The following is a 119,369-nucleotide window of genomic DNA, read 5'->3' as shown; positions in this document are numbered from 1 at the left end:
AGACTGAAACAAAAGCTTTGCGTTGAATTCACGTTCACTTTTTGAATGCCATTCTTCATTCTGGAGTTATTTTCTGGCATCAGTGTCAGCCATGAGAGAGACCTCAAAAAAAAAAAAAAACACCAAAAAAGCTTTTAGTTGTAATTCTGCTGTGTTTCCAGCAGATAAATCTCCGAAAGCGCTTTCTGGAAACACAAATACAGTATCCAAAAGGGAGAAATTTTGGCTTGGCTGATGTCCAATTCTCATTATTTTCTTTTGTACACAGAAGAAGGAAATAAGTTTTAATTGGATTTCATGTTTCTGACGTATCTTCAATTAGCTGCTTCTGCCTTGGCGTTAGGGAAGAGCTCTAAATAAACCAGTGTCTGTTTACTGCTGATAAATGCCTGGTTTACCAAAGAGTAAATATTGTTGACTTCCATCTAATCCTCTGGGACTTCACTCATCCATGTGGATTTCAGTGGAATTCCCCCATTAAGAGAAAGTGGACTGACAGCTTAGAAGTTCAAAATGAAGTTGAGGTTTCTTTAAATGATAAAAATCCATTAGAACATAAACAGACCGAATGAAATTTGCACCCAGTATGAATTATATATTTAAGAATTAGAATTCAGAACTTTCCCTGCTATCCATACTGTCTGCTGCTTTGTGTTGTTTGTTTTTTTTTTTTAATTCTGAAATACGAAGAGCAACAAACGTCACTTTCTCGTTAATTTCTTGTAAAATAAACAGATGAAATGCTATGATGCCATATCCTAAATGTAGTTCAGTTGGGAGGGGATTAATGCTGCCCTAAATGCTTTGTGAAATTCCCACTGCCATCGGTGGTGTCCAGCATGAGGTGTTGCAGACTGCAGAACTGCAGAGCACTAACAAGGAAAGGTATGTGGCTCTTTAAAATGAATTTTGAGTTACATTTTCTAGTATTGTGGTGTAAAATGTTCTTTGTTTTCATGTGACAGGAATAGTTCGGATCTTCTAGAGCCAAGAAAGGGAATGAACTGTACTTGTGCTATACAAGATGGACAGAGTTGCCCTTACATGGTTACACTGCACCAAGTCATGAAATTCTTCTCTGTTACTTACAAGGACTTGGCAGTGGCATCCTAGACATCTGATTTAGCTGGGGCTATTTCGGTGTATTTGGCCAAAATGTTGCTGCTCGGACAGTCTGTTCCTTAGAACACCTTGCTTTTGGTTGGGAGCTTGTAGATGTCTCCTACTGATCTGGTTTCTTTAAAGCCTTGTCATTCTTTTCACGAGCTGCATGGTGTTGAAAAGCTGCTTCAGGCAGTCTCAGCTGTGCGTTCTGACAGAGGTCTGGGGTTAGGAGGCTGCTGTAACTCCTGTTGCTGGGAGCATAGAATTGGATGCTTTGATGGTATCAGCTTTGCTTGCAAGGTGCCAAGCAGGCAAAGCTCTGCCAAGGCTGGGAGGAGACACCAGGCAAAATGCCTCCCTGGCATCTTTGTGCTTTACTCAGAAAAGGAGCGCTGTGTCTCAGAGGAGGAATACAAAGGGTCAAGTTATCTTTTGCCTTCGTGTGTGTCCATTACCACTGCTCTGTGCTGACTGCTTCCATCTCCCCAGGAGCACAGGCTGCTCAGGATAGCTTCCTGCAGGAAGGAAGCTGCGATAGCTTTGGGAGCGTTGCTGTTTGTTTTCCTGAAACAAGCAAAGGCTCGAAGCTGCAGTGATGTGAAGCTGCTGAAAGCCTGGCTAAAGCTAAGCTGTTCATCAGATTTGGCAGCATTTTTGGTTTTCATTCATGTTTTGAGGATGACTGTTCCCACCCCTGTCTGTCCACTTGCTGTCACTCTTGGTGACGGACAGAGACAAAACACTTCCCTGGTGCAAATGCTGAATAGGTTAAGGATGCTTTTGTTTTGGATTAATTCACTGATGATGGTTTGTGTTTAAGCATTCTGGGGGAACAGCTTCCCTACGTGTTCGTAGGAATAGTTAGCCGTGAAAGAAACAGAAAACTAATGAGGTGTTTTTTTCCTGCTGGGAAATACGCTACTGTCTAATATGAGGCAGGAGTTCCTCTTGGCTAAATCCTCAGTAGGAGCTGTAGGTACCAGGAGTTTAAGAACTGAGAGCTGCATCCAGGCTCTTGAAATCAGTATGCCAGTGTTGGTTCTGTTGGTGGCCCCCTCAAACATGGAGAAATCTCCAGGCAGTCTGACCAAAATCTGCACATCCAGGGAGCAGGAGCCTTTGCAGATGGCAGCATCCCTGCCTGCAGTGACACTGTGCCCAGTGCTCACTTCTGATCTTAGCTATGAAATGGTTGGTATCAGATCTGCTTTCATTTTAAGGCCACAGATGTGAGGTTTCTTTCCAAAACTTTTTTGTCACAGGCATCTCCACGGGTTTTCCGTTTCAAGCCTATCTGAAACTGGACAACAGAGCCAATTCTCAGCTCAGCTGGAATTGCTGCTGATTCTGCTGTAAGTCTAATTCCCTCCAAAATAAATATTTGGGATATTCATATATATAAAACAGCTTTCCACGGTCATGTAAAAATGTCAAGCTGTCACTCCATCAGATATCTTGTGGCTACCGTCCGTCCTAATACTCGACTCCCACTGATTCTGGTGCTTTTAAATGTACATGTATATATGTATATATGCTGCTGGTTTCTGCTGAGCAGAGAGTTGACTCTGGTGTAAATCAGAAAAATTGGAGCTCTGTCCCCAAGGCTCAGGAGCTCATCACAGAATCATTTGGTTTGTGCTTCTGACAGCGATGTTGGGTTACGTACAACCTTTCCTCTGCTACACCCCATGCTGTAGTTTACCCATCTCTGAATGAAGCAGGCGACTTCAAAATGATTTGCAGAATGATCAGAAGATGTGATGTGAAGTGGCAGTGTTGATTCAATAACCGCTGTGCATGGTGAATATACTTTAAAGGCAATCTGTAGGAGACTCGGTGGAGGTGAAGCAGACATGTCTTAACCACTGCGTGATGTTATCCTCTGTTCAGCAGGGAAGTGTCACACAGCTTGTGAGTAACCAGATATCTTTTGTTCTCCTCTTGTATCCTGAGCCGTTTACAAGGGTGAGATGGCTGAGGGTTTTTCTTCCCGTAGGGCATGGGTGGGGAGGGGGAGGGCCGTATCAAAGCTGACTGCCGGGAAGGGCCCCGCTGATTTATGGTGCTCTGCAGCTTGAGATAACGCCTCGGGGACTTTGGGATTCCAAAATGCAAATAGTGCTCCTGGAGTCTGCTCCCAGTCACCCAGATCTCTTGGATCTAGGAGCTGTGAATGACACCAGGACTGAGCGCTGTACAACACACTGCTGCTCTGCGATGCACAACTGTGTCAGCTACCGACTGAGCGGCTGCTGCCGCTCAGCTTATTAGACCTCTGAGACCAATGGAGCTTTAAAAGTTCACAAGGTGCCATCAGACCTTGATTTCCACCTTTTTGAATGTGCACGATGACAAATCTACAGCAGGATCCTTCCAGAGGTGCTCAGAGCTGGGAACAGCAAACCGAGAGAAATTCCAGCGAAGGGGCAGAGACTGATGCTGCAGATAGCAGTTATCAGAGGAGCTCATAAATCCACCCAACCTAAACACAGTGTCAGGCAGCAGCCCTTCTGCATCGGATGTCGCCTCCGGGGATGTACAGCTGCTTGTTCTGATCAGCAGTTTCCATTCTGTCTTTCAGGTTCCCAGAAGACACTGTTTCTGGGAAATGTCTTTGTGGTGCTGGTTCTGAGTGCATGCGTGGCCTCAGGGAGGAGCAGAGCTTGACGCTGTTCGGATGCACAGCCCCAAACTGCTGTTAGGCTGCCGTGGGATGGCTGGGAAATGTGCAAATGGGTAAAATAACGTATATTGGTGAAACCAGCTTGCTGGGATTACAGAGCTTGTTTAATCATGGAGTCATAGAATGGCTGGAGATGGAGGGGACCTCAAAGATCAGCTAGTTCTGATCCCCTGAAAATTCTGTGTTAAGAAATTACCAGCTTCTCTCCTGGGACTTGTAATTAGTCACTTAGTAGCCCCGTGCTCTTTAACTCAACGATTCTCTAGCAACATCACTGCAGCTGCAGTCGCCCCCCTCCTCTGCAGATAGAAATTACTTGAGGTGAGATGGAGAGGAACAGAGAGATGAAGATCAGGGAAGCCACAAGCCTGTATCTGATGTCACCAGAGAGATGCACTGAGTGTCAGGAGTGGGTCTGCTATCTGCCATGCCCAGGCTGCTCTGCAGGTGAGGGATGAGGCAGGGCAGTGTAGCAGCACTGAGCACAGTGGGGCCAGAGGGGCCGGTGAGCGGCTGCTGAGGATGAGAGGTGTGCTGTGGTTGTGGCTTGGGGGAAACCTCAAAGGTGCACTGAAATCTGGAGATGTGAATCGTGTGGCTGGAGCCCTTTTGATGAAGTCCAAGGCACAAGGCAGCTTCCCATGCTGAGCTTCTTAAGGGCTGGCTCCTTTAGGGCAGGACCGTCCCATTCCCATTGGAGTTGTTCTGGTTGGCTTTAGTTGAACATCTGGATTAATGGTAGGGAAATTCCTGGGGTCGGCATTGGAACTGGGAAGAAAAATGAGTTTTTCTGGATCCTTTAATCACAGTTTCTTCATTAGTTGTCAGAAATGCCGGCGTTATTTAATCGTCTGTTAAATCCCAATCACATGAGCACTTTCCCTGAGTGCAATGTCCTGTGATAATTGCCCGGTGCTCGTGTCAGAGCCGTGTTCTGATCTCCAGCCCACGCTAGGCTGAGTGCCCTGTGACTGCTGCTGATCTCTGGACAGGGAGGAGAGGAATGGAATGCGTTTTCAGTGTAAATTGATTTAAAAGACCTTCGACGCCAAATTTGCACAAAGACACCATCGCCTTTCTGTTGCCTTGAGGCTATTTAATGTAGCTATTTTCTTCCCATACTCTTTACAAACAGGGTCTGCGTTGTTTCAGAGGAATCACAAAAGCATTAGTTTGGAAAGACCTCGAAGCTCATCAAGTCCAACCCATCCCCACCACGTCCACCAAACCATGTCCAATTTAAAGCTATGGCAAATCATACAAAGAAATAAAACTAGAAATCACTGCATTCAAATGCCATTTCCTTCCACAATATAAATATTCCCAAATAATCCAACATTGCCCAATATCAGTGCCTGAGTACCAGTACCAAAGGAATGTTTTGTAATATCTCTTCTTCTCCTTTGCCCTCTTTGAGCCAATCTCTCAAGGATTGGCTATCCTTGCCAATCTACAAAAAATGATTTGTACTTCCTTCTGACCCCAAAGGCAGTCAAAAACAAATGTATTGACATGAAAGTGAGTACTTTAATCAGCAAAATTTGTGTTCTGTTGTGTTTTTGTTGTTGTTTTTAATAATAATTACGGGAGCCCAAAGGGAGAGAGAGAGACTGAGAAAGGAAGAGCAAATAAAGAGAAAGGCGATGTATGTTCTGGCGGGGAGCCAGAGGCCCTCTGGGCCAGGTTTGGATAAATCAGGGCTTAATTCGTGGTGTGAGAAACCACTAGAGTGAGTCTGCAGCAAACAAAGGGCGATTCAAAAAGGGACGCGGTCAGGGGTGGGTGGGACGGGGCGCCCTGCCAGGGCTGCCTGCTCCTGGGCCCTCAGCATGTCCTGCAGCGCCCCATGAGCTGCTCCAGGCTTCCTTTTCTGCTGACATTTTTCAAAGTGCATTTATTCTCACAAAGGGGGGGGGGGAGACAAACACCTTGAAATGTACCCCGTGGTCCAGAAAACAAAAGGCAGATGGGAAACGCCAGAGTTCATTAAACTGATGAAAATTAAAATTAAATTGAGATTCTGCAGTGAGATTTGAGAGGGAGGGGAGATTTCTTCTTTTAATATTTGGGCTGGGCTCTGTGAAATGCTTTCCTGGACCATGGACAGTTGTTTACATTTGAAAGGCAGTGCTGTGTCAGCAGCCCTGGGCTCCCTGCTCAGAGCCAGCCCTTGTGCATGGGTCCCCCCAGAAGCACCAGCGCTCAGCTCTGCCCTCCTCCAGACCCCAAAATGCTCTCCTCTGTGCATTAGAGATGACATCCATGCCTACTGTGGTAACAAATCTGCCAGGGAATTTTCTCCACAATGGGAATCTTGCCTGATTCTTAGGAGAGCTTCACTCCGCTCTTTCCCTTGAGACTCTTCCAAAGAGCACGAACCCACACCTGGGGTGTTTCCATCGCAGCCCACAGTATGGGTGGCACCAACAAATTGTGCCCACATCCCATTGCGTTCTCCGGTTCTTCCCACTGTGTGGGGCGGAGGGAATAGCTGCAAATCTAAAGCTGCTTGATCAGTTCTGCACTGTATTTAATGGCTACCAATTAAACCCTTGGCTGGCGGAATATCCTCTTTTAATTGCTCGGTTCTGTGCGGTGTGTTCAGTTGTTAGCACTCAGGAGGCACGTACTGCACTTTGAGAAACTAAAAGCAAGGTCTGCAATATGCACAATGCACACAACCTCTGGGTCTCTCTCAAGCAGGCTGTTGGGGACACAGCACATAGGTTCTCCCTATGTTTTCCCATCACATTATCTGATTCGTGAAGCTGGCTGTGGAATTCTGCCTACACACATTTCTTCTTGCTGTTGGAGGTCCCAAGACGACAGCGGGTCGGCCCACACAGGGCAGCCTGTGGTCATTTACCAGTCCAGGCCAACACTGGTTGATTTCTAGTATTTTATTTTGGAAAATGATGGGAGCATAGGGAATTGATCTTTTGGGTCTCCAAGTTCACTTTTGGGTCTTGGGTTTTCCCATGAGCTGAACCAAAGGAAGTGTAAGCTGTGTCTATGGAACACATTGGGCTTTTGTCCCAACAGAGGCCAGAAAAATCCTTGAGTTGCTGCCACTCAAGCAGGCCGAATCCATTGAAGTTTCCAGGAGCAGACACGGAGACACAAAGACATTGTGATGTAGTTGGTAGAGTTTGCATCAAGTCCCATCGCAAAAGAAGGGAGGCAATAAATGCAGGGAGAAGTGAGGAATGAAATTATTTAATTTCATGGAGATTTAGGTTGGTTGTTAGGTGGAAATTCTTTATTCACAGGGTGGTGAGGCCCCAGCACTGCTGCCAGAGCGGTGGGTGCCCCATCCCTGGAGGTCACCTGAGGCCATGGATGGACCCTGTGTGGCCCAATCTGGTGTGGGATTGCAACCGATGATCTTTAAGGTCCCTTTCAACCCAACCCACTTCTATAATTCTATGATTCCATGTTCCTGTCTCTCCATGTTTCTATGATCCCATTATTCTGTGTTTCTGTGGTTCTATGAAGATGCTAATGACTGGGAGAAGGCTACCAGCCATGCTGGCACTGTGCATAGCTGTCCCTCACTGGAAAAGGAGACACAGCCACTGGGTTCTCAGCCACGTGCCACCATCCTCAGCCTGCCTGTGCCCAGGCACAACACTGGGACCCCATCTTGGTGCATAGAGGTGGGCAGGTGAAGGCTTTCCACTGCATTGCTCAGGGTTGGTGTGACTAATGGAAGGGCAAGAAGTAATGTTTGACCCTCGGTAGTGTCACAAATGGAAACGATGCCCACCCTCTGTCTGAATAGTCCTTTCCACTGGCAGGGCTCTGACAAAGAAGGCTGTGTTCTGTTTGTGTATGATTAACTAAATCTTGTGTTTGATGTAACGGGCTGAACGGCAGCTGAGGACACCGCAGAGAGCAGGGAGATGCAATGGTAGTGGCAGCAGCTGTGCCTCTGCAGCAGTGAGGTTTGGGTGGAGAGAGGCTGGGTGCTGCTCCCACCCTGTTTGTGGCCGTGGTGTGCATACCTGAAATCTGAAAAAATCCCTTTGTTTGGCCTCGCTAGGGCTTCCCACGTGGAAAAACTGTTTGTGTGGACAGGAGCGTGCAGGGCCGAGAACACCGAGTGCTTCCTGCTGCATCATCGCCCACTGGGGCAGTGGGGAAGGAAACGCCGTGTGTCTGCGTGAGGAGAACTGCTTGGTTAATTGAGGCTCGGGAAGCCCCGCAGGGATCTCTTATCTCCTCCTTCCCTGCCCCCAGTGTTTCCCACTGTTCAGACATGGACTTGCTCACAGCACTTTTTTCCCCACTGTTCCTACTTGCCTGTCTTGAACCAAGACCACATCTATAAAAACCCCACGAGGGTCAGCTCCTTGCAGACAGGGAGATACAGATAAATCCCCAAGATTTTTCATGCTTATTCATTTCAGCATCACCTGTCCCTGCTGCTCATCGTCTAACACTGTTTTCATTACTCTTAATTGCAATGCTTTTGAAGATTGACAGGAACAACACTGAAATTGTTGCATTCCAGCATGAGCATGTCTTTCACATCAGCAATTGGGACAAAAATGATATATCATTTTGGTGTTCCAGGTTTAATTTCACCTACAGCATCTGTACATTATATGGTAGCAGCCATTAGGATGAATGATGCCAAAACTAGACAGAGCCTGTGCTCTTAATTGCAGGGACCATTTGCTGTACTGATGACAGACAGTGACTGCCTGTGTATGCTGCTTTCACCCCATTCACTTCTTCCTACTTTTTTGCTGCAGCGTTTGGTATGAAGGCAGATAACATCATACTTTTTGCACCATTTGTGGCTGTTTTTGTGGGGGGTTTTGTCTGCTTGGTTTTTTTGCAAAGCGAAGCATTGCCACATTTGGTTTCCTATGAACACCTTCGCTTCTGGATATCCTTTGGTAATCCTAAGGAAAGCCTTCCTGACAGCTCTGACCGATTGTCCCCATTCATAAAAGTGTGTCTCAAAATCCACTTCTTACCCCCAGCACCAGCCAGGCAGCTTCATTGTTAAGAAGGTCAAACAATTATTTCATTGTAATACTGATGTCTAATTCTTGTTAGACCAGAGCCCCCCAGTAATGGAAGGTGCCAGGATGCAGATGTTGCACTCTCTGAAACTCACGTTTCATGGCCAATCTGCTTAAAGGTCTGTGAAATAATCACTGCTTCATTCTTTATCTCTGTCTCTGTGCCCCCTCCCCCAGTCCCAGCTCACTGAGCTGTAAATCAGAAATGAAAGTGGAGCATCTTTTGTTTTGCTGTCACAACTTTTATCTCCCGCTGCAGTCACAAGCTAGAACTGGAGTTGGTCTGGGGCTATTTACAGCATGAGGGTTTCAATAGCAGGCACTCACTGCAGACTCCAGGAGCAGTCCCCAGACATGGACAATTTAAACTCTTTGCTACTGTGCCATGTACTAAGACCAACTTTTTCCCATGGATCAGTATCAGGCAGACATGATCTAACTGAGCTGTGTTTCGAGCCAGATTTCTGGAAGAGCGGGCTGCTTGTTTTTACATCGTTAGGAGGTTTTTCATGACAAGTCATTTGGATTTTCAATCACCTTGGGGTTTTATTGAACCTACATTAAAAGGTGCGATTACACCCCGACATATGTTTTAAATTACACCATTTGGGCTGTCGGGAGTCTAATGTAGAACAGATTTAAGTAGCTTGAGTTACAGTCAAAGAGCCCCACGAGATTGAGCTTGGCCAGCTGAACGCTTGCTAAGGGATGACTCATTTAATCTTTGTCAGCATGGTAGATGATGCATGTTAAACCACGCGAGCGGACGCATCTAACAGTGGAGCTTTGTGCTGTGGGAGCTCACAGGCTCCGTGCAGTTGCCTGGTTTTGTGTGTGAGGGATGGCAGCAGCAGCCTGAGCTGTGGGGAGCTGTGTTAGGCTGGAGTTTGTTGTGTCTCTTGCTGGAAGCACTGAGTGAGAGGTCTGGAGAGTCAGCGTGGCCTGGGGAAAGTGATTCAACATAGATACGAGGGCCCAAGGAAATGCCCTGATTAGCTGAGATTTGTGAGCCAGCGAGGGCCATGTCACTTGAAAGTGCTAAAATGGGGGATGGGACCTGGCCCTTCCTGGACGCTGTAGAAAGCTGCAGGCTGTGCTTTCCCATCTTTTTGTGTCTGTCTGTTCCTGGTGTCCATGTGCTTGTATCCACATTATTGGTGTCCATGTGCTTTTGTCCATGTCCCTGGTGTCCATGTACTTGACGTCCATGCTACGACACCTCTGCTATTTCTGCACTCATTAGCTTCACATGTTTAGGCTCTTCCTTTGGGTTCCTTGCCTGGCCTACCTTCTTTTAGTGAAAAGAACTCTGCAGCCTTGGTCATCTTTACATCTGCAGTGTAAAAGATATTTTCTCTACACAGACTTGGAATTTTCTGCAGATCTTGTACTGAGCAGGTGAGGTTGGGACAGGAAATGTGAGAGCCCACTGGTGCTGTGCAGGACACACACGACAACGGCAGTGCCCTGCAGGATCCAGCTCTCAGAGCTGCAGCGTGGGCAGCAGGGGGGTCTCTGGCTTTGCTCCAGAGCTGCTGATGTAACTGAAGTTTCCTGATATTTTGTCTGTGGCAGAGTGGGACTTTCCAACTGCAAAGGGCCTCTCAAGGGTTATATTTTAGCAATGAGCCTCCTCTTCTCCGGACTGAATCATCCCACTTCCCCCAGACCTGTGCTCCAGACCCTTCACAGCTCTCTTGCCTTTCTCTGGACACGTTCTGGAGTCTCCATGTCTTTCTTGCAGTCAGAGGCCCAGAGGAGGGGATCTTGAGGGATCTCAAAGAAGAGATCTCCTGGTACCTTTTATCTTACGGAAAAAAATGACCTGAAGGGGTCAGGAATGGCAGCCAGGCAGGGGTTGACTTCAGAGGAAAAAAATGCCAGTGAACCTTGGCACTCCTTGGGGCATGGAAGCTGCCAGCCACACTGGAGCATGTCATCCATCAGCTGTCATCGGGGCTGGGAGTGCTGCGGGGGCACGGGAACACCTGTAACCTTTGCCTTGTGGAGCTGCCTGCACTGTCCCTGGGGTTTGATTTTGATCTGCACTGCAAATGCAGCAGCAGGCTGCAGGGCAGCAGGAGGGGCTGCAGGTTCAGGTAGGAGCTTATAGCTGTGGGGGGAGAGAGGAGCATGGAGTATGCATGGCCACCTCTGCACGTGGGGTCCTGCGTTACCCAAATCCATGAATGCTTCATTGGATGCTTCCCCAGGGGAGGGGTCCCTGGGGCTGGATTTGGTGAGGCAGTATCACTGATACCCACATGGTGTATGCAGCACCCCCAGACCTGATCTGCTGCATGCAGGTTGGCTGCAGGTTGGGTGCCAGATTTTTCTTCCAAGGAAGTATAGAGGGGGTGAGCTTCAAATGAGGGTAAAGGCCTCCCAGCCCCACTCTCCTTGGTTATTGTATAATTTATACAGTACTTAAAGGCACTCTGCAAACCAGCACTTGAGAACCCTCTCCTCAAGGCCTGTAGTATGACCTTACAAGCATTAAGTCCCCGACCTCCCAAACTGGAACCTTTTCCAGCTCCAAAATGTCTTCCAAGGTCCCTTTCCCTTCATCAGCTGCTTTGTTCTAACATCCAACTTCCTCCACCAGAGCAGGCTCTGTTCTTCCTGAATTTAAGAAGATGCTGTTACACACCAATGAATCAATTTCCTTTTTTAGTTGCTGAATATTTACAAGCATTTTAATGCTTTTTTAAGACCCTACTTTTTTAATGTCTTTTTTTTTTTCTTTTCCTTCTGACATTCTGTCTCTGAGGGAATTGGAAGTGAGGAAATACCACTCGTAACTTCAAAAACAGAGCTTAAAGTATTTTTGATAGCAGGGCTGTAATGTTTGCTGAGGATCAAAGGAACTTTCCCAAACTTCACTGTTTACCCTTAAGAGGTGACAGCTGCATCCTAAATAACCAACCAACCCACAGCAAACCAGCCAGTAACCAACCAACCCATAACCAACCAGCCAATAACCACTCAACCCATAACCAACTAGACAATAATCAATCAGCCAATAACCAACCAACACATAACCAACAACCAATAATCAATCAGCCCATAAGCAACTAACCCTTCTCCAAGAGAGCAGGCAGTGCTGGTCAAGCTGCCCTCATCTCAGCAATGTGAATAGGAGCTTTTTTTTTTATTCTGGTCCCTTTGGGCAGCCCAGTACTTGTAGCCAAGCTTTGGCCCCAGGGGATGGTTTGAACTTCAGGATGGATTTAGCTCAGCGCTGTGATTTTCCTAAATTCTGCCTGCCAGAGGTCTGCAGGTCACTGGGCTCTTTCGTCAGCAGTGTGGGAGAAGGGATGCAATTCCTGATGCCAATCACAAAAAAAGTTGGATGTAAAGTGGGTGTAAAAATGACACAAGCTCTGGGCGCGTGCTTGCTATTGGAGACTGCTGTGTATTGAAGAAGTGCTGCTCCCACATGTGCATCCAGATGCGTGTGTCCCACACTGAGCACTTCTGCCACTGTGGAAATGGTTAAAGGAGTGCTGCTCTTCTTGCTTAGATAAACAGTCCTGTGCGGAGAGCTTGGTCATAATCCCCTTCTGATCTCTGGTTCTAAAAGTGATATATGGAATGTAAACACCATAAAGATTAGAAATCACACACACAAAAAAAAAGTATTGGGAAGAATTGTGGAGTTGTTCTGCATTCCTGAGGAATGCTGCAGGAATTCCTTTCCTGGTGCTGCTCCCCAGTTCACCTCCTTCAGACAGCTGAGTGGTTTGCAGAGGGATTTTAAAGAAATCTGGCATGGACTGAGCGTGACCCCAAGTAAACAACGTGGCTGTTTGCCTCCCTTTCTGAAGCTGCAAGGCAAAGTAACAGGATGCAGCTACTTGTCAAGGAATTTGGGGATTTACCTACTGCTGGGCTCTCAGGACGGAGAGTGTCAGCTGTGTGTCATTGTCACATGGGGAACAGCCCTCTGTCACTGTATATTTCAGAGTATTCGTGCGGGATCCTCCTCTGACCCTCTGCATGCAGGGCAGCACTGCTGAGCAAAGCGAATCGTGTTGGGTGTTGGTGAAACAAGTTTGGTTTTCAGAAGGTTGCTGTTTACCTTAAAATCTACTGACGTTAAGGTGCGCCAGTTTCTGCTGTGAGGTGGGGTGGGTTCAGTGGGCATGGTGGGGTTGGATTCGTTGGGCATGGTGGGGGATTGGGGCTGGACTTAGTGATCTGAAAGGTCTTTTGAAATCTCACTGATCCTGTGATGTATCTCCCAAAAAACCCTTGGTCCTGGAGTTCACCTTGTGAAATACCTGAAGTTAAAAGGTGTGAAGGCAGCTCTCTCCCAAAAAAAACCTGAATACATGGGGCTGAGCTGTGACAGCTGCAGCCTTTGAAGAGCCCAGCTCTTTGCATGTGGGGGATTTCCCATATTTGAGATAGGCTCCTACCAACTGGTGATAGTGATGTGGTTTGGGATGCTTTCACATTCTGCTGAGTGTTCCACTCTGCGAGTTGTGGTATTTTGGGTCTTGAGCTCTGTCTGTAGCAAGATGCTTGGGGATCCATGGAAGATGGGAGGAGGTCTGTGATGGATTGCCTGTTCTCTGCAGCACTGAGACAGAGGAACTGAGCCTGCGGGCAGCTCCTGCTCACTGGGTGCAGTGCATGGACCTGGGCAACCCTCCAGCAGCAATTTACAGAGCTGGAGAGTACCTGAAATTCTGAACCCGGTGCAGAGCCTTGTCTGAGTGAGGGCTCGAGGGGAAGCATGAGGTAGTTTCACTGCAGTTTCTGCAGGGTGTTTCTATGCACCTCCCAGAGCCCTTGGGTTGCATGCAGAGCTGCTGTCAGGCTAAGCAGGATGCTCAGGTGGGCTCTCATTGAGTAGAAGGTGTTTGCAGTGCATTGCCAAGGCTGTTTGGCTTCTATTATATGAGCTGTGTCAGACACCACCCAGAGCTTTCCCTGAGAACAGACTGCGCTCCCAAATTGCTGCCATTGCCATCCCATACTTGCTGAGGTTCAAAGCGCCCGTCCCCTGCCTGTGCCGTGTGCCATTCTGTGGGTTTGTCTCTTTGGGCATCCTCTGTCTCCTACTTTCACACCCAGCTCCTTCCCCACTTTGTCTGTACTTGCACTGTGTTTCAGCTGGGAGTTGTGGCTGGCTTGTTGTTCTTCCAAGACCACATAGGAAACTCATGAGAATAAAAAGGGACTCAGAGCAGCTCCCGTTGAGAACTTCAAATATTTTTTGGCTTTTCTCTTTTTGCTGTTGATTTATCTTCTTATTTATGAGATGAGCTGTGCTACTCACACTGCAAATCTGGGTTTGGCTGGAGGCTGCTTCAGATGAACATTTGGGATTTTGCCGTAACAAGAATCCAGCTGAAACAGCACAGCATGGATGGAACAAAAACCTCCTCCACAGTGCATTGAGCTGCCTTCTCTCCTCTAAAATGGATGGATCCGTTTCGGTTCGGGCACAGTGCCATTCCAGTTGGCTTTCCATCATTACTGCTCACACTGGGAGCTGCTGATTTAAACCAACGTGAGTCGGATGCCCCTCTCTCAACAATTCCTAACACTCACCTGTTCTGTCAGCCCTGTACAGAAATAGCTGTGCTCCTGATGACTGACCTGTGTAGCCTCATGGGGAGAGCATTCCTTAAATGGCTTAAGATAGCTTAAAAAAAAATAAGCTGTAAAAAAATGTATTTACATTCTTTTTATACCTGGGTCATCTCCCTGTGCTGGTTCACAGCACAGTCCCACAAATGGCGGTGTTGGCACGGCCACAGGGGGAAGGAGAGCAGCAGAGATTAGGGGATGCTGGTGCCAAGGACAACATGTGTGTGGGGAGCAGCTCTGCTCTGTTTTCCCCAGCCCCAAACATGGCCAGCACTACAAAAGAGAACCTTTCTCTTCCTCTCCAACACGCAGTGAGTGCCTGCAATAATGCAGATCTGATAAACACCCCGAAGCACTTCATCAGGACTTGTCCAGAGAAAGTGTAGGTACCCTAATTAGCATGCAAATCACATTCTCCCTCTATTACACTGTCTCTGCATCCCTCCAGAGCAGCTCAATGGCAGCAGGCAGAAACTAATTAAATTCCTTTTATTCATTCCTCATGCAGAAGTGTGGAGCTCAAGGCAGGAATGCCAGTGGGCACAAACCAATCCCTCTGTTTCCAGCTCTTGGGATGCCTCATTAGGGAAGGGATAAATCCCTCGCACCAAGCCAGGGGCATCAGGTTCCATCAGCATGAATCTCATTAGGAGTTCCAAGAGCTTTCATCCTGAGAGTCCTTAACATTCAGAGCTGTGGTTCAGCCTGCAGTGGGTTCCTTTCATCAGTGATTCCTCACCTGAAGCTCTCTAATAATGCAGCTCCTTTAAATGAAATCCTGAACACCCAGCCTGGCTGCAACAGCAGCATACCCTCAAGTGATGACTTTAATTGCTGTAAAATTACCAGATAGCACATCTGTAATTTTAATCTCCTGATCCACAAAGCACATTTTCCCTTCGGTGTTTTTAAAGAAGGTAAAACAGCCTTTGGTTTCCGTGCCAGTTCTTCTGGGATCTTTGGAGAGAACACTCCCATAAAAGCCCTGCTGTGGCTCTGAGGTTCCTTTTTCCTTACTGAAAATATCACCATTTTTGGAATGAAATTTGGAAGCAAGAAAAGGATCCATCGTGATCCATCCCAGCTAATCAACCAGGTTAGAAAGGTTTCTTTGCTCACCTGGATGGCTGCACAAAAGTTATACACAATGCAAACCTTAAAGCACTGAGGAAATTGCAGATTATTGCAAGCCTCAATTTTCCTATTTGCTCTTTTTTTCTACTGGGGGGAATTATTTTTAAGTTTAAAGCAGCAAGGTGTTCCTATCCAGCTACCAGAGGAATAATCTGCATGGAAAAAGCTCAGAGGCTTTCCCAAATAGGAAGCAATTTAGATTTCAGATTAATGCCTGTGACAATAGAAATATGTGCAGTCTTTTCCTGTGATGGAGCCCCAGGCATGGCTTGCTCTTATCTGTAGTGCACACGGGTGTGAAAACCCAATCACACTGCACAACGAAAAGGCAGAGATCCCACACATGGCATTGCACACCCAGATGTGCTGTGCTTCTGAAGGTGAGGATTGCTGGGACTGGTGGTGGCTGAAGAGAGGGCAGCATTATGTTTTCATGTATCTCCTTTAAACTGACTCTTAGAAGATCCCTGCAGAGGACACAGCTGTGGCTTGGAGATGCCCCAGTGCCCCGCTTGGAGATGAAAGCCCTTGGGCAGGTGCAGAGAATCAAATTATCTCAGAGCTGCAGCAGGGCATAGCCCAGGGATTGCCCTGTAGGAGCCACAGGTGTGAGCTGAGCTCTCCTCTGCCTTGCAGTTCTGATTTTCAGGCAGCTTCTCCCTGTCCTCCTTTACTGAAGAAGGAACACCAAGTGCGCCTTGGCACCCAATGCTCTCCCTCCCACTCATGGGATTGGATCACTGAGCTCATCCTCCTGACAGCAAAGTGCCAATTACAGAGGGTTGGGGCACTGAATTCTCTATTCTGGCAACGAATGGAGCTCTGCAACAGGAAAGCTATGGGCTATTGGACATCTTGATGGAGGAGGTCTGTGCAAGAGGTGAGCCCACGTCTTCAGTGCCAATAGTTCTCTGCTGCTGGTGGCTGCAGTTTGCAAAGGGATCACTGAGGTGTCCTCTGCTGTCGCTGCCCTACATGTGAGATGGTCCTGGACTTCAGGAGGCTGCAGAACTGCAGCCTGGGGCTGTCTATCTCGGCAGGTCCCCATTCAAAAGACAAACTCTGTGCAAGCCTTCAGGTTTACATGGCTAATTCACATTGCACCCAGCAGAAGGGCACTGGTGTGGAGTCTGGGCAGCAATGGGAGGAGATGGCTCATTCAGGGCAGGTGGGCTCTCTACAGTGCCTTTCCCATGTCCCAGTTTTCTCTTACAGCAGTGGTTTTGGCTGCTGAAAACTTGAAATGTTGCTGAGGACTGTGCAGTGCTTCTCACTTTGCATTGCGTGAGGGCCCTCCACATTCCTCACCTGTTCTGCTCACTGATAAGGTTAACAGGGGAAGGAACGTGTTGCCAAACTCATTTTAACAGATGAGGGCCATTTGCACCCAGCTGTTGAGCTGATGGCTTTTCTGACTTAGGAAATGCAGAATGGGAAACATGAGTGTAAGGAGCGAGATGAAAGAGATGAAATTGCAAAGTGCAGCCCTGCAAATTTCTCCTGCACTCGGTCAAGCTGCAAAATAATCAGATTAAGCTGTAAGTGTATAAATGGAGTTGGAGCATGTTTGCTCTGCTGACTCGGTGGTGCATTCAGGGCACTCGAAGCGCTGTAACTGTAGCCCCGGAGGTATTAGTCACGCTGGGAGGGCTTCAGTGAATGTAAGAGGGCTTCATCTGGGCAGTTACCAAGGCAACTCTCGCTAATATTTCATCACAATGCTTTCACCCTCTCCAAGTCCCATGGATTAGGAGTGGGAATCTTGGAGAGAAGAGTTTATTGTCAATATTGTGCTTGGACTGAGTGCATCCCTCCCTCTCCTCTCCCCCCTCCCCTCAAAAAATGCAAGCGTTCTCCATGGACAGAACTCACAATGAGCAGCTGGAGCTGAGTTCTGCCATTCAGCACTGCCTTATGCCCTGTGGAAGGTCTTGTGTAGTAACCAATCTCCTTTCCAGCTCTGAAACAAGTGGAGGTGCAGCGTGAGCCCATCTCCATCTGCAATGAGATGACGCTCAGACCCCACAGAGTTATACCAAACTCATCACACTGGTGCCACTCACTGGGATGGCCATTCCAATTCTTGGGATCAGGGAATGATGTTATTTCCCACGTTCAAAAACTGCTTTGTAAGGAACGAGGGCAGAAATCCTTCATTTTTATTTTTTATTTTTTATTTTTTTTTTCAGACTTTGCATCTAACTTCTTTAGCAGCTGGCACTGTTTATAAGACCCACTGCTCTCATTTCGTCTAGGAAAAAACATGAAACATATGCAGCACAATTAGAAAAGCTGTTGGGGAGGAGAAAATAGCAGAGCCTTATAGCCAGAATGTGGCTTCGCTGCTTCCTTCAGTTCCTTCCCATGGGGTGAGCTTGGTGCTTGTAATGCTGCTGGGATCTGTTGCTTGTTCCTAACTTTCATTAACCACCTATTATTTCTCATTAAAGAAATGGGACTTAATAGGAAAATGACAATACTGTGATCCAGTATGGCAGAGAAAGTCTCTTCATCAAGTCTATGTACTGGAACTTGATGTTGGTAGGGCTTTAAGGTATAATACAGGTCTCCCCCTGGTGCAGCTATGTTTGCATGAGCACTGCATTCCCTGCAGTGTGCTGGTTTGGGAGCACTAATGGAGTCAGGGCATCCTCAGAGCTGAGCACACATGCAGCTTTCAGGCTGGATGGACACACAGCTCAGGGCAGAGGCAGTGCAGCAATCACTGCTGTCTTGCTTTGCAGATCCAGATTAGTTCTTCTTCAGTGTTAGCTGCTGACTTTGGGGCCTGTTGTTTTCAGAGTTATTTGTGACACCAGCAGCTCTCTTGAAGGGAAATACAGTGGATTGCAGTCAAGCAATTCTTGTGGCTGTCGAGCTGAACAAGCACAGGAGGGTGAACGTCCAGGCATTCCAATAAGCTGGAGTGGCACAGTAGGACAAATCCTATTCTCTGAGTCAGGCTGGAGCCAGACTCCAGTTAGCAGTGCTGGATGTGTCCCACCTCTGGGTGTGCTCTCTGCCTGCACCCTGCTGCCCTCTCACACATGAGTGCATGCATCAGCACTGCCCTCATTTCCATCCTGAGCGCATTTGCTCATCCCCCACTCTCTCCGTGTCTGTTGTGTGACACAGCTCCATGTCCTCCTGCAAGGATCTGCTCATGCTGCTGCCTGAGCTGCTGGCTGCTGACACCACGGGGTCCTCTGCAGCCTTTGGGCTGCAAGGAGAGCTGTGGTGTATATCTGAGCACTATGTGGCCCTGGGGCCACATCTGGGGCCCTGGGCAGCTTGATCTGGTATTAAATATGGAGGTTGGTGGCCCTGCATGTGACAAGAGGGTTGGAGATTCACGATCCTTGAGATCCCTTCCAACCCTGGCCATTCTGTGATTCTGTGGCCATTAACATTAAAGCAGCTATGTTCTCATTTGATCTGTGCAAAGAAAAACATGTTGCTGATGGCGACTGAGCCTGGAGCATGGGGACAGCATGTGTGTGTTCAGTGCTCTCCGGAGCAACACGGAGCTCAGGCTGTTAAAGAAAAAGCGTTTGGGTCCCTGCCAGCTAGACAGGCAGCATGAATGGAACACCTGTTCTGGCTTTGGGGGGTTTGAAACCATCTGATGGCAGGGAAGGTACAGACTGACCTGAACGTGGGTTGAATTCTCTGGTGTAGAGTAACTCATCCTGCTGGGCCATGGGACTGTGTGATCTCTTGTGGAAGTGTCCCTGCAGACAGAAGGCAGATGTGCTGTTGGAGTCTAAAAAGTGCTGCCTGGGCACAGCAAAACCAGCAGCCATGGGTCAGAGCAGACTATTCCAAATCTGAGAAGGTGTGACACTGTAAAGGAAGTACAGACAAGATACATAAAAGCAATTCTACAAAGGGAAAAAAATAACAATCCCAGATGTCTCCTAATCCTATTCTTGCTAATGCTTACTTGGAGTTGGTAGGCTTTGGGATTTTGCATTTTGCCTCATGTAGTTTAGTTCTGAGAAGACCCCTTCCTGGAGCTGCTCCGCGCTGCTGCACCCCATCACTCTGCTTTGGTCTGAACCATTTTTATCTTTATGTCTTTTAAAACACTGCAAAAAACTGAAAGCAGAGCTGTGCTTGAAGCTGACAGCTGAGCACTGAAGGTGACGGCTGTAGTGGTGTGAGCAGCCCTCCCCTCTGTGCACTCCAAGGAACAAAGCTGAGCAAGCAAAGCAGACCCTGGGTAAACCCCGTGCTTTCCAGAGAACTCTTCAGTCGTTTCTCACTGCAGATGCAAACAGTGCCCTGTCCCCATATGCAGGAGGGTTCACTGCTCTGATTGAGCCGTCAGTGTGAAGCACAAACAGGGAGATGCACTCTGAGTCTCGGTGCTGTTTGCAGAGCTGTCTGTGTGTGGATGGGATGTGCAAGCACACACACTCCTGTCTAGGAGACGGGAGACCTAAAACCTGCTTGTGGTTTTGTTTTGCTTTGTATTATTTTGCAGATCTCAGGTACAGCCTGCAAAGTGTGTACAATTATAAAGCTGGAGATGAAGGCTGCTGCTTGTTCCTGCAGCTTGTGTTGGTTCCATTCCAGCTCAGGTGGGATCAATTCTGAGCACCCAGTAGCTGCTCTCGTGTCCTGCCCTGTGTCAGGAAGTGTACATGGAAATGGTGATCTCCGGGCAATGCTCTTAGGTCAGCACAGAGGAAACACATTCCTTCACACTGCTTGCAGCAGAGCAGCAGAAAAGTAATTAAATCTTCCTTAAGATAACGAGTCCCTGACCCCACATAATGCGTGGTACAGAAACCATATGCTCTGCTGTTTCTCTAGTCTCAGACACTGACAGCTCTGAATGCAGAGGTACCTTGCTGGGAAACACCACAAGTAAGGCACAGCTCCTCTTCCATTGGACATGTATTGTTTTTCCCAGAGCGAAGAGCATCTGATTTCATTTCTCTATGTAATAAGCAATATAAAGCCGGGTAATTCCTTGGTATTACTGCTGAATTACTCAGCAGGCTTCCACTTTGTGGCACAGGTTAAGAGGGGATGTGGGTATGGGAAATGTTTTGCTTGTAATTTGCTGAATCTTTGCTCAGGTTTAAATGTTGGGTTCCCTAATTGAGGTAAGGTTTAGGAGAAAGAGCCTGCTGTGTTTCCAATGGGGGCTTCTGGCAAGCTCCTTGTGGTCCTGCAACCTGTACGGACGCAAAAATAACGACTTCAGTAAATCCTGGATGCTGCAGCGGCTGCGACAGCATGCTCAGTATCTGAGCAGCATCACCAGAAGCTGAACTGTTCCTGTTCTGCCTACGTTTGATGGTAGTGGGCCGGATTGGAATGGCAAAGTCTTTTCTGCTTCAGCACCTCCGGTGTGAGTGTGGGACTGTGGGCAGCAGCTCTGTGGAGCCCAGCGCAGGAGCGCTGACGCCACCCCTGCAGCCCCAATGTGCTCTCAGCCCTCTGCTCCCAGCGGCTGTGCGGTGCCCAGGGCTGTGGGGCGGCCTTTGATTCTGCTCCTGTGGCTGAATCCGTGCCACAAAGCCCACGTGCTCGCAGTGATCTCACTCTGGATGGATGGTTCACTTTCCTTAATTGCATTTTGGAAGGGTGATTAATTACGTGCCACAGCGTTACCACTAGAGGGATTACGGATATTAGAGCGGCCCCAGTGTTTTGCTTTGAAACTCTCTCGTGGGGGTGGGAGAAAATGATTTCCCTAATCTGTGCCCTGCTTTCCTGGTTAACTCTTCTGGTGTTTTCACAGATGCCACGGGGGATAAGCAGCTAATTAATATGGTGTTTGATAAAGTTGAAGGAAGTTTAATCCCAGCTCACTGAAGTGCTGGTTTCCTGTTCATAACCATGTTGGTTAACGATTACTGCACTCAGAGGCGGCTGTTCCACTCTCCCCAGAGCAAGCTGACCATTGCAACATCCACTTTAAAGGGCAGAGACCGCCCATACTTTCTAAAAGAATTTATTTTCAAGGGTTCTGTTTAGCCTTTTAATTGTGTACTCATCTGCTGCATATTAAGACCTTGCATAAAGTGAGTAAATGGGAAAAATCTCCCAAGAGACAGACAGCAGGAAGGGGTTAAAGGAGCCTGGATGCCGGTGGGGAGCCTTCCTGCCCCAATGGCTTTGGCAGCTGTGCTCGGTGCCTCACACCATGCTGTGTGCACTGGTATGACACCAGGGCCACCACGTGCCATGGTGGCACAGCTGGCACAGCTGGATGCGGGCTGCAGCCCTGCACCTCCCGCACTGCTGCTGGCATTTGGGTTCCTGCAATCTGACATTATATCACTGAGTGTTCATCCATGAGCTGCCTTCCCCAAGCAGTACAGGAGCACAGTGCTGGCAGTGCTCCTTATGAGCCTTGGGGACACGAGGGATATTGGGAGCAGAGCGATGGGGAAGGGCGGGTCAGTAGTGCTCCTTTCCTCTTAGCTAAGGAGGCAGAGCCAGTCCCCAAGGGGCCGGCCTGCCTCCCTGCCTGCCTTTGGGGCAAAGAAGGGCGATTTTTCACTGTCCACATTAAACAAACAGCAAACCTTGAGGAGAGTGAATGGGACTTGGGGGCCTTTTAACGTTCTGTTAATTAGTAATAGAGCTTTTCCCGGAGATAAACCAATCCATTGGTTAATGGAGTTTATTAATGCACTACAACACCGGCGAGCAGGAGGAGGGCAGCGCAGCCCCGCGGCTACAATAGACACATTGTTTCCGCGAAGATCCCGTCCCTTTCATTTTTTTTTTCTCTTTCTTTCTTAGGGGAAAAAAAAAAAAAAAAAAAAAAAAAGGGGAAAAAAAATCCCTTCACCCCATTTAGCCTCTCCTCCCCACATCTCGGGGCGGTTCGCAGGGCGAGGCCGGTTTCGGGTTTGGGGAGGGGGGGGATGGACGGGACCGGGGCCCCCGGAGGCGGTGCGGGGCGGGCGGCTCCTCCCCGCCGCTGGGGCTGAAGTAGCGCGGGCGCGACGACGCGGAGCGCAGTGCGGGACGGGAGCGGGGAGAGACGCTGCTGCCTTCCCCCCCCCAACCCCCCGCTACGAGGGCGGCTCGGGGAAGATGGCGAGGGCTGCGGAGCGGGGGCTGCGGCTCCTGGTGCTGCTGCTGGGACTCGGAGCGGGGCTGCCCACCGCCGCTCGCCCGCCCGCCTCCTTCCCCGGCGACGTGAACGGGCACAGCCTCCACCCGCCCTACTTCAACCTGGCCGAAGGCACCCGCATCTCCGCCTCCGCCACCTGCGGCGAGGAAGCGGCGGGGACGGCCGGCAGCCGCCGTGCCGTGGAGGATCTGTACTGCAAGCTGGTGGGGGGGCCGCTGGCGGGGGGGGACCCCAACCAGACCATCCAGGTAGGGGCCGAGGCCGGGGATGGTCGCGGGGCTGAGGGCCGGGTCCCTTAGGTATCCTCTCCGGGTCGGTTTTGTGCTCCGTGCCCCCCGAGCCGTTCACGTGCTCCCCGCTGCCGGGCTGTGCACGTGAACGAGGCTCGCCGAGTTCCCATGGCGTGATTTATAAAGGACTCGGAGCTTCGCGTCGGTGCGATGCCGGGCGAGGCTCCCCGGCCCTCTGCCTGCACGAGGATCGCTGGGGCGCGCGTGGGGGGCGGATGGCCTCGTGGGTCCGAGTTCTGCTCCTTGGGGTCGGTGTGGGATTGCGATGAGCAGAAGGTGAAGAAGGCGCGTTTATCAGGTGGCTGATCTCAGGGATCCCGTTTCAAGCAGAGCAGAGGGAGCTCGCAGCCAGGAACGGGGAGGGCAAAAGGTGCTGTACAGCTCCGGTCCTCTTCTAAGGAAAGTAGAACCGTAAACCAGTTGTAGACCACGAGCAGGGACTCCAGACCTGCTGCTGCCTCTTCCCTTGGAAAAGCTGCTGAGTTCCCACGTGCAGCCTGCAGCCTAACCACCAGCCCTGCCGCGTGTTGCTGTGAGACTCCGGGTGCCTGGCACCTGTTGCAGTGCAGCAGCACAGTGTGATGGTGATGAAGAGCAAAGATCTGCCGGCTTCTTAAGCAGAGCCTTTCTTGGTCCTTTTGTTAGGGCTGCCTTTGTTGTGGGATGAGCTCTTGAAGCATTTTTGTCATTCTGACTGCATTCTCCTGAGTCAGTGCTCTGCTAGGAATTTTCCTGCTGTTGTGTTTACAACGTGGGATTTTGTCCTTTTTGTCATAGAAATTGTTGAAGTTGTTACTGGAAGGCAAACGCTGGCATAGTCTCCTCTGAGCCTTGCTGCTTTTTAAACTGATCTGTTTCTGCTGTACTGTAAATTAGTGCAGCTTGAGCTCTGTTGGGAGACAGTAGGGACCTGAAATAATCCCCAGGAAAGTGAAATAGTTGTGCATATACATCATGCACGTGAGTTTTCATACTGGAAGGCAGTAAGGAAAAGTAAAGGATAACTGCTTCTATGTGCAGTTGAAAGAAAAAAAGTGAATAATGTGCCAATCAAAACTAGGAGGGTAAGATAAAGCTGGTAGATGTGAGTATGCATTTGTTGCTGTGCTGCTGTCCACCTGTGCTGCAGCAACCTTTGCTGCCCAGCATGGCACTGGGGATGGATGCTGATGCTGGGATGCAGCACATGGGTTGCTCCACCCAGGAGCTGCAGCTCCTCCTGAGCACAGTCCATCCCTTGGTACCGTGGGGGTCACATCCTCCTGCCTTCTGCCACCCAATGGGGCTCCTTGGCCACAGATCTGTTCCAGCCGCCTTTTCTGTCCCTAATGCAGCTCTGCACAAGTCCCTTTGATCCAGTGCTGCTCCCCAGGCTGAGGCTCTGGTTGGGCTGAGGGCTTTAGAAATATCCCTTTGTGGCAGCTTTCCGTGAGCACAGACAGACCTAGCTGGGAGGAGAGGAAGCAGGTGGCTGAAGCAGAGGTCAGAGCTCCTCATTCAACCACCTTAGGGAGCTCAGCACTCCTTGGTGACCAAAGCAATGGGGGTGTGGGAGGGAAGTGTTCTATTCAGGCAGGCTGAGGTGGCAGTAATGAGCTCTGTGTGCATGTCCTTGGTGCTTGCTTGTCCCACCGATCCCTTCCCTTACCCACCTGCCTGCCCTGCTGTCTGGGCATGGTGTGATTGTGATAAAAATGGACTCTCCATCAAGAAGAATGCCTCGTGGGACACCCCAAGAGTCTGCCTGTTACTGTGGAGAAGGGGCATTTGCTTGAGTGAGGACCCAGTGTAGCATTATTGCTACATCGGTTCAGTCCATCCTGTGTTCTGCTTGTTGTCGCTTGACACTGCAGTAGACTTCCAGGAAAGAGTTTTCATTGACTTGAAAGCCTAATATTCTAAAAATGTCGATAATCAAACTTTCTGAAGTAATACTGCCCTAAAGGCACTTGCAGTGTTTTTGGCACAGCTTGTGGGAAGGCTCTGAACCTTTTCAGGGAGTTTCCTTTGCTTTATTCGGGGCTCTCTGGCAGAAGACAGCAGCTCTAGCTGCAGGAGGCTTTTCAGGCTGTGAGGGTGTGATGAAGAACGCTGCTGAGGTGTGCTGAGAGGAACTGTGTGGAGCTTTGCTGCCCTCATCCCAGTCACTGATCAGCATGGGCAATCCCACCTTAATGCAGAGTGAAGATGGGACAAAGAGGAGATATTATAGGCTCGTTATCCCCACGGAGCTTTGCTGAGGGTGCCTGTAAGCTGTCTGTTCCAGGGTAGAGACAGTTCTCCTGCTTCCAGCAAATCAGGCTTATGGATGGTGGCTTGGTTTCACCTTAATACAACAATAAGGCAGTTATTAACATTAATTGAGGCAATTACATACCTTAAAACTTAAAAACCTTGCTCATTTAAATCAATACTTCTGCCTTCCTTTGCAACTCATCTTCCCTCAAACCCTGCTGCTGCAAAGGACTCCTTTGCTTCTTAAGTCATACAACAGAGCTGCACCTGCCTGAGCAACACACTGCTTACAGGAGGTCCTATCCAGGTGTTACAGCAGCTGAGATCTGGATCTCCTCAGTACCAACCTGCTCAGTACTGGGGTGGCTCCTGGTGGCAGTGCTCCTGGCCATGCTGTGCTCGCCCGCAGGCAGTGTCTGTCTAGCCCCATCTTTCTGCATTCCATGCACAGCAGAGGGAGATGGCTCAGCCCGGGGGTCTCTGCAGGTTGGAGGGCTGGCTGCTGTGGAGCCTCTGAGAGTCTCTTCTGTGCTTGTGTTTGAAAGGACTGGAGCTTTTTGGTCTAACTGCAGCTGGGTAATTGCCCGTGAAAGAGACAGCAGATGAGACAGCACCTGCTTGGCTGTGTGAGCTGTGTTGCTTGTCAGTAAAGATAGCCCTGGGAGCAGCTTGTGAACATACACTTTTATCTGGAATAGCACCTTCTGCTTCCCGTTTCCTGCCCCATGTCTTTGCCCCAGCAGCTCTGTGATCACATCCCCGTGGTTTTGGGATGAGGCTGAGGCAGGGCTGTACCCCAGCACAAAGCTCTCCTGGGGGCAAGCATGCCTGCAGAGCACCAGGCAGCCTTTGTGTGTAAGGGAAATAGCTCCTATTGATGTGAGGGGAATGGGATCAGGCTTTGCAGGGCCCTGGAAGCTGCCCTTTATTCAGATGTTCCTCCTTATCTCCCTCCAGTTACAGTTTGCTTTGATAGTGGATGCCCTCTGAGCTGCCTTGCAGCCTCCTGGCATTGCTGGAGCTCTTTCCCTCACGTACCTTGGTGATGTCTATGCCCCTGCTGCTCCATGAGCCTGCTGTCCCCCCTGAGCCTGCAGCTCACAATTTCTTTTTAATTAAAATCCTCTGCTGATGTCAGACACTCTCATCTCCCCGTAGAGACCTGGCATGCTGTGCAGGAGCGTGAGCTGCTTTAAAGTACAAATAGCTAGGAATGATTCACATGAGGATTAGGTCTGGGTCTAACAAAATAGCTAATGAGCAAGTGGTGCAGCAGAGGGGCCAGTGATGCTTTTATCAGCAAACCTGGCTCAGCTGCTGACACGTTACCCATGGGCAGCTAACCCTGCAGGCTGCCCAGCATGGGGAGGGATAACATCAGCATTACAAATGCATAACAGCTGATCCTAATTTTTAGTCCCCTCTTTGCTAAGCTCGAGTTGGCTGTCACCTGTCCATGTGAACTTTGGGTTCAAAATGGCTTTCACATCTGTGGCAAGAATTTAAAGTATGAAAACACTTTATTTTTTGTTATTTATCCTCATTTTGTAACCTTGCCTTGCTTCTCCCCCCACCTTACTGTGCAGTAGAAATTTCCACACAACCTGTTGCACCGGTTCCCCTTAAAGGTTTGTGCTTCACAGTGGGTCAGTTTTATCTGGTCTGCATTCCCTCCTCCTTCCCTGCGTCCTGCAGCAGAGCTCCCCTCTGTACATCATGGCCACCTGGTGCTTCCATCTGCCCCATTCTTTGCCCTGGCACTTCTCCATTTGCTATTTTCATGTTTCCAGAAGAATTAATTAAAAGGCATGTTTATTTGACACAATTTGCATTGCATAATTGCCCGCAAATAGCATGGCTGTGGGGAAGAATGTGGGGAATTCTCCGTTTTTTGTGCAGTGCAATTCCTGCAGAGGTTGGGGCAGCTGGAGGATCACAGCCCCATGGCTCTGCCTTGCCTCTGCCTTGGCAGGGGGCAGGCAGGAAGGAGCCTAACTGCCTTGAGAACTTGTACTGGATGTAATATTAAAGCAGGCAGCAGCTGGGAGAGGCAGCTTGCATGCCTGGGAATAGCTGCACCTTTTGAAGGAAGACTGCCTGGAACAGTTCCCTTCCGGGCTGTCTGTGGCAGCAATTCAAGCGACAGAAGTGATGCTCCATGAACCAAGTAACTCCCTGATGTACAGGGCTTCTTGCAGGGTTCCTTAAGAGTGAGTCAGATTCAGCTGCCTGTTCAAGGGGAAAGAAAGTCTTGCCCTGAGCAGCTCAGGGCTTTGTTTGATGCAGCTCAGCAGGGGCTGCTCAGGTTGTGGAGCTGTTTTCTCTGGCAGTGTGTCCAGGGGGCTGACAGCCACCACGCTGCCAAAGCAAGACAAGAGGGTCTGTGAGTGCAATGGCAGTCAGGTCCCTGGCTGGGTGACAGCATGGGCTGTCCCTTCCTGGCCTTGCATTGTGGCATCACCAGCGTGAGGGTCTTGGCTGCCACACTATTAAGCTTGAAAATGGAGCTGAAAGACTATACTTGTGAAATGAATAGGTTGACAAGCAGCAGATTGCAGGGAGCTGGGCAGAAGAACTGGCAGCCTGGGTTCATAGTGACTGAATGGTGTGGGTTGGGATCTCTGGGTATTGCCAAGGCTGTGAGTGGCAGTTCAGCAGAGCAGCCCTTGTGGCACTGGAGCTCAGAATGGCAATGCACAGTGCTTATGTGAAATACAGAAAGGGTGCTTATTAGGGCAGTCAGAACTGTACACTGAGTTATTGTGGGTTTTCAGAGCTTTCTTACGTTCATTTTTCAGTCCCTGCTCTAAATTGGTGCATACCAAAAGTTTATACATTGATTCACACTGTATTCTGAACTGTTCTGGTACCTGCCTGCTTTGTGCCATGCTTTCCTGGCCACGGTTAAATGTTTGTTGTTTTATTTTTTGTGCTTTCCCTCAGGGCCAGTACTGTGACATCTGCTCCTCAGCAAACAGCAACAAGGCACATCCCATAACTAACGCCATCGATGGGACGGAGCGCTGGTGGCAGAGTCCCCCACTCTCCCGTGGGCTGGAGTTCAACCAGGTCAACGTCACTCTGGACCTTGGACAGGTAACCCAAGTCCTTCTCAGTCATGTTGTAGGTTGTGCTTTGCTGGCAAGGACCTGTCCTCCCATTCTTCTCAGGTTCATCAGTGGATGGGTGGAAGCTGGAAGGGTGAGATGTAACCTTATCTAATCCAGGGCAGGAGGCTTTGTTAAAACTGTAAAGTTATTTGAAAACATTAAGTCCAGGCTGAAAATCTTTCCCTAAAAGACAAAGAATGACAGTGGATGCTTGGTCTCTAATTCTGGCAAGTCAGAGGGAATTAACATTGTAATGGCGATGGCTGCCAGCCCACAGCCCTCCTTTGCTGCTCCCATTCAGTCACAGAAGCATTCCTCTGGAAATGGGTTATTCTCTCAGACCTTCCTTGGCTTAGGAAAGATGTCAGCATCTGATGCTGCAGGAACTGGAGGGGTCACAGACCGGGGGCGCAAAGGTCTGAGGGATGAGGGCTGCTTGCTGCTATGTGGCATTACTACAGAGGGGGTGTTCTCTTCCCCAAGCATCTCTGCGGGGGCTGTCCTGTTTGGAGGGAGACAGCAGTAGGGAAGAGGGGAGGAATGGGCTGTGTCATATGCAGACCTGTGCTTTGAATAACAACCTTGTTTCAAATCACAGGATCACCCTACAGTCAGGAGTTGAACTCAGTGATCCTTATGTGTCCTTTCCAACTTGGGACATTCTGTATTAAATGGACCTAACAGTTGTGCTGCTTGGGATGGTTCAGCTCTGGGATGGGTAATGTGGCTGCTGTAATCGCTCAGGGACTGAGTGCCCCTTAGTATAGGAACTTGCACTGATTGTGGTAATTTCAAGTCTTGTCAGGCACTGAAGCTTTGCACTGACCTTGCAGACAGCTTTCGACCAGTTGAATGGAATGAAAGCTCATTTGTCATCATTCTCTGTCAGAGGTCTGACTCCAGCTCTGCAGCTGTCTGGAGCTGAGCTATACATGGCACCACCAAATGTCCTCTGGTGCCTGGGGCACTGTGTGTCACACAAGAGCTGGGTGGGCACAGCTTTCCCAGGCAGCACACAGCATGCCAATCCTCTTAGCCAATGTAGCATCTTGGCAGCATCTCAGGTGGCTTCCAGCAGGCAGGGAGTGCTGAGGGTGTGCTTGCAGTCTCTGCACTCTGTACCCTGGGATGGAGTTGCATGATTACTCCTATGAGGTTGGTAGCACAGCTTGCATCTGGTGGGGAGTTCCTCTGGGGCTACAGCTCACTCAGTGACACTTCTGCCTTTGCAAAATGAGCACTTGTTGCAGCAGGAGTATGAACCTAAAGGATCCGTGTTCAGTGGCTTTCTCTTAATGTATGCCCGTGTTGCACATAATTGCTGTAATAGCCCGTTTGTACTCCTAGGGAGAATCAGTTCTTTGCTTTTCCCTCCTTTGTTTTGGTGGGTCAGGCAACAGAAACGAAATGCTAGTAAATCACTAATTTCCTCTTCTTGAAATTGAGACTGATGAAAAGAGAGGAAAAGAGGAATTTTTGGGACCCAGCAAGGTCTGCAGGGCGAGAGCTGGAGCAGACTGCCTGGCAGCCAGGTTAGCAAATTCCTCAGATACCTGTGAAACAGTGCAGGTAACACCCTCACAGGCACGGCTGAATGCAGGCTTTTTTTTTTTTTTTTTTGGCTGACAAACAAGTCCTCCCCTTGCTCCATATAACCCTCTGGGGATCTCTTGGACCAATTAAGATTTAATTTAAGGAACTGATGGCTATGGAAACTTTTTTGTCCCTTTGGGGAATTGCTAGTGCCCAGAGTGCACACAGCATAGAGCTTCAATGGAGCATGGTGGGAGATGATGGTGTCAGCCCCCTCCCTTCCCTGTGTCCCTGCTCTTTGTCCCTCCTGTGCCATAAGTGCTTAATTACCGGTTGGAATCAAGTTTCTGCAGCGTTTGGCAAGGCTGTGGCAAGTAGGAGAGGGGCTGTTAATTAAGCAGCCTGTTGGGCTCTGCTTTTGCTGGCTGGGAACTTGTTCTCCTCACAGGGATGTTAAAATCAGATCAGAGCTCCTGCCACAACAAGGGGAGGTTGTGCCTGGTTATCTGCTGAGGGGCTGGGGTCTGATTTGCTTCTGGTGCTGTGTCTGTGCTGTTGTGGGGAGGGGTGATTTATCTTTGTAGGGTGAAAAGCTGAAAGAGAAGTCAGTGATGGTTCCTACGTCAGGCCTGACTGGGAATCAGAAATAACACAGACTGCTCCAAGGAGCAAAGTGAAATGGGTTTTAGGAGCTACTGGGGGTAGAAGCTTGAATAGGGAATACTTGTTTTATTTTCCTGCTTTTAATCGTGAGCTCATGCTTTGCGCTTTAATATGGTTAGGATGAATGGTCGGGTGACTGCATGGGTTTGTATGCAGCCAAATTCAGCACTGCAGCACCATGGTGGAGCACGGTTCTGGTTTCACGGGCTGGAACAATTGGAGGATGCCATGCTCAGGGAGAACACCATTGTACATTGTGGTACTGCTGTGCTCACAGAGGGACAAGAGATGGTGACTCACGGTCACTGTGGAGATGGTCCCCTGTGATCCTGCAGTGGGTGGAGGGGAGGAAAGGGTGTGATGGAAACTTATTTTTTTTTTTCTTCCCCCCAAGTAGGTCGCTTGAGTCAGAGCTGACAGAAATCAGGAGGCTCGCAGAGCCATGAATGGCTGGCGTCCTGCCAGGGCTGACATCTTCCTTGCGTGAAGGTGAACCCAGGCCAGCCCTTCCCTGAGATGTTTATGGATAGCCGGTGCTTTATGGTAAACTCCGGGGAGAGGAATGCTTGCGGTCGTGCAAGAGCAGGAGCTTCGTGCCAGTGCTTGCTGGAGGTTAATTACTGCCGTGAGACAGTGATGGGATTGCAGCCCCCACCCCCAGAGCCTGGTGACACTGGGGAACAGCAGAGCCTCCGACTGAAGCTTTGCAGGGAGTTTTGATTTACACGCCTCAAGCTATTTAACGCTTGTTGTAGTCAGGAATGAGATTTATGTCTGAAAGCCTCGATGTCAGGGGTAAGCTTCTGGCAGGGCCCTGCTCCCCGGCAAGGAGCATCTGAAATGAAGGAAGGAAATGGCCCGGTGTCTCATTAATGAATATTAAGTTCTGGACTGGGTGAAAATGTCAATTGGCCTAATGCTGGAGGAACACTGCTGAATGAGAGCACAGCACCTGGCGTGTCGTAGCACTATAAAATCTTCTCTTTAGTTTCTGTCTTCCTGTGGCTGTTCCGTTCAGATGAAAATAAAGCAGGGCTACTCCAGGCTGCCTCTGGGATGGCAGCTGGAGGAAAGGGCTGAGCTGTCCTACCTGTCCCCAGCGAAAGCCTTCAGCACAGAGATGAATCTGTTTATTACTTGGCTTAGTTAATTCAGAACTTCTTGATGAATAAACTTGTTAAATCTCAGGAGAGAGCTCGTGGTTATTATAGCATGGAGCATTCCCTAAGCCTGGGGTGGGATGGTATGATGGCCATCGGAGAAGGTATTTCAGCTTAAAAACCTCTCTGTTCTCTCACCTTCTTCCATTTGCACCCGTATTTCAGTTGCTGTGAGATTTCTTATTGCAGCTGGGTGATATCACTGATGTCTGTTGCCCTCCATGGTATCCTGTTCTTTCTTGCTAGACGCAGAGAGAAACTTAAAATGAATCTCTCCCTTTCCTTCCCCTTAGTGGGGATGTCTTCTGCATTCCTGTTGTCAGCACACACCTCCAGCAAATGCACAACTTCCTCTTGTCCCAGGACCATGCACTGCTGTATCTGCCTGGCATGTATTTCTCAGAAAGTGTTGCAAAAATGGGGCGATATTTGAGGATTTTTGTGTGTAGTTCTCACTTAAAAAAAAAAAAAAAAAAAAAATTCAACGACAATTAACTGTAAGGACGCCTAGTTCATCACTGTGTTGGGGCACTGCTGTGGGAAAGGGGTAGGAGGGCTTAGCAGCATTTATGGTGGGGTTTTGCACCTTAAGTAAGGAGCTGGGGCATAAAATCTCAAACAAAGGCCTTTTTTTCTCCAAACAGTTCTTTGTGTCTTGGAGCAAAAGCAGTATTAAAAATAAAGCATGTTAAACAGGCTGAGCAGAAATCCTTCTTGCTTTCAACAGCTGAAGCAACAGCCTCTTCTCCTGTGTAGAGTCCTCTGCAGTTGCCTGATCTCCAAAAGGAGACTGAAATCTCTATTCGCTTAGTGGCTTCTAAACTGCAGCTCCCCACCTGGAAGAGCTTGTGGCTCCCTTAGGAGCCTGCTGAGCACTGCTGTTCCCACATGCGCCCCGCTTGATGCTCGTGTTAGTGCTGCTTCCCTGGGGAAAGCTGGGAAGGTGTGAGTGTGAGAGCAGCGCTGGGGCTGGCGCTGAGCCCGCCTGCGTTGTTCTTCTCCCACTGTATTTCCTCCTTTATTGTTTTAAATACTTGCTTGTGAAGGCTGTTTTTCCAAAGTTCCAGTTCCCCTGACCCAGACCCAGCAGCTTCCCCCCCCCGATCCCCCCCCCCCCCCCTCCCCCCCCCGAGTGAGGGAGATTTTTGCCTTTTCTCAGCCCTTCCTGTGCTCGCTGCCAGCTCCCACAGGATTCCTGGCTCCAGTGGCTGTGCGAGAGCCACTCAGGTGAGCAGGGAGTGCCTGGCTGTTAGCCAAGCAGGGTGCTGTGCTCCAGCAGCAAGAGCAAACCCATCCTCGTCCCATTCATCACCCTTGCCAAGTCAGATGCCAAGTTCCCATTTCCAGGATCCAGAGCAGCCAAGACTCAGATCAGTTGTTTTTTTTTTTTTTTTTCCTTTTCTTCTTTGTTACTGCTGTTGCTGTAGGGGAGCAGATGTGCAGAATATCACTTTGAGGTAAATCATGGGTGGTATGAGTTAGAATTCTGTGTTATGCTTACTTCAGTTGTGAAGCAGTACTGCTTAAAATCACTTTTCCACATCTGAGTAATTGGTATTTCATTTGGGCTATTTGACTTCCCCAAAAACTGCTGTTGCCTGGCACATCTGCCATGCTGCTGGCGCTGAGAATAGGGCAGCTGGTGGGGCAGGAGGCTCTGAGCACATCACTCAGCGTTGTGGCACCTTTTGTGCTCTACAAGGAGGCTATTTCTGCCTGTGCTTTTTACATCTTGCACAAACGACCCTTGTGCTTCTACTGCTTAATCTTCCCAAGGCTCTGCCCAGACCTGAACTAGCTATGGGGAACTCACGTGTTAAAATCCAGCCTCAGCCTACCCCCCTCTCCCCCCCCCAGCTCCAGGTAGCAACTGATGAAAAGATAATTACTGTTTCTAAAGAAAAGAAACTCGTGCAATTCTTCCAGTGTAATTTCTTCCTAGGTATTGTTGCTTATTTTTAATTTCTTTGTGATGAGAAGCAAGGTGGCTCGTGCTCCCCTCCTGGCTGGGCTGCCTGTTCCTGCCCCGCTCCCTGGGATTCCTCAAAGATTAGGAGAAAGCCTCCAGGCGAGCTGGGGAGAGGTCAGGCAAGCTGTGAGCTGGCATATGGGAGGCTTTGCTTTGTAATGAATAGCTGGAAGGCAAGCCTTGTAATTTCTTGCTGTTCTCCTGGAAAGTGCCTGCTTGGCTGGCCTGGTAAACAAGCGTGTGCCTTGGGTCGGGTGTGAGTGTGCTCTGAGGTTGGCTTTGTCTGCCCTGTTTGTGATTGCACCCGGCAAGTTAAAACCAACCAGAGCCATCTAGGTCAGCCTCTGATTACTGGAGAGCTGTGTTTTTCTGCTTCAGACAGGGTACACAGTGGTCAGGGTACACAGTGGAAGCAGAGCTTCACTGCTTTGACACGGAGTGCAATGATGTCCAAGCACTTGGCTTTGTGTTTTCTGTAATTTTGCTTGTCCTATCTCCAAAAACAGGAACAATGCATTTATCTCTGCCACTCTGTGTGCAGCCTGTCACCAACCTGGAGCCTGCAAAGCTCCAGACTGATGGGTACAAAGCTATTTGCTGAACACCCTCTTGGGTCCGTGCTGTGGCTGAGGCCTATGAATGCAGCCCAGACGTGGGCTGGGAAACGCACTCATCTTGTGGCATCACACGCTTGATACCACTTGATCCAGACCACAATGAGAAGTCTCTCAAGTGAGCAGTTGCTGCTTCCTAGGAAAGCTTTCTGGTAGCTGTTCCTGCCCTCCATAGCTCCATCATAGTCCTGATCTCTCTCAGACCCCACTGGCTAGTGTGGAAGCTGCTAAGTATGCATCTGCCCAGCCAACTCCTGCTCTTCCAAAGCTGTTTTGTTTACCTTGCCCCACACCTCTCTTTCCATGCTCCATCACGCCTGGCTCAGCCCTGCTTTCATCTCTGCCTCATCCTTTTATTACAGTCATAAACATGGGCCCCCAGGCTATGCCCAGCCTTGATCCTTCGTTTCCTGTTTTCTGGATTCTGTACTCCTCAAATTCCAGATCTCCCTTCCCCTGTGTGGTGCCAAGCAGTGCAATAAATAGTGCATTGTTGATGGGTGACAAAAGAGAGACCAGCAGGAAGGCACGAGGTGAGAGGCAGTGCCTGGCTGATGGGGCAGGAGAGTCCTTCTGAAGGCTTCTGAGCGGGCTGAGGACAAGCAGTAGCTAACTGGGGAGTTGTGGTCTAATCACAGAGAGCTGGTAATTGAGTAGGTGCTTCTTGAGGAATGCTGAGGGGATGGATAGAGAGAAGAGGTAGGAAGAGGGATGTGTGATATGGGGAGATCCAGAGAGGAGGACAGGACCTGGCACATGGGTGACTGCACAGGGCAAGGGCAGTTTGGTGGCTTGGAGCTCCCTTGGATGAGATCACCAGAGACTTACACGAGGCCAGCAGGAATTACTTTGTTTTGAGCTCCATAGAAGGGGTTGCCAAGTGTGACTATAAAAAGGCTTTTGTTACTATGAGGTCACTGGTAATGGAAGGTGGGTCTGCGTGATGCCAGCTTCTGTTGTGCGGCACAGGAAGCTAGGAAACTTCCTCTGAGAGCTCTGGTCTTGCTTCACCAAGCCTGAAAGACAGCCATCCGCAGATAGGGAAAGCAGTGAGGGGCTGTCAGTGTCATTTAGGGACTCTGCATCCCCTTCTCTGTCCTCTTCGAGACCTCAGAGATGTGAGGATGGTAATTTGATTGTCCTGTCCTTCCCTCCAGTGACTAGCAGAGTGGAGGAGATGTTTGGCTTGGGGGGAACATGGTTGTGGGAAAGGTGAGTGGCTCATGGATGTGGCAGGAAGCATCGTGCCTCTTGTTCCAGCTGTGTCTACCTCAAGAAACTGCGTCTGTGCCAGCTGGGTTAAGTTAGCCAAGCTCTGGTTGCAGAGATGCATTTGTCTGTGTTGAATGGTGTGCAGTTGGAATAGTTTGTCAAAACAAGGTGCCTTTATCCTGGAAGAGTTGCATACATTGATGGTTTTTACGTTGTGCCTCTGTATGCTGAGAACGGTATCTCTGACGGAGCAGATTTACTGGCAGAGCTTTTATGTAAGAACTCAGCTCTACTTGGTGTCCTCTGCATGAGGATAAACTTTGCATCTTCTGCTTGGCATGCTGACTCTTTTTAGCAATTGTTTGCCTGACTCATGCAGTGACAAGCAAACAGCCAAACCCTGGGAGCTGCCACATTTTTCACACATGTTTTTAGCTGCTTTCTCTCGTTTCTTTCTTTTCCTGCTTGGATAAAGAGCACTGCTGAGCTCTCACACACGCAAATGCTCAGCTGAGCTCTATTTATGGGTTCCTATGAGTTTTCATCATTGTGGATTGAAGCGTGCCCTGTGACCAAAAAACTGTTAGCATGATGCTGCAGGCATCTCTTGGATCCAGTTAAATGCATATGATGCCAAGCCCTGATAGGAAGGAAAAAGAATGGCTTTCTGGTATTTGAACACAGTTGTACGTCTGTGTTTATGGTTTGCAACTGCAAACAAATCCTTACCGCTGTCTTCATTGTGGCTTTGCTGTTGTTGTCCTGCCTGTTTGCTAAAGCTGCTGCTTAATCCTTTTTCAGTCTGTTGCAAAGTCTGCATCCACCCAGATACAGAGTGGGCATGAAGATTGTGGCTGAACTCCAGGATAGGGGTTTTTTTTGTTCTTTATTTAACAGTAATTGCTTTCTGCCTTGACATTAGCTTACTTCAACTTTCAGTAAATGATGCTGCAGATACAAGGAGGTTCTTGGGGTGTGTGTGAGCACAAAGCCCACATTCTGATGAGCTTCGTATGTCCAAACAGCAGCAAGAACCGCTGTGCAAACGCTGTAGCTGCAGATCTCTGCTGGTGTTAGTGGCATTGGGAATGTTAATCCTGCTGTGGCCCTGGTATGTGCTGCTATTGGGTCAGCTAACCTGGCTCTGAATGGCAGTATCATGGTGAGGAAACTTGCTGACAAATGCTAACATGGTGCATGGCTCTAATGCAGATTTTTAAAAGAATAAGCTTGCTTGCACGTGTCAGGTTTGACGTTGTTGAAATCTGCTAACAATTGAAGCTTTAAACACAGTGTTGCTGGGGCTTGCAGGAACCGTGCAGAGGAATTACAAAAAATGCAGCCACTGATACTGCTGAAATGTCTGGAAGCTTGATTTAGTCTAGGCTTGGTGCACAGAGCTCATCCATGGTGCAAGGAGTCAGTTTCTCTGAGACTTTATTAGCAAATCCCCATGGTCCAACCTGGGAGCCAGAGCTCTGGGGTGTAATCCCTGCCAGGATTCCTATTCTGGAGGGAGGATGGAAAAACTGCTGAGGCAATGTGATCTGTGATGGCAAGGCTGTGTGCTCGGAGGGACCCTGTGGAGCCAGGTTTTCTACCTTTGCAGGACCTAGAGCTGCTGTGCCGGTGGCACTGAAAAGGACCTTCCAAAGTCACTGCCTGGCCCTGAAAATGGGCAGAAAGGAAATTGCTTTTGTGTCCTCACAGGGCTGGGATCGTAAAGAGGCAGAAGTCCAATGTCAGAGCTGGAGCATCCGTATTCTCCTCCAAATCTAGCAGAGGAAAGATTTAGGTATATCACTCTTAGCTGCCAGCAAGTTGGAACTCTTCTGAAGTTTGTGTGAGCCTTCAGCATTTGGCTGTTTAAAACAGAATCAGTGTCTTTAGTGGCATGCTGAGACCTCTCACTTGGTGCCAATTTTTAGCTTATCCATCATTTTCCCTTTCCTTCCCCTCCTTACCCTTCCCAAGTGCTCAGGTTTGTGACAGGATATCCACTTCATTCAAGAGAGTGGGGGAAATATTTGCTTGTAGCGTGGCCAGTTGCCAAGGCTGCTTTGTTCTCCCAGTTGCTGAAAGGACAGCCCAAGGAAACGTGCAGAGCTGGAGCTGGCATGCGACTTGGAGTGGATTTCCTGCAGCTCTGGAAGCATAAAGTGTGACACTGGAATTTTTCTTTTTTTTTTTTTGATCCCATAAATGCAAGGAAAGAGAAGGCTTGGGTGGGCTGCAGACAGGCTGGGTCTGAAATCCTCTTTGATGTGAAATTGCTGTGTCATAACTACACAAGTTGTGCCTTGCCAAGGTTAAATCAGGCTTTTTTTTTTTCTTATTTATTGCTGAGCTTGTGGCAGTCCAGTTTTCAGCTGTGTGGGTAGGAAGATGGTTACTCCTGAACCATTTGCCACACTACAGCTGGGTGGCATCCAAGCCCTGCTGTGAGTGCAGAAAGCCTCTTTTGTAACAAATTCAGACCTGCAGTGGTGATGCCAAGAAAAGCAGCAAACTGCAGGGGCTGAGTTTTGGCTCCTTGGTGTGGTCCAAGTGCTAATGTCCATGGCTCTGAGTGTACAGCAGTGGGCTGCACAGGGAGGATGAGAGCTCTCACATAGTGAAACAGGTGCCTGGCTATTGGGGCAGGCTAGAATCATGAGCAGATCCCAGAGACAAGTATTCTTTTGTCTGGCTTCTCCATTTTGGTTGTGCTCATAAGAACACTGACACTGTCTTGAGCAATGAATCTGCATTGCTGTTACTTACTGTAACTTAACCAGCATGTAGAAGATACAGTCAGGAACACGTTTGCTCTGGATGCTGGGAATGTCCTCTTGAAAATGCGCTGTGCTTTGGTAAGTGTAATAGAGGGTTTTTTTCCACCCTTCCCCCTTCCAGGTTTCTGAAGGCCAAAGTCTTGAAACAACTTAGAAAGGCTGCTAAAGCTGTGCTGATAAGATAGGCAGCAAATGTGCTGGAGAGCCTAACACAGGGACTGAAACATTTAAACTGTTTGCTTTTCCTTTAACAGTGTGAAAAATGAGTGTCTCATTGAGAAACCTGGGGAATTGTGTACTTGGGGTAAGGGCTGCACCAAAGTGTTGTCCCTGCTTTATGTTGTCACTGGGGCTGGCAGCTGGTGTGCTTGGTTTGGGTATACTGGGTAGGAGGCTGGAGTTGGTTTGGGCTCCGTGACCCCCGTTATGATGGGCCCATTTACAGCAGTCTCTGTCCAGCCCTTTGAAGTATGGCACAGACAGGGCTGCTTGGACATCACAAGCATCTGCACAGCACCTCTCTATGGAATGTGCTGGCTGGATGTGTGCCATTAGTCTGGGGTGCCATGAGAATAGCAATGCCATTGCTTAAAGGTTTGTTTTTAACCTGCCAGATGAAGGATTAGTTGTGTGATGTTCCCACCCTGGAAACGTGCTGCTCACGTGCCCATGCGCAGCCTTCATTTGCTGGTGGTCGGTTCTTTCAGCACTTTGTGCTTACACACCCAGGCCTTTTATCTCTGCTAAATCATAGCTTTCTTAAGCCCTTGTGGTTTCTCTAGCACTCCCTTATCTCTGTTCCTTTCCAGGGCTGGGCAGTGGGAGCAGGGAAGCAGGAGGGGCTGAGCAAGCTGTAAATGTGTTTGCACTGCAGTGATGCTACATGACTTACCAAGAAAGGCAAGGCTGAGTGTGGTAGAGCACCCATAGGGTTTGTGGGTTTTTCTGGCCTGCTGGGCAGCTGAAGTTCTGCAAGGCAATTCTTGGTTTTAGGATTTGAGGAAGTAGGGTTTGGAGCAGGTCCCTGCAGCAGAAGGCTGATGTGAGTTGAGCTGAAAATTGGCTTGAAGGCTGCTGTCAAGTGACAGTATGGCTTTACTCCTGCTATCATGTCCTTCTGGCCAATCATCAGAATAAGGATGCTGTGAAGTTTGGGAACAGCACTTTGGTATTCACAGGCAGACTGGGACCTGGTAAGCATCTGCACTTGTGGTCTTTTGATGGGATGGAGCTCTGCTGGCCATTCAGTTGGCGACTCCAAGCACTGTCTGTAAGGTGGGTGCACCTGCTCTCATGAAGTCATGGTTTCTGATTAGAAGTGTTGTGGTTGTTGCTTTTGTTTTCTTTCCCTTTCCTACTGTAGGCATTCAGCAGAAGCTTTGCAGTGTGTGGTTACCTGGCAGCCCCTTGTTCTGGATCTCTGTGCCTATGGATGTGCATATGGTGTTGCCCTGCGGTGGTTGAACCTGCAGGGGTGGGAAAAACAAAGGATTTTACTGCTGCTCCTTGCTATATTTCCTGACTGCTGGAGTGAGGGAGCACAGAGGCTGAGCTTTGCTTCCTAAGAGTGCATATTTGCTGTAGAGAATCGTCACCATCCACAGTGACAGGCTGCAGCTCCACAGCTCACTACACCTTTGCCTTATTTTACATCCAGAATGGAAGGTTTGGGGCATGGTGCATCTTTGCACACTGTTGTACACTGTGCAACAACCTGTGTTTGGATGCAATATGACACCTGCTGTGATGCAGGCAGCAGCATGGATGTGGATGTCCTTTAAATAACATGCAGATAGTTGTCTAGCAGTGTTGGTTTTGCACAGTTTATAAGGCATCTGACCTTTCTTTTGCTGAGCCTTTCAACAAGCCAATTTACAGCCTTGGAAGAGACCACCCAGTGTCTGCTTTCATGGGCAGCCGAGGGGGAAGGGAGCGAGCTCTTCAAAGAGCAGAGGAGGTGAAATCTCTACCACGGCCTGTATATTGATTTCATGAACTGTCAGGCTCGGAGTCAGATGCCAGCCTGCTTTGCTCTGATCTTAGCAGAATGTCACCCCATCCCTCAGCAGCAGAGGCTCGCAGCGTTCGCATTTCCATGGGCAGATCTGATTTCTAGAGGCTGCCAGGCAGTGCTCCCTGGGAGCAGTGCTGGGAGCAATGCAGGGACTGCACCTGGCAGCCACATCATTGGGTACCGCTGCCCACTGCGTGGCTTTGGAGATGGGTGCCAAACAGCACAGATAGCTTGTAGCTACCCTGCTTGCATGGATGGTTTGCCTCCCTCCTTTGAAGATGATGACTCCTTGAAAGCAGGAGATCAGGACTCGTGTCTGGGATAAGTTGAAAGATGTTGTTTACAAGTGTTTATCCTGGAAAATATTTATAAATCTCCCCCTGGGAGCAGAACTTTGCAGCGCAGCCCCTTGGCCTGTCAATACAGCGATGTAATGCCTGTGAGCCAAACCCTCTTGGGGCAGCATGCATCCTGCTGCGTGCTGCCGCTCGTCCCCATAGCCACTTATTGTCCCCACAGTGCTTATATTGCTGTTACATGCAGTGAATGCTAAATTATATTCCCTGCTTTTAGGAGATCTGCAAGCATTCAGCAGAGAATGGAAGTTAAATGGCTGCTGTCTGCAGCTGCTGTAGAAATGTTTTGGGATATTCACACCAGGTCATTAAAAGCTTCTTGTTAATCTCATAGAAGCATGACATGTTACAACAGTGCTACTGCTGCTTCCAAAATAACAGCCTGGCTCCTTTGCTCCAGCTGTGTGGCTCAGAGGAGCGGTGTGGATGCGGTTGCTTTCTGTAGCAGTGCTGTGTATTCCCATCCCCACCTGCATCTGGGTGCTGCCCATTCCCATCCTGACAGCAGATCTGGGCAGGGAGGCTATGTGTCTGGCTATTGGAGGCACACTGATTGTATAACCTGCATTTATGCTGGGCCCACAAATGTTGCTTGAATTGCCATTTTTCTTGTGTTGAGAGTATGGTAAATCTCCTCCCCAGTGATGCTATTCTCCAGGCAGAGTGGGGTTAGAGGCTTGGGTTTCTATTCTGGCGGGACAGATCTCCTTCCACTTACAACACCACCAGGAAGGAAGAAATGTGAGATTGCTGCTGGGATGCTGCTTGTGATACCAGCTTTGGGGTTTATTTTACCTACATCCTAACGTCTGCATCTCACGTCAGCAGTGAAACCTGGTGTGGCTCAGCGTTCCCATCCCATGTGGCTCGGCGTCCCTGGGGCTGGGACAGGACGTGGGCACATTCACAGCATAGCTGCCCTGGGGTCAGGTTGCTGAAAGGGAGAGGGGAACAGGTGCAGTGCTGGGCACACGGCCGGCATGGCACAGTGAATAGGAACTGCCAGGATCTGAATCTGGGTCATAAGCAGGTCCCCAAGCACACTGCTGTTCTGAGTGTTGGGGCTGGGGGAGGTTGGGCTGTGCCTCTTCCTCTGGTGCTGAGTACTGTCTGAGCAGAAGCACTAACAAGAGTAATGTTCCTTCTAGTTGGCCTCTTTCTATGCTGATACATTTCTGAGCAGGATAGCTGGAGATGCATTGAAAGCATCAGCTAAGCAAAGCTGTTGCATTTGTACTGGACTTGTCAGCAGCTGGAGGTGCTGTCTGCAGTGAAAGGACCTGCAGGGCAGCCCTGGGGTGGGGTGGAGGAAAGCAAAGCTCTGCATGGAGCAAGGTGGTGTCTGCAGGTGGCTGAGCTGTAGGAGTGGAGTGACTGCACGCGTCCACAACGTGCTTCATCTTAATGCATTGTTTATTTGATGTCCTGTTTGTTCTGGCACAGCCTGGTTGCCTGCTGAGATTGATAACTGAATGCTGGAAAACAGCATGAGTGAATTCTGCTTCCAAAAAAAAAAAACAAAAAACAAACCCTTCCATTTGCTTTTCTCCAAGTGGCTGGTAAGTTGCAGGCAGTGATGCAGTAAGGGAAGGGAGGCTTTTCACCCATCCCCAAGGCAGGGGAGATGGCACAGTTCATTTTGGAAGCGCCTTTGGGGTCTTGGGTAGATAGGAGGCCTGAACAAAGGCTTTAAACTCGAGTTTCCTCACAGCTGCAGGAGATGGGGAGTTATAGGATGTGGCACAGGGGAAGGCTTTGCCCTGACTGTGCCCTCCCTCTTTCCTTTAGAGTTGGGCCCTCAGAGAAGTGCCTGGGGGCTGCTGAAAGCACAGCATAGGGCTGTGTTGGGGACAGTCAGCAGCCTGGCCCAGAGGGACTGCTGCAATCCCACCACATAGCGAGCCACCGATTTCCTGTTATTAGTTAAAATAACACAGCACATATTTAAAGAAAAACAACCCCGCGTTAGTCCTCCCTCTGAAAGAATTCGAACCTGTCATGAAATTTAGGAGAGGAACATTTTCCCAGGCAGCCCAGCAGAAGCAGAACAGTTCTGCCCTGGTCAGCTGCTCGCGCTTCTGGGAAAAGCAGGCATTGCATCTGGGAGCAGAGCTGCTCTGGGAGCACAAGGAGCAGGACCTGCTGCAGCCTCCGGGCAGAGCTGCCTCCAGCAGAGCCCCGTTTGGGCGGCCTGGCAGCAGCTTCAATGCGCTGTGGTTTGGAAATGATCAGCTCCAGGCCTCGGGGTGCATTTAAGGAGTAAAAAGCAATAGGGAGACAACGTGTTTGGGATTTGGTTGAGATGTTTGGGCAGCTGGTGAGATATGGGGTAGGAATTAGAGTTCTCTGATACTTTAGTGGCTGACAGAAATAGTGCTGAAAATGTCTGCCTGGGGGAGTTGCTGGATTTCATTGAATGCAAGCAGCCTCTTTTCGCCCTACTGGAGCTGAGCTGCTGGGGGCAGTCCGAAAACACGCGGTTGGTATCGTGCTGATGATGCCATCTTATCAGCTCCTGCCTCTGAATTGTGCCCGGGTTTAACTGACACTTTCCCTGGGTCAATCTGTGAGCGTTTCTCTTCCCCAGCAAACAAGTTTTCCAGATGCTTACTTTAAAGGGAAAAAAAAAAGTAATAGGGATTTTCTTTGGCTACCTCTCCAGCTTCCAGCTGTTAAGTACTGGAAATGTGTTCCTCGTTATGTCCAAGAGAGAAATGCTTTTTTCTTCCGATTGGGGTGGCAGTAAATAATTCAAAACATAATGTGCTGCAGACAAGTGAGTTAGCAGCGTTTGTTTTCCGCTCAGCAGCGGGTTGGGAGCAGACACAGAGCAACAAACGGGGCTGGGAGTTGCTGAGCTCTTGTCGCAGTGCATCAGCTGTCCTTGGGCTGCATGCTGCCTGTGTTTGGCTATAGGTTTGATAACCAAGTGTCTGGTTCTCTGCATTAATAAAAAAATAAATACCCAAGGCAGAACTAATAGGCAATAGGATTTCCTTTGCCTTAACCTCTGAGCACTGCTGCTTTTGGGATATGCCTCTTGTTGCTGCCTGCATGGCACATCCAGCCCATGGCACTGCTCTCCTTGTCTGACCCTGCAGTGAGCTCCATGCAGCGTGGCTATTTTGGATGAGGAGGAGGAGGGGTAAATTCCAGCTTTGTTGGACTATTGCCTCCTCTGCCAGCTTTGGCTTTGCTCATAGTGTGGATGCTCCAGCTTGTGTGCTTCCAGTGGTGTTGGCCAGGCCAGTGCAGCCAGAGCACTCCCGCTAATAGGAGGTCCCATGATATCATACAAGTTTTTCTCCTAATTATAGGTAGTTGAGTCCCCAGAGTTCAGTGCATTGTTTCCCTCTATGGTCAAGGTGCCAGGGGCTGTGACAGCAGTGTCTGAGAGCACCAGATGCAGAAAAGTCATCAGTGCTTAAGTTGGCTCAGCTGAAAGTGATGTTGTAATTGGGATGTGAATGAGCCCTCAGAGCAGAACAGGGGAACACCAATGTGTTGCTGTGGATGATACTTCGACATAAGAGGAAAAAATACTGACGTTTTGATCCGAGCTAACTGAAATTCAAGGGAATGTGAGTCAGAATAAGTCCCAACTGGGAGATGAGGTCACTGAAACAGAAGGGCAGAGCTGGAAAATGCCACTGGAATATTTTTCAGTCAGGAAAGGATGAAATAGCCCAATAGGGTGGGAAGCTGGCCCCTGAGCTGGGGTCTCTCCCGGCTCTCTTTTAAGACATCTCTGTTCTTGTCTCCCATTTTTCCTTAGCATAGCCCAAAGCTAATGGCTGTGAGAGGACTTCTCAGATGTCCAGGATCTTCATTCCCAATATGGGAAATACTTTAAAATATCTATTTTGTCCACAAGGACTGTAGTGTATGTTTCCCTTTAAAATAATACTTAGTAAGAATATTTTTAAAAGCTGAGGTAGCAATAAAAGCAGGAGGGCATAAGCCAAACGTTAAGAAAAAAACCCTTGAGGATAGAATGAGTTGGTGAGCAATTGAGTCTTGAACTCTGTGGGAATTGGATTAAATCTGTGAAGCCTTCGCAGATCTCTCTACGTCATTTGAAGCCCTGAAAACAACACAGGGCTTGAATAGCCCCAGTGACCCCAAAGCTGTTTTGTTAGAGACTTGAACACTTTGCTCTCAGACAGGCTTCAGAAACCCCCAAGGAGGGGATTGCTAATTGGTGGTTGTTCTTCATTAACATCAGGCTTTGAGGGATGAGTTTGCTTCCACGAGGACAGCTGCCTCCTTTCCAAGGGCTCTGCGGAGGAGATGCGAGTGCATGCACAAAGGTCCTGACAGCGGAGGTCCGGCCTGAAACAAAGCAGCCAATTTCCTTTCACCACAGACAAACCTTATCTGAGGAGATTACGTTTGTCTCGAATGGAGCCTCTGGTGTCATAACTGTGCTCTTCCTGGGCGGATGGAGGCTTGGGCAAAATTCCTGTGCGGGAGCCTGGGCTCCGATTGTGGCTGTGACTCACGAGCCTGGGCTGATGTGGGGACAGCTGGCACAGGGAGCTTGGGGCTTATTTTATTATGCACCTTAGCCAGTTTTATTTCTTTTTTTATTATTATTATTTTCAAGCCAGCAGAGGAGAGGAGCTGTGGGCTTGTTCTCCCACTGCAGCGCTCAATGGGGCAGCACAGTTCTCCAGCCCCATTCAGGGCCACCACTCTGCCGTGAATGGATGCTGTCCTTATAAATGATCTTCTGCAGGAAATGGTCTCCTTGGACAGAGGGAGGAGGTTGTTCTCTTTAGCTCATAGGGAAACATTTTTACAACGTATTTTCAAAAATATAACTCTATGAATCAACTGCAGTTGCTGCCCAAAAAGGGTTGGAACACAGGCTGCAGACAGGCTGCTTAATTAGTTCACCGTACCCAAGAGCAGATTGCTTTTTATCATCCTGGTGCAATGTAGCTGAGATACTGACCTTTCTCTTCTCCTCCTGCCAATCCTCCTGTGTTGCCTAGCGTGAGGTCAGTGGGGGCCTACAGGTGGAAGATCCCTTGTTCTGGTTCATGGTGAGTTCACACTTTGCCAAGAGGCTCCGAAGGCATTGGAGGAATTCTGCAGTTATCCTGTCCCTGTTGGTCAGGGGAGGCTGCTGCTCCTTTTCCATGCATCCAAAATCCCATCTCTGCAAGTGTTCTGCTGAATAGCCAGATTGCCAAAGAGTTTGGATTGGGGCCCGTGTGTATAAATATAAATATGTATATTTAACTCATTTGTGCTCCTCTGTGATGTGAAATGTTCTTTAGGCTGGGGCAGGAAAGCAGCTGGTGATAAGGGAATAAAAGGCTGTGGAGTAAATTCTGCAGGCAGAGATAATGCAGTGAGCAACACCAGAAGTTCAAGGAAACTCAGATTGCCCTGCACAACCAGCTTGGCTTGTGACATACCTGAACCAGCTTCTAGGTTAATTTGCATTGTTGTTAGAGATGAGTTTGTGTTCAAAGCTGTGTGACATCATCTGTGTTGTTTCACTTCAGTGGTCCGTACCATTTCCATACAGGAATCGTGCAAAAATAGAAGGCAGTGGTGTACAGCATTGCTTTTTGGTTACGGAGCAGAAGAACTGAAGCAGTATGAAAGGTCAAACTAGATTTCTGAGCAAGGAGCTGTTTGCTGTTTGGAGAAAATTGAGGAATTTTGGCCCAGTGCAAGCTGAAATTCCTGCTTGGTTGTGTGGGAGCCTTTGGCTCAGGGGGAGGCAGCTCCACTTGCAGATCTTTTGAGGCTTTGCTTTGAATTTACTTGCAAGGACACACTTTGCATCGTAGAGGCCATATCATGGATGGCCTGAACTGACTGCAGTTTGCAAGAGCAGAAATAGAATCATGCAGAAGCACCCCAGTGCTGTCCCACAGCTCCAGCAAGGTTGCACAGGGAGCCAGGGGGATGCAGCCCTGCTGGATGGAGGCTCAGGGCTCTGCCCTGCTGGGCTGGGGACCTGGGCTTCCTCACAGCTGTGCCTGTGCTTCTGGAGCTGGAATGTGCCATGTTTAATGACTTCTAGCACGGTTGCTGCCAAAGTCATGGTCTCCTTCTATATGTTTTAAAAAGCAAAACAATCCGTGACTGTGGACGGTTTATTCTCAGCATCCTGGCACGCATGCAGCTGGGTGAACAGTTAACTGAATTAACCAAGAGCTGTTAAATTAAAGTCAGAGGAAATTGAGAGAGACTGGGAGCAGTGCTGAGCTCTGACTGATAAACTTGAAGCCTTTTCATGGGGATGATGTCTTTAGCTGGTAGAGGGATGAACAAGGTCTGTAATGGGATTTTCTTTTCCTTGTGCTCAAGATCGTACTTTCTATCCTATTATTCTGTATGTTGATAAACAGGAGGTACGAGGCAGGGCCGTGGTTGTTAAAGGAAAACAGCTCTTGTCTTGAAGCCCATTTTTTCCTCTGTGTTAGGACTGGATGCTTTGAGAGGTCCATGCATGCTGTGTGTACAGCTCCTAGGATAGTATGGCAATAGATGGGGGCTGGGCTGGGCCCTGCTCCAAGCAGTGCAGAGAAGTCAGTCACTAGAGGAGAAAAGAGGGACATGGTTTTTGTTAAAATTAGACCTTCTCCCTCCCCCACGGCCCTTTGAAAAATGCAAGAAAAATGCCTGTTTTGTCTCACTATACATCCCATGACTGCTTATGCCAAGGCTGCTTCTGTCAGTTGTGTTGAGGATGGCTGAACTGTCCCATAGCTCAGGAAGGCTGTTGTAGGATTACTGTCATAATCTCATCTTGAACAAGCCGTTGACAAGCTCATCTAATGTAAAAAGTGATGGATTGGGTGTTGTAGACATGTAGGCAGAGGTTGGGGCAAAATACTGTGCAATTCTCCCCTTAATTACATGTCTTCCTTCCTACATTAAGCAGTTGATGTTCTTGGTGCAAGATTGTTCCCTGAGCACAGGTGACGTTTGGGAGCTCATCCGTGGAGATGAGGGCACTGCAGAGCAAACACATGAAGTGGGTTTGCTGGGTTTATTTGCAGGGCAGTGCTGTGCTGGGGTTGCTGGGAGGCACTGAGTCCTTTGCTCACCGTGTCCTTCCAGATCAGGGATATGCTCAGCATCAGAATTTGCTGCAGCAAGGTGGGACATTAAAGAAGGTTTTGTTCCCGAAGTCCATCTGGCATTAAAAGCTGAGATACGTGGGGCACAAACAAAACTGCATCTGCCCGTGGGGTTCTGCAGTGTCTCTCTTTGCTTTGATTATAAACTGGTTTTGTCTTCCTGCTGTTGCCATCAGACAACCAGCAGTCTCTTCTATTAATAACCATTTTGAAGTAATAGCTCTAAAAAAACCCTTTCCTGTGGAGATCTCATCTTCTAGTGGGTTGTTTTCATTCATTTAATGCTTTGTGTTATGCAAAGTAAATGCCCTGAATGGAGGAGGTAACTTTATGTGCACAATGCTCTTTTGGAAACATGCTGAAATTCATAAAGAAAACTTCAAAGAATAACATCATAAAGAGAGAAAATAGCTCTGCAGTGTTAGCAAAGGAAAAAATAATGCTCTCTCTGCATGAGGGCTGACAGCTCCCTGAAGGTGCTGCTCTCAAGTAACTGCTATCATATCGCATCCCTCAACTCATGCGGCTGCTTAGCAGCTCCAGAGTCAGGATGCAAGCTCTCCAGTTAGTGCTAGCAAGCAAGAACTACCTGAGTTTTCTAGTCATGGAAAAGAGCTTTTTTTCCCACGTGTTTTTTGATGAGTTTTCTAGCATAGTTTTCTTTTTGCTGAAATCAGTAGCAAACTTGTGTTATTCCAAGGGGGCAGAATTAAGGCGATGCACAAAGAGCCTTTGAAAAAATCAGCCCTGGGAACAATGTGGTGTTTTTTCTCAAAGCCATCCCTGTGTAGGTGGCTGGCTTGGTTCAGCTGTCTGCATTTGGGTGACTTCCAGTTACATTCCTCTGCAGTCCTGGGGCACCTGCTCCTTGCCCACCTCTCTGCACTGAGCTGCTTGCACATCAGGCAGTGCTGCACGAGCACACGCTGCTTGCAGCTGGGGTGATGTCTGCTCATTCTGGTGTGCCCAGAAACCAATGTTTTCCTCTTTTCCAATCAGTCATTATTTCCTTCTCAAGTAATGCCATACTTTACTGGGAGGAACAGAACCCTCTGGAAGACCTCAGTGCAAATTGCCACTGATCCTGTCAGCAGCTAATTACAATGCAGATACTTTCCCAGAACACCTGATTCTAAAAAATAACCCATTCCCAGAAGCTTCCTAGAAGCATTTAGCAAAGACAGTTAACACCTCAAGGTAAGCAGCCTGAGAACCTGAAATGCCGCATATAGCTACTGTCTTATCTCTGAATGATTAGGAAGGTTTAAGAGCATCTTTGCTGCTGTGCTGGGCTTGCAGTGGTGTTTGCAAGGGGATTAAAGCAGCAGGGAGGGTTTCAGCCCCTGTGCTTGGGGCACCCACTCCTCTCCACGCCCCATGGGCTGGCGGCTCTCTTGTTCAAGATGCCCAAGGACATCTGCTCACTTAGCCCTTCCCCAGTGTTTGTGAGTTCAAGTTTGGGCTAAAAGGCAAATATTTGTCTTGTCTCTAAGGAGTGACTTTACACTTTTCCCCACATTGTAAAGGCCATTTCAGCTGAGTGCTGCTATCTCCTAATGCACAGTGAAAACCAAGTGTGGGCAAAGCCCTTATCTGTGAGTGAAGGCTCATCTGGAGGAATTCCAGCCATCTCCCTCTGCCCTGAGTGCACTGTGCTCCACTGTGATGCCTTTGGCTACCCACGCTCGCCCTCAGCACATCTGGCTTCACTAAGGGATGCTCAGGTGGTTTCTGGGCAAGCACAGATGGGACATTTGTGAGCTGATGCATCAGTATTCCTGAAACACTGCAGGTGTAACAGCATTGCACATGGTATTTGCAGCTCTAGTGCCTGGCTGGGATTATCCCTGCATCCTACCCGAGCTCCTCCAAGCCCCATCCTTCGCATCATGCAGCTGAAGCACTGCACATCGGGCTCCTTTCCTGCCAGAAGTTATTTCCAAACTCAGCCATACAACCTTCAGTTCAGCATGGTGCAGGCTGCCAAACCGTGGCACTGCTTTGTCTTGGCTTATGCCTGGTGCTGTCAATTGGGTCCCCAGAGGGCTTTTGGCAGGAGGCTGCATGGTGCTGGCCAGGGAGGGACAGAGTGCATGGGAGGATGTGGCAGAGAAAAAGCAGTGCTGTGTGTGAACTTAGCCAACAAGCCAAATCCTTCTCAGAAGTGGCGTCTGAAGAAAAAATCCTTTGTGAAAAGTGCTCTATCAGCTGTTCACCTAAGCCAAGCCACTTAGAAAGGGAACAGGCACTGTTTAGAAAACAGCATCATAAAACATAGGGTTGCTGTTAACAGTGACAGCGAGCAAGTTTCATGTTGGCTGGTGTTTGCTGGTCTGCAGTTCCCGGGAAGAGTGTTTTCTTTGGTCTCTCAATAAAACTTGAAAGTTTTAAGTGAGAAACTTGGAAACGGGTTGGTGCAGAGCTCTTTCCCTTTCTTCTCCCTAGCAGTGTTCAAATACCCACAACTTTGTATCAGGGCTTCTGCATGTTGTTAAATATGAGTGAGATAATAAGCTGTGCCTGCTTGGAAGGGAAGTACCTTTTTGCTGTCTGGAAGGGTTGAAATTGTTCTTGCCTGATCAGAAAGTAGGCACATACCTACCAGCAGCTGGATGGGAGGTAGTTTAATGAAGAGTTCTGAAGTCAGAGTGAGGAAGAAGTAATGCTGCTGTGGGACGGCTGGAGCTTGGTGTGGGTCAGCCGGGCAGTTAATGTGTAAATCTGCTGCTTCGGTGAGAATAAGTGAGTACAGGCAAAAGATCCCAAAGGGACAGGTAGCTGGCTTAGAGAAATTCAAAGGTAAGTTAGAAGCTCTTTGGTTTTCCAGGGCTTCTTCACCTTCCATGTACTTGTTTGCATGGAGAGCACTGATGGCTAAGTAGCTATAGCTTCTGCTGCTGCAGGAAAGGGCAAGGCACAGTGCTGGCCTTGCCAGATGTTCCCATGCTCCTGAAGGCATGGAAGCAGAGGGGTTTGGAGGCAGCTGAAGCATTGATTGCTTCTGAAAGCACCCTAAAAAAAAATCCCACAAGAACGCCTCACTTCTGTAGTCACGCTGCTGTGATGCATCTCTGAATTGTTTTGGCTTTTTTCTGCTTCAGTTTGTGTTCTGGGGATGTCTGGAGCTGCTGCCCAGTGCTCCATGGGGCCCTGTGTGCCCCAGCAGAGAGGGACTTGGTGGCATGCAGTGCGCACACCTGCTCGCCTGCTCCATCCGATACTTCCAGGAAATCCCAGGCAGAGACACAGCAGTAATGCTATCCACACACGTGCTCTGCAGGGATACTTTGCAGCAGTTAGGAAGAGACGGATTGTTTTGCTTTTACTTGGTGCTATTTTAATAAGTCAACGCCAGAGGTAGTAAATCTGTCCTGTGGAGAGAGAGAGAGCCATTTGCCGTATAAATGCAGCAGCCAGTACAGCCTGCTCCTTCCTTCTTGTCACAGCACCAAAAATGGGTCTCTCTTGCTGTTTCTCAGCATGTAGCCAGGACTACAGCAATGGGAAGGTTTGCTTTACTTATTAAATGTTGCTGCATGATGTTGTGGCACCTTGGAGGGAAATTAGTGAGACCTTGCCAAAGAAACTCGGGATGTGTCTGCTTCTAGTTTGCTGCCTTGGATCAGCATCATATTTCCATGGCATTTTGGTGCTCAGCAAAGCTGTCCAATGTCCAAACATGCAAAGAGACAGGGTGGGATGGAAATGGAGGAAAAGCCCTCACCTCCATCCTCCCCTGCTGCCTCCGTCCCTCCTGGCAGTGGAACAGCTTCAGGTGATTGTTAGTAAGGAAATATGCTCCAGAACCACTGACACCATGGAGATGGTGTTATTTTCAGTGAAAGTTGGTTGCTAATTAAAGTGCCCATTTGAATTTCCTGGCTGAAGTCTGGCTACATGTAGTGAAGGGAGTTAAGCTGGTGTACTTTGAGAGTGGCTGAGAACAAGGGACCTGCTTGCCATGGTGTCCCACATCCCTCCTCCATGGAGAAGGCAAAAAAAAATTGCCCAAGAGTCTGGGAGCATGGAGGTTTTTATTCATCTGACCGATTATAGGAGCTAAATAAAGGCTTTGGAAGAAAACCAACCATTTTTCTTGTACTATTGGTTGGGCAGAACTGTACTGGAACTAAACACGGAATGAAAAGTCTGGCTTTTTTGCCAGCTCTATTTTTAGAGCCTCTGCTCCATCTTTGTGAGTTTTCTCAGCATATGTACTTGAAGCAGGCAATCTGCCTTTATTTTTTCCGCCAGGCTGTCATCCTCTGCAAGATAAGGACGTGGGATGGGGAGGCAAGGGACTTACCAGATTTGACTAGAAATCCCTCTGAATACCAGGATGTGTGTCCCATTCCAGGATGAGGTTCAGTGCGGTCACAGGCTCCCGAATGCTTTCTGTGCTCTAGTCAGGAATGTTCCTAACTCTTCAGTGCTGGAAAGAAACGTGTGTGCACCTTTGGCTGGCTTCTTTGTGTCCTCAAACCGCGGAATGAAAACCAGCCTAACGTTGTAGTACTAACAGCAGTTTGGGGAGTGGGACGGAGGAGCAGTGTTTGGCTTTGTGAGTGGAAGCAGGATAAGGATACCTGACTTGAGATCTGGTGGCTGTGCCACCCAGGAGCCAGAGGTTCCTGTTAGTGTTACCCTTCTCACACCAAGCTGTGAGCAGTTCGTTGGCTCTCCCAGTGCCTGAGACCACAGCACCTGCAGGCACGCTGGAGCTGCAGCCAAGTCCATCCAGTGAAAGGCTCTGCCAGAATCCAGCAGGAGCAGGAGCATTGATTTACTCCCCATCGAATAAAGCTGGAGGAGGATTTTAGTGGAGGGAAGGTGTAACTGTGCTGGTTGGTGCTCAGCCCTGCTCCTGCGCCAAGAGGCAGATGTGGAGCTGTGAGAACTGGTCCAGCAGAGAAGGCAGCAGCCTGAGCCGAATCCTCTTGGGCTTCTCTAATAAAGAACGGCTCCAATGGGAGGGTGAGTGGGCAGAAAAAGCTTCGTCTCATACACCTTGACAGTACGAAAGCAGCAGAGGGGAATTTAAGGCAACGTTTAGGTCTGTTTATCTTCATTTTTTAGCAAGTTGACAGAGATGTCTCATTCCTCTTTCTTGGGCTCATCAGGCTTTTGGCAGCCAGGAGCTGTGCTGGGTAACCACTTTGATTTCTTCGTTCTGGGTCACAGCAGTCTTTACAGTCCCTGAAAGTAGCAAGAAATCAGTGGATTTAAATGCCGCCTCCTCACCTCTTTTTTTTTTCCCCTTAAAAATCTCCTGTGTTCAGTCAGGGCTATTTTGGAGGCTCGCTGTTATTAGTACTGGCCCTCTGTCTTGGTGATGTGTGAGGCTCCTGCACATGGTCAAAGGGATGGGCACAAAGCCGGCCTTTTCTGTCCCTTGCAGAGGTGTCCCTTAGGGCACCTGCTAATCTCAGGGGGGTTCACACTCATACACTACCAGCTTTGTTTGAGGAGGGACTACTGAGCTGTAAATCTCTGCTTTTCAGGCACTTAAACTCCCTTTTGGGTTGGTTTTGATGTCAGGAATTTTCTCTGATAAGAGAACTTTATTTGCCTTTAAATATCACTTTGTGACAGGATGATGGAGTGGAGATTCTTGGAGCGAGCCTGTGTCAGCCGGGGAAGGGAGATTCTGCTGGGGCTTTTGTTTTTCTCTAGCGCTGACATTTTAGCTCTTTAAAGAGTACATTTATTTTATTCTTGGCAAGGGTGTGTGTGCACACATCGGCATCCAGACAGATGGGTGCAGCCTGGGATTAGAGCTGTGCTGAAGCCAAGTGCGTCTCCTGCTCTCCTGTGGCTGTGGCACCTGGGAGAGAGGAGCTGTGCTGGGCCTTTTTCATAGTCAGCTTCAAAATGTGGGTTGTGTGCATGAAGCAGGGCTGCAAGAGCCTATAGATAAACAAATCTGTGGCGTGATGTGCATGGTGCACAGAGGATGATGCTGGGCTTCTGGCATGTGTTAAAAGTTCAGTGCCAGTTGTTACCCCAAGAACAGCCTGAAAGCCTCCAGAACAGCTTTGCAGCACTTAGCATCTTTTTGTGACCACAGTGCAAAGCTTAGTGGGGGCCAGGCCTTTGCCTTGTCAAGCCAGGATGGGTTCCCCTCTCAGAGCATTGAGTTTGTAGAGCTGAGGCTAAGCCTGAGGAGCCGCCCAGCCTCTGAGCAGGGCCTGCAGCCACAGAGTCTGTGCTTTGTTTGCATTCAGACCTGTGGGAGCTGAGCTCTGCAATCTGCTTCTCTCCAGCAGCCTGCCCATATCTCAGTCCATTTAGATAGGGAGGATTTTACTCCACAGGCTGCTTGCAAGCAGCAGGCTCTGCAGAGCAGCAGCTCCTTCCCTTGGCTCAGACCCCTATCAGCAATCCTTGGTGTTTTCCCAAAGCTTCCTGAAAGTGGCGTTTCATCTAACTCCATATTCCTGTCTTTCAGCTCTTCCACGTGGCATACGTCCTGATCAAATTTGCAAATTCCCCTCGTCCTGACCTCTGGGTGCTGGAACGATCTACTGACTTTGGCCTCACCTATGAGCCCTGGCAGTACTTTGCCTGTGAGTATGGCCTGAGCTGAAGCTCAGCTGGGGGAAGTCATTGTGTTCCTCAGGGCAGGAGAACTATTTTGCTCTCCAGGTCTGCATGTATTTATTAAAGCACTGTCATCAGTGCCCACCCAAATCCCTGTGGATGCCAAAGCTGGCAGCATCATCACTGGTTGGGCATTACTGGTCTCTCCTCTTTGCTGTCCCCTCTCTCTTTGCCCTTTACCATATTGAGTGTTTCAGCTTCTCCAGAAACAAACCAGCAGCTCACAGGCAGTTGGTTGCTGTAACATGAAATCTGGAGGCACAAAGCAGTCCTCTTCCCCTCACCAGAGATGAGGGACAGCCCAGGCAGGGGGAAAGCTGCTGTCCTACTGCTGTGCAGGGTGGGAAGAGAGGATGCCAAAACCCAGTCTGTGAAATTCCTTCTTCCCAGTTCTCTGATTAAAACCTTCAGAACCAGCTGGTTCTCTGACTCTTCTGTCCCAGGGGTCTATAAGACAGCCAGATTCTGCTACTGCTCCCCTCCCCAAACCAGCAGAACTAATTGGGAGAAGTTAAGATCTACAACCAGCATTTAAAACCTGGCATGGAAGGAACTGGAAGTGCTCAGAGGCTGCCCCTCAGGGCTTGTATTTCTGACTTCTCTGTCAGCATGTGCTTCAGCTTCGCTGGAGTTTTCCCATGCAGGAAAGAGCTGCAGGCATTTTATGCACTGCACTGCCTTATGGAAGTTTTCTCTTCTGCAGTGTGCTAGTGGGGGCTGCTGTCAAGTTGCCTGCTTTGCTTTTTTCTTCTGTACTGTGAATTTTCTTTTGTTCCTCCCCTGGGGCTTGCTATAGTTATGTTAGTGCATGATCTGGAGCAGAGCAGGGAGCTCTTGTCCTGCATGCTCATTCTTGCTTGTAGAGGCACCACTGCAGCATCTGGAGCTCTTCCCTCCTGCAGCATTGAGCCCTGCCTAAGCCAGCCTCCCTTGGGAAGAGACATACAGTGACAGCTTGGTGGAAAATCCCTCTTGAAATAAGAAGGTGACTGGTCCAATCCTTACCAGGTTCACTAGCACAGCAAGTCCTTTGCAGGGGTCTATTTTTGGTTTGGAGAATTCTGTAGGTAGTCTAAGAAAAACACTGGGATGGTTATGAGCAGTAACAGGAATGTAGTGCTCCCAATAGCTGCCTGTGAGCTGTGGCCCAAGTGCCACCAGCTCTGTGCTGCCTTAAGCCATGATCGTGGGGGGGGGGCTTCAGCTCCCTGGCCATCGTGCCCCTGCCAGCTGGGAGCTCGGGCTGAGCTCTGCCTGGGGAGGGAAGGAATGACTGTCATCAGAAATGTCTGCCAGAGCAGCTGATGGGACCGTGGCAATGTAAATTCTCCATGTCAGGGAAGCACTGTGCCTTCCATGGCCACCAAAGGAGAAATCGAAAGGGATTTATGGGAGTGTTTGTCTGCTTGAAGGGTTCCCTGTGGAGCATTACAAACGGGGACAGGTCAAGAACTGTGCCCGTTCTGGCACAGCCCTCCCTGCCCTAGCTCAGCATGCTGTGTGGGATCAGCACGTTTCATCTCACAGTGCTGGGCAGTGCCCTCATGGAGGGGGAAGGCTCTGACCTCACCTCCACTTGGGATGGGCTTCCCCAGTCTGCTGTTTCCTCAAAGGAGCGCTGCCTTGGGGGCCAGACACCAGCACTGAAACATTCCCACGTTGCCTTCCTATGGGGATGGCTCAGCTCCTGTGTGGCCGAAGCAGCGTTTATGGAGCGGAGCTGCAATGCTGGGGATGAAGTCAAGGCAGAAGAGCCTTTGTTCCAGACTCTTCTGAAGATGCTTATTACTTTTAGAGTGCCTCCCTGCTTTCTTAGGACGTGTGTTAGCAATGAGAGTTGATACAAAGCAGTCTTAACCTAGTAAATGCTTAATAAAGAATATATACCCATCTCTCTTGTTGGCCAGCATGGAGAAATCAATACAAGGCTCTGAATTGTTCCTTTTGTCTTACTGCTTTCATCTCTGGTTGATAAACAGCTTCAAAGAGGGACTGCATTGAAAAGTTTGGACTGCAGACCGTGGATCGCATCACCAAGGATGACCATGCTATCTGCACTACAGAGTACTCCCGAATTGTGCCCTTAGAAAATGGGGAGGTGAGCCGTTGCATTTTTCATCCTCTGGGGCTCCCAGGATTTCTGTGGCTGGAAATAATAATTAAAAAAAAGAGCTGTTTAGAAGACCGGGCATTCAGAAGAGTCTCTTGAAAGACAGTGGGCGATTCTTCCCTGTATTCGTGCTTGGGTGGGCTGTGGCTGTGCCTCCTGTTGCTTGTTTCCTTTCATACTTAGGTTTAAGTGGGGCATTGCCCTCAGCACAGCTAACCCAGAGGAGCTCCGGATAATGTCAGTGACCCATAAGCATTTCTCCTTAATGTAAGAAATGTAAGTCATGTGGGAGGTTTATGAGGAGAACAGCAAAGAGGAGGAGGAAATAGAAAGGGCTCAATAATATAAACTTTCAAACCGGGGAGAGCTGCAGTTAAAATCCATTCTCCTATGTAAGAGCAGGTAATAAGCAGGAACAGAAAGATGAGGGCAGGTGCTTGCATTGGACAGAGTTTAGAAATGCCCAGTGTTTCAGGGGGAGGGGAGCAGGCTCTGTATGAGCAATGACGTGAGGGTCAGAGCCGTGCTATGTTCCATGCTGGAAGTTTGCTTAGGGAACAGACTTCTGGGCTGACTTTTTGGCCACTGTTTTGATGTTTAAGAGGGCAACAGACTTCTAGTTTTGTTATTTTTTCAGTAACTGAAGGTGCTCTCATTGTATGGTTCCCTCTTGACTTTTGGATGCTGCTTAAACTGCTCAGTTTTGAAACGAATAAGGCTGGCAGGGAATTGATTCAGTTGTTTTGAAAGAGAGTAAAGGTTGGGCTCAGATGAGGGAGATACGATTTTCCTTCCTGTCAGAGGATGATGCTGATTTGTCTCCTCTCCTCGCATTCTCAGATTGTTGTCTCTCTGGTAAATGGGCGCCCAGGAGCCATGAACTTCTCCTACTCTCCTCTCCTACGGAATTTCACAAAGGCCACCAACATCAGACTGCGCTTCCTGCAGACAAACACTCTGCTTGGGCACCTGATGGGCAAAGCTTTGAGGGACCCTACAGTGACCAGGAGGGTAAGGCAGGCCTTAATAGTTCATAATGAGCTAGAAGTATTGGAGGGCTAACGCATTACTGTAGTGAATAAAGTCCTGATGAATCTTGAGTAGGGCAGTCGTGGAGCTTACTTGTAATGGTACTAATGGACAACTTCTCTTGTGCTCACCAGTATTACTACAGCATCAAAGATATCAGCATTGGAGGGCGCTGTGTCTGCCATGGCCATGCAGATGTCTGCGATGCTAAAGACCCCAGTGACCCTTACAGGTATGTTTTTCAAAATACCAGCTCTGTATAAAAGCATTTGAATTGTTGTGCTAAGAATGGAACATACCAGTATGAGTTGAGTCCTATCCTGAGCTCCTAATTGTGCCAGTACTGTTGCTCTTGGCTCTGCCCTGGGAACAAACTAGAAACTAGTTCAGCCAAAATAGCAAAACTGAAACCTGTTTTGTCAGGCTATCTTTCAAACAGATCAGTTCCCTGGTGTGGTTTCCCTGTACACAACTCGTGCCTTCCCCACAGGGAAAGAGTGCTGCAATGGGAAGGTGGGCACACAAAGTCGGTGCTGTTGTTGAACCCATGTTCTTCAAAGCTCAGGACTGATTTCTGAACTTGTTCTGAGGAGTTTCTTGCTCCCCGTGTGGCTTCTTAAGAAGTGGGGCAACGCTCCATAAATGAGTGGTCTCCCAGGAAACCAGAGACTGCTGTCCAGTTCTTCTCATAAAAACCATAGATGGGTTATGTATGTAACTGAACAAATACTCTTTGCAAAAGAACAAGAGCATGCAAAACAGTTTTATATTTTGGCTCATGGGATTCTCCCCATCCGCCTCAGCAATTTGAAATACTGAAGAGCTACTTCAGACCATGAAAGTGTTGTTTCTTAGCCATCTGTTTGCATCCTGAATGTTGCCTTTATGAAAGGGATGGGTAGATTCAGCTGGACGAGAGAAGCTTGTATTACTTTCTCATAAGGATCACGTAGAGCTTTTGGATCTTCTAAAATAAAGTTTGCTGATGAATCCCAGCCAAGATTAAAAGCTACTAAGTGTTAAAACAAATATGTATTGAGAAGCAAGTCTGTGTGAGTGTGCTTAACTCCTTGACAAAGGAATTTCATAAATATTTGAGTGCACAGTTCTTGTTTTTCTTTTAGACTTTGGTGTGGGCAGCTGCGCTGTGTGCTCATGTACCAGCAAAAGGACTTTGTGGTGCAAAGTGATTTTTTTAGCCTAGAAATGCCCTAATGTTGATGCCTTCCAGGAAGGGAAGAGAAATTTGTTGGGAGCCTTTTCAGTGCCACTTGTGCTGATGACTCTCTGTGCCTCCCAGCATCTCCTCCACTTGGATCCATTTGGCATCTTCACTCTTGACCCCAAACTGTGCTGTAAAGTTGTAGCACATGTTTGTAAGCAGCTGTTGCATTTCACCCAGAGCAGATTGCATTTGCCTAGAGGAGAAAGCATCTCCTCGGGTGCTTTGTACAGTCAGCGTATAATATCTGTAAGGCCTTTTGGGAGACATCAGGACAAAGATGCTGGTTAAACAGAAAAACTTCTCATGATGTTACTGCGACCTGTTAGCAAGACCAGAAGCACAGAGCCGTCAGTGGAAATGTGTGACAGCTGCCATAACCCTGCATGATGAGGCATTGCAGAGGCAGCTGGGGCTCGGGACACACCGTCCCTTTGTGTTACTGACTTCAGCTGTCAGGACTGCGTCAGTCCTCCAGAACTCAGTGCAACCTGTCTGAGCAGGAGGTGCCACGTGTCCCCCCACATGCGTCCTGCCCCGTGAGACACGGTCATTACAGTAAAAGGACAAGGAAATGCAGAGGAAGACAAGGAATGTGAGTTGGCCCTGCACTGTTAAAAACCCCAGTTGTGTCTCAGTCTGTTTGGGAGGTCTCTGCCTCATTTTAACTTTACCCTTCAGCACATGCCTGGTTTTTGTGTTGCCCAGAGAAGCAGGATGAGCACTTTGGTGGAGGTGAGGTGAGTTAGAAATCTTGGCAAAGATTTTGGGACATGATGGAGCACGTTCGTGAGCTGACTTCCTAGCCATAAATGATAATGTTTATCCAGCTTCTCTGAAGTGCCAAATTACGGAGGCTGTGCTTCCAGATGTTTTGTGTTGGCAGCACGTCTGGTCCCAGTGTGTGTGTGTGCGTGTATGTGCAAGTACCAACGCTGTGGGGACAGCCAAAGACTCCTCTTAAGTCCTTTGTGCTTTTCACAGACATCTCTGCACTGAGCTCACATGGGCTGAGTTTAGCAGAGGGAAGTCAGGTTCTCTTGGGTTGAAGGTGAACACCCGCAGGATTGGGCACAGACCTTTCTGCTGGCAAACTGTGAGCAGTGAGATAAGCATCAGCAAGGACTTGGCGTGTTGCAGGGAGCCCAGGCAGGAGTTGTGTGTTAGCATGCGGCTGCTTTGGGAGTGCTTTCCCCCTATGGATCCTGAAGCTACAAAAATACTGGAAAGAGCAGTTTCCCATTTTGAAAGGGAAGCACCGGGTGTGCTGGCACCTTTGTGTAGCCTGCGGGTCCCTTTGCAGATGGCAGGTACAATCAGAAGCATTTTTTCCTCATTGCACTATTCTGATGTCCTGGCCAAGTCCAGATCCTGCAGCACTCGTGCCACTCTTAGCTGTGACACAGTTACTAGAAAACGGTTTATACTGTCTGCTATTGAGCATCAATCCCAGGGGAAGACTGTGGTTTTATATTTATGGCAGGATGGCCAGGAAATACGTGTGCTATGTGAATGCAGCCGCTCCCTCTTCTTCCTTGTATATATTCCATCAATGAAACATGTAAATATTGTAGCTCGTGAACATTTGTCCATAATTCATTAGCAGCATGGACTCAGCACAAGGTGCAGTAAAGCTGCTGTGATAGATGAGCTCTCTGAGAGGTCATTGCTAACTTTGAACAGAAGAGACTAAATAAATGGTTCCTTCTGCATCTGAAGTGTGCACAGTCACTGAGGGCCATCTTTGTGCATTCTGGGAACTGAACCAATGCTTTTCAAACATCTCAGATGTTAAAGAGCTGGGGCGTGTGGCTGTAGCCATGTCTTCCAGCCGGGGAGATTAGTGCCGTCTTTTTTAACACGTATGTACTGTGGGCTTATTCGTCATCTCCAGCTGCTGCCATGGGGAAAAAAAAAAAAGCAAAACAACAAAACATAAGAAAAAGTTTCACTGGAGGTGTTGGGCTGTGGTCAGCCCAGTGAGGGGTGTGCGAGGGTTTTGTTACAGAGGCATGGCCAAGGTTGGTCTTCCAGTGAGGCTCCTTGCAAAACAAGGGAAGAAGAAAGTGAATGCTTCGGAACTCATTTATACCACATAGGCTCCAGCCAGCTCCCCAGGGTCTTGATTTGCAGCCTGGGCTCTCCTGGCTGCAGTGCAGTGTATGGATGTGGGTAAGGATGGGGCATCGTGAGACTGCAGCTGCACGTTTCATGGCATCTGCATGGGGAGGTCTGCCTGCAGGGCTGGGAGCAGAGCCAGGACCTCCTGCCTCAGCCTCTCAGGCTGAAGCAAATGTGCTGGAGTGTGGGTGCTGCCCACGTTTCCCAAATTTTCTTGTCATTCCATATTTCATCAAAATGAATTCATTTGTCCTGTGCCTCTGTCTAGCTGTTCACTGTATGCACACTTGCAGGTCTCAGTTCTTAAAAACACACGTAGAAAACAAGTCACTGCAGCCATCAAGAAGTGTGTCTGCACCTCTGCGTTTCACCCAGAATGACTGCTCTGTTTGTGTCTAATGTTTAAAAAAAAAATACTTTTATTTTTAAATGCTGCTTTTGAATTAGAGGAGGGAGAGATGGGAGTGGCAGGCAAGCCCGGAGGGGAAATGAGTAATTGCACAGATAAAAGCTGGAACATGCTGTATTATCCATAAGTCTAATACAACAGAAAGCATTTGTCTTGGATGGGGATTGCCTTCTGCTAAGTGGAAGTTTTTTGGATGATGTCACTGATGTTAATGAATCACCGCTGTGGTCGAGCAGGATGGGATCCATCGCTGTGCTGCTGCAGTTTCTCACCGGGCACCAGGGGAGCCACTGTTTGTCCTGCACAGCCCTACCCACACTGCCCAGAGAGCAGGAGGTGCAGCTCACAGCAAATGTGCTAAAAGCCCCAATGCACATTTTATGGGGGCCTTCCTCTCTTGCAAGCACAAGTACGCTTGGAGGAGCAGACAGGTTGCACATGGCCCTGTGTCCCTCTGCAGCTCAGGGCTGTTGTTTATCCCTTTCCCACCAGCCCTGCATGGTGGCGCGGACATCTCTCTGTCCCTGCACCACGCAGCTCCCTCATGTGCTGGTTTGCTTTAGCTCAGGTTCTTCCTGCCACTCCTCCAGCTGCCCCATGTTTGTCTATAGAGCAGATTCAGCAGTGGCACTCTGATTTGTTCTACTCCTCATCTACTACATAAAAGTGAAGCAATAAGGGAGGAGGTGGTGACACTGGAAGAGAAGTGGTGTTTGCTCAGGTGAAAAGAAAAAGAAAAAAAAAAGAAAATTAGGTAAGATGTTTTAGAAGCCTTTATTTCCAGAATGTTTGGAGAACAAACCCCGTGCCTTGTTCCTCTCCCCTGCAGGCTGCAGTGTGACTGCCAGCACAACACCTGTGGCGGGTCCTGTGACCGCTGCTGCCCTGGCTTCAACCAGTTCCCGTGGAAGCCTGCCACTGCCGACAGTGCCAACGAATGCCAGCGTAAGTCAGGCTTGGGTTCGGCCGCCTTCTTGCCAGCTGTTTCACAGAGCACAGGCTGACCACACTTGACGTGCAGTGCAGTGAAGTCTTTCACCCAAGCGGCGTGCTGAGCGGTGCGCAGCGCCGGGTGACGTGCAGCTCATTGGCACAGCTGCAGCACAGCTTACACGGTGGTTAATTTTGTTTAGTCGAGGCTCGCCCTCAGATCTGTACAGGGCTATGATTCTAATCACGTTTCGGTTCCTCCTGCGTGTCTGAGGGTTCACACAGGCGAGTCCTGTTGCTCAATTCTGTCTCCAAGATGAATTGCACTTGGGTCTGTTTACATACAGGACATCTTTATTTGTCCGGAGAAGCCTTTGGTAAATGCCGACGCTGGAATTTGTGCTGCTGTGGGAGTGCAGAGCACGGAGCATAGCTGCACTGCACCACCTCATAGAAAGGCAGGGCAGCACGGCAGGGCTGGGTCCGGCTGTACAGACAGCACCCCCACTTTGTGATGAAGCTCACAGGTGGGATAAAAGAAGCAAGAATGTTGCCCTCTAAACCAAACTACTGGAGGCCCCAAAGCTGGGTAATTTCTCTTTCTCGTCTCTACATGCCTGCACATACTTTTGTCCTGGTTTTGTGCCTGCTATGTTTTTTTCAGTTTTAAACACAGCCTTGTGGCAGAGTTGTTTCTTGTGTTCTTTCGGGCTCCAAAGCTTGGGTGATTCCCCCAGATACGTGGAGGCAACCTTCCTCATTGAAACCTAACCCATCTGGTATCAAACCCACCAGGAGGAGTTAATATCTTGAGATCCAGGACCCCCACTGGCTGGTGACTTAGCTAAAACCTGTGTTTTCAGCTTGCAATTGCAATGGCCATGCCTACGACTGCTACTACGACCCAGAAGTGGATCGTCACAAAGCCAGCAAAAGTCGCGAGGACAAGTATGAAGGAGGAGGTGTTTGCATTGACTGTCAGGTAGGACAGTGCTGGCAAAGGCTGCTGCAGATCCTTGTGATTGTTTCTGTAGTCACACCAGGAGTTCAGCTTCACTGGCAGCTCTGTGCCCCCGCCCTCTGTTATCATAATTAGGGTCTCTCCCTGGAAATTTGGTCTGTTTGCCATAGGTGAAAGGAGTATACTCTGGTAATAAGAAGAGCACACCTGGGCAGTAACATTTTAGCTGTACCATCTTGCTGGAGAAAGCTCATCACTCCCATTCTCCTAGCCCAAAGCTGTCAGGATGTTTTACCGACTGAAGCAAGTAGAATGGGCTTGAGATCAGATAGGAGCCTGGAACTCAAGCTGGAGTTATGCAAGGACTCAGAGATTACACAGGAAACGCTTTGCTTTCAAATCAGTGTATGGAATTTTGATCAGATTTAGGTCTTCTGTGTGCTCCCAAGTCGCTCCCTCTGGACCCTGTTAGGAAATCTGACAGATGAGCATGAACCCATTCCTGCAGGCAGAGGAACTCATGCCCCTCTCGCTGTCTTTCAGCATCACACCACTGGCGTTAACTGTGAGAGATGTATCCCAGGATACTACCGCTCCCCTGACCACCCGATCGACTCTCCATACATTTGCTATCGTGAGTGTGATTTCCTCTGCAGTTTATAGACACCCTCCTGTGCTTGGTGACCCTGGGATGGATGTCTGTGATCTCCAGGCAGCAGTGGGTTATGTCTGTCCCGCTGGGGAGCCCAGCTTGGTCTGGTGGCTGTGACTGGTGTGACATCCTTCCCCTGAGCCTTCCACTGCCACCACTGCCTCTCCAGGGAACGTGGGGATGCCTGCAACAGCAAGTCAGGTTGTGCTGCTTTCCTTGGGACTGCACAGTGTGACGGGGACAGTGGTAGCAATTCCTCTAAGTCAGATTCGTTCTGAAGAGGCAAAATCACACTTATTATTTTTGGAGAGAATTTGCAGAATTTGTGGAGCCTCTTTTGGAAACTGCGTCGTAGCAGCGCCCCTTTTGTGCTTGTGATGACACTGCTGTCCCCTCTGTAGGCTGCAACTGCAAATCCGACTTCACCGATGGCACTTGTGAGGACCTCACTGGCCGCTGTTACTGCAAACCCAATTACACTGGGGAGCACTGCGATGCCTGCGCTGAGGGGTACCTGGACTTCCCCCACTGCTACCGTGAGTACACAGAGAGAGGCCATGCGTGGCCAAGTCCAGGATCTCTTAGACTCAACAGGTGTAGGAAGGGTCAGGGCCCTCTGTTAGGGGCTGCTCTCTCTCTTTATCCCATGCCACATTGGTACTCCTGTCCATCTGTTCCACAGATGTAAATTGGGCTGGACTTGATGTGGGTTGAGATGGAGACAGAGGGTCAGTGGGAACTTCCTATTTGTCCAATGTTTGATCTCCCAATTTCTGTGCAGGAGGAAAAAGCATCATTCAGGAGCCTGCGTTAAGAGTGGCTGTAATTGATTTTTGGTATGGTATGATGACCTGTGCAATGTCTCTTTCTCCACACAGCTGTTCCAGCCTTTGCTTATAACGATACTGGAGAACAAGTTCTCCCTGCAGGACAGATAATAAGTAAGAACTGCAATTTTCCTTGTCTTTGGCAATCACCCTGCTATTATCATGTCCTCTCAAGCAAGATCAGGTCTTCAGCTTACAGAGCTTGTAGGTTGTAAGAGACAAGCCTGACACACAGTGGTTCCGAGAAAGCAGGCAGCTGAGGGGTAGGAGAAAGTGAGCTTTATGATCCCGTTATCGTAGATAGGGAAACTCAGAGCATGACTGTGTGTTTTCTTCTGAGGTTCAAACCATGAGGGAATGGCCTTTCTGGCCTCCCTATAAGCAGCACCCTAAGACCATGGAGGGGCTGTGGCTGAGCTGGAATTCAAGCTGTATTCTCCCTGATCTCAGCCTTTGGGTTTTGATACAGACCTGTCCTGCCATGCATGCTGTCGCTCTCTGTAGGCTGGAAGGCACGGTGGGTCTGTGCTGACAGCCCCTCTGCACAAAGCCAGAGCAGCACTGCTGCAAGTGTCTGGGAAGCGTGTGCGGACAGCTGCTTTCTCTGTTTGTTTGGAATTCTCAGCCATGCCCCCCTGCACCTCCCTCCTCTCTGACAATCACCCCTCTCAGCTGATCTCTTCCTTTGTCCTTTTTCTTCTCTTTTCCCACTATATCCTCCCCTGTCTCATGCTCCCCACTGTGCTGCAGATAACCTTTTCCTTCCTTCTGATACTCTAAACTCTGTATCTTCCAGGCAGGCTTTTCTTTTCTGAGATGGAATTTCTCACTTCCCTTCTCATTTCCCTGCCTCCCCCTGCCTCTGCTTGCTAGGCAAGTTTTGCACTTCCCTCCCTCAGCCCATCACCCATACTGTTGCTGAGTTGGATGAGGGCCCTAACAGGGAGAAGGGCTTGAATTCAGCAGGGAAGGAGCCAATGCCCCACCCTTAGTAGCTGAAATCCATGGTAATTTGTGCACAGCTCTTTGACAGTGCTTCGCCAAATCAGCCCTGAGTGACCTGTGCAGGCAGCATTAGTCTGCTCTGTACATTGCCCTGCTGCCAGACCAGCACCTTGCACACTGTGTGATGAAGAGATTTCCCAGCCATGCTGTGACCCCACAAGCCAGCTGTGCTGCTCACCTAAGCAGGCTTTGGTTAAAACATTTGCATCTGATACGAAGGTTATTAGGGGAAAACCTTGTGAGCTGTTGTCTTGCATTGCATCCCCTTCTCTGTCCTTATGGACCTCTGCCAAGCAACAGAGATCTCATCTTTTGTCCTCTTCATGTTGCCTGTTGTGCCCCCCTGCAGACTGTGACTGCTATGCCGGTGGGACAGAAGGCAATGCGTGCCGCAAGGACCCTCGGGTGGGGATGTGTGTGTGCAAACCCAACTTCCAGGGGACACACTGTGACCAGTGCACTCCAGGCCACTATGGACCCCTCTGCCAGCGTGAGTGACTCAGGGTTAGCAGCCCCGTGCCTTCCCCTGCTCACCTCCCTGCTTCTTCCCACCCTCCACTCACTCTGCAGAAAGGAATTCTCCAGCCTCACTTCCAAGTGACAAATTCCCAGGACTTTTGCTGGTATTTTCCACCCAACCGTGACCCTCTAGTGTCCTCCCAGCCCTGGGGTGCTGTTGAGAAATTCCATATGGATGTGAGCTCTGGGCTGGGCATATTTGCTGTCAGCTCTGTCCCCTGTGGTTTCTCCAGTTTCCAGCCCAGAGGAAACAGGAGTTTGGTTCCTTTCTTAGGAGGGGAAAACACTTAAGAAGCTGTTTATTAACTAGTGCCCTTTTTGCTTTCCAGCCTGCCAGTGCTCTGGCCCGGGTCAGTACGATGGCACCTGTGACAGTGAGACAGGACAGTGCCTGTGTCGAACAGGATTTGAAGGTCACTCGTGTGATCAGTGCGCCCCTGGCTACTTCAACTACCCACTGTGCCAGCGTGAGTATCTGTGCTCCCCAGGCCTGGGTGGGTTCCATGAATGGACCGGTGTGCAGCAGATACCCTGAGGTGATCTCTGCCTTGCTTACTACAGATGCTTTACTGGAGAAAAGACGCCCAAAAATGAGCACAAGACAAGGGTGGCACAGAGGCAGTCAGTGTGAGAACAGCAGTTTGCCTTTGCCAGCTGTAGGGTAGATATTACAGCAAAGCCAGCGTCTTCTGGTAGGATTTTGGAGGAAGACTAGAAAGTGGTTGTGTGGGCATTTTGGAGGACATGGAAAAATGGGCAGAGATCAAACAGCTTGAATGCTTACGTGGCTGTTCGAGAGCCTCAGAAAATGCCCTGTTGTGCCACAGGCTTTGCTCCTGGAAATCAGAAGGTGTTTTCCCTCTGTTGCAGTGTGTGGCTGCAGTGCTGTTGGGACGCTGCCGGGAGGCTGCGACTCCTCTGGGAGATGTTTCTGCAAGGCTGAGTTCACAGGGCCACGGTGTGAGCAATGCAGCTCTGGGCACCACTCCTACCCCCACTGCTATGGTAAGGACCTGCGGCAGCAGCAAAGGGATGGGAATGGCCTCGAGTCAGGGCACTCTGTCTCCCCAAAACATCTGTCAGGGGAGCTGTTTGCTCCAACTGAAGGAGAACGAGCTGGGGCTGTGCTGGCAAGGCAGCTGAGGACCACATCTGGTGGTTTCCTTGTGAGGATGTGCAGCTGAATGCGGAGCAGAGAAGCCCACCCAGCTCCCTGCTCAAAATGCATCAGCTATAAAAATTGCTAGAGTGTGCCTCAAGTTTGGGTTATTCACATGGGACATTTAAATGAGCATTAACACTCAGTTCCAGCTGGTCTGTCACGTTCCCCTTTCTTTGGAAATGAAAAAACATGCCTTTCTTTGGAGAATGTTGATGCTTCTCAACATCACCCGTGTAATTTGCAGTAAGAATTTGGCGGGCTTGTTCTGGAGGTCATGGATCATGCCAAAGCCTGGAGGAGGAGCAATTGTTATTAGTCACACTTCCTCATCACAACCCAGCTGTGACCAAATGTCCCAGCTTACACCTTCTTGTCTCTCTTTAGTTCATGGGTCTCCAACCTTTTGGCTTGCCTGGGCTGCACTGGGTGAAGAGTAATTGCATGGGACCATATATAATACATACAACATAGTTAATGTATATAAGTAGCAATTTTAATATATATATATTTTTAATTAAAATGTTAAAAAAGAGGGCAACAAAAACATTAAACTGATGGGTTGGACACATGCTTTTGTGCATTAACTTGCTAAAAGGTGCATTGAATAGGCTGTAAAAACAAATTCACCACCTCTCAGGGTCATTTTCCTGGTATGGCTGTGATCTGGATGAAGGTATTCCCCATGTCTCTGCGGAATTAAGAAATGAACTCTTTTTATATAAATAACTAATCTGTGTGGGAGCAACTGACAATTGAGAGCTGCAGTGCTTGGCCATGGTTCAGGCGTTTCATCAGAGTCCTGTTCTTCCAGCTTGCTCCTGTGACTCCCGGGGTGCTGTGGACAACAACTGCAGCCCAGCCGGCCAATGTCGATGCCATGTGAATTTTGCAGGGCACACCTGCAACCAGTGTGCCCTGGGCTTCTATGGGTACCCCAGCTGCACACGTGAGTAACCACCCTTGTGAGCAGATCTTAGGGGAGGGAAGGGAATAGCTGCCGTTACTGGCTCAGTAATGGTTTCCCTTTCTGAAATGCAGCTCCAAGGGTTATATATGAATAAAACCGGCTCTTGCAGCAGGAATCAATTTTCTTGTGCACAGTTCACCTGGCTATCTCATCTGATAGGCATGCTATGTAATGAGGAAACATCTCTAAGGAATGCTTCCCCAGAGGCTGTGCAGTTCTGTCTCTCCAAGCTCGTTGTCACTAACAGCAAGAGCTCAGGTCTGTCTGGTTGGTTGGAAATAAAATTCAGTCTGGATATATGGCCTCTGAAACAGACCTACAGATAATGAATATGTTCAGGCTCCCTCTCTGAAAGATCAGAATTTGGAGTTTCATGTCAGCCCCAGATTCAAGGAGAGAGCTTTCCAGTGACTTCTCTGGGCACTGCATCACTCCTGCTGGTGCCAGGGCTGAGTTCTGGTTACTCTGAATGGCCCTCTCCAGCTCTGGGCAGTGTCCCCATCTCCCTCCTGTTGGCAGCCTGACTGGAAGCCAGATGTATTCTTCTGTCTCCCAGCAAGAATTTACTGCTCATTAAAAAAATAATCTGTGATACCATTTCCCTGAAGCTACAAAAGAGCATCGTCACCCTCTTGCACCATACTAAATGTAGATGCCTGAGCTGCAGCCAGCTGGCAGAGCACTCCTTGCAACTGCTGATGCCGGCAATATGCCTTTGAAGAGGCTGAAGGCATGGCTGAAATGGTCTCATAGGAATTCAGTAGTCTTTTTTTTTTTTTCTTCTCTTCTAAAGCAGTATCCAGATTGCAGAGGAGTAGAGGAATCATGGCAGGGAAAGAAGAGGAAAACCTGGCTTTTAAAAATTCTGTTGTTTAATTAACAGTGCTTTGCTGTACCATATCCCCCTTGGCATCAGAGCAGGGAAGGGAATTGAGGAGTGCTGGCTGTGCCAGGAGGGCAGGGGCAGCTCCCCAGCAGCTCGCTGACCTTTCATGTGATATGGCAGCAGGATTGCTGTGTGGTTTGCAGGAGGTTGTGCAGGAAGCACAGAGCCATCACTCTGCCCTCGCCCCCAGCAGAGCCATGGCTGTTCGTGGTCCTGTGCCGTGGACCTGCTGCCCACATGCATCATGGCTGAGCATTGCGCTTTGGAGCCTGGGTGCAAATGAGCTTTTGCAGATCTGTCGTTGCTTGCTGATCGTTTTGGAATGAGATCACACGTTCCCTTTTTTTTAACCAAAACTTCTCTCCCCGCCACTGAAAAACACATAGATGTACGTGAATGGCTCTGATAAAAAATGTGAAAACATTGTTTTCCTTAAAAGATTTATTCTTTTTTTTTTACTAGATGAAAGAATGAGTGCATTTGTTATTTATAACCTGTTTTTGACTACTTCAGTGATGGTGAAGGTCAGGCAGACAAAAGAGGTTGCTGGAGGGAGGCCTTGAATGCAGGAGTCTTTGTGCCCTGCAAGCCCAGCAGTTCCTCTCCCCTCTTTTGCAGCATGCCAGTGCTCCAGGGAGGGCTCTCTGCACAGCACGTGTGACCAGGAGACGGGGCAGTGCAGCTGCCGGCCCAAAGTGACGGGGCTGCGCTGTGACAGCTGCGTGCTGGGCGCCTATGGATTTCCACACTGTGAAGGTAGGAGCTCCTTTCTCCTCCTGGGACAGGGACCCTGGGGTCCTGGACATGGTGTGGTGCTGGTAAATGGGATGTCGTTCCCTAACAGTTATGTCAGTGAAGAAATGACTGCTTTGAAGAGCAATCAGGATGTGAGTTGTCTCTTTATAAATCCCTCCTCGTGCCTCTCTTTTCTAGTGGGCTCCTGTAACCCAGCTGGGTTAGTGACTGCAGATCCCTCGCTGGCCCCAGTGAGTATCATCAGATGAACCTGCCCAACCTCTGCAGGCCATTTCATTCATTTATTTATTTGTTTGTTTGTTTAGCATGATCCCTCTTTTTCTCACTTGGGCCAAATCATTCCTAAAGCACAGTTCTAGAAGCAGCCATTGCTCACTGTAGGGTAGCAGACACAATGTTCAGCCACTGTTACGTAAATTCTCACCTGCTCTTTTCTCCTCCATTTCTCCAGGGCTCCTGTGCATGTCGGGCATATGTTGAAGGCCCAGCTTGTGACAGATGCAAGCCCTTGTACTGGAACCTGACTCCAGATAACCCTTATGGCTGCACAAGTAAGGAAATGGCAACGCACAACCCCAAGAAGTCCTTTCCACATTGTAATGATACAAGATTCAAACCCAAGCCAGTGGGGGCCACCACTTTTGGATGGAAGTGATACCTTTCCTTCCTTCTTACCATGAGATATGTCAGTGTTGGAGGTACCTGGGGCACCTCTTTGAGAGGGAAAAGGCTAGAGCCTTTGCTTGGAGTGGAACACAGAGCTCGTGCAATGAGTTCTTGGCCCCCCGCTGAAGACCTTGCACACTTAGACTTTCATGGCCCATTGTGAAGAAAAGTCAAATGTCTTTGACAGTTGTATCTGTAATGATAACTGTCCAAAATGAAAAGTGAGCCCATGTGCAATGCTACCCTCTACTTGACCAGCTCCCAGGTCCTGTTATCCCAGGCAGCGTCCTCTGGTATGGTGGGCAATGATTACCCATCAGGTTTCTTCTCAGGTGCTGAATGCTCTTCTGAATTTCTTGTTCCTCTTCCCCTCTTCAGGCTGCAAGTGTGAGACCAAGGGCACCATCAGTGGAATTGCAGAGTGCCAGCAGGTGGGTTTGCTTTTCTGTGCCTCCAGGCACATCTGAAACTGTGCTGTCTTGGGTGTGTTTCAGCTCTCCCAGCAGCTGCTGGAGACTCCCATCCTGATGCTGAACTCTCAAAGGTCACACCACAATCTGTGCTTGCATGACAATGTAGGATTAAGACCTGTCATAAATTAGGCACCTAAATATTTCTGGGTCTGGCCCAGGATGCCTGGATTTTTGTTTGCCTGAATTTTTGGGCAGTTGCACTTATCTGGCCCTTATCTGGCCCACCCACACACAGGAAGCATGAAACTCACAATGTTCCTCCAGCACCTCTGACTAGAACCCATGTAGCTGAGTAACGGCTCAGCCATGAGGAACAATGAGAGGGAATCAGCTCCCACCCCTGCTCTGTCCTAGGGCAATGGGCAGTGTTTCTGCAAACCGAACACCTGTGGCCAGTTGTGCTCAACGTGCAAAGATGGCTTCTTCAGTATGGAGAACGCAAATTACTTTGGCTGCCAAGGTGAGTTCCCTTCTGACATGTCTGGTGAAGGAGGGGGGCACACGGGATGAACCTGGAGCAAGCGTCTGCATACCTCAACTGATTGGTGGCCTTGGAGAGAAGGAGCAGACGTCCCACCTCTTTCTTTTTGGCATACTGTGACCTAGAACATGTGCTGGATCTTACTGGGTATCTGGAAACCCAAATTCATGCTTTTACCACTGGTTGAGGTCCTTAAGGTTAGGGATGGGAGCCCGGTGGTCGTGTCCTCGCAGCTGTCCCCCTTCCTCCCGTTGGGAGCAGGTGGACCTGGACACGTGGGGTTGGCTGCTTTCCATCGTGACCATGGGAAGAGGAGAAGGAGGAGATCCGGCCGCCGTCGGCTGGCCCACACAGTCCCGGAAGGGTTGGGAAGAGGGAACAAGGCCGCTGTGCTGCGGTGCCTGGCTGTGAGGGCTTGCAGACCTTGTTCCTCCCGCAGCCGTTGGATATCTGCAAATAGCTCGGCGCTGAGGTGGAAGAGGAGCTGATCCAAGCGGGGCCAGGGCCAATATGAAAACGGATACAATGGAATAAAAATAGTGGCCCCGGCCTCCCCACCCGCTGGGGTGCGCCTTTGATTAGGGACCAGCAGCTCGTTAGCGTGGCGGGAATGTAAACAGGCGCTTCCTGCCCACAGGCTGCCGTTGCGACGTCGGTGGGTCGCTGGGGCCGTCCTGCGAGGAGCGGAGCGGAGCCTGCCGCTGCCGGCACAACACGCGTGGGCCCACCTGCACTCAGTAAGCTGCACCTCGGGGCCCTGCCTCGTGCCCATCCCTTGGGGCTGGTGTGTCCTGCGTGGGGACCTGGTCGCCTGGATGGCAGCCACGCGTTGGCTGAGGTGTCCTCCTGCCTGCAGCGAAGGCGTGAAGCGTCTGAAACTAGCAGCTCAAGAGGCGAAAGGGGCTGGGGGTGAGCTGGGTGAGTCCAGAGCCTTTCCCTGCTGATAAAAGTCACGGTGCTCCTTCTCTTCCCCAGACCTGTGCGGGATCATTATTTCCCTGACCTTCACCACCTGAAATTTGAGCTGGAGGAAGGGACGACGCCGGACGGCCGGGCTGTGCGCTTCGGCTACAACCCGCTGGAGTTTGAGGGCTTCAGTTGGCGCGGATATGCACAGATGTCCTCCATCCAGGTACACTGGTCCCAGCCCAGCTCCCCCTGGGGAGGATGCAGCCAGCAGAAAGCTGACGTGTTTTTGGCACACATCTGTTACTCCAAGCGCCTCTCAGAGCCACGTGGCAGCCAACATAAACAGCACAGTGTATATATAGCCTGTTTGTGGAGATATTTCCTGTAGTTCTGGGGACGGCATAGACTGATGAGGGGAAAGATCCTAAACTGGGAGTCCCCTGACATCCTAATCCGGTTAGACAGAGGTGGTCGCTTGGTGATTGCTTACAGGGATGTCTATAAACACTGTCTCGGGATTTCCTTGTGGCTGTTTCCTCTGACTCTGCTCTTTCTTGCATCTTTCCGCATAACCTTCTCACATTTTTCCGAAAATAAAGCAGATTCTTTGCTTCCATATTCAGCTCAGACCTCAGCTTCGGCTCTTGCTGACAGACGGTTTGCCATAAATATGATTTACACTAACCTGGAATTGTCTAAGCCCCAGAGATTAAGCTGTTTCATCTCTTGACTCTCTTATTCTCATTGGATTCTTCTTCTGCATGGCACCTGCTGAAGTGTCACCTGTGTGTGTGTTTGGGGATAGAGTGCAGGGCAGTTGTTCTCCTACAGTCTTGTCCCATTTAAGGTTCCTTATGCTGGTGTGTGTACTTTCAGTTTTCTTTACTATTTTTCACACTTAAGTGAAATAACAGAGAGGCCAGAGGTGTTGACTCTTTTCCATTGAATTTGTACCTAGGAGCTGGGCAGCAACTACTGTAGGTTCCCTTGAGAAAATTCTAGCCTTTAAAGTTTAAGGATGATGCTCATGCTCAAGCTCTTGGCTTTGTTTTGCATCCAGTGTTGGCACCGAGATAGAAATAGGCCTTGATAGAAGGGCAAACTCATGGCTATCTGCTGGCAGTTCTCTCCTGTAGTTTGCGTTCTAAAAGGTCTTTCCAGTTTGCTCTCCTGTGGGTGTATAACTGCAGCTCCCAGGAACACAACGCTCCTTAGGAGTCTCCCCAGGCATGGCCCCTGCTTTCCACCATAAGCAGAAGGGCTATTCAAGCAGGTGTTTAGGCCTCTTCAAAGTGAGTGTTACCTAAGGCATCTGTTTAAATTAGGACTTCCCAAGCAGTATCCAGATAGGCAGAGGACTGATGCACGCTCAGTGACGCATTTCCTTGGCACCGGTGGTTCTCAGCCTTGCATTTTCCTGGGGATGAGGAATGAACTCCATTTGCAGTCTTCTCTGTTGGCATCTTGTCAGAGATGTGGAAGCACAAGAGCAGTGGCTTCAGCATTTGCTACCTGCTGGCTGGTTGTGTCACAAAGCCAAAAAGCATTATGTGCATAAGAAAAGCAAGGATTTCTTAAAACCTCTCCTCTGACTTGGCACGTGTACCAGGCTAGCTGAACAACCCCGCTGTGCCTGAGAACTTTCCAGACGCGGTCAGAGGCTTCCCACCCCTTTCCACTGTCAGCTCGCGTGCTCTGCAGGCAGCCCTGCAGGGGATGTCGTCGTGAGGTGCCCGTGCTGGGGCTGTAGGGCCAGGTGCTTGTCTTCTCCTTGCGCTGTGGCATGTCGCTTTGGGAGCAGTGAGCCAAGCGGCTGCGCTTGGGCTGGTGGCTGTCAGCGGTGGAGGTAATTGAAGGTGTGCTCTGCTTCTCTCCCCTTTCTCTCTCCCACCAGCCCAAGGTAGTGGTGACTCTCAATGTGACCTCCCCCGACCTCTTCCGCCTCGTCTTCCGCTACGTCAGCCGGGGGTCCGCCAGTGTTGAAGGGAGGGTCTCGGTCGTTGAGGAAGGAAAGTTTAATATTTGTGGCAACTGTAAGTGCATTTTTCACTTCTAGACTAACTCAGAGCATTCCACGCTGCGACACTGCTCCTCTGCCCCTTCTCCTGTCTGAGGTGTGACTGTCCCACGTGTGCCCATCCTGAGTGTGCCCATCCCAGGTGGCTGGCCAGTGCTGTGCCATGGGATGGTGGGGAGGGGGAAGAGAGGCAGGCAGGCAGGCAGGTAGGCAGGTGGGTGAGGCTCCCCTGCAGAGCAGGTGAGTGGCCAGGAGCTGGCCTCCCAGTGACGTGTGCCCCATGTGCTTTTTTGCTTTTTGCAGAATAAAATCAGAGTCACTGTAAACGTGAAGGAGGCAGAGCTCTATCTGTTCCATGTCATCCTGAGGTATATTAATTCAGGAGGGGCCACTGTATATGGCAAAATTACAGCTTATCAGCCACGAAGGAGAGGTAAGGATCCCAGACTGCTCTGCTTTCCTGCACCATCGCCACCTCCTCCCCATTCCAGGCAACCTTCTTCATCATCCTTTGCAGAAGACACTTCCATATGGCTTTACCTGTTAGATCTGCCCTTCCAACTCAAAGGCTGATTTGAGCCTATAGCCTCCTTTATTTAACACAGCATTAGAAAGCTGGTCTCCAGTTGTGGAGCTACTCATTGAGGACTGTTATCAGTCAGACTGTTGGTGGATAAGGCTGTTGTACAACTAGATACAGTCTCTCCAGCAAGGGGCAGAGTCACCACAGTGCCCCAGGCAGAACTGAGCTGAGTTTCCACAAAACCAGAATCTGCCAAGTGCTGGCAGTGGGATCCAAACTTTGGTAGCTGGACATAGTCTTAGCAGCTACTCTGATGTGTGCAAGCTTGTCCTTGCTTTGTGCATCTCCTAAAACATGCTGCTGGCATCACAGTCTTTGGAAGTCTTTGACTTGAAATTGCATGTTACACAGGCAGTGCACTCCAGTGATTAGCTTCTTACCAAGACACAAGCTGCTGAAGAGGAAGAAGAGCCACAATAAGGTGGCTGAGCAAGCCTAGAGACCTGGGCATCAGTTATTTTGGGAGCAGAATTGTGTGGGTACAGACCTGAAGCCCTGCAAGTACCCTAGGGCACAGCTGGCTGATTGATTTTGCCTCTCTGTGAAGTGTACAGCCACATTATCCTGCTGTACTTGCACAGTACAAGGTTGCTGACATCAGCAAATTAATTTATTTGTATGTGAAGTTCTGTCCTCTTTCTTGAGTTGACATAGAAGATGTTTTGCCTTTGATCTGATATACAAAGTTTGAAATGCCAAGATATTATTCTTTTTCTTTTTTTTTTTTTTTTTTGGAGGGGAAAAATTGCTGGTAATTTTAAGGCCAGCCATATTACACAGCAGAAAGCCGAGAGGAGCATGAATGAAGCTCATGCTTGAGGATCCCACTGAAAGTCAGGAAGTATTTGAACTTTCCTGTCCAGCAGCAGAGCTTATTTGCCCCATGATGTGCTTCTCTCCTTGCTCAGAAGCAGCGTTTGATTTTTTTATAGTGTTGAAAGGCAAACTGCTGGACTGCTACACCAACAAAGGGATCCAGGAGAGCAGCTTCCTTCATAGACCAAATTGGCCTGAGAAATACTGGGCCACCTTCTGCCTGGGTGGAGTGGGCAAGTGGTAAAAGACAGAGCAGCTGGAAAAGAAGATAAAAGGTCTTATTTGACCATTTAATCTCTCTGCTTGAAGAAGATGAGCAAGATGTGGCTTGTGAAAAGGGAAGCCTTTTCCAAGCATATGGTCTACTGGCCAGTTCTTCCCTCTCCACCTCCACAACCCATCTCAGTTTGAGTTGTGTAAGCTCTCAAAGGAGTCCTCTCAAAGTTCAGCTCGTCAAGAAATCTGCCACATGACCTATTCAGGGAAGTCTCTTCATTCCTCACATCCTCACCTTTGCTTCCCATCTGTGAAAGTGAGAGTTTGGCCCCAGCTGAAGCCAGGCTGCTGCAGCTCTAGCACACACGAGGAGAGGCTGACTCATCCCAGCAGCAGCAAAAGCCCTTGCTTTAGTTTCTGACCCTCTGCAATTTGCCTTGATGTCCATGTACAATACCAAGACAGTCAGCGTGTGGCATTCTCCACTTCTTCATGTCATCTGCTCCATATTCAGTGAATCCCCCTTAACCGTGTGCTTAAAAACCCTCCTGAAACTGCTGGGCAGGCGGTCTGCTTCTAGGTGCTCTGCTATTTTTTCGTCCAAAGTTAATGAATAGAATGGTTACAGGAATGTGTCAGCTGAGCCAAGGAGCTATTCAGCTGCACTCCTGCAGGTTAAAATCATTATCTAAATCTCAGTCCATGGCAGACAAGGAGGACGGGAGCACAGACTGGGAGTCTGAGAGTTTGCGAGAAGACGGTTAACTTGCCGGTGGACTTGGGATCAGAATATCCCTAAGGAAGAACGTATCTGGGCAATTCTTTTTGTCTGTCTCAGAATAAATTCTTCACAAATGAGTTCCTTCTCTAGCAGGAAGAATGCTCTTTGGTGTGGATACTCTGCGCTTTGCAGTCCAGGTATGCAGAGCACACTGTGAGAGCTGTGGATTAGCATTAAGGATTACAGTGATTTTAATATTTTTTTTCCTGTGAAGCTACTGAGTAGATTCAGAGCAGATGTCTCTGTTATGGGTCAACGTGGGATTGTGGGGCATCTTACAGCAGCACCAAGAGAGCAGCAGCCCAGGGCTCCCTGCTGCACTACAGAGCTGCTCTCCTGAGCGCAGCCTCTGATTTGCAGCCCCAGACTTTCTATCCCCTCCCCAGTGCCTTCAAAGCCTCTTGTCCCTCCCACTCCAGGTACAGAGCAGAGCAAGCAGATTGTCTTTGCTCCCAGCACGGAGCCAGCGTTTGTCACTGTCCCCCAGAACAGCTTTGGGGAGCCCTTCGTACTCAACCCCAACACCTGGTCTCTGATTGTCGAAGCAGAGGGTGTGCTGCTGGTAAGGACCAGCCCCTGTGTTCCATCTACCATGAAGAGCTTCAGCAGCTCTACACGGACAGGTATCCTACATGGAACTCACTCTCCTTTTTCTCTGCCTAGGACTATCTGGTCTTGCTACCCAGCTCATACTATGAAGCTCCAATATTGCAGCTAAAGGTCACAGATCCGTGTACATACCAGCCAGCCCCAGAACAAGCCACCCAGAAGTAAGAATCTCTGTATTTTTGTGCCATGTGGGACTCAGCTCTTGGTCTGGAGTTTAGAAAAATAGTGTACATCTGATGAGAGTCTGGATGCAGTAAAATTGTTTTGTGGAGTGCTTGCCATAGTTGATAAAGTCTGGTGAGCCTGCACTGGCCTAGAAGTCCAATGCACAGGTCGCCTCATCCATGGCACAGTCAGTCTGTGTTCTTACAGGCCCTGGAGATCCAACACAGTAAGACCATAGCCCTTTCCTGTGCTGGGATACATTCCCAGTGTCGTATATGTCAGTTAGTAGTGCTGGAAAATGGCTACAAGTTAGTGCTTGCTGGACTATTTAAAATGAATGGGCAGAGTCTGGTCAGTGCTTAGAGCATCACAGTACATCTGCTTGTGCTGCCCAGGACCCCTCTGTCCATGCAGGTAGGGAGGCTGGGTGGGTTCTGGACATCACCTATCTTCTCCACTATAGCAGCACTCCTCAGCATAAAGCACAACTCGAAGGGGAGAAGTTTTTTGTTCTGACTGTTCTTGCTGGTCCTGTAACAAATGGTCTTGCACCACAATTACTCGAGATGCTTCTTTGGGCAGGGCAGTCTTCATATGTGTCCTTGGCTCTTACAATTGTTACATAACAAAAGCTCTTTTCAAATTCTTATGCTTTTAGTTGCCTCTTGTATAAGTACCTGTCTCTGGATGGCTTCCCTGCTGTGGCAGGGGTGGATGCGGTGTGCAGGCTGGACAACAGGTTACCCAGAGGCTGTCCCATGGAGCAGCTCACCCCTTCCCATCCCTGGATGGCAATGTGCAGTGGCAATGATGTGAGTAGCACTTCTGCTTCATCTCTTGCATGGTGGCAGTCATCTCTGCACTGTCCGGTGCTTTGCATACACTTGGGCAGGTTATCAAAAGGATGTTGCACCCAAGTGCACCTCAGTTGCTCCATCAGTGTTGGGGCTGTGCTTGCATGCCCTGTTCCTCAAGACCAAAAGCAGTGTCTTGCATACAAACAACTTACAAAGGTTGCATGGTATTTGCATGGTACGTGGTAAGGGCTGTCGCATCCTCTCAGTCCCCTGCAGTCCTGGCTTGTACCCCTAGAGTGTTCTCTGAGAGTCTACAGTATGCAGGTAACAGAGGTGAAGACACTCTGCAGGCAGCTGGACACAGGGGCACAAACCTGAGGGTGTAAAGCTGAAACAGATCACCCCAAGCAAACAAGTAGCATGTGCTTCTGAGTATGGCTTGTTCTGCCCTGATTCACTCAGCAACAATTGCTGCACAGGGACAAGGGGGAGATTGATTTGAGGACCAGAGCTGTGAACACCTTTTAATTCATGATCACTTGGAATGCCACAAATGCCATTGTGTGTCTTTTCCCGTGAGGGGCGCAAGCAGCAGTGGGGTGCAAACTCCAGTGTTTGCTGCAGAGGATTTGTAACATGGGCATCACATGTCCTCGCTATGGGAGGTGGGACAGGGCCCCCTCCTCCAGCTGTGTCTCTGTTCTCCAGGTGGAAGTCCAGCTGTCGCTGCCTGTTGCCCAACCTGGAAAATACATGTTGGTGGTGGAGTATGCCAACCCCAATGCTTTGCATCCGGTGGGTGTTGCCATCAGCTCACCGCACTTAGCCATGCAGCAGGGCACGTTCACCTTCTACCCGTGTGTCTACAGGTATGGTGAGCTCTGAGATACTAAGTTCAGTCTTCCTGTGACCTGGCTAGGGCAGACTTCCTTGATTGAGCTTGTTCTGCCTTATGGCATAAGGAAAGCAATGCTGCAATGTTGTATATCTAAGCTGCATGTGTCCAAACTGATTCTAACTGGATGTGGATTTTACTGACTGGCTGACCCTGGGAACTGCGTGGCATCCCTGGCACATTATCGTGCCAGCAGGGTCCTGTAATACCTCTGCCAAGTGGCCTATTGCTCCTATTTGCAACTGGGTACATTGGTAGGGGCCCTGGTTTGGGGAATGGCCTACAGGCAGATTTATTGGAGCCAGTGGTGAAGGTCAAACTATGCCCCTTACTATAGAAGTGTCTGACTTCAGGCTGCAAACTGTGCAGTGGGAAACAAATGTCTGAGGTGTCCTTGGGAAACCTGCCAGAAAAGGCATCAAAAGATTTACAGGGATTTTGTCTAAATGCCTCTGGGACATATAGCTGGCAAGACAAGAAATGTGTCACGACCCTGCTCAAAATCTATTTTTGTCTCACAGTTTCCTTTGTCGAGGGGTTGCTGTGGATTCCCAGAGCAGATTGGCAACTTTTGAACTTACTTCAGAGGCCACGATTCGGTTCATCGCTGACCTGGCTGACTTCTTCCTGGTGAGGCTCCCTCTCACAAGTTGCTGTTAACAGATTGCAAGGAGAGGTGGGAGCAGTACCTGGCTCTGGTTGGGCTGGATGCTAGATCTCCATCTATGTCATGTGCAGTCCGAGGTGGAGAGAGTGTACAGCAGCATGTTTGGAAATAGATCACAGGACTTGGATGTGGGAGAAGATGCTGACAGGAAGCTGCTCTTTGCAGGAGCTGTGCAGCAACATGACAGTACTTCTTCCCACTTTACCTGGAGACATTCATAGTTGCTTAGATGGAGATAGAAGTGGAGCTCCTAAACACCTTAGGAGCTCCTAAACACCAGGGAAGAAGAGGCAGGAAATAGGTGTGGTCTGCTGTATGTTAGCCAGAGTCTGATGAGGGGATGTTTGGTGCTCTGATGGTGGACTCAGAAGCTGCTGTAGGCTCCCAGAGGCTGTTGTGTAACTGGGTGTCTCCTTTTCATGTGTGGCAGCACAAAGTGCACCTTGTTCCTGCTGAGCAGTTCACCATGGAGTTCGTCGAGCCGAAGGTGCATTGCATCAGTGTCCATGGCATGTTCTCATCCAATAGGTAAGAGTCTGAAGACCCTCAGGATTTTAGTGTGAATGTGGCTGGAACTCAAAAGAGTTGCTTCCCCATTTCCCTCAGCTTTGCAGCTTCTTAAGTTTTTGACATAGCTAAAAGAAATCGGTGGCATAGGAGGCTGAGGTGAAGCACCTTGTCACCCACTAAGCAGGTGGTGCTGGAACAAGGGCTGGAAGCCAGGTGGCTGGCCCTGTCCCTGGGCTCCACACTGCCTCCTGTGTCAGGTACTGAGCAGTCACCATGAATAAGCTTGCTTTCTTGTCCTTGCTTGCATGCAGCAAGAGATACTTGCTGAATTCTTGACATATATGTATAATATATGCACAGAAATAAGCCTTTGCAAGGTTTTTGTTCTTACTGCTAAGCGTGTATCACAGAGCTGCAGGTCCCAGTAAGAAGCTCTCCCTGATCAGTCATGCTTCATCATCCACCATGCCAAGGCTGTGCTTTTCCTGCCAGGATCCCCAAATCCTCTCTTTACATCCCATTGTCTCCTTTTGCAGCAGCTCCTGCATTCCCTCAAGATTCCTCAAGCTTTCCCAGTCAGTTGTTTTGGAGGGGGCCCAGGCTCTGCCTCTTGCCCCTGATGTCCCCCTGGCTCAAGCTGTCCTTGTGGCTCCAGCTGGAGTCCCACTGGAGCCTGCACCTCGGCCTCCCACAGCAATGGACTCCACCACAGAGCTCATCCTCTTGCAGCCACCACAGGTAGCAGCATCAACATAGGGTGGGCTGGATTTTTCCTTCTTTCTTCTGTAGCTTTACCAATTCAGCAATGAGTAGTTTTGGAATTTAACGGGGACTTTAACCTTGTGCCTGAAGCTTTAATTCCCATGGGCTCCTCTGTCTTACCTCCATTCTACCCTGCTTGGTTCTCTGGGCTTCCAGGAGCAGCTTTGCAGGTGGTGCCATTAAGGGGGAAGAGTGGAGAGCTGGGAGGTGGATTCACCGAAAGTCTGACTGATATGAGACAGTTGGGTAATTGGGGCAGAAATCACCGATGTGGTTTTTTTTGACTCTGTTCTTGTGTTTGGGGCCAGGCTGCTGTTGTGTTTAACAGCCGGATTCAGAACTTGGGGCGCTACGCTTTTGTTCTGCACTACTACCAACCCAACCATCCCACCTTCCCTGTGGAAGTGTTGATCAGCGGTGGGCGAATCTGGCAAGGTGAGATGGGCAAGGTTCCAGGGAAAAGCTGCTGGGCAGAAGCCCTCAAAGAGGAGTCCCAGAAAGTTTTTCATGCCAAAAGCTAATAGTGGGTTCTCCAAGGATTGCAAATGTGAAGAAAGACTGACTCATCTCTTTGAAACCAGAACGGGGTGATGAGGATTCCAAGGGAAATGTGGGACCAATAGATTTGTTGTTTTTTTCAGGTCAGACCAATGCTACTTTCTGCCCACATGGCTATGGGTGCCGGAGCCTGGTAGTTGCTGAGGACCAGATTGTCCTGGATGTTACTGACAATGACCTGATGGTGGTTGTTCGAGTGCCAGAAGGCAAACAGCTGTGGCTGGTGAGCATTTCTCTGGGCAGCTCCTGGGGCATGCTGGACCAGGCTCCAGCCACACGGCTCCAGCAGTGCTGGTCTTTGGGTTCCTTGGGGATTTCTGTGGCTGTGTCACCATAAGAACATTTCCCATCATCACTCAGTTCTGAACCAGCTTGGAAAGGTGCAGTCTTCAATATTAGTGTTGTAGAACTGAGGGCAGGATCCACAGAAGCCGGACCAGTATGTGACAGTTATCCTTCGCTGTGTGGTTTTGACACCAAAGCAAGGCAGAAACCTTGGGCAGCAGGGCTGCACTGACCAAAATCTGGGTAAATAGCTGAAAGGCAGAACAGAAAACCAGACATTTTCATGTCTGGGAGTTTAAGATGACATCAGGTGCCTGCTTTGTGTTGAAGCACAGCCAGTGCTCCCCTTTTAGGGTACTCTGCCAGTGCATTTGAGTCACTCCTCATGTGGAGCATTAGAGTAGAGGAAGCCTTATGGATAGATCACACCAGAGAGTCGGCCCCCGCTCTTTCTAGTACTCAGGCACCTTTGTGTGTTATATTATGTCCCATGAGGGATGAACTGATGAGAAATGAAAAGTGTAATTGGACTTTTGAGTGAGCTCCTTTTGGATTGCATCTGTCAGCTCAGCTAAAGAGCCTGGCTCACCCATATTGTCCTTTGCAGGATTACATCCTTGTGGTGCCAGAGGACAGCTACAGCTCTCAGTACCTGCAGGAGGAACCCCTGGACAAGTCCTATGACTTCATCAGCAGCTGCGGCTTTAACAGCTTCTACATCAAGTGAGGCACTTGGCTTTGGATGGGTGCTGTGTTGAATGGGGGCTGCACACTCCTCAGGGAGCAAAAACATGTTCCCTTTATAGGGATTGTGGGGAGGTCTCTGTTTAATACTTCCTTATGTAGTGACCAAACCTGAGGGGGTTTGGGCATGCTCACCATCCCACCAATTTAGCACACGTTTATATAAGAAATCCTGCTGGATTTTGGGGTGGTGGGGAGGCTGCATGACGATTCCTCCTGTCTTCCTCTGCAGTCCCAGCACGTCGTCGAGGTTTTGCCGTGACTCCGCCATCTCGCTGTCCCTCTTCTACAACAACGGGGCACAGCCCTGCCAGTGCCACGAGGCGGGGGCGCGGGGCAGCCAGTGCGAGCCCTTTGGTGGGCAGTGTCCCTGCAAGTCCAATGTCATCGGGCGGGAGTGCTCCCGCTGCGCCACCGGCTACTGGGGCTTCCCCAACTGCAGGCGTAAGTTGTCCTGTCTCCTGCCCCGCTTTGTGCAGCACTGACTACTTGGCCCCTTTGGGGGCAAAGACAGAGTTGGAAACAGTTGCATTTTCTAGCCTTGAAACAGCTTCAGGAAAGCAGCCCAGCTCTCTGCAGAGCTGCTGAGCTCTGCCTCCGTTGGCCTGTGCCTTCCTTGGGCTGCGTGGCTCTTGCTTTTCCAAACACACCTCCTTTTTGTGTCTTGCAGCCTGTGACTGTGGGACACGTCTCTGCGATGAGGTGACGGGGCAGTGCATCTGCCCTCCTCACACCCTGAAGCCAGAATGTGTTGTCTGTGAGCCCCAGACCTTTGGTTGCCATCCCCTCGTCGGCTGTGAGGACTGCAATTGCTCTCAGCCTGGAGTGCAGGAGCTGACAGAGCTTGGCTGCGATGTGGACAGCGGGCAGTGCAAGTGAGGAAGCCCTGTCCCTGTGCAGGACACAGCTGGCAGTATCTCTGAATGCTGCTGGGGTGATTGGAAACACTGGAAGGGTGCAGGGAGGAAACATGCAGGATAGAGAAATCTTTCTCAGCACCGTGTGCTTCCCAGCATGGATGAAGCTTTGCAAATACAGCAGCATAAAGCATAGGTTTCTAATGCTGCATCTTTTGCATCCTGCCCAGGTGCAAGCCCAATATAATTGGGCGACGGTGTGACCTCTGTGCCCCTGGCTACTACCACTACCCCAGCTGTCGGCGGTGTGACTGCCATCCTGATGGCACTGAAGCGAGCGTGTGCGACCCGGTGACAGGGCAGTGTCACTGCAAGGTCAGTCCTCCAATGCCTTCATGTGATGCATTTATGCTTGGTTCAAGTCTCCTTGCTCTGGCTGTACAGCTGGTTTAGCCCTGGGGCTGTGGGTGTTTGATTCCTGCTGGGTTGTGCGATTCAGAACACCCTGACAGGCTTCTCCCCATCTTTCCTGGCTGCCAGGACTCACTCACCAGGCTGTCCGTGGGCAGTCAGGCAGCCTGAACTCTGAGCCCTGTTGTCAGAGAATGATGCAGGTGAAGCTGTCAGCCCACTCGCTCCTGCTCCTATGTGAGCAGAGTAACTCAAACTGCTGTTCAGCTGCCTTCTCCTGCTGCTTTGCAGGGCTTGAAGTGCTTAGTTCAAGAGAATTCAATGTTTGCTGTGTGGTGTGGTGGCAAACTTGTTTGGGGACTGCTTAATTGTCTTTCAGTGTCACAGTGATGAGCCTTGTTGGGCTTGATCACTCCTAGAGCCATCTCTGCTCTCTGCTAAGACCCAGCAAGGAGCCTCTGACAATATTGAGCTTTGCATATCTTCCAGGAAAATGTGGAAGGCCCAAGGTGTGACCAGTGCCGCCTGGGGACGTTTTCTTTGGATGCCAGCAACCCCAAGGGGTGCACCAAGTGTTTCTGCTTTGGTGCCACCAATCGCTGCCGCAGTGCTGTGAAGTACCGAGCTGAGGTGAGGGACCAGCAGGACAGCTGAGCTGCTGTCTTGGGTCTTCATTGTACACTTGTCTTACCCTGGTAGAAGAGAAGGTGTGAGGAGTGTTATCCTTGTCCTGCTATGCCCATCTCCCATTTTCAGACCCTTTTCCTGGTCTCTGGAGTCTGATAGGGTAGAAAGTCATGGATGGCATTTGGGGATTATGTCAGGCAAGAGTGCTCAGTTTTCCAATGGCTTCATCAGGATGTGTGTGAGGTTGTGACCCTGTTGGCATCTTTTCAGCCAAACTGAGAATTGCTCTTCTAAGCATCAGCATCCAAATGCCTTCTGTAGCTCCTCCAGGGCACAAGGGGAGAAACACGTATGCTTGATCTTCCCCTACAGTTCATTGACATGAATGGCTGGCTCTTGATGAGCAGTGATCGCCAGGAGGTGCCAACAGCCCTGAGCCTGCGGGAGCAGCTCCTCCGTGCTGATCTCAGGAACCTCCTGGATGCCTATCAGGAGCTCTACTGGGTTGCACCCAGCTCCTACCTTGGGGACCGGGTAAGAGCACAGTGGCAGCTGGACCAGCAGTCTTGCACATCCCTGACCCCACTCTCTGGGCCATGCACAGCTCTGACTCAGGTTGCAGGTAGCAGCTGATGCAACTTGGCTCTTCCTTAGGTTTCCTCCTATGGTGGCCACCTGCGCTACGAGCTTCACTCTGACCCACGGAGGGGTGATGTCTTCATTCCCATGGAGTCCCGTCCAGATGTGATCCTGAAGGTGCAGCCCGAGCAATTCACCAGTGCCTCCTGCTAACGTGTGCAGGATGAGGTGATGACCAATGCCATCCTTGCTTTTCTCAGGGAAATCAGATGAGCATCATGTTTCTGGAAGGCTCCTACCCTTCCCCGGGGGAGGTACATGAAGGCCGGCTGCAGTTGGTGGAGGTGAGTTAGCACACTGTATGTACCAAGTGCTCAGATGCTACTGAAAGGAAATGACTAGCTTGTAGGCAGAAGAGAGCGTTGCTTTGAGCTCAGTATTTTTTGGATGGTCCTGTGTGGAGGCAGGAGTTGGATTTGATGATCTTTATGGGTCCCTTCCAACTTGGGAAATTCTGTGATTTTTGATGGTGTCTTTTGCAGCAGAACTGGCTGTGAAAATCCAAGAACTGCTTTACCTGTGAAAAGGGAGCTGAAGGTTGGACTGGATGCCATAAAATAAGGGTTTGTTCTTCTTGTCAGTAACGTCAGTTCTTTTCCCTGCAGAGTAACTTCAGGCACACGGAAACACACAACCCTGTATCGAGAGAGGAGCTCATGATGGTGCTGGCAAACCTGGAGCAGCTGCAGATCCGGGCACTCTTCTCCCAGCTCTCCTCCTCTGTGTCCCTGCGTCATGTGGTCCTGGAGATTGCAACAGATGCAGCTACAGGTGTCCCTGCCAGCAACGTGGAGTTGTGCCTTTGCCCAGCTAACTACCTGGGTGACTCCTGCCAGGTAGGAGCAAGAGGAGCTTGCACTATTCTAGGCAGAGAGTGGTTGAACAGCTGCAGACAGACACCCCTCGTGCTTGGTGCAGGTGGCAGTCTGTGGGGTTAGGATCTCTGTGCAGAGCAGTGGTGCTGCACAGTCTGCTTCCAGGCCAACCCCTGAGGGTTTTAGCTTTGATTACAGATTAGGCTGTGCCTGAAGAAGGAACAGCATCTCCCAAATTCCCCCACACTGACCTGCTCACGGCTTTCCTCCTGCCAAAGCACAGCACACCTGGGGGATGTGTGCTGGCTGCATCTGGCCTCTTGGTAGGGACATGCTAGGAAAATTTGTTGAAGACCTAAATCAAGTTCATGCAGTACCTTGGAGGAGATCCTCTGCCTGGCCAGTTGTCTCTTACCAATGAGGAATAGAAGATCTTCCTTGTTGCTTTTAATCTCTTCTCCTTCAATACAGTCCAGTGGGAATTCTGTCATGGAAATTAAATGGGTCTGTTTGCTTTGCCTGAATGTTTTTCACATCTCCTTCTGCTCTGTCCTCAGGAATGCGCTCCAGGTTACTACAGGGACACCAAGGGGTTATTTTTGGGGAAATGCATCCCATGTCATTGCAATGGCCACTCAGACCAGTGCCTGCCAGGATCTGGGATATGCCTTGTAAGTAAACAGTGAGACAGCATGGCCTTTTGGAGCTGGAAAGCTGGAGTTTGGAATCTGTAGTTCGGGATTTAGAAAGCTCTTCACGTGCGAACTGTGCCAGTGGGACCATGCTTGAATTAGAGCTTTAGCTGCATGTGAGATTTTGGGGGTGTTCCCCACTCAGGGTCAGGTGGAAGATAGTTCTGGGAAAGAAAAGGGAGTGCAGCATCCAGATACCTGGTGGGGGGATTTCCTGCTGGCGGAGCTGAGCTTGCAGCATGACTTGTCCTTGCAGAACTGCCAGCACAACACAGAGGGAGATCACTGTGAGCAGTGCAAGGATGGCTATGTGGGCAGCCACAATGCTGACGGGAGCCTGCAGTGTGTCGGATGTCCGTGTCCTCTTTCCGTTGCCTCCAACAAGTGAGCACCCTAGAATGGGATTGTCCCCACATCAGGGCACTGGTTCGGCCCTGGGGATGCTCCAGTGCCAGCCTTGTCCCTGGACACACACCTGCTCCCTAGCAGCCCACACCATGGGGTCAGTGCCTTGGCACCACCTCAGGTGATAGCTGCACTTTCCCATTCACCCCTTCTCATTTCAGTTTTGCCATTGGTTGTGTGCACAAGGGCTCCGGCACACAGTGCCTCTGCAAGCCTGGCTACGCTGGACCCAACTGCGAGCGGTAAGGAGGATGGCACCTCTGTTTCTTGAGCCATGGCCCCATGCTAGTCCCATGCAGCCACTGCTGTAGCAGAAGAGATGTCCTCATAGAGACTGCCTAGGAAATAGCTGGCTTTGCCTTGAGTGTGCTCTGCTTGAGCAGGATCTCTTTCAGTCCCTTTCACATGCACATACTCCATTGCTGTCTCCACTGCTGATTTATTTTGTTAGTGTGGTTGCATTGCTTAGCCATGCTTTGCCTTGACTTGCAGTCTATGATAAAGGCATCTTTCTGGGGTATCACAGTGCCAAACACAAAGTGCTTTGAAATCTCAGAGTGTTGTATCAATTACAATCCTCTTGGATGCCCTCAGTGCTGTAATTGCTCAAGACACAGGGGTGGTGCAGCTCTGGGATCCCCCAGAGCCCTGGCTGTGTTTTAACTCGCTGTGTTTTTCCAGGTGTGCCCCAGGATACTACGGCAATCCCCTGGTGATTGGCAGCTCGTGCCAGCCCTGCGACTGCAGCGGGAACACAGATCCCAACATGCTGTTCAGCAGCTGTGACTCCCTAACAGGCACCTGCACGGGTTGCATGCATCACACAGCCGGTGCGCGGTGCGAGGTCTGCGCCCCTGGCTTCTATGGGGATGCAGTGGCAGCCAAGAACTGCACACGTGAGTGGGACCAGCAGCAAGCACTGGGGGAATAAGGACAGACTGACCGGGGACATGTCAAGAGTTTTAGCAAGGTTGTACAGCATTCATTGGGCTGTGCATTGCACGGGTGAGTCATGCACTCAGTTGCATGCATGCCAGGACAGGCAGCCTCTGAAGATGATAATAGGAAAGAAAGCATCTCCAAAAACCTGCCCTCCAGCATCACAACTGCAGAGCTTCTGATCCAGCCCTGTTTGCAAGCTGCCAAGCCACACCTGGGTTGGAATGGCCTTGCTCCAAGCAGCTCCTGCAGCAGCGGTGCTGGCACTCCCTGGGAGCGTGGGTGTGCACAGCCCACTGCCAGCACTGCTCCTGTGTGTCTGAGGAACAGCCAAACTGCAGCTCACCAAAGGGGAACTGCCCTGGGCAACCGTAATGGAAATAAATTGCCAGCAGGAGCAAATCCAACCAGAGAAAAGTTCTGTATATGCTGTGATTGTGATAAGACAGGGGAGAAATGGGATTCCTTGTCAGGAGTAAGGAGGTCTGGCGTGGCTGATGGGTCTTTTGAATTCAACCTGTAACCGTGTGTTTTCCCTGGCAGAGTGCAACTGTTCACCCTGTGGGACTGATTCATGCCATCCACAAACCGGGCAGTGCTTCTGCAAGGCTGGAGTGACGGGGCAGCACTGTGACCACTGCGAGGTGAGGCTGCCTGTGTACCGTGCTGGTGCCTTTGCTTGTCGTGGGTGCTCAGCTGCAGCCTCAGCAGTGATGCAGTACCCTATGGGAAGCTGCAGCAAACCTCATTTCCCTGCATGTATCCAGCATGATAAGGGCTGGTTTGCCCTAAACAGTGCCCACACTGACCCACTTTTCCCTAGGAGGGGTACTACGGCTTCGAGGGATGCTCTGGCTGCCGGAGGTGTGACTGTGATGTTGGTGCCATGGGGAGCAGCTGCCAAGCACAGACAGGCCAATGCCACTGCCTGCCCGGCGTCAGCGGATTGCACTGCCAGCAGTGTGCTCCGGGCTACTGGGGCTTCAGTGAGAGGGGCTGCAGAAGTGAGTCCAGCTTCCCAGCCATCGGGTCCCTCCCATGAAGGAGTGGGACATGGTTTTGGTGGCACATGTGTTAGTCAAATGGCTAGAGAAGGAAAACAACCAACCCTTGTTTGGGGTCCTGTGCGTGTTGCCGGTTTGCACAGAGAAACTCCCAGCAGTGCTTGTAAATGGGCAGAGATGCAATTGCACAGCTGGAGTAAAGCCACACATTCCCTTCCCTTCAGTGTGGCAAAATGATGACGTGGCTGTTTCCTTGTTATTGAACTTGGCAGAGTGTGAGTGCAGAGGGGGCTCTTGTGACCCACGCACCGGGGAGTGCACCTGCTCCAACGGGCTGACAGGGAAGCAATGCGACGTCTGCATGCACAACTATGAGATCCCCGTGGCAAACGGCCCAGACAGCATGAGGTGTGAAGGTGTGTATGCTGCAGTCCTGGGGAAGGAGGTGAGGGAAGCTCTGGCAAAGGGCTCTGCTGACTGTTCCATTCTCTGGGCAGTGTGTGACAGCTGCGTCCTGCTCCTGCTGGAGGATCTGCAGAGCATTGAGATGTCCTTCCCCTCCATCCGGAGCCAGCTGGTCAACCTCAGCGCCAGCTCCATCGCCTGGGCTCGCCTCCATAGTCTCAACAGCACTATGGCAACTGTTGCTGTGCGTGGCAGGTTTGGTGCTGCTTTTTGCCTGTTTGTCCTGGCCTGCTGGCTTGATTTCAGCTCTCTTCTTTTCCAGAACCAACTGCGTGAGTACCACAGAGCCATGAACAAGGTCAGGCAAAGGGCTGATGAGCTGGAGGATGAGAACACGGACCTCACGCAGGATTTGAATGCGCTGCAGCACAGGGTAGGATATTTCTTCATCTTCCCATTGCCAGAGCAAGAGCTCCCCTTTTATCTAAATTGAGGGCTTTGAAGGCTGTGAGAAACCCAGCTCAGTCAGGCTGCGTCTCCTGCTCAGCCCAGCACTGGGCTGTGGGTGCAGACATGTCTTACATGGCCAAGCTCTGTGAGCTGCATTGCTCCCTTGGAGGACTGTTAAACATGTCATAACATCAAGATGCCTGGAAAAATGTCTGTATGTACATATATCCATGTTTTCAACAGCCCGACTGCAGAATGGTCGCGTAAAACATGAACTTATGCTTCAGGTAATAAATAGTTCTGTGTGTTTTAGATTATGATGACTCACAGAAAAGCAAGCCATTTAGAGCAGCATACAAGGGAGACTTACCAGAGAGGAGAGCAACTTCTGCTAATTATTCAGAGTATTCAGAAAAGCACTGGAGGTGAGTGAAGAGTCTCTGCTTTGTGGGTTTCTCCTGCTGGGAATGCCATGTTGTCACTTTGCAAACAGCACAGAGCACTGCATCGCTTAGAAAGGGCCATGGAAAAAAGAAGGGGAAATAAAATTGTGATGGAGATCCACACAGACTTGTGACTGTATAGGTAGACGAGGGGATATTGAACCTCTGAGGAGGTTCCAGTTGGATATTAGGAAACATTTCTTCTCCAAAAGAGCAGTGATGCAGTGGCACAGCTGCCCAGGGAGGTTGGGGGGGGTCACCATCCCTGGAGGTGTTCCAGAGCTGTGGAGATGTGGCGCTGAGGGACTTGGGCAGTGGGCACAGTGGGGTGGTCTGGGGTTGAACTTGGAGATCCTACAGGTCTTTTCCAACGTCAGTGATTCTGTGATTATGAGTCCCAGCTGTTAAGCTGAACACAGTGTTTGGAAAAATATGTCAACGTGGCACAAATATTATTAAAAAGCATAAAACTCATCTTTCAGGAGAGATTTAGTAAAACAGAAAGGGACTTGGATCTAGGAGAGGAGGCAAAGCCACAGGAACGTGCTTGGGATGTAGCACACATTCCTGGTGAGGGCTCAGGGAACAGAAATGTGGCAGGGCCCTCAAGTGATGTCTCAGGCTGGGTGTCCAAGCACTGCACAGAGGCTGCCTGCATTTTGGTGAGAGAAAGAGATGGAAGGTCTCAGTTGCAAAGGGTCTGGTTTGAGGATGCTAATGAGACCTGCATTTCCCTGCAGACCTGGTGCGGCAGATGGCCACGTTTGGGGCAGCAAATGCCAGCACCACCTCCACTGAGGAGTTTCGGCAGAAGATGGCAGAGGTGGAGAGGATGCTGAGGGAGATGAAGGAGCGGAGCCTGGGTGGCCAGGAGGAGCTGGCAAGGCGTGAGCACAAAGAAGCTCAAAAGTGTGAGTGCGGGTTAGCAGCACGGGGCAGAGCTGTGCTGGCCCTGCTTGGTCTGAATAAGTCACCCTGTGTTTCTTCATATTCATTGTCACGTGAGAGGGCACTATTATTCAGAATAATAGGGCTTCAGATAAGGGTTCTTTGTATAGAGCCTTTCAGGTGCGGCTGGGCATCTTTCTGAAAGAGATCCCATCCTTGTCACTAGAGGTTTATAGACAATATTGTATGAGATCCTGTGTTATCTAGACTGAAAGAGGAAGGGATACCTGGAAAGTGAGACGAGAATTAGGCATTTCCACAGCCAAGCACAGAAAGATGAACACCAGTTCTCAACTCATCCACCCCCAGTGTTGCACCAGGTGAAGAGTGAGCTTCATGCCCACTGGGAGTCCAACCAGGCACTGATGAACAGCATCCAGGACTGGCTGGCACAGCACAGCTCCCAGCTGATGGATCTCCGTGATGCCCTCAATGAGGCTGTCAACAAAACCAGGCAGACAGAAGACTTGAACAGTTTGAACCGCAACAACCTGGAGGAGAGTCAGGTAGACCTGCACCAGATGAACCCGTACTGCCATGCAGTGAGGGGGAACCTGCCCTGACCCCACTGGTTCCTAACTCCATGTCTTTGTGTCTAGCAAAAGAGCCGTGAACTCCAAAAGCAGTATGGGCTGGTGCAAGAGACCCTGAGGATGGCTGAGAATGCCCTGGCCAAGGTCTCCAACTTCCTACAGAAGATGGAGAGTGCAAAGGAGGTGTGTGATGGAGTTGCTTTGACATGGGCAGAGCACAGTGGGGCGACCATTGGGGGTGACACATGTCCTTGCAGGCATATGAGAAGCTGGCAGCCCTTCTGGATGGGGCAAAGCTGCCTCTGACAGAACGAGTGAAGAAGTTCTCTCCAGCCAGCAGTAAAATCCCCATTGTGGAGCAGGCTGAGGAGCACGCCCGGCTCCTGGATGAGCTGGCAAGGAACTTGTCCAGGTGAGGCTTCTGCCCAGCTCCCTGGTTCTGTCATCCTGCTGGGGTTAGGGATGGGATGCCACAGCCCCAGCACTGCAGCAGATTTGCAGCAGGGTGTTTTCTCCAAGGCTTGAGGAACCTGAGGAAGCCGAGGTGTTTGTCCTTGGGGACAGGAGCCCAGCATGAGTGGTCTCTATGGCCCTGACTGCTTTGTCTTCCAACACAGCATTATCCAGGGCACAAACCAAGATGGCTTTATCCAGAGGGCGATCGATGCCTCCAACGTCTACGCCAGCATCATTGAAGCAGTGGGAAAAGCCGAGCGAGCTGCCCATGATGCCGACGAGGCTGCTGGCGAGGCTTTGATGGTATGTGCTGTGCAAATGAGAGAAAGCAAAATTCCATCTGCAGCTGTGCAGCTTTTCACACCCGCACACAGTGGTCTGCTGCCCCTTCCCTTTGAGTCTGCAGCACTTTGTGCTGGAGAACGGAGCAACTGGTGAGGCTAGGGCTGGGCTTGGAAGCTTCAGGTCACCCCATCGCACCCCTGCAGCCAACCCCACTGCAGTTGCCCATTGAGTATCTTTGTGTGGGCCAGGGACTTGAATTCCTTTTCCAGGCTCTGAGGCAGCACAGCAAATGTTTGTTTTACAGAATGTCATGTCAGAAAATCTTGGGGCAATCTCTAAAGAGCTGAAGAGGAACAGCAGCAACCTTGAGGAGGGCGTGAGGAGAGAGCAGACAAAACTCAATGGGGGTGAGAGGGGCTCCATCACAGGCTGGTGGCTTTGGGCTGGACAGAGACCCAACGCACAGAATACGTGTTGTTTTTGTTTTTTTAATTGCAGCTATTAAGGGCACTCTGCAGGCAGCAAAGGAGAAGCTGGCTGACCTCCGCAGGAAGAAGGAGCAGCTCTTGAGCCAGCTGCAGTCTGTGCAGGATACGCTGGGCAGGGACCAAGGTTTGTTCTGGGTGTTCTCTGCCCCCATCCTCACATCCAACTTGTGACCCAAGTCTGCTTCCTCCCCTCTCCTGACCATTTCGGGGATTTTCATCCTGTCTTTCCAGAGGACACTAAGGAGACAATTCAGAATGCCAAAGCAGCTGCCATAGAGGCCAACGAGACAGCTGCGAGAGTGGAAGATACCCTGAGCACCATGAAGAAGAATCTGGATGAGTGGAAAGACAAGTATGGAGGCCTTCGAAATGAAGACCTGAACCAGGCAGTCCAAGATGCCAGGAAATCTGGTGAGTGCTGATCCTGCTCAGCCTCCGGGGCTGAGAACTGTGCTTTCAGAAGCTGTGCTTTGCAGCTCCGAGTCAGGAGCGCAGGGAAGTGAGAGAGCCAACTCTGGGTGCTCCAAATCCTGTCCCTTTATTTTAAATCTCAGTCTGCAGTATGTATATCACCCATGGCTTTATTGCAAGAGGTTGCATGTGCTGGAGCATTTTCAAAACCCCGTATCGAGGCTGCTGTGCATGGGGAAATGGTTGTGTGATTCAGCTTCCACTGCTTTTGACTTGCATGTCTCAGACCTGCCTGAGCTTCATGTCTCCCTCACTAGTGCTTAAAACAACTGCCTCTCTCTCATGCCAGTGTCCAGCCTGGAAAGCACCATCCCGCTGCTGCTGGGGAAGCTGAGCAGCCTGGAGAACAGGAGGAATAAGAATGCCACTGTGTCAGAGAACATTGTGCGCATCCGACAGCTCATCACGCAGGCGAGGAACGCTGCCAGCAAGGTGGGATTGTGGGTGTCAGGGGTGTGGGGTGAATGGGGGCTTACTTGGGGGTGCTTTGTGACTGGGAGAGGTATCTGGAATAGCTCTGGGACTACCAAGCAGGGTTGCTTTCTCATGGGAAAACTCCCAAAAGTGCACTTGGAAGAGCTGTCGGGCACGTGAGGTGGCAGCAGTGGATTTCAGCTCTTTAGAGTTGGATTTCTTTCCCTCCAGGTGAAAGTCCCCATGAAGTTCAATGGCAGCTCAGGAGTGCAGGTCCGGATGCCGAGCAACCTGCAGGATTTGGCAGCCTACACATCCCTTAAATTCTACATCCAAAACCCTGAGCCCAGGAGCCAGCAGGATGGGGCAGAGGAGGGGCGGTTCATTCTGTACCTGGGCAGCCGTGAGGTGAGTTTGGGACAGGAGGGAAGCTGTAGGTAGCTGCTCCCCAGCTCTGGTGCACCAGGGAGAGCAGTGCTGGGTGCTCTTGCCCTTTCTAATGTCAGTGTCCTGGCCCTGTCTCTCCTCCACGTTCAGGCCACTGGAGACTACCTGGGTATTGTACTGAAGGACCGCAAAGTGCAGTGGGTGTACAAACTGGGCAACGAGGAGCCAGCTTCCCTGACCATCGATGAGGAGATTGGAGAGCAGTTTGCTGCCATCAACATCAATAGGTTGGAGATGGGTGTGATACATTCTGAGGCAGCTTGCTGGGAGCCTGTCCCTGCAGTGCATGTGGGTAGTGCTGGGTCCAAAAGATCAGCACCGAAACACCTCAAAAAATTGTCAGGGAAATGGTCTCACCACATCGTGGAGGGTCTGGGGGTTGCCTTCAGGTTGAAAGATGATGCTCTTTGGCAGAGCTGTGTGGGGAGGCCTTTTACTCAAGGAGAGCAAGGTTGGCTCTTCTTTGGGCATCTCTACTTCACTTGACCATCCCTCCCTGCTACAGGATCCTGCAGTACGGGCAGATGTCAGTGATAGTGGAAAGGCAGACGGTGCATGAGACCAAAGGAGACAGCGTGGCCAAGGGGGAGCAGGGGCTGCTCAACCTCGACCCACACAACGTGGTCTTCTATGTGGGCGGCTACCCACCCAGCTTCATGGTGAGATGGGTTTCCTAGGAGGTATCAGCAATATCTTTGAACCATATTGGCAGGAGAGGCCGTGATGTTTTCATGACAAAGCCAAAATCAAACTGTTTGGTTACGTTCCCAGCCCCCTCCCACTCTGCGTTATCCCAACTACCGCGGATGCCTGGAGCTGGACACGCTGAATGAGGAGGTGGTGAGTCTGTACAACTTCCAGCACACCTTCCAGTTGGATACCACCGCTGAGAAGCCCTGTGCAAGGTAAGGCCATGCAGTCAAGCAAGGCAGCACCTTTGTCTGCCCCGTTTGGGGGCAGTTGGCTTTGGAGTGATGTCTCTTGTCTCTTCTTGTGTGTCTCAGGTCTAAGTCCACAGGAGATCCCTGGCTGACCGACGGCTCCTACTTTGATGGTACTGGTTATGCGGAGATCAAGTTTGAGAGTCAGTTTGGCACAACCAAGCGCTTTGAGCAAGAGATCCGGATTGTCTCTTACAATGGCATCCTCTTCTTTCTGGAGAATCAGGCAGGTGCCACTTCTGGGGAGCCTTCACCCTTTAGTCAGTGTGATGGGGGCAATCTCAGCCCTACCTGCAGGTATTCTCCATTCAGGGTTGTGAGGAGAAGATGGCTTTGGAGATTATAGTGCTGTTTAAAGCAGTACATCTGCACTATTGTTAAAAGCCACCAGAGGGCTGGACAAAGCCCTGTCAGCCAGGGCAATCACTAGGCTGGTGCCAGAAGGACTGTCCTAAACTCCAGCACTCATGCACAGAGCTTTGAGCTGGACCAGGGTTCACCGTGGCAGTGAGTGCTGCCTTGAACCTTTCCATTGCCCCCAACACAGGGTTGCTGCTCACACATGGGTCCCTCGTTGCTGTCAGTGACAGGTTGAGGCGTCAGCTGCAGGATCTGCTTCTGCCAGTGCTGAGCCCTGATGTTGAGCATCCAACCTGCCTCCCACAGGGACAGTTCCTGTGCCTGGCCATCCGGGATGGGAAGCTGGTGCTTTACTATGACTTCAACACGGGCCTGGAGATGGCAAAGCCCAGCAGCAACTCTTCCTCCATCAGCAGTGCCACGAACAAAGCGGTAAGGGGGGAGTGGGTGTCCACACTGGGGCTGGCTCTTCATCCAGAGTCTGGAGTCTAGTTTTGGGGCAAGGTTTAACGCCTGCAGGCTCTGGGCCTCCTTTTTGAGTATGCTTTGCTTGGAGATGTGAATTGGACATTTCACGCTCTGCTCTCTAATGGATCCAGTTGCTCATTTTTCTTATCTGTTCGCAGATCCAGATCTTCCTCCTCAAAATGAATAACAAGAAGCGCATCCTGGTGCGTCTGGAGCGCCTCACCATCTTCATGGTGGAGCAGGAGAACTCCTTGGAGAATGCTGTCTCCTACTACCTGGGCGGTGTGCCTCCAGCAGTGCTGCCCCCCAGGTGGGTCTGGCCCACATCTACATCTTCATCTTTGGGGCCCCCAGGCCTGGCTCTTCCTCAACCACATTCAGGACTGCTCGAACTCGGGGGGAGGCTTCCTCTTGCTGCCCATCACTGTGGGCTTGAGGATGGGACATCTCCAGGGTGGGGTGAGGTGCTAGTGGGTGTTGCTGAGCCTCCTTAGCTAAGCTGGGTGCTGTGAAGCAGTGAAGCAGTGACCACACCTGGTCATTGTGTGTCCTTCCCAAGTGCTCTGTCTGGGGGCTGCAGGGCCGGATCCTCAGAGGGGTTGTCCTGTTAACACTGCCTGTTTCTCCTGCAGCCTGAAGGCACTCTTCCCCACGGGTGGGCCCATTCGGGGCTGCATGAAGGGCTTGAAGGCTCTTGGCAAATATGTTGACCTGAAGCGCATGAACACTGTTGGTGTGAGCTACGGATGTACTTCAGACCTTCTGGTAAGTGCAGTGCTTCAGCAGCTGGGGATGGGGTCCAGCAGGGAAAGCAGCAGGGGACCCTAGGACAAATTCAATCTCCTCTTTGTGCAGAAGTATAAACCCCACAGCTCCTCAGTGCTGGGGGTCATGGTGAGGTGCCCCCCATGGTTGGCCATAGCACTGGCCAGACCAAATGAGATTCTGGATGCCTACAACACCGGGGCTGATTCTCACCTTGCTTCCATGGTGCCTCCTTACAGGTGGCTCGCTCCATCAGTGTCCATGGCTATGGTTACCTGACCCTGGCCCTCAAGGATGTGCCTGCGCTGCAGGACTTCTACAGTGGCTTCAGCTTCCAGACGAGCCAACGTGAGGGGCTGCTGTACTACCACAGTACACAGGTGGGCACCCACAGTCCCCCCCAATTGTCCCGGTAGTGGGACAACCATCAGTTTGTGCAGGAGAATCAGGTGAGGCTCCTGCTTGGGAAGGAGAGGGATTTTGTTGAAATGTGAGCAGGGATAAAAGGGTAAATCCAGTGAAATCTGGATAACGTGGGTAAATGGGCCCTACCTTGGGACTTGGTTGCCCAACAACGGCACGATGCTTTCTGCAGGAGGGGACGTGCCAGGTGTCCCTACAGAGGGGCCAGCTGGCCTTGAACCTGCTGGAAACCAAAGTCACCACTGAAAATACCTATGCAGATGACAGGACCCACTACGTGGCCTTCTACAGTGATGCCCAGGGGTATGTGTCTTGGTGATGCACAGGTGCTGAGGGGCCAGCAGCCCTAGGGCCCTGCTCATCCTGCCCCTCTCCTACCCCATAGGGTGCGGCTCTATGTGGATGATGAGCTGCAGGACACTGCAGCTGGGGCCAGGGCCAGTTGGAGGCAACGGAGGCAGCAGGATGACCGGGCACTCTTCCAGCTTGGAGGCTCACCAGAGCCCGGTGCCCTCAGCAACCTCACTGGCTGCATCGGGAACGTCTTCGTCAAGCGGTGAGCATCACTGTGCTGCTTCCCGGTGAGCAGGACTCAGCCCCATGCTGCCTTTCGCCTGGCTCGGTTATGGGAACCTCTTCCCCCTGTGTGTAGGAGGTCAGAGCCACAGATGGTGGTGGACCTGCAGCAGAATGTGGAGAGCATCAATGTCACCATGAGCTGTCCTTGGGGCGAGCGGCCGCAGCAACTCAGAGTTGCTCTGAAGAAGGACAGGAGGAAACCCAAGGTATCCCTGCTGACAGATCTCCCATCTTCTCCAGCCACCACCATAGCCCCACAGTGGGGGACCCTCCTTTCACTCTCTTCCTACTCCATGTAGGTGTCCAGCAGGCCCAGCTCCAAGGACCGCCGCCACGACCAGACTGGGCTCTGCCGGCCGCAGCCCCGCACAGCCAGGGACACCTTCCGCTTTGGGGGATCCCCGAGCAGCCGCTGGGAGTTTGAGGAGATCCCAGCCTCCTTCAGCCAGAGGTGAGGCTCACTGTGCCCAAGCCATGTGGGCTCAGCCCTAGAAACCATCGCTTGCCCCTTGCAGTGATGGGAGGCAGGGTGCTCCTGTCATCCCCTGTCCCCGCAGGTTCCATTTCTCCCTGGAGGTGAGGCTGAACTCCTCTAACGGGCTGCTCTTCTACGTGGCGGGGAAGCGAAGCACCTTCATGGCTCTTTTTGTCTCCCACGGGCGCTTCATCTTCCTGGTGGCCATCGGTGGGCGGCGGCTGCGAGTTCGCAGCAAAGAAAAGTACCGTGACCAGCGGTGGCACACGGTGAGCAGAGCACTGGGGCTCAGCGAGGCCTCGCAGAGCCACTTTGCTCTTCCTTCTGGCTTCTCCCACTACACAAAGCCCATGGCCCTGCCACCCATCTTTGGTCCTTGCAGGTCTTCTTCAGCAGAGACCAGAGCCGAGTCCAGCTGGTCATCGATGGGCTGCGAGCCCAGAGTGCTACAGTGGCCACCGCAGAGCTCTTTGTAGCCCGGACCCCCTTGTACATTGGGGGTGTCCCAGATGGAAGAGCCAAGGCTCACATGCTGGTAAGGACTTGTGGGGGTCCCCTGGCATCACCCCATCTCTACTGACTCCTGGTCCCACACCACTGCCCCATGCCCCTCTACGCTCACTCCCAGGGCCTATCTCTGCAGGGCACATCGGTCTCCAGCTTTGACGGCTGCCTGAGGAACCCACAGCTGGATGGGAAGCCCCTTGGTACCCCCTCACACACCTTTGGGGTGACGCCGTGTTATGAGGGTGCTCTGGAGCATGGGATTTTCTTCGCTGCAGACGGCGGGTCCGTCACCCTAGGTACCCCACAGCAGCCCGGGCTGGTTCCCATGGTCCTGGGACTGGAAAGGATGTGTCTGGTGGGAGGTCCCTTGTTCCCTTCTCACCAGTGGCACTTCATTTCCAGCTGATACACTGGCAACTGAGCAGGACTTGGAGGTGACACTGGACGTCCGTCCCCACAGTGCCTCTGGGCTCATCTTCCACATCGGGACAAGGAGAAGCCCCCATCTCGTGCTGTACATGGAGGAGACAAAGGTAGCAGGAGGGATGTCTTTCCCATAGCCCCATTAGAGGCCATCTCCTGCCCACCATGCTCAGCTCAGCGAGTTCTGATGTTTGTCTCTGTGCTAGGTCACCATGAGAGCCAACACTGGGGCTGATGAGTTCTCCGCGTCGGTGACGTGCCCATCTCTCTGTGACGGGCAGTGGCACTCCATCACAGGTGAGGGGACAGCACTTTGTCCCTGGGTATATTGCTCAGCCCACATTTACTGGGGGCAGTCCACTGCCCTTCCTCAGATATTTAAACCCCAGCTCCCACCTGTTTGCATTTAATTTGGGAGATTGCAGCTGCCATTAAGTCATTTACTAATTAGAGTCCTCACCTAATCTTGTTAGTGCTGTCAGACCTGGCAAGCTGGATGTATGGGGTGGCTGCCAGGTCATGGAGCCACTAGCAAGGCTAGGGCTGCCCTGTGCTGCTGCTGGACTTCTGCAAGCAGCACAGTCTGACTCTTGATTTCTTTCTAAGCTATCAAAAGGAAGAACATAATCCAGGTTGAAGTGGACACAGAAAGAAACTATGCAGTGGGACCCAGCCTGCCTCCTGCACCCAGTGCAAAGGCAATGTTCTACCTAGGAGGGCTGCCAGGTGAGTTGAGAAAGATGCACTTCAGCTCAAAACACCCCAAAGCAAGAGTTGTTATTGCTGTTGCAAGTAAGATATGCTTAATCCCTTACTCTGTTATTAGTCCAACACTTGTTTTTCTTTGTTCCTTTTGCAGAAGCAGACGAGGCCAGTACAGTGTCAGCACTACCTCCCCTCCCTCATTATGTAGGCTGCATAAGGAATCTGCTGGTTAACCAGAGCTATGTGAACCTGCTGCAAACAAGGACTGTCAGGGGCTCTGTTGGCCTGCAGGGTTGTCCCGTGCTGTGAGTGCACCTCGGAGTACAGCCTGACACCAGGAAACTGCACTGCTCCCTGGATCCCAGCCATCAGCTGCGAGCTGTGGTCAGCCTGGCCATCTCCAGTGCCTTGCAGCACGAGTCTGTAGCACATGGCTGGGGCCAACATCAGGGAGGGGCCACAAATCCACGGGGAAGGAGAGCAGGGGAGGAAGGGGGGGGAGAAGGGAGCACTTCAGGGGCATCTTTTCACAAATATAACCAAAAAGTTGGAGGAGGCTGTGGAAACAGGTCTGCCTCCTTCCCCAGTGGTCAAGCGTCTGCAGCGGGCCTCATGCTGGCACACAGCTTGTAGTATGGGCTGGAGCACACAGCAGCTGTGCCTCACATCCCAAATCCTGTTCCCTTTACCCCACGCTTACAATGCACGTAGGTTTAGTTCACTGAACACTTCAGGCTGTTAATGACAGTCGCAGACTGCCTTCTGCTAAAGGCAGTAGGCAGTTTGCTTTATAATGCAGTTAGGACAAACTGGATTAGTTCCATCACTTTGGGGTTTTTATATGCAAGGATGCATTTGACCCTTCCCCCTAAGGTCGGTCTCTGTTCACCTGCTGCTGCTGTGCAAGTACAGAGCTGTGCAAGGGGGGCCTTGGACAAAATTCTGCTCGCAGAATTAGCATCTGCCAATCAGATTAATTTATAAGAAGCTGATAATTAAAAAGGAATCAAGAACGCTGGAAGAACTGCTGAGGGAAAGCAGAAGGTCATCGCAATGCCACTCTGCACTCTGTAGTTGCATTCAGCATAGATAGATACACTGATACAAGTCCTGCTGTACGAAGCAAGAAACTGTTGCTTGAAAGGGAAGAAATAAAGGTTACCTCTGGCCAGATTTGCAGTGTCACTGCAGTCACCTGCCCTGCCCCCAGCTGCCTTCTGCCTGGCCCAGCTCACCCCTGCTGACAGTGCAGCCTTCACTTGAAAGACAAAAAACCCAACACATTCTGCTCCCGAAACACCTAGCTCACTTGTGCACTTACACATCATATATATATTTGTGTGTATATATATCTAGCCACGTGGGGACAAAATCTTGCTTCCGAAATGGACTTATAACTTATATATTGTTTTTTATGAGGGGTAAATATTGTAAAGTGGGTTTTTAACATGTCCATCTTCAGTGTAATTATGACCTGTTTTTAAGTTGTAGTATTAAAGATGGTCTTTGTAAATCACTGGTACATACTTTGGAGTCAAATAAAGCTTTATGTTATTCTCTTTCGCTGTAGTGGTGAAGAGCAAATCTGAGACAGTTTTTAATCCTCTGGCCTTTTATCACAAATTAGACTGAATAATGGAGTTAGCTGCTATCAAAAGCATCAAAACCCAACTGCACTGACCAGGAAGAGCAAGTACTGCTTAGGTTTATGTTGAATAGACTGAGAAAAAAACAGTATGGCAGATAAAGAAAATTCCTTTATTTGTAGATTTATATAAGCATAATATGAAGTTAGTAATCCTACTGCAGTTGCTTAAGTTAGTATCTAGGATATCTGTAAGGAAGAGCAAATAATTTAATCTAAACTCATATCTTCCTCTTCATCTTTCTTGTCCTTAGAGTCTCCTTCCTTTTGGTCTGACTTCACACTGTTCTGCATTGCTTTGGCAAATGCTTCTACATCTAAAAGTTAAAGAAATTAGTTATTTGAGTAAAAATTTCGCAATTTCTGGGACAGAATGTATTGTGCATGAGGCTGTGTCACCAGTTGGAAAGCAAACAGTTGTTTCAGTAAGAACCTATTAGCAAAGAAGAAAATCTTGACGCTCATTCACTAGACAGCATTTGGATTTGTGCAGTTTCACCTTGTGCACAGCCAGCCTCAACACTGAATTGCTTTAATAATGGAACAGATTCCAAATGTCCATCAGGGATAACTGCTACCTTCCCCCTCTGCCAGGTAAGGCCAAAGCTGTGCACTCCTTTCAGCTGAACAGCTGATGACTAACAGTGAAAAGCATTCTGAACAAGGTGTCCAGCACCTCCACTCATTTGTAACTCCAACAAATCAACCACAAGGCTGCTCAGCACATCTCTGCAGACCCTCCAATTCTCTAAATGCAATCCTGACACCAGTAGTGCAGGGTGGCTCCTGAGCCACTTGCCTTTTCATTTTAAAAAGAGCAGCACTAGAGTCACCTTTTGGCAGGTACTCACAAACTAATCATTGCCTTCTCCATTCAATGGCTATGTGCAGCGCCAAGAGAAACAAAACAAGCCAACAAAAAGACCAGAAGAACAACCACAGCAACAACTCAAACAGCAAATCCCACCAGTTCATCACGTTCCAACAGCACTGGTACATACCTCCTTTATTTGCTGCATCTATGGCCTCTGCAGGTAAGCCAAACTGACTCATTAGTGGGCCAAGCTGTCCTGAAGCTAAGGCAGCACTGAACATGCTCAATGCCTGTGAATTGGAGTCAAGAGTGTCAAAAACAAAACAGTGTGCATTGGGTTTCTCCAGCACCACGTGGCTACAGTGCAATAACAACATGAGACAGCAGTTTGGGGATGCTTCCACACCCTGTTGCAGCACGCTGACCACGCGGCCTACCTGGAAGCAGCCTCTATCCCTTAAAGGGCACAGACAGTACTGCACTTGGGCCAGGCTCAGACATGCTTCTACACCACAGGCACTGTGTTTTGTAATAAGGAAGTGTTTGCTCTTCATCAGCTGCCTGCCAGTGAGCACGAGGCAATAAGCTGTGCTACACTAAGCAACACAGCGTCACCTCCTGCCAACTACAAACATTCTTCTTAGCCAATGGGATTTTGCATATTGGGAAATTTCAGTCAGTATTAGTTGAAGTTGGCCCAACAGATTTAATCTGACAAAGCGTGTCCAAATGGACAGGTCTGGAATTAAGTACTGGGTTTTACAGAATTAAAAAGGAACACAGTGCTATAAACATTAGCATCTCTTCCCTTTTGTGTGTTCACTTTAGTAACTCAACTTTAAGGAGACTGCTCACAGTCCATTCTTTGACAGGCAGTAATGAATTTGCTGCTACTCTGCTGCCAATTGCCACAAAGTGTTTTAAATAACGAGAAAGGTAAAGTCCAAATCCAAAAGTGGAAGTAAAACAACCTTTCTGGTCTGCCCTTGGCTGACCACTGCAAGGAAGAACTGGTGTTCCATGAACTCATGTCCCTCCTTCCCACTTCTAAGGATCAACTTCCTAGTCTGAGCAGGGGAGGGAATCTGAGAAAACAGGGCCATGTGAATCACGACACGTGGGGAAGGAGAGCAGCACTTTAGGATAGTGGGTAACTACCTGCTGGAACTGAGGAGACGTCAGGGTGTTCTGAATCTCTTCTGCAGTTTGTGGCAGAGACTCCCCTGAGGGAAGGTAAGGCATCAACCGCTCCTGAACTTCAGAGTTGGCCAGAATGGGAGCCATTATCTCGGGAGTCAGAACAGTTGCCAGGTCAACTAGGAAGATGAACAAATGGGTGGCTGTTAGACTATGCACAATAACCCACATTTTGTCATGTAAATGAAGCGTTCTAGTCAGTGGAGCACTGAATCATATTTAGCACTCTGCTGGCATCCTTTCTCCCCTTCTCAGTTTTGCAGCAAGAGTTAAGATTCTCAAATCAGCCAAGCAAAGCAGCACATAAATGGACATAAATAAATAAATAACATTTTAGGACATCTCTCAAATTGGAGCAGGACAGGACAGCACAACAATTCCAAAGGACCCTCCCAGATCCAACTGCTGTCTGGTCAGAATAGTGTTACCTTGCTGTCCTCCTGCTCCAGATGGCACGTTCATAGTAGCTAAAATGTTCTGGAGGTCACTCAGTTGGATGGGCTGGGTTGGGCTGGTGGCTGAGCTGGTTCCGTTACCCGAACTGGGCACAGGGCTCGGGCTGGTCACAGATGCAGCTGCAGGAACAGCTGGGGCAGGCGTGACACGGGTAGAAGAGGTTGTGGAAGATGGAGTCACAGCAGCTGACTGGCTGCGAGAGCTGGAAAGACATCGAGGGAATTAATTCAAAAGGCGAGAAGCTTTGCCTCTTCTTTCTAAGAAGTTTCTTTACAAGCCCTTACAAAACAAAGGGCTAATAACCTCCTCTTAGAGAAGCACCAAGCAGCCTTAATTCCCATTAAATTTTCTGTACAGTAGGCTATCATTCCTCCCATCTACGTGGCAACTTCACACTAGAAAAATAAAGCAGACTTGGACCAAATGGGTGCCCTACCTGGATGATGAACTGCTGGTCGGGGGTCCCCCGCTCCCAAGTAGGCTGGCCAAGCCAGGACCCGTCAGTGCACCCAGCCCACCTTCCATAAACATAAAAGAAGAACAGGTTTAGAAATGCATTCTTTTTCAGGTTTCCTGCACCTCCCTGGTCGAGAGAGGTCACTCTTGTACCTGAAAGGTTTTATTTGCTAAAACAAAGGAGGAGGGGGGTCAAAAGAGCCCAGACCAACCCTCCCCATCCCTCTCTGTAAATATACAGCTCTCATTGCCTGATTTCACATCCCTATTACAGAACTGTCTGAGAAGATAGCTGCACATTTTGGAAATACTCGATTTCCAGATGTGCACAAGGATGAAATTACTTTGGTTCATGCTGTACTCACATGATCAGTGCAACAGAGCCCTTTCCCTTCATCTGCTAGTTTCCAAAACTCCAACTCTTCTCTAAAACCTAAAGCCAAGGCCCTCAGCAGAAGGGTGCAGGGGCAGCCTCTGAACCACACTCATAGATCTGCATTAATTGCAGCTTCACATCTAATGCAGAGATGTAGCAGAAACAAGTGAGCCTTAAGCATGTCACAGACAGAACAAAGACCAAGACCAACCCTGCACAGAACCAAAGCGCCGCAGGGAGAACAGTGATCAAGAAACACAGCAGGAAACCAACACCTGGTCTTCCAGCAAACTGAAACAAACAAAAGAAATGAGATCAGAGCCTCCTTCATCCCCACTGCTATTTCTGGCCACCGAGAATTACTGCAGCATGGAGAACACCAGCTAAAAAGAACTGGGGAAAGGTTTGGCTCCTTGGTGTGCTGGAGCTGGCAGTGACTGATTGTCCCCCTACGACTCCTTTGAGCCACATTTGCCAGATGCTCCATTTACCACACGCTTCCTACTCAGTACTTTCTTTACTACATCTGATTAAACACACTTTCCAACCCAAGCATCTGTATTTATCATCCACCTTTTGGGAACTGATCTGCAGAGGACAGAAGCGCGCCATTAACAAACACAATTAAAAACTGTACAACACTGGAGTCAGAGAAGCACCAGCCATCTGCCCAGGACTCTCCTCTCTATAGGACCCAGTTGTGCAGTATGAAATCATGCCTGCAATACTGCTCATCCATCACAGAGCTTTCACAGCAGCAGGATGAAGCTAACCAGGCTGCATCGCGTGCTACTTTATTCAGTTTGTCCTGGCTAGGAAAAGTTTACCCAGGAGCTGCAATAAAAGCAAAGACCTGAAAGAGAAGTAAACCAGACGTAAAAGAATCAGATGCTACTCGGGGAAGAGATCCACAAGGATTCATCACAACCCATTTGCTGAGGCAAGCAGATGAGTTATTTGGCTTTACATATCAAGCCATCTTATAGCTAGATGTAAAGGCAAAGAAAGAAGAGCTGATGAACACTGTGCTCAGAGCATGAGGAAGCAAGTTTCAGGAGTCCTGAGAAGCTTCAAGAAGGAAGCAAGAAGGTCTTTACCAAACACATGTTAAGCTGGAATCTTCCATCTGCACATCCCAACATCAAATCTGCACATGAAGCTTACAGAGACGCTACTGCTAGATCAGTGAAAATGGACTTTAGTCACTGCCACCTGCTAAGAATTCTTTTGCCTACTTCCACACCAAGGTCTGACATCTCAGTAAATGCTCTACTGGCCTTGGAGCACAGACAGCAATAAGAACAGACTGCTGCAGTGACTCCAACACAGCTCACGTTCCCTTTAGAAAAAGCAGGGCAGTACTTCAAGCTCTCCCCAGTGTTGCCCAGAAGAGGAAGCCCTCACCTGAGCTTTCTTCTACTGACTACAGGTTTCTGCAGGGCAGGTGCACTCCAACCTTCCTCTTGAACTCCACTTTGCACACAAATAGTCACTGGATCAGAAATAGCATGAAAGTATCCCCAGCTTCACAGCTGGGACATCTACCTGGGAACCCTTGGTTTCCTGCTCCAGTGAATATTTAGGAGGAAGAGGAGGGGACTTATTAGGAAAAAAAAAAAGAAAAAAAAAAAAAGGCCAATATTCCTTGCAGCCTGTGCTGTAAGATGAGTGTCATGTAGAACCTGGTACCCATTTCCTGCCTTTTTTTTTTTTCTTCTTTTTTTTTGGGCCCCTTAACTCATCTCTGAGGCAGAGCCTTGCTTTCTCACGTGACAGAAGTGCTATTCAAATCAATAGCACTACTTGGAAATATTGTCAGGTAGGATTTAACCTGGCAGGAGAAAATACCACTTTGGCATAAAGATATTAAAGCATTTTACCAAGTCCTCCTAAGCCCGTTGGTCCGATCAGCTGCATGAGCTGGTTATGGCTCATGTTTCCAAGAAGGCTTTGCAAGCCACCCTCACCTAAAAACAAAAACATTCTGAAACACAACATATTCACATAGGTTTTTTTTTTTTCACAGCACTCCAGCTCAAACAGCAGGAGATTAATTGGCATCACATTCTGTATGGAAAAAACAGTTGCAAGTGTTTACTGATTCACGATGCTCATAAAAGATAAATGCAACTTGGCTTCATAAAAGGTAAGACTCCAGAGAATCTACTGAAAATATACTTCATCTGACAGTCTTAGCTTTCAGTCTGCACCTATTAGCACAACACAGTTTATCTTGCTAAAGGCATGTTTACACTTTTCTGGTATTAACACTGTCCCCAACTCACCCTCCAAAGTCATCAGGAATTGCTCCCTAAGGAACTACAAGTGCTCACTCTAACACAAGGTCTCTCACGTGAAGGAGCAGAGAATGGACTGTACCTCCTAATGCTGAGAGCTCGTGGCCTCCACTCGCATTTCCACCCAAAGCACCAGGCATTGGGGGGTTGTTGAGATACTCATTCACTTTACGGCAATGTTCTTCATCCTTGTCTGTCTTTGGCTCCTGCAAGAAAGTTCTTCTTGGTACAAGGAGAACTGCAAGTCATTTATTCCAACGCTTTTCTTATTTACTTCCCACAAACCTGCATCCAGAAGAAGAGTCGTTTTGATCCTGCCTTGAACTTCAATACATACACACGGCCAGTAGTACACTGAGGAACCCTTTTGAATTCACAATCGTCAGGAAAAATAATCAAATCCTGGAAAACAAGACAGAACAAACAGATATTTCAGGAAAAACGTGAACATTACTGTTAGTCTCCCAGAGACCTCTGGTCCCCTCCCAACCATCTGTTCCAAAGGGGATTTAGAAGGGTAAGTCTGTCGAGTCATTGTAGCATTCACGTTCTAAACCACCTCAGAGCTCTTCCAGCAGGGCAGCAAACAAGGCCAGGGTGACACAGTGCCTCAACACCTCAGCACTGAAACACAAAGCTGTACTCACATCTTCAACACTGCCTGAGGTCCTGTCCTTCCAGCAGAAATGGATGAGGGAATCATCGGTCTGCTGGATGTAAACAAGGCCTTTCCTCTTGTCCGGGGTCACAGTGCTGCCCTTCAGCGACATCTTTCCTGCCCGGAATTCCACCAGGTATTTACTCGAAGAGCCGCGGGAGCCTGGCACCAGGCTCGGAAAGAGCGCGCCTGAAGACATCCTGGGGACAGAAGGATGGGCTGACACGACGAAAAAGCTCTCACGTGCGCTGTTCTCAGCGTGACACCACGCAACGAGGCCCTCAGCTCCAGAACCGAGGGCGCTGCGTTAAAGCTAAACACAGAGCGGGGCGAAAGCAGGACGCTGTGTGCGGCCCCGTTCTCTACACGGAGCACAGCTGCCGAATGAACTACATGGGATGAGATCGCATCCCCGCAGTTTCCCTTTTGGGCTGGCACCACGGCTCGGCAAGGCCGCTGGGCCGAGCAGCCCCCACCCGGCCGGCCCTGCCCCGCGCCCTCAGCCCGGCCCGGCCGCCTTCCCAACGGCAGACCGCCATCTGCAGCCCGTCCCACGAGGCCGCCGGTTACGGCTCCCCTCTGGGCCCCGCCTCCAGGCCGCCCAGCTGCCTCCGCGGAGCACAGCAGCCCCGCACGGAACCGCGTGCCGGACCCGGGCCGGGCCACTCCCTCCCCCGCCGGTACCTGCCGCCTCGCCGCCCGCAGGCCCTGCGCTGCTCCCGCTTCCTGCCCCGCGCCCCGGAAGTCCGCCCGCCGCGGGGCGGGGCGAGCGCCCCCTCGGCCCTCCGCGATTGGGCGACGCAGTTGTCATTCGGTGGCAGAGCCCGCCCCCCCGCCCTGCTGTGTCATCACGGCGGAAAGATGGCGGCGCCCCCATCCCCCCTCCGCCAAGCAGAGGTCGCGACCCCCTCTCTTCTTCAAAATGAGCTTTATTCGGATTTACAGCTTTACAGTGTAACATTGACGTCCGCAGACCTGTACAGACTTCTCTAAAAAGCCAAAGACGGTTGTTAATAGAGACGGGCATCGACAGTTATTAAATATTACAAAAATAAATGCATTTCACTCAGCGGTTCGGCAGGGCCGGGCCTCATCGCAGGGCCGGGCCTCGCCGCCCCTTCCCCTCTCTCCCTCCGACCCCGCTCAGGTGCACGACACGAGCAGCGGTGCCGCAGGGCAGAGCCACGCTGAGCCCTTTGTGACCATTTTGGGGGAAAGCTGTGGAGATTCTGGGAGCGCTTCAGCCAAAGAATTTCCACCGCTTGGTCTCAATTCACTGAGAAACGATTTTTAGTCATTACACAGCTGCAAATGCAGCCGTTTGGTTCTGTTTTGTTTTTTGTTGTTGTTTTTTAATCTGACCAATTCAGGGCACACTCCTGTCCTTGTCGATCAGCACCAGCCATCCCACAAGCACCACTGAGGCAGCTGCCCCCAGCCCTCAGGCACAAAGCGCCCAGCGCCCACACAGCGCCCTCCCACAGAGCTCTCAGCAGCCACTCCATCCCTCCACCAAGGCATCATTTTCACCTCACGCCCACCCCCCTTTTCCCCCCGGCACTCAGAGCTCGGATTTAAATCACTTTTTGCACAACAAACACCGTGGTGACCATAAGCGACCTGGCCACCTCCAGCCGTGTCCTCACACAGCTGCCCCTGCCTCCCTGTACACAAACCTCTCTCACCACCTAGAGGCCCGAAGGGAATTAAGCATTTATTATAATTTTCTTTCTAGATGGTTTCTCTACAGTATTAACATATACTAACACAGTTATCTTATATACAGTGCTTAATCAAGTTATAAAAGTGACATTCTTTTAAAAGGTGCAAAGTTATGTTTTGACATGTAAACTACTGAGGCGAGATCTGCATTTAAAATATATTTTTTCCACTTCCAGAGCGATCACCATGTGCCATCGGGCATCCCGTGGCTCGCCAGGCAGAGACTTTTCAGCAGCAATGAGAAAATATTTTGTAAATGTTTTCAGTGAAGAACAATAAATTAAAAGAACAGAGTTGGAACCCATTTGACATTTCCCTAAAAACCATTACACTAAAGAGAGAACGGGCTAAAGACGGAGCTAACTCTTACTTTAGGAAGCTTGCCAATTTATTTTTAAATTACATGAAATTCCTCAACTGAAGTTTCAAATAAACATGGTATAATTCTGTGTTTGCATAATGAAAACGGTGTTTAAATTAAAATTCTAATCCAAGAGAAGAGAGATGCTAACCTGTCCATTCCTTCTTAAAAACATAGTATTTACCAATTACTCTGCATTTTTTCCATTCTATTCATATGCTTTTAAAGAGCACTGACTCCAACCTTAATTATAATTTAGCTTAAGCAAGTTTTAATCTCCTGTGGGATGTTAAACTGGCTTAGCCTGTGAATCTTTCCAATCCTCATCCAGTAAGAATGGTTCCACAGCGGGCAGAAAATCTGCAAGGAGCATTCCAATGCCTGGAACAGCAATTCAATTTGATTTTTACACAAAGACTCAGAAGTATTTTTATGCTATCCCATACTGACCAGCAGGGTCTTTTTAAAAGTCAAGCATCTGAGCGTTTATTAGAAACAAAATATAAATTTGTTCTCTGAGCCACATTACCACATTTAGTTTGTGTGTAGAGAACATCAGAAAGTGTGATTTCTGGCAACAGAACAACGTTGCCATGAGCACATTTCAGGTTAGGCCTTTTTATTGCCTTGAATTTTTACCATTTGTCTCAGTTTTCCAACAAAGAAGACAACTAAATCCCCCAAATTAAAGTCAGTCCAATCACGTGGTGCATAATTCGATACAAAAATGTTTCTCCATGATTATGTTACCTTTTGCTTTCTAATCCTATCACTGGGATAGAAGCACAACCTGCTCTTCAGATGAAACCATGGATGTGTTTCGGCATCAGCTGGATCAATTCTTCCACAAATTCCTCAAGGTGCTGCTGTTTGCACCAGTGATCTCTGAACCACTGTAAGCCTAAATGCAATGCAGCCATTTTCCTTTTTTGCCCAGTTCCTCAAAAGTTTTCATTAAAAAACAAATAAAAAAACCAAGCAACCTCAGGATTAGTTTTACTTACTAGGCCTAATTTTTCCAGACTCCTTTCCTCTCTCCTCACCAGAAGTGTATCACTTGGAAAGAAAATTAAGGGATCAGTCCAGTAATTGATCTGTAGTTCAATTATTTCCATTATATGGCTTTGACGTTTCAATATGGAACAAAAAAATTCCACTTTTATGACATCACATGCTCACAGAAAACATGTAATAGGTAACTATGCCACAGCTTGAAATTGATTCTGCTCTTTTACAACATACAAAACAGACGTGACCTAATAATGAAAAACATGCAAACAAAAACATCCCAGAAATATGAGATCTGTGTGGATATACATACCAAGTGCTTCCAAATAAAACTTTAGTCTAGAAGCATATTTAGTGCCAAAGCTGCCAAAAGTAGTGCAGAAGATCTAAGCCTCCAAGTGGTAGCAAGCAATATATTTTACACTGTAACCACCTCTGCATTCCTGCAATTGCTCCTGAAGTTCCTCATACTTTAAGAGCAGCATCTGACTTCAGAAAAAGCAGGCATCGTTTAATGCACCTTGCTCTTAACGTGTGTTTTATGTAGTTTTATCACAGGTATATAGTTTAATGCTCACAGTGACCAGAAATTGTGAAGACTTTGTAACAGATGACTACAGTTTGAGAAGCTAAAGTTGTTTTCTTGTTTCTCAATGTCTTTGAATTACTGAATCATATTGAGAGGGGGGCCAGCAGCTCCAGTCCCCACATAGTGCTACATACTGTATGAAAGTTTCACATGCATCTCTTCATGGGAAATAGCCACAGTACTAGATTTGATCATGTTCGTACCTTGTGAACTTTTCATCCCTGCTCCAAGTTCTGAAAACTTAGATTCCTCACTACTCTAAGTAAAGATGGTATTACCTCTATTTTCTTAACGTTACATAGTTTTCAAGGATGTTATGAGCTCTACCAGATACAGCATACCTTCCTGACAAAAAACTAGGGAAAAAATGGAGAACCAAAGGTCCCTTTAAAAATTAGTGAAAATATGATGATTTCAGGTGTAGCCTTATGAAAAGAATGCAACAGTGTTTAAATATTTGGCAATCCAACATTAGTGACCATTAAATCCTTGATTGCTCACTGATAGATGTTTTGTTAGGATTTACTTAGAAAAGCTGAATTTCGTTATTCACAAAACCAGACTAACTGGCTTACAATGAAATCTAGTAACTAGATGTCCAGATGAGATGAGCTATTGGTTCCATTATTTCAATATATGTCCGGACAGTCTGAGAAATTTCTATCAAAATAGCCACCTGAGTACAGCCAATCTGAAGTCCCGGTGTGTGGGTTAGTGCCTTGATGAAACCACCTGAGAACAGAAAAAAACAGGTAGTTAGGAGGGGGAACAAAAAGCCCAGAACTTTGCTTCTTTCCCAAGAACATTATTGAAAGACACTGATATTTCTCACTGGAGGAGGAGAGCCTCTGCCACTATTCTGAGCACGAAAAACAAGGCATTAAGCTTCCTGCACAGTGGTCACTGCCTGACCATTCATTCTTTTTTGCATGAAGTCAGGAAGGAGTACAAAATGGATTTTCAAATTGCTGTCTTATTCCAAATAATAGACACTGATATTGTTGATCATATATTGATAACATACCATTATTTTTTACTTTATAAGAGTTTTTAAAAGCAGTTTCTGAAGTAACCATCCAAAAAGTCCTAGAAGTTTGAAAGTAAGAGGCCTTAAAGGGCCACAACATGCTACTCAACTGCCAAAAGTTAGACTGGAATTGGCTATGGCACAAAATGGGACTTAATGTTTTATTCAGTCTATGAAAAAGATGAGTTCTGAGAGCTTAAAAAAAAAATCAAAAGAACAGCATTACCAGTTATTTATGACAGGTTTCAGCATTTACTATAAAATAATTTCCTAGCACAAAATTATCAGCAATTTGGTTTTCCAGCTCCGTTATTTAAGAGATGACCAGCAAATTACCACAAAATAATACAAATTGTGCTGTCATGCAGGAAATCAAACACACGCTGTCTTCACTAAAAGCATTTCAGGCAGTAAACCAGCAGCATTCAAAGCATTACACAACTGCCCAGCTTGCTGCTCCTTACCGTGTCTGCCACTCCACTTCGTCTCTCGCACGCTCCTTGCGAGCAGCTCTTTGTTTCTCCTCTAGTCTCTCTTTTTCTTTACTAGCCACATCTAGCAAACATTTCAATGAGAACAGTTGTTAAGCAAAATGGAAACAAAAAGGCAGAAAACAGGGAAAAGACTGCAAAGAAATAAAACATAGTTCATTCGAATGAGAGAAAGTGTTTGCTGGACACAATCTGCTCAACAATGACAACTGCAGGTGACAAAACTAAAACTGTCGTATCAGAAATGTTGTGACTACAAACAAAGTACATGGTAAAATTACAGAGCATTATCCACCCAGACAGTGGGAAAGAATTTAGATTGAGTATAACAGTGTTTTTTTCCCCCCCCTACTATCTGATAAACACCAGAGCAAGAGAAGATGCCTGCCAGCATCCCCCAACAAACATGCAATGTCCTCCAACACAGGATAGCAGTCTTGAGATCCACCTGGGACACACTTGCTCTCCCAGGCTATTCAAGGAGAAAACAGACATTGTACTGTACAAAAGCATGATCATGATGAAATGATGTTAACATTGCTTTGAGAATAAGAAACTGAAGATATCATTCCACAGCAAACAACCCCCATTCAGTCACCCCTCTCAGATGTTACCAATGTGAAAACATGTTCTTCAAACACATACCCATGTTTCCATTTTCCATGTTTCTGATATCTGGCCGTAGCCGACAGTCAGTGGGAGCTAATATTGCTTCCATGCCCTTCTCCAGCTCATTGAGACTCACAGCAAAACTGGTGAAATTGTACATCTTGAAGGCAAATTGTAGACAACACACACGTTATTTTGGCAAAGCAGCAATAGGCTTCCTGTACTGAATGGCTACAACAAAGCTTCTAAGAGAAATTACTGAGTCAAACCCTATTCCATCGGCCACCTTGAAAGCAAGACAGGTTCATTCCAAACTGACTTTTTTTAAAGAGGAGGGAGGAGCAGTATGGAGATCACAACAGTCTTTGCTTCAGAAAATAGAAACATATTTCCTCTATATCTGATGTTAAACACCATGATTTTTCTTTATGAAGAAAAAAGGAAACATCTAAAACTAAGAAAACAAGTCATTTGTCCCAGGAAAGCATGCACGTTTTCATTCATTAATTTCAGAGAACATTAACTTAGGTTAATATCCAGATGCCCAGTTACTGCATTTTTGGAAGCCTGCCTTCCAACAGCAGGGTGAGCAGTGGGGAGCACACATCCATATTTCAGCCACTCCCTGCACAAAGATCTCACAGATCACTCAGTGGAGCAGCTGCAGTCAGATCACACATTCTACCAACTCTGCAGCTTTCAGCACAGGAATGAAGCAGACAGCTTGCTTCAGTTTAATTTTGCTGCTGAAGCAAGAACTGCCAGAACCTGCCAAGAAGCACGCTAAGGACAGACACTTTCAATAGGGCTTCCTTTAAACATTACTCACGTTCCCTAAGATGTCACTAGTGACAGGAACACACACATTGATTGAAACAGTTACCTGTGATGAGTTGGGTGGCCTACAATTTATTCTCCAAAGCAATTTACTGCCTGGTATAAACTGCACGGTGTCTTGAACTTCCGGCATATCGTCAGCCTCGTCATTTTCCGATTTTATAACATCCTCACTCTGAAACAAAGACAACACCATTACTCCCTCAGGTTCAAATGAGTCAAGACTGCAGTTCAAACTAGTTTCTGTAATGGCAGAAGAAGGATAAATAGCACACGCTCGCCTTTTGGATCCCGACTGCTTTGCTTGCAAAAGTACCTTGTTTATTTAATTAATAAGGAATGAATTAGTGTATGAGTTCATCAATTTTACTTTAACTAAAACATGCCACCTTTTCACAGTGAGAATCAAGCTCCACATCAGTTTACATACATTAATGCACGTTCTGTCTAAGTTGCAGTAAGAATTCAACAACTACTCTTAGAAGAAACTAGTATTTCCCATTCCCAGAGAAGGCTCTGGCCTGCACTCCCACTCTCAATGCCGTGGTATGTGCTAGCAGTGGCAATCTCACAGAGCTGGACTATCATTTCTGAATTCTACCTGAGGGCGGAAAACAGGATGAAGATTTTTATTTCATCACCTCACTATTTTTATTCCACCGTTCACAGACCTCAATCACTTTTGTTCTGGCTATCTATTCTAGGAATAAAATACAATCTGGTTCTGCAAGCAGTTAGAGGAAAGAAAGAGGCTGCACACAGCACAAACAGCAGAAAACAACATCTTCCTCATACGACTGAAAGGCAAGCAGAGCACAAACATATCAAGCATTATCTCTACACAGGATCAGGCCAAACAACACCAGCTATAGTGTTTAATCCACTTGAGCTGCACAGACCCAGATCCCCTGACAGATTCCCTTGACTACCTGAAGACCTGCTTTTGCATGCTTGGTCCCTATCATCAGGCTGAACCACAGGAGAATGTGTCTCAGAACACAGCTGCACTGTAAAAGTTCAGAGGATCTCAACATGAGAAATCATCTGAAAGCACAGCCATCAGAATGGAAGAGGCAATATCATTCTACTGTTAGAGTGTCACAGTTCTCCTATTTGCCTTCTGCCTCCTCTGATGTGTCTCATTTGTTCTCTTCAAAACAGTTCCTCCTCTGAGTATAAATTCCACAGGAAGGAAGGAAGGAAGGAGTTGACTTTCTTAGGGTGAACAAAATCTTATTATTTAGAAATAAGTCAAAATACAAGCCTGCACCATGACAGAATCCAGAGGCAAAAAACAAGGCCTATTCTTGCTCTGGATTCCCGTCATGTGAGCATTTAAAAGACAGACTGAGTCTCCCAAGCAGAAGCTAATCACTCTCAACGTTAGCTCATCATTTTCATTTCGTACAAGCAACCAGCAAGAGCCCATGAGACTTTTGTTGACACTGGAAAACACAACAGTCCTCTGCATCACACTACATTTTGCATTTTCCATATAACCCTGAGGCTTTGGCAGTAACTCATCTGATCCGGACACGTGATGAAAAAAATCCACAAATTCCCAGACCCTTCTGCTTTAAAGGCTGTCTGCACCAGAAATTCAAAAAGGCTGCATCACCCAAAAAGGCATAAATGACTTAAATGTGGTACTTAAGGAATTTTCTTTTTAAATGCCTACATTCAGATATTTTCACATCTAGCAGCAGCAGTACAGACACTTTCTTTGTTGAAGAAAAGGCTTGGGAGCTGATAAATGATGACAACTCTGACAAGTCTCTAGCAATCACCATTTCTGTAAGTTCTCAAACACCAGCAGCTCTCACAAAGCCAACACAATTCCAAAGCGCAACGCCTTCTCACAACGCTGCATCCCTCAGACCCCTACCACAAGATGAACAATTATAACCCTCCACGTACCACCAACCCAACCATTTCTGAAAAGAGGATGATTTCCTCTCATTTTATATATTTTGGTATTTTTACTCCCTATAGGATCCTTAATCTTACCGGCTTCAATTTCTTTTGCTCACCACCTCTCTTCTCATTCTTTTTGTAAGTCTCATACGTGGTGGGATCAGTACACCACAAGCATTCTGTCCACTTGCCATAGATGATGCACAGCTTCTTTCTGCTGCAGAGAGAGCAAAGGAGAGTTAGCTTTTGCTTCCCATAAGGCCTTCTAAGCCAAGTCGTACAGATCCTGGTCTGCATTAAGCACACAGCTTCCTACCCTGCTGTACTTTTTTTCTTTGCAGATTTCTTAGAATCCAGATACTAGATTAATGCAAAGAAAATGATTCACCTTCAACTAGACCTTTTGGCATTCAGTCCTGCAGAACACATCCTCATGACTTAGTCACACACCTTTTGCTATTGTTAAATGAGTGTGGGTGCAGCGAAGCCAGCAGCTTGCAGTACAGACCCCAAGAGTCACACAACAGCCTTGGGCTTGATTAAATACTTTCAATAACTTCATTCTCATTATTTTAAGCTAAAGAATGAAACTGCAACTGTGCAACAGTGAAATCAGCTTCAACTACTCTGTGCTTTCCCTGGATACCTTCATTCCAAGTGGCCAGACTGGAGAGTTCCCTAATACTGCTGGAAATCCTCATCCCAACTGAGGAATCTTAATCCCAACACTGAGAATGCAAAAGGTTATAAACTGCATTGCTAACAACTCTGCACTCACAGCAGTCAAGGTCACCACGTCAGCACTAAAGCAGTATCTATCACAGTGCACAGAAACAGAGAGGCCAACAGACATAGCACTTACTTTTTGTCCTGGATGTATCCCTCTACTCTGTGAAGCTCTTTTCCAAACAGCCCACACGGTTTAAAATTAAGGACACATTTATCTCCAGTACTGCAGAGAAAATTTCAAGTACACACTTCAGGAAGCAAGCCCCTAAACACATTAACAAGACCATTTCCCTCTAACCCCTCCCACCTGCACTTTATTTTAGCTTTTTTTCTTGTCAGTAATGAGAGGTAATTATTGATATCATAATTTAACTCACTCAGATAATAAACCATAGTTATCACAGTGAGGTATGTGGCCAAGTTTCTATATTAAGCACAGAGAGACCCATCTTGGGTTGCAGATGTGAATTTAAGAGACAACTGCAGATTTGATGAGGTGGAAGTACCAGCACAGCAGCCTGTTGGAATAAAGCTTCAATCTATTCACACAAAAAACAGGTGCTGTATTACAGGTGCTGCATTCTTCTGGATTAAAGAAGTTTTCCAAAAAAATCTCCTATTTTACAGGAGATTATTCTCTCCTTCATTTTATGTAAAGTCAAAAGCTTCTTTATAGGCAGTTGGCAGAGCAATTGACATGCTCTATGTTCACATTATACTACTACTCTACAGTCATTTATCTGTGCTGTACTCTTAATTGAATACATTTTCTATTATCAAAATTAAAAGAGAGCCAAATGAAAATCAAGCTGATGGAGGTCTACAGCACGCTTCCAGCAATTATTCCATTTAATGGCTCTGGAGTTATATTTAATTTCTGTTCTCTGTCAGTAAGGCTGAATTTGAATAGGTAACTCACAAATGCAAAAGCTTTGTAGCCCATAAGCCATCTATCTATTCATTTGCCTTTTCATTTACATTATGATGATACAAAGCTCAGCCCAATGAATAGTTTGCATTTGTGAGAATGGGTGAGAGTGGGGAAAAAAACCACTCTGGGCCTACAAATACTGAAGCTGTGTATCCCAGGGCAGTACCTGCTTTGTAACACAAGTGAAAAGGACCACGCACCAGCCCCCAGGATTGGCATTACCTGTGATTCACGATTTCCACTGTTCCATATTGTTCTAGCCACAGTTTACCAATAATTACATTATGTACACAACAGGTTGGATTTGTCCATGTGTAAGCTTCACTATGTCTGCAAAGAAAACAGAAAAATAAATCCGTTTCTTGAGCTTGCAGTGGAATGTAAGCCTGTTGGAGCTCTATTTGCAGCAGGGCAAAATATTTACTGCTCCCACGAACAGCCAGCAGCTAACTTCAAAACAGAGAAGAAGCAGACTTTTCTTTGTAAGCCAACGACATGCTGCGTGTAAACACGAGGGCGAGTTAACAGTGCAATATGCCCTCTCCTTTTCTTCCTTATTAAAGAGTTGAATTAGCAAGTTTTACAGTTGCTGTGCTTTTGAATACAGATTCCAGCTCAATAAAGTGAGCTTTTAAAGTTGCCTGTGATAGAAAATAACGCTCGGATGAGAACTGGACTGACAAGGCCTAACACTGCCTTCTACTCAGCTGCTGCAGCAGCACTGCAGACTTCTTCCTAAAGCACTTTCTTGTAAACCTGTATCATAGCCCAGAGAGTTTGGTTAGGTTTTCTTATAACTCAAAGTGGTCCTCTGAGTTTTCCAGCAAAAGTTAGCCCCCATCAGATTAGCAATCAATCTGGTTAGCAATCAATCCATGTTAGAAAAGCATGCAAACCCTACTTTAATACAAAAAAAAAAAAATTAAAAAAGCAGAAATAAGCAGCATGCTCTGTAACAAATGCCTTGGGCTCCTAGTTCCATTAAGCATGGAGCAAACAAACATACTTAATATTTCCAACTGTCAGAGAAAGAAAACAGATCAACAAAGTCTGACAGTCTTCCACAGCAAACTATATTCAGGTGTACTTCAGAA

General features: G+C 49.1%; 3 protein-coding genes across 4 annotated transcripts in view; 1 reads left to right on the top strand and 2 right to left on the bottom strand.

Annotated features, from left to right (window-relative positions):
• Positions 1-22,617: 22,617 nt before the first annotated feature.
• Positions 22,618-100,467, top strand: LAMA5 (laminin subunit alpha 5; the record flags this gene model as incomplete). Its single annotated transcript, XM_079543472.1, has 80 exons — positions 22,618-22,905; positions 28,126-28,278; positions 54,142-54,259; positions 56,273-56,391; positions 57,244-57,414; positions 57,567-57,664; positions 62,014-62,129; positions 62,978-63,096; positions 63,619-63,709; positions 64,129-64,263; positions 64,606-64,668; positions 65,909-66,049; positions 66,408-66,545; positions 66,949-67,083; positions 68,052-68,186; positions 69,712-69,849; positions 70,027-70,079; positions 70,301-70,400; positions 70,894-70,946; positions 71,343-71,448; positions 72,107-72,206; positions 72,445-72,601; positions 74,273-74,411; positions 77,211-77,353; positions 77,455-77,561; positions 78,224-78,377; positions 79,071-79,231; positions 79,779-79,887; positions 80,355-80,452; positions 80,971-81,172; positions 81,505-81,631; positions 81,838-81,977; positions 82,647-82,762; positions 83,016-83,227; positions 83,454-83,658; positions 83,871-84,015; positions 84,541-84,681; positions 85,051-85,212; positions 85,333-85,434; positions 85,518-85,601; positions 85,923-86,153; positions 86,690-86,803; positions 87,081-87,208; positions 87,391-87,471; positions 87,911-88,125; positions 88,712-88,812; positions 88,992-89,172; positions 89,445-89,588; positions 89,670-89,821; positions 89,900-90,010; positions 90,341-90,452; positions 91,211-91,381; positions 91,728-91,924; positions 92,018-92,134; positions 92,209-92,363; positions 92,569-92,710; positions 92,997-93,099; positions 93,191-93,304; positions 93,412-93,591; positions 93,941-94,083; positions 94,297-94,473; positions 94,603-94,739; positions 95,018-95,171; positions 95,284-95,417; positions 95,517-95,679; positions 96,120-96,245; positions 96,440-96,591; positions 96,914-97,046; positions 97,286-97,426; positions 97,642-97,772; positions 97,855-98,025; positions 98,122-98,254; positions 98,348-98,499; positions 98,606-98,792; positions 98,906-99,058; positions 99,167-99,326; positions 99,433-99,563; positions 99,660-99,750; positions 100,060-100,179; positions 100,313-100,467. The coding sequence occupies 80 exons, from the start codon at positions 22,618-22,620 to the stop codon at positions 100,465-100,467; spliced, it is 11,067 nt and encodes a 3,688-aa protein (XP_079399598.1).
• A 1,546-nt stretch (positions 100,468-102,013) lies between these two features.
• Positions 102,014-108,256, bottom strand: ADRM1 (ADRM1 26S proteasome ubiquitin receptor; the record flags this gene model as incomplete). Its single annotated transcript, XM_079543233.1, has 9 exons — positions 102,014-102,120; positions 102,805-102,907; positions 103,776-103,933; positions 104,243-104,472; positions 104,707-104,788; positions 106,983-107,069; positions 107,482-107,605; positions 107,685-107,801; positions 108,047-108,256. The coding sequence occupies 9 exons, from the start codon at positions 108,254-108,256 to the stop codon at positions 102,014-102,016; spliced, it is 1,218 nt and encodes a 405-aa protein (XP_079399359.1).
• A 4,110-nt stretch (positions 108,257-112,366) lies between these two features.
• The window catches only part of OSBPL2 (oxysterol binding protein like 2), a gene marked incomplete at both ends in the record, with an annotated part of 17,031 nt that continues 10,028 nt past the window's right edge, over positions 112,367-119,369 (bottom strand). For both annotated transcript variants that reach the window (XM_079543364.1, XM_079543365.1), the window contains 7 exons: positions 112,367-112,469; positions 113,229-113,319; positions 113,901-114,024; positions 114,748-114,876; positions 116,709-116,832; positions 117,478-117,567; positions 118,498-118,605. In XM_079543364.1, coding sequence (XP_079399490.1) covers positions 112,367-112,469; positions 113,229-113,319; positions 113,901-114,024; positions 114,748-114,876; positions 116,709-116,832; positions 117,478-117,567; positions 118,498-118,605 — 769 coding nt within the window. The remainder of the gene's footprint in view (positions 112,470-113,228; positions 113,320-113,900; positions 114,025-114,747; positions 114,877-116,708; positions 116,833-117,477; positions 117,568-118,497; positions 118,606-119,369) is intronic.

This window comes from Tetrao urogallus (genome assembly GCF_951394365.1).
Source record: "Tetrao urogallus genome assembly, chromosome: 16".
Lineage (NCBI taxonomy): Eukaryota > Metazoa > Chordata > Aves > Galliformes > Phasianidae > Tetrao > Tetrao urogallus.
Note: the sequence above shows the minus strand (reverse complement) of the source record. Positions and strands in the feature narration are given on the sequence as shown.